The 110,230-nt window shown below is 39.9% G+C and overlaps 2 long non-coding RNA genes across 4 annotated transcripts; one reads left to right on the top strand and one right to left on the bottom strand.

Moving 5' to 3' along the window:
* The first annotated feature begins 1,725 nt into the window (after positions 1-1,725).
* LOC126987169 (uncharacterized) lies at positions 1,726-20,561 on the top strand. The gene is made up of 5 exons (XR_007740314.1): positions 1,726-1,840; positions 5,015-5,231; positions 5,754-5,870; positions 9,818-9,886; positions 20,381-20,561. It is a non-coding gene; the product is annotated as an uncharacterized LOC126987169 (long non-coding RNA).
* Positions 20,075-62,280, bottom strand: LOC126987168 (uncharacterized). 3 transcript variants are annotated; one of them, XR_007740312.1, is made up of 7 exons: positions 62,216-62,233; positions 58,984-59,063; positions 45,097-45,313; positions 44,441-44,557; positions 40,753-40,821; positions 28,881-28,946; positions 20,075-20,433 (listed from the first exon to the last, which is right to left on the bottom strand). It is a non-coding gene; the product is annotated as an uncharacterized LOC126987168 (long non-coding RNA). The 3 variants fall into 3 exon arrangements; XR_007740311.1 differs by lacking the exons at positions 58,984-59,063; positions 62,216-62,233 and adding an exon at positions 48,700-49,175 and having other exon boundaries at positions 20,081-20,433; XR_007740313.1 differs by lacking the exons at positions 20,075-20,433; positions 28,881-28,946; positions 40,753-40,821; positions 44,441-44,557; positions 45,097-45,313 and adding an exon at positions 50,736-57,363 and having other exon boundaries at positions 62,216-62,280.
* Between the last annotated feature and the right edge of the window lie 47,950 nt (positions 62,281-110,230).

A 110,230-nucleotide genomic window follows, 5' to 3' on the forward strand; every position in this document is an offset into this window, starting at 1 on the left:
GTTAGGTTACAGAATATATATAATAGCTTTGTATGATGAACTTGTGGACAACAAGCTAAGAAGGGAATATATCTCCAGGGTCAAGCAGTACAGTTTCCCATACAAGTTATAGGTTGGGGTTTACTAATGACAGGACACGCGATAAAAGGGCAAACGGGCAGTTAAGTAGAGTAATTAATGTTTCCGAGGTTAAACTAAAACTATTTATGTCAGCGATAATATACCTAAGCACTGCAAAAAAAGCCCTATTAATTAATCATTTCGACCCTATCTCTAAATAAATCTAATTATTGGAGCGGAGAAGACAGTTCCAGGGGCATTTAATTCAAGTACGAGAATCTATTGAGCTGGCAGGAATCAGCTCGCAGCTACAAGTGAACACTGCCGTCACTGAACTGATTGATTGATAGGTTATTGTTGCAGGTAAACAACAAGGGAGAAGGGAGGAACATGCCATCCCAACCCCCAGGCAGGACAGAGTGTGATTATACAACTATTAATACATGTGTAGGTAGCACTTACTGCATATTGTGACCTTTATTTCAAGTCAGCATTCATCATGAAGTCAGCATGTGACCGTAAGTTTAAATCAGCTTGATAGCATAAGATATAGCATTTCAGCATATGCCCGGAGGGAAAGGTTGGAACAATTAGTTTTGAGGTACAACAATGAGTTTTCCTGTTCCAACGTCCATCTTCCCTTATTAAATATTTCAAAGCCATTATTTACACGGTTTTAGGTTTAATTAAAGAGAAAAAGCGATATAATTACCAGTTTATACAGGAAGAAACGTTGTAAGTTGTAACCAATGGCTTTAAGATCTAATTAATACGTGATTCATTTCCCTTCCTCCCTCCCTCTATCTCCCTCTCCCTCCCTCCCTCCCTCCATGCTTCACGTAAGGGAGACTACTAAGTGTATTAAGAACTCCCTAAAGCCATTATTCCCACATATAATCAATCATTACATCATATTGTAAGCCCGTGCTGAAGAGTGATAGGATTTTATACTTTCTGCAGTTTCGTTCACAACATGTGCCGAGACCCAGACCCAGACCAACCCATTAATAACGAATAATAATGATTCCAAGGCCTTACCGCTGTTATTAAGGCCCCGGCAGGACTTAATTGGGGTTTACTAATGATAGGACACGCGATAAAAGGGCAAACGGGCAGTTAAATAGAGGAATTAATGTTTCCGTGGTTAAACTAAAACTATTTATGTCAGCGATAATATACCTAAGTACTGCAAAAAAAGCCCTATTAATTAATCATTTCGACCCTGTCTCTAAATAAATCTAATTATTGTAGCGGAGAAGACAGTTCCAGGGTCATTTAATTCAAGTACGAGAATCTATTGAGCTGGCAGGAAACAGCTCGCAGCCGGAAAATAGCTCGCAAAGGGGACTTGAAACAATGCTTAATTATCAATATATCACTCACTGCTATCGTTTAACTGTCCCTTTGCGACTTCAATACACTGCAAATACATCAGATAAACACTTAAAATCAGTAGAAGGCTTTAAAACAAACACATAGGAGATTACATAGGAGGAACTACTCTGAGCTGATACTCACTCCTGGTTTGGGCAATCTCAACGCTTCTATATAGATCACAGGTGGTTAAAGAGACATAAATCAAGGCAAATTAAGACGTTTTTTGCTGTCTTTACCCCATTGGACATGTGTAGTAGTTAGTATCGCGACTTATTTCCCCGATGAGGTATTTCTCGCACACCTGGGAGCCACACTGTCATCCGTGAAGGGAGTCTGCTCTTATATTTTTGTGTTTTTTGAAGCGAATTATCCTGTTGCCGAGGGAGCCATGCATCTAGAAACGGTAAATAGTCCCTTGTGATTGTTTTGGGTGGGTGAGGGCAGTGAATTAAGGCTTGTAATAGGTGGAAATGGGGAAAATGTATCGGTGGGGGGAGAGGTGGATTTAAATGGCCGCCGTGGTCGTTCAGAAGCTCATCGTTTTTTACTGATTTCCGGTAAACTAGAGTACGTAGAGGCACGGGGCTTGAGGGGCAGGGCGACACGTGCATTGTATTCCTGTGTGTGAAGTTGGAGAGCGGGATATAAGCCGGTAAGGTCAGAAAGGTCACGTATATAACTGGCTTGGGGTGTCCGGCTCCATATATGACCTTAATTATTAATGACCTCTAAGACCTTCGGGCACTATGATAGGGAGAACTGAGATGAATGACCTAATGTATGGGGTCAAATGAGGTGTGAGTGCCTTAAATATTGAATTATGGGCGTTTAGCGGTGAGGTCATAAGGGCGTAACCGGCGGGTGGAGCGAACCATATGTGACGTATTATCTCAGTTATCAATGACACCTAAGAACTTTGAACGCTATGAGAGGGAGAACTAAGCTGAATGACCTAATGTATGGGGTCAAATGAGGTGTGAGGGTCTTAGATATTGAATTATGGGCGTTTAGCGGTGAGGTCATAAGGGCGTAACCGGCGGCGGATGGGAGCGAACCGTACGTGACCTTATATCCGTGAGTTTTGACCAGTGTAAGATGCCTGGGTACTCCTATATTAAGGATTAGGGTGTATTTGTGTTGTATTATTGCAGATATGAGGTGTGGGTTGTGTTACTCAGGAAATATTGAAGGTTAACGTGAGCTAGGAGTGTTTTAAGGGTGACTCGTCTAGCGGGCGGGGTGAATTTTACGAATTTTTCAGATTTATTTATTTCAGTGTTATTTCTCTTGATTTTTTTGCGTTTTCATCGTCATGGTTGTGATTTCATGTGTGTTTGAGGTGGTATTGATGGTGATTGTGGTGATTTTAGGTGATGCATGTGGTGGTGATGACCCGGGGTGGTGAACCTATTAACTCTAAGGGGGAATATGTAGGTTAGCGTTGTTGCCTTGACCACATGTGCTTACCCTAGACCATCGGGTGTCATTCTAGAGTTATACATGCTCCTGGTACTGTGAAGGCTGGCATGAACCGATATTTTGGCTGTAAATATTTACTTTTCTCTCACAGGAGGTTAAGGCTAAAATCTAAGTTTAATCCAAGGTTAGGATAACTTAGTGATGACCAGTATCTTATCCTAGACCTGGGGGCTTCGTGGTGCAGTGGTTAGCAGTTAGCACACTCGGCTCACAACCGAGAGAGCTCGGGTTTGATTCCCGGGCAGAGTGGAAAAATTTGGGAGGCTTTTCAGATACCCTATGCCCCTGTCCACCCAGCAGTGTACCAGGTATTAATCGGGGGTTGTGTCCCGTCTCCTGGGATCTGTTCCCTTCTTTAATTCCTTCCCCTCCTGTCTCTCTCTGGCATATGGCCACAGATGTTGCGCCGACTAAATGAAATTTTCCAACTTTTTTATCCTAGACCATCGGGTGTTATTCTAGAGGTCTGCTCATGGTACCGTGAGGGCCGGAATTGACCTATTTTGTCTGTCAATTTTTATCTTGCTCTCAAAGGAGGTTATGTTAAAATCTAAGTTTAATTCAAGGTTAGGATAACTTAGTGCTGACCGAGCATTTTTTTTGTTAATGTTTCTGATATTTTTCAGCCCTTGAATATATAAATAAGTGTGAAGTGATGAGACTTGGGTGTTTTTCTGGAATAACACCCACTTGTTTAGGATATATAGGCAGGATAGGCCTCTCACCACACTGCCGTTGATGTCACTGGCGGGAGAGGTGGCTATGGTCGTCTCCATACTCCCCGCCTCTTAAAATATTGTCTTGGGGTGCAACACAGTATATATTTGTTTTATTTCATTGTGGTAGTAGAGTGCACGGCAGGTACGGTTAACCCGGTAGCTGTGGGGATCATGTTTCTGAACTCGGTAGCAGCGACACATCAAATTTGTGGCTTTACCGTGTAGCAGTGATGGGCCAAACCTGTGTCTTTACCGTGTAGCAGTGATGAGCCAAATTTGTGGCTTTACCATGTAGCAGCGATGGGCCAAACCTGTGTCTTTACCATATAGCAGCGACGGGCCAAATTTGTGGCTTAACCGTGTAGCAGCGACGGGCCAAATTTGTGGCTTTACCATGTAGCAGCGATGGGCCAAACCTGTGTCTTTACCATATAGCAGCGACGGGCCAAATTTGTGGCTTAACCGTGTAGCAGCGACGGGCCAAATTTGTGTCTTTACCGTGTAGCAGTGACGGGCCAAATTTGTGGCTTTACCATGTAGCAGCGATGGGCCAAACCTGTGTCTTTACCATATAGCAGCGACGGGCCAAATTTGTGGCTTAACCGTGTAGCAGCGACGGGCCAAATTTGTGGCTTTACCGTGTAGCAGCGACGGGCCAAATTTGTGGCTTTACCGTGTAGCAGTGACGGGCCAAATTTGTGCCATGATATAAACCCCCCAAAATAGATGATACATAATCTGATCATAAATGCTTTATATATAATATGAAATGGTTTGTGTGAGGGGTGATTTTTTCCATTTTTCTCGCTTGGAGGGACCATTAAGAAACATGATCCCTGCTGCTTCCACCACTAGGTTAAAGGCCCTTCCCTCTAAGCGAGAAAAATGAGAAAAAAATCATCACTCACACAAACCACTTCATAATATATATCAATGCATTATGCATCATCTATTTGTTTATTTATTTATTTTTATGTCTTGGCCTATTGCGCCGGTAGGCTTCTTCCCGGTGGATCCTGATGGTCGGTGGTGGGGTTTATATCCTTCTTAATATATCAAGTTACATATCATGGCAAGAATTTGGCCCGTCACTGGTACACTGTAAAGCCACAAATTTGGGCCCTTGTTGCTACCGGGTTAAGTTAGGTCTTGTTAGGATAGCTTAGATTTAATTCTCTAAATATATGGTCTTGGGGGGACACACCTGGAGATATGTTTATGTTTATATTGTTTTGACAGTGGCTTGCTAAGGCTAGATTAGTTTAATTAAAGTTTGGTTAGGTTAGGATGACTTAGATTTAATTCTCTTTATATATAGTCTGGGATGACACATTGAAGCATATGTTTTTACTTTTTGCATATTTGGCGTCGGAACACAGGCTGGGGAAGGAGACGGTGGCTGAGTGGTTAGCGTGCCGGTCCTGCGTTCGCTGCATGATTGATGAGGAGGGTTTGAATCCACCGCTGCCACAGTCTACCTGTCCTGACGACCACCACCATCATCCTGGACTGTATGGGACTGTCCAAGGGAAAGCAAGATGGGGCCGCTATAAACACTTGCCGGCTTGGGGCCACCACCAGGCCCAGCCAAGGGAGGTAAGGAAAAACAGTATGGCTAGGCTTGAATAAGTTTTAGGTTAGAATAGCTTACTATTAAATTATCTTGTAATTATTATTATTGTCATTATTATCATTCCTATTACGTGTAATATTATCCAGCTTGTAAGGGACTGTATACATATACAAATACACTGTATTGCCAAGAAACAAGAGGAATTAACTATTTTAATGATAAATATAAGTGAATCTCGTTGTTGAGGACCAGGAGACAGATTTTGTGTTGGAAATCAGTAAATACAAGAGGCTGAGTACAACAGTCTGGCAATGTTGGCACTGCCTCAAAGTATAGGCCTGGCTATATGTATAGAGTTATGAGGGGAGAGAGAGACAGAGAGGGAGGATAGAGGAAGAAAAGTATGTAAAAAAACAAATATGAGAGAGAGAGTATCAATTAATTATCTTATATTATACAGCCCTTGATAGAGAGAGATTTTATAATATATTATCCCATGCTGTCTTTCCCAGTACAAGACTTTGAGAGTGGACACATATTTGCAGGTTGGTGTAGCAGTGCCGGGAGGTTCCATAACACAGGGCACTCCTCACCTCAACAACAGTCTCTTCACCGACAAGTAATTCTTCACCAACAAGCTTTTCAGCAGCTTGGAGAAATAGGTGCTTTCTACTCATTTCCTGCCCTGCCTTCATTACTGCCAGAAGCCCCCAAAGGGTGAACCCGTTATATTGAGCTGTAAAATGTTCAGCAGCTCACTTAGTAACCCATTGTGTTGTAAAATGTTCAGTACATCCCCTTGCTTAGAGGGAAAGGCCTTTTAACCCAGTGGTGGTGGTTGTAGCAGCAGGGATCATGTTTCTTTATGGTCCCTCTAAGCGAGAAAAATTAGAAAAAATCACCCCTCACACAAACCATTTCATAATACATATCAAAGCATTTGTGATCAGTTTACACATCATCTATTTTGGGGGGTTTAAATCATGGCACAAATTTGGCCTGTTGCTGCTACACGGTAAAGCCACAAATTTGGCCCGTTGCTGCTACACGGTAAAGCCACAAATTTGGCCTGTTGCTGCTACACGGTTAAGCCACAAATTTGGCCCGTTGCTGCTACACGGTAAAGCCACAAATTTGGCCCGTTGCTGCTACACGGTTAAGCCACAAATTTGGCCCGTCACTGCTACACAGTAAAGCCACAAATTTGACCTGTCACTGCTACACAGTAAAGCCACAAATTTGACCTGTCACTGCTACACGGTAAAGCCACAAATTTGGCCCGTCACTGCTACACAGTAAAGCCACAAATTTGACCTATCACTGCTACACGGTAAAGCCACAAATTTGGCCTGTCACTGCTACACGGTAAAGCCACAAATTTGGCCCGTCGCTGCTATTGGGTTAATACATTAGTAGGTCATGGAAACAACAAAAACACACGTTCTCATTTTTATTTAAATTTGTTCTTCACCTGCGTCGGCCACCGTCTGTCCTCACCTCGCGCTCCCGTCACCGGCCGCTGCCTCCACCTCCGCCACTCCACCTCACTTGCCTCCTTCCTCTTCCTCAGACTACCCATGCTATTGGTGACAAAGATAACTCATTTAACCGTGTAGCAGCGACGGGCCAAATTTGTGGCTTTACCGTGTAGCAGCGACGGGCCAAATTTGTGGCTTTACTGTGTAGCAGCGACGGGCCAAATTTGTGGCTTTACTGTGTACCAGTGATGGGCCAAATTTGTGCCATGATATAAATCCCCCCAAAAGATGATACATAATATGATCACAAATGCTTTGATATATATTGTGAAATGGTTTGTGTGAGGGGTGATTTTTTCTCATGGTGGTTGGTGGTGAGTATTGTGGTTAGGTGGGTGAGCCTGCATAAGTCTAGGTGAGTAGGGTAGTAGTAGCCTAGCATAGTAAAATCACGGAGAGCTGATGCCTATATATATATATATATATATATATATATATATATATATATATATATATATATATATATATATATATATATATATATATATATATATATATATATATATATATATATATATATATATATATATATATATATATGTAGTAGGTATTGGGTATATCACACACACACACACACACACACACGTCAATATGGTCACTGGGCACAGCATGGTGAGCTCTCTTCCTCTCCTTGCCAGTCTCACTGGTTATTTGTTTTCCTGAGACAGATTTATTTACGATAATGACCATTTTTTAGTAAGTATTAAACTGTTTGCATGGAGAAAATAAGGAGAAAGAAAAGGTGTGAAATATGCACTTTAAATTTGGTATTGGCCAGCAGCCTCATCAGTGGCTGTCAGCCAGTGAGGAACAGGGAAAACTGACACGCTCTCCCTGTGGAAGGTGCTTCCCCTCAGCGAATCCATTTTAGTAGTACTGGGAATGAGGAGGCGCAACAGAGGTGAGCGGGGGAGGACAGGTCGACTGGTGTTCAGTAAAATTGTAAGATACGAATACCCTACGACGTGACGTGTTATATTAAGTGTTCGCAGTACTACATTGTAATTGCAGGAAGGTGGGTGGTGAGTTATGCGCATAGCTGGGCGTTATCGCGATACTTTATCGCTGATAACAAAATCGGGTTGTCGGCCATCCGCTGCTTATTTAAATATATATCGGTATCTTCGTTATTTTTGTAACCAAACTAGTGATAATCGCTACTTTTTTCCGCCTCAGAAAAAAAAAAAAACGTTGTCTCCTCCCTACTCGCATGCGTGGCCCGGGTGCCCGGTATTTTATGAAAAAACTTGGGGGTATGAATTATCTTTTTTGGCGAAGAGATTTCGTACTTAGATCATCAACATTAAAATACTAGGTAATTTTTTTATGTTAGACTCAAAAATCAATATATCAAAGAGAAAAATCATTTAACTTTGCCCCTAAAATGATTATTCACTACCTCAAATTTGATATTCCATATTCGTTTGTGAGCATGCCTTGGTATTGAAGGCACCTGGTGTTGTGTTATTTGGTGTCCCATCGTCAAAAGCTGGCGCTTGTGTTAACAAACACTGATCTCTCGTGAACTGCGCATGTTCAGACCAGTAAGCATAATTGTACAGTATCACAGAGCTTTTTAGCACAGTTGCTGGAAGGCTGAATCAGACATACAGTACCACCATCCACACTGTTTCTAGAACGACACTCTGTACATATAAATACAGCTCGTACAGAGTGTCAATCTAGAAACATCGGGGATGGTGGTACTGTATGTCTGATTCAGCCTTCCAGCAACTCTAAATTACGGTTAAAAAGCTTTGTGAGACTGTTCAGGTCTACGCTTGCTGGTCTGAGCATGCGCAGTTCACGAGAGACCAGTGTTTGTCGGTGGGGACGCCAAATAACACAACACCGGTTCAGGTGTTTCTAGTATTACCGTCCATATGTACATGTCAACGTGTGGTTTTCAGATTTTGTAAGTTTTTAAAAATACAAATAATGAAAATATGAATTCATCTATGTTTTTATTTGAAATATCAATATAGTATCGTTTTCGCCTATCGGACTTATCACTAGCTAGTATCGGAATTGTGGATTAATATCGGGTGTCGGTTATCGCCTATATTTGTGTTTCCAGTTAACGAATATCGGTTATCACCGATAAGGTTTTCCATTATCAGTTATCGGTTATCGGGAATAAGGTTTTCTGTTATCGTGCCCTGCTATGGTTATGCGAGCCAGGGTGGGCACCTGCTGGAGGCTAGGTGGGCGCGGGGTGGATAGGTTTAGTAGGGTTGAGTAAACGTGAGAATTACAATAACATTAATCCTCATGATTCCCTGGTAGCACGTATATAATTTGTTTAATATTATTAGGTAGTATTAATGGTTTATATGGATCATGTGTCCCTCGTTCAGTAAAAATAGTAGTAGTTGCTAATAGGCACACCTAACACAACCAAAATATGGGGTACACACTTGGCGCAGGGACTGTTTTGGGGTGTCATTGAAGGTAACGGGCTCAAGAGTGGCCTGTCCAGATATTTTGTTTTTTATTTATTGATGATCCACGAGACATCCTAGAGTTAAATCAAAGTATGTGGTTATCTTTGTATTCATTCCTACACACACTGGTAATATTTCTGTGGGGTCTGATTCACTTATTAGAGTGAAATTCTATTGTGGAAAACAGCCACAAATTCGTGTCACTGGTGAAAATGAAACTGATAATTTAAATTTTGCCACCATGAAATATATACAAATAGATAAATATGAGTGACTTCACCTGCTTTGCACAGTAAAAATATGCTATTTCAGGCATCTGACACCCTCAAAAAGGCGTGCGCACTCCTCTGGCCTCGGAGCTTCAGCCTGGACATTGTGGTTAGGTCATTACATACTCAAATCAGGACTAGGTTTTGGGAGACAGGTCAGGTCATTTTGTAGACTTGTGATACTGGGCTAGACTGCACTGGGTACACCACACGCTGGAGTTGCACCCAATTTATAATGATATCATTTTGGAGCAGTGAGTGATGGGCTTTTTTTTTTTTTTTTTTTTTTTTTTTAACTGTAAAAACAAAAAGTATGTTGATGTTTACACAGTTAATTGACACCAAACTTGATTTGCAGACACTACCAAACGAAGAAGAGGAGGAGGAGGACTGGGAAGAAGACGAGGAACACCGGAGGAACCCATTGGTGAGTGTTAATTTATTTTTTCTAAAATGGTTAACGAGCAGTCAAGGAATTTTGATAATAAGGAGGGAAAGTTTGCAGCCAGGAACACCTTGGTACTGCAAACACAAACACACACACACACACACACACACACACACACACACACACACACACACACACACACACACACATCAACTGGAATGTTTTCAAGATGCCTTAATACCACAATGTTGTTTTAAATTTGTAAGTTTGGGCAGGAAAATGTTTAAAACTATGACCCTGTGTCTTGGGAAGGTTCTGACCCCGACCCCTGAAGTGACCCTCTGGTGGTAGTGGCTGTGTGGAAGGAAGGAAGGAAGGAAGGGTTCAAAGTTGAAAGGAATTTATATTTATATGTAAAATGTATCTTAAGGTTTACACAGAGCAATGACTCCTTACTTGAATTACAGAGAGAACAAGAAGAAGAAGAAGAAGAGGAGGACACAGGAATTCCTTGGTAAGTGTTAATTTATTTTCCTCTTTATTTCTTTTCCATTTATCAATATTTTCCTTGTTTCTTTGTTTTCCTGTCTTCATTTTCTTTCTGTAATGGATTGTTCTGAGGAAGGAAGGAAGGAGGGAGGGAGAGGAAAGGAAGGAAGGAAGGAAGGAAGGAAGGAAGGAGGGAGGGAGGGATGAAGGAAGGAAGGGAAAGAATGGAAGGAAGGAGGGAGAGAAAGAAGGAATGAAGGAGGGAGGGAGGAAGGAAAAAGATAGGAAGGAAAGCGAAGGAGAGAAGGAAGGAACAGAGAGAGAAAAGAACAAGTGAATAACAGAAAGAACAGTAATGAAGGAAGAAAGGAAGGGAGGGAAGGAAGGAAGGAAGCTCAGTAAGAATGTATGAGTTTGTAAGAACACAAACACAAATCAATTTTTTTTACTAAACACAGAAATAGCAATTAAAAGGTCAAGGAGAGGTCAGGGGAGAGAGGTCACCTTCCTTCACTATGTATGTATGTAGGAGGGGAAGGGAAGGAAGGAAGGAAAGAGGGAAGGGAGGGAGAGGAAGGAATGGAGGAAAGCATGGAATAAAGGAAGGGAGGCAAGGAATAAAGGAGGGAGGGAGGGGAAGGAAGGAAGGAGGGAGGGAGGGAAAGAGGGAGAGAAAATGAATGTAGGACTATCTTGTGCGTCAGTCAGTTGTTGGCAATGTCAGCCATTTCTTTCCCACATTCAAGATTGGTTACTCCAAGAAAAAAAATCCAAGACGTGTCGGACACAGGCATAAGTAACCACAAGGTGTCGTATTTGCAGCTACGGTTAATGTTACGCGCCCATGACCCAGCCCAGCCTGAGACAGCCTTGGTGTGGGCAGACCACCGCCCATGTTCAATCATTGTGTGGCCGCTGAAATGAACCCAGTCAGAGTGGGGTACGCCGTCCACCAATTGAATCCCATGTCCGCCATACCCGAGAAATGTCCTCCGCAGTGCCCCCAAAAGTGAAGGTTTTTATATAGCAGTGCGGTGTAATACTACTATACTACTGTGTGGGGCCGGGAAGATGTGCCGTGGGCTCAACCCCCCCCCCAAGCGACTCCCCCTGACCAGGGAGGGAGGGGATACAATTACTTCAAATTACATTGAATACATATGAAGTTGTTTTAATATGAATACAAATACCTTCTTGTCATAATTGGGTTTAGCAGTGTTGTAAAGTTATCTAAGATCAGGGAGGGAATACAAGTGTTGTGGATTACAATACCAATACAGTACTTCAAACTACAGTGAATGGAAATACTGTTTTGATATGAATGAATACACCTTCTTGGCATAACAGCAGTGTTCTAAAGATGTACAAGGTAGTGTAGCTCATAACCCTGTACTCAACACAGTGCTAACAAGAAGGCTGTTTTGATATGAATGAATACACCGTCTTGGCATAACAGCAGCAGTGTTGTAAAGATGTACAAGAGCTCATAACCCTGTACTCAACACAGTGCTAACAAGTCCCCCGGGAGGCTGTGCGGACCTGTAACGCCTGCTATTACAGATGATAGATTTTGAAGTGTTCCTCAGATAATTATTTGCACAATACAAATACTTTTCCCTTGTATTCCAATCACAATGAGAATGCTTTTGATTTCTATCAATAGTTATACCAATACAAACACACCCAAATATGGTATTCCAGTGTATTTGAATAGGAATGGGGGTAGAGGCGGCCTTGGCCCTGAACTGTCAAGCCGCTCAAGTGTCATTTCCCTCATTGTTAAGGTGGTGGGCAGCTGTCAGGTGCTTGTCAGGCCAGGCTCGTCAGGTCACCTGCTGTGTGGAGCGATGACTCGTGTTCAGGTGAGGCCACTCACTGGCAGCACTGTTGATGAAGACCCGTCACAGCCGAGGCATTCATGTGCAGGGAAACAGTTCACAGGGAGAGAGAAACACTGCTGTACAAGATGTTAATTAAAAGTGGGAATACTACTATGAGCTATGTTAGTAGAGTAGAGCCCCATTTAGCGTGAGAATTAGGTGGATGAATGCGGTCGCGCTAACTAAATTTGCGCTAATTGAATAAAGTAACCAATATGAAAAAAAGTTATTTGGTGCACACGTGGGTGTGACTTTTGGGTTTGATAATTACTCAAAATACGCAGTCATCAGTTATGGATGGTGACTCTTGCGGCCCAAGGTGTCGGCAAGTGGGTGTGACAAGAGTTCGGCCCCAGCAAAGGTTCGGTGGGCGTGTGTGGGCGTCGTGCCCGGCCAGGGCCCGGATTCATCAATCTTACCAACCACGCCTCTGGTATCTCTCACATTTACCGGAGCGCTACCAGAGCTGCGGCATCTTTCAAACACGGGATTCATCAACGGTATGGTAACGCTCCGGTAACTCGCACCCTAGCAACGATTGGTTGGGCTGGACAGCCAATCACGTGCGACCTTTGATACTGTATTTCAGCTTTCACGTGTCGTTTGTTTACTAATACACAGACTTCAAAATCAAGACATGTGTATTGTACAGGCGTAAATACTGCCTTAAAACAAATAATTAGCGTGGTGATCCCTCAATTAGATGCGTTTTTTACGAATGAATGCACGTTACTTGTATATATATATTCTTGAAATAAAATACTCGCTTATGTAGCCTAGCAATATTCTGAACATTTTTGTATGTTACCTACATAGTTTTCCGTCGCCAACGCCAGCTGCGCGCCTCGCTATCACAAGATTGGGTATTATTCTAACCCCTCGCAACCAAAATTGTCTAGGGGGCCATTGTCATCGTGCCTCACTGGGGCAGCCAAGCAATGGGCGTGGGAAGTTGTGGCTGCTGAGGTGAATGGCGTGATGAGTGGCTTCGTGAGTAGTGTGGAGGAGGTCAGAGCAAAATTTTACGACATTAAACTCCACAGCAAGAATGCTTTGATTTCTATCAATAGTTATACTTTCACAAACACACCCAAATATTATTCCAGTGTATTTGAATAGGAATAGGGGTGGAGGCGGCCTTGGCCCTGAACTGTCAAGCCGCTCAAGTGTCATTTCCCTCATTGTTAAGGTGGTGGGCAGCTGTCAGGTGCTTGTCAGGCCAGGCTCGTCAGGTCACCTGCTGTGTGGAGCGATGACTCGTGTTCAGGTGAGGCCACTCACTGGCAGCACTGTTGATGAAGACCCGTCACAGCCGAGGCATTCATGTGCAGGGAAACAGTTCACAGGGAGAGAGAAACACTGCTGTACAAGATGTTAATTAAAAGTGGGAATACTACTATGAGCTATGTTAGTAGAGTAGAGCCCCATTTAGCGTGAGAATTAGGTGGATGAACGCGGTCGCGCTAACTAAATTTGCGCTAATTGAATAAAGTAACCAATATGAAAAAAAGTTATTTGGTGCACACGTGGGTGTGACTTTTGGGTTTGATAATTACTCAAAATACGCAGTCATCAGTTATGGATGGTGACTCTTGCGGCCCAAGGTGTCGGCAAGTGGGTGTGACAAGAGCTCGGCCCCAGCAAAGGTTCGGTGGGCGTGTGTGGGCGTCGTGCCCGGCCAGGCCGACATCACACCCGTTATTATTGAGCGTGTCATGGTGACGGTGGCCACACAATCAATAGTGACACCTTGCCTCATCTGCCCCGCCGCGGCAGGTAATAGTGGCGCCCCGCGGGGCCGACGCGGCGAAGCTCACGCCCCGAGGATGACGGTGGAGGCGGCGGCGGGGCCGGGACAGTGACAGTGGCTGCTGCGGCGCCACACACGAGCAGCGAGCTGTGCACCACCCCCAGCAGGTGAGGCGGCCCAGGGGGGGCAGGACGACGTTAGAGAGCATGAGAGACTGGGACTGTGTGGGAAGTGGTGGTGGGGGGCTGTGTTGTGGTGTGAGGCAGGCCACCCAGGCCACTGCACATCATGGCGGCTTGGCGCAATTTTCAAAATTCAGTCGTGGTGGCTGCTCGCGCTAACTGAGGCTTTCACACTAATTAATGTTTCTCTTGGTAGATGGTGGCTTGTACTAATTGCGGTTCACGCTAATTGATCTCGCGCTAAGTGGGGCTTTACTGTAGTTATGTTAGTGCAGTATTGGTATACAAGAATACCATAGTACTAGTGTTTGTTAGATAAACATGCAGGAAGCAAAGAAATATCGCTGAATTAGCGCCGGGATGAGCTTACAAAATATCCAAGTTGGTGTTTGTTTGCATTTAGTGTGTGGGAAAATATACCAGTAGAGTACTTGCAAAACCTCCATCCATGGCTATGATCTGCCCATGAAAACCTTCTCTGTGGCCTTGGGAAACACATGTAATGACACATTGAAGGAGATAGAGAGATGGTACCTTATTTCAGTGTGCTAAAATGGTACCATGAAGGCAGCCTGCACACACACACACAATGTCTGGGGCCCTCACATGCATGGACTTCATCTCATATAATCTTGTGGGCCTGTACTTCAGTTGCTTCCACTATAATCCATGTAATTTCCTCTAAAATCTATGTAATTTCCTTTAAAATCCATGTCTTTGCCATTCCCAAACTGGGGCCCATATAGCAGACTGAAGGATCCCATAGTTCAAGTTTAGTTTAAGTCTTGAACTAACCTTAACCTATGGCGCCTTCATTGTGCTATATGGTCCCCAGTTTGGGAACCAGGATAGATAGATAGATAATAGATAGATACAGGGTGATAGATAGTTATAAATAGATAGTTTTTTGTGTGTTTGCAGGGGTCACTGTTCCTTAATGGCACAGAGGAAGGGTCACACCGCCACCAGGCTCTTAAAACTACCCCTGGAAATGCACTAAATTCCTAGAAAAAGTGTGTCAGATATGTGTTTTTTGGCTTCACGGCACAGACCTATGGTCATACTACCACCTCCAGTGTCTTAAAACTATCCTTGGAAATGCCCCTAAACTCCCTTCAAAGCCTTGTCAAATGTTTTCTTTAGGTTCACGGTACATAGGAAGGGTCAGGCTATCACCAGGGTCATAAAACTAGCCTGGGAAATGACCCTCATAACCCCTATGAAAGCCTTGTCAATTGTGCATTTTTTTAGGTTCACGGCATATAGGAAAGGTTAAGCTATGACCAGGGTCATAAAACTACCCCAGGAAATGCAGAAAACTCCCTTGAAAGTCTTGTTAAAAATGTGTTTCTCAGGTTCATGGTACAGAGGGAGGGTCAGACTACAACCAGGGTCCTTAAACTACCCCTGGAAATGCCTTAAACTCCCACGAAAACCTTCTCCAATGTGTGTTTTTAGGTTCCTTGTACAGAAGAAGGGTCAAACACCCACCAGGGTCACAAAACTACCCCTGGAAATGCCCTAAACTCCCTTGAAAGCCTTGTCAATTGTGCATTTATTTCTTTAGGTTCCTGGTACAGAGGAAGGGTCGAACTCCCACCAGGGTCACAAAACTACCCCTGGAAATGCCCTAAACTCCCTTGAAAGCCTTGTCAATTGTGCATTTATTTCTTTAGGTTCCTGGTATAGAGGAAGGGTCGAACTCCCACCAGGGTCACAAAACTATCCCTGGAAATGCCCTAAACTCCCTTGAAAGCCTTGTCAATTGTGCATATATTTCTTTAGGTTCCTGGTATAGAGGAAGGGTCGAACTCCCACCAGGGTCACAAACTACTACCCTGGAAATGCCCTAAACTCCTTGAAAGCCTTGTCAATTGTGCATTTATTTCTTTAGGTTCCTGGTACAGAGGAAGGGTCTTTAGGTTCCTAGGAAGGAGGGTCATAAAACTAGTCTTGGAAATGCCTCCCACAACCCCTATGAAAGCCTTGTCAAATGTGTGTGTTTGGGCAGTGAAATGTTTAGGAATAATGTGTTGGGATCAGAGAAAGGGATAGGATGAGGGGACAGCTTGGGATAATGTTTGGTATTATGGAAGTAGGAGAGAGAGAGAGAGAGAGAGAGAGAAAAAAAAAACACATGGCAGGCTTTATGATAAGTTTTCCTTTCTATAAAAAGTTTTAAAGTAACGGAGAAGGCTTTTTGTGGGTCATTATTTTTCCTTTTTGTGTGAAGTTTGGGTCATGGGATTGTATGGAATTTTGCTGGTAATATTTTTCTACCTTTTTCTCTACCATTCAGTTACTGTGTGTGGCAGATGGTTGACATTCGGTAGGCTGGTAGATGGGTCCTTTGACTATGTTCAGATGAATTTTGGTTGATTTTGGTTGATTGTGGTGGTCAGAATAGAGTCATGCATTAAGTGTGGGTTTCAGGATGGTAAAGAATTTTTTGTAATATTTTCTGAACCTTTTTCTCTACCATTCTGTTACTGTGTGCGGCAGATGGTTGATGTTCGGTAGGCTGGTAGATCGATCCTTTGGCTAGGTTGGGATGAATTTTGGTTGATCTCGGTTGATTGTGGTGGTCAGAATAGAGAAAGAGAGAGTTCAATAATCCAAACAGTCATCCAAGAAGCACATCACTGCCCCATTTACATCGCTCCAGACAGGGAGGGAATGGAGGGATATTTGGAGGCTGGAGGAGAGGGAGGATTTAAGATAGACTGAAGGAGAGGGAGGAAAAATAGAGAGAACTTGGGACAAAATGAAGTAAAAATTCTAGTTAGTCAGCTCCCTCTCTCTCTCTGAAGCCTGAGTATATACAGTTAAAGAAGGGTCACTCTACGGGCAGTATAATAATCATGTGTTTACCTTTCAATACATGTCCTAATAACCACTAAAACACACCATGAAATACCTCCTGTTCCCTCTCACTGAAGCCTTAGTATATGCTGTCAACAAAGGCTCATATTGTCGCCAGTATAATGTTTACCTCTCAAAACGCTGTAATAACCAATAAATTACACTGTGAAATAATGTCAAATTTCCGCTGTACATTCACCATTCCTTTCTCTATAGTTTGACGAGAAGCCTTACCACTTAAATGCCCCATTCAACCTCTGAGGACTGCTTTGCTTACCTTTCAGAAACGTCATAATAACCACTAAATTGCCCTAAATTACCCCATGGAGTAACATTGAATTTTCACTGTACATTCACCATTCCTTTCTTCAGCAGTTTGATGATAAGCCTTACCTTTTAATCGCTTCATTTAACCTCCTGTCAGTAGGTCTTCGTTCTGAGTGCTGCATAGGTTGTGCTTAGCTTGGTGTGGCTAATGTCTCTCCCTCTCCATCCACTCAATTTGGTAATTTTTTGTCAAATTTGATCATTTTTTGCAAACTACAATATTACGTAGGAAACCACGAGGACTGAAAAATGTCACCTGCCCAAGCGCACACCTTTGACAGGGCCTTCACAGGAGTTGTGGGCATTTCCAGGGGTAGTTTGATGACCCTGGTGGTAGTTTAACCCTTCTACAGGGGACTTCGTGGTGCAGTGGTTAGCACACTCGGCTCACAACCGAGAGAGCCCTGGTTCGATTCCCGGGCGGAGTGGAAAAATTTGGGCGGCTTTTCCGATACCCTACGCCCCTGTCCGTCCAGCAGTGAATGGGTACCAGGTATTAATTGGGGGTTGTGTCCCGTCTCCTGGGATCTGTTCCCTTCTCCTATAATTCCTTCCCCGTCCGTCCCTCTCCGGCATATGACCACAGATGTTGCGCCGACTGAACAAAACTTTACAACTTAACCCTTCTACTGTACCAAGAACCTAAAAAACACTCATTATATTTGTTGTATTAGTGTTGTATTCTTAAACATTTCGTCCCCCGAGTGTGGTAAACTGACAGGGCTTTCATAGGAGTTGTGGGCATTTCCAGGGGTAGTTTTATGACCCTGGTTGTAGTTTAACCCTTCTACTGTATCAAGAACCTAAAAAAACACTCATTCAAACATTGTATTGGTTATATTAGTGTTGTATTCTTAAACATTTCGTCCCCCGAGTGTGGTAAATTGACAGGGCTTTCATAGGAGTTGCGGGCATTTCCAGGGGTAGTTTGATGACCCTGGTTGTAGCAAGACCTTTCCTCTTTACCATGAACCTATAAAACAAGTCAAAAGAACCCAATTCATCTCCTTTACGGCCTTTGGAAGTAGCTGATGTGAGGAGCGGAAATGTCCGAGGCTCGCATTCTTGAAAAAGCCATCCCGAGAGACTTGTCTTTAAGGCTTCCGTAGGAGGTTTGGGCATTTCCAGGGGTAGTTTTATGACCCTGGTGATAGATTAACCCTTCCTATGTACCATGAACCTTCAAAACCACTCAATTAGAACCCGATTGATCTCCTTTTTGGCATCTGACAGTCACATTCTTAAAAATATTGTTCCAAGCGCACACATTTGACAGGCTTTTGTAGGAGTTGTGAGAATTTCCAGGGGCAGTTTGATGACCCAGGTGGTAGTTTTAACTTTCTCCTTACCATGAATCTTAAAACAAGACTCGTGAGACCTTGATTGATCTCCTTATTGACCTTTGCAAGTAGCTGACGTGAGGGGCGGAAGGGTCTGCTTCATAGATCTTAGGGAGGAAAGTTTGAGACGTACCTTGAATCAGCTCCTTGACGACAGTAGACTCCATGGCTGGCGTTCCTTCCTCCTTGTCTTCCTCAAATTCCAGACTTTCCTCCTCTGTGATGTACCTTTCTCTCTCTCTCTCTCAGTTCTAATCATTCCTTCTTTATTTAGTTTTATTTATATATATATCCTCATCATGTTTTACTTCCCTTTACTTACCGTAATCTCTCTTCTCCGCCTCCTCACTTTCCTCCTCTCATACGTACATCCTTCTCGGTAAATCCTTTTCACTGTATCGTATATATAGAGTTCCATTATTTGCTTGTTTCCCTTCCTCCTCATCTCTTAACGTATAAACGAGGCTTACGGCAGAGAAATCCTAAGGCACGGTGACCTATTCTTACGTATATTAGAGTACGTTTACACACTGAGAACAGATTACGAGACTTCCAGCCCTCCGCTCATCTTATGCAAGGTTTATTTTCCCTTGCAAGTAACTATATCTCGTTCTTCCTTTCCCCCCTTGCTAACTAGAACATAATTATTGCCATATTGCTCGTCATGATGTACGTTACGAGGGAAAGTGACCCTCCGTCTGCCCCATAAAAGTTTCGTTTCCATTTTGATTCATCCTTGGAGGGGTAGTCTGTCTTTCCCAGTGCAAATTAGAGTTAAATTGCTATGTTATGATACTAATTGCAAGGCGAAAGAGACCCTTCGTACAATTTACACAAGGGTCGCCATTCCTAATGTCACCTCACTTCTCTGCCGTACGCCTCAAATATTTTAGTCTGTGATATGTTATCTGCTTTCTCTTTGTCTAAGGTATTTATGTCATAGTAATAATCTCATGTCTGTCTTATTTTCTTCTTGGTTGTATATCTAAGGTCTCGTCTTCCTCCGTCTTTGAGTTGTCCTTTTTTAGACTATAGTACTTGTTTCCACGTCTTTTATTCCATATGTAATTATTGTCTCTTAATTTCCATGAGTTTTGAGCTCTTTATGTATACAATCTCTCCCCTTGTAAGTTCCCTTCGTTGTCTTCTCTTATATCTCATGTTTATTGCACTGTTTCCAATTCATATATAATTCTTTTTATATTATAAGTTTTTTTTTTCTGTATGAAAATTAGAAAGGTGTCAGGACACCTCTCCCCCCGAAACTGACCTATCTTTCGGCCACCTCTTTGGATTCTTTTTAGGAGCATTAAGTAGCGGGCTTTTTTTTTATTAATGTTTACTTTTTTTGTGCCCTTGAACTGTCTCCTTTGCTGTAAAAAAAAAAAAAAAAAATTTTAAAGTTCCTCCCTTTGATATATATAGAATTAGCTTTTAAAAAAGATCAAAGCAACTAGATATATCAGCTTACAGCTCAAAAACATCTTGAAAAGTAGCCTGAAAAATGTCGTACCTAAGTCAATTATACCTAAATGGGTTTGGGACAAGATCAAGTCATAGGTGTGGCCCTTAATTTTATTGATAAGACTTCATAGTACAGATACAGTTCACATCTTCTGTGACTGGCTTACAGAAGAACAGTCCCTTGCAGAGAAAAGTGCAAGTCACCAGAGTTGACTAACACGACATCTTTCCCTCGGCAGAATTGAACGGCTGAACGGACAACTCTAGCGTCTTGGTCTGCACACCACACACTCTGGAAGAAGGAAGAACACCAAGATGTCAAGTTCCTGCAGAATCAGCCTCTTAGTGAAGGAAATGTGCTCTATTTATTTAATAAATGATTGACAAAAAAATCATTTAGTATTTATTTTAGAAAAATTCTATGGCTCACTTTTTGCATATATGTTGCAATACTATGCAATAAGTTTGCAATATATATATATATATATATATATATATATATATATATATATATATATATATATATATATATATATATATATATATATATATATATATATATCTATATCTATATCTATATATATATCTATATCTATATCTATATCTATATCTATATCTATATATATATATATATATATATATATATATATATATATATATATATTGCAATACTATGCAATAAGTATATCATGCAATAAGTTGGCAATATATATATATATATATATATATATATATATATATATATATATATATATATATATATATATATATGCAATAAGTATATCATGCAATAAGTTTGCATATATATATATATATATATATATATATATATATATATATATATATATATATATATATATATATATATATATATATATATATATATATATATATATATATATATATATATATATAAGTATATCATGCAATAAGTTTGCATATATATATATATATATATATATATATATATATATATATATATATATATATATATATATATATATATATATAATACTATGCAATAAGTATATCATGCAATAAGTTTGCAATATATATATATATATATATATATATATATATATATATATATATATATATATATATATATATATATATATGTTGCAATACTATGCAATAAGTATATCATGCAATAAGTTTATATATATATATATATATATATATATATATATATATATATATATATATATATATATATATATATATATATATATATATATATATATATATATATATATATATATATATATATATATATATATATATATATATATATATATATATATATATATATATATATATATATATATATATATATATATATATATATATATATATATATATATATATATATATATATATATATATCATGCAATAAGTTATATATATATATATATATATATATATATATATATATATATATATATATATATATATATATATATATATATATATATATATATATATAAATAGAAGAAGAGGAATGGAAAGAGGAGATGAGTAAAAGAAGGGAGAGTAAAAGATGAGTCAAAATGAGGGAGAAAATGAGTTAAAAGAAGAATGAAAACAAGGAAAAGTTGAGAGGAGGAGCTTGGAGAGAGAGCAGAAGAGAGGAGTGGTACTGAGAGCGTAGACATAAACAATTACCAAAACGCCAAATGAAATTAAACAAATATGTCTGCAAGAGAAGCCTGAACCACACACAGAAAGAGAACAGAGGTGAAATCTGTGACAGCCGAAGCAAATTTTACATAAACTACAAGACGTCCAGCTAAGATAGGCATAAGAGACCTTGTATATGGTAAAAGCAAGGGGTCGGCAGTCTTATAAGTGTTCTGGGGGAAGGAATCGAACCCTAATATACTCGAGAACAGGTCACTTTAACCCGATCTTGGCTGGACGTCTCGTATATTACGCACTGAGGGAGACAAAGACACTGAGGTACGACACCCCATAATTAAAAAAACTAAAAAAAAATCTAACAAATTGCGTCCCAGAATCTGAGAGAAACCCCACAAACACAAAAAAAACTGCTCCAGCCCAGCCGGGCATGGTAACGTGGGACCTTAATATATATTAGAAGCAAGGTCAGTCTTGAAATGTGTTCTGGGAGGGAAACAATACCCAACTTACTGAAGAACAGGTCACAAAACCCTTTCGCCGCAGTCACATTATAAACAAAACATAAATGTGTAGAGAGAGAAAGTGGGGAGGAGGAAATACACAATGGAAGGAGATAAAATAAGAAATATATAAAAGGAAGGAAGAAGAGAGAGATGAGAAAGGTAGGGAGGGGGAGGAGGAAAAGAAGGTCACCTCAGGTAACCCTTGACCCTTGACGAGAGGAACGAAACCCCAGCAAAAAAAACAATGACAAAAGTAAGTACAAGAACTGGAATAGCAGGAGAATGGAGAAATATAGGAAGATGTGGATACAAGGAGGTTGAGATTAAGCAACTGGAAAGTGGAAGACGAGGCACAGTCCTTGAAAAAAATGGGAACAGCAAGAGAATGGATGAAGATAGGAAGATGCAGATAGTGTGGATAGGGAGAGGAAAGACTGACCAATAAGTGGATAAAACGACTTGAAGGAGCCAGACAGGGAAAGTGGAAGAAAGTGGAGTGGCGTAAAAGGAAAAATTTCTTACTGCTCTGAAGAAAATGAGACGAGAGGCACAGTCCTTGATAAAAATGGGACTAGCAGGAGACTGGATGAAGATAGGAGGATGTGGACAGTGTGGATGGAGGGAGGAAAGACTTTCCAATAAGTGGATCAAAGGACATGGAGGAGCTAGGAGTGGAAAGTGGAGTTACGTGATGGGAAATATTCGGAAGAAACTGAAAGCCGAGGTGGATTCCTACCAGACCAAAGGATGGAAGGATATGGATTGTGTGGACAGGAGGAGGAAAAGCAAGGCTGTAAGTGGATGTAATGTCAATGTAGACAGATGGATGATAGACATTGAGAGCATAGGCCTACCAGCTGGGGGGCACTATTATAAAGGGGAGTCATGAATTATTTTTATTAATCTTATGAAAAGTAAACCAGAATTTACAACAAGTCTGATGAATTCACAGGTGGGGGGGGCGAGAGAGAGAGAGAGAGAGAGAGAGAGAGAGAGAGAGAGAGAGAGAGAGATGATTTATTGAGGAATGACGGAAATAACAGGGAATGATATATAGACGAAATAATTATTAAGAAAGACACTGAGGTACTAACAACACCTATACGTAGAGGAGGGAAGTGAGGAGGAGGAGGAGGAGAGAGATTAAGGTAAGTAAAACAGAGGAGACGATGAGGATAAATATAAATGAAAGAAGTAAATAAAGAGGGAAGGATTAGAAATGAGAGAGAGAGAGAGAGAGAGAGAGAGAGAGAGAGAGAGAGAGAGAGAGAGAGAGAGAGAGGAAAAATTAAGATATGAGTATGGAATCTGAGGAAGAGAAGGAGGAAGGAACCCCAGCCATGGAGTCTACTGTCGTCAAGGAGCCGATTCAAGGTACGTCCCAAACTTTCCTTCCTGAGATCTATGAGGCAGACCCTTCCGCCCCTAACGTCAGCCTCTCCCAAAGGTCAATAAGATCAATCAAGTTCTCACGTGTCTTTTTTTAAAGATTCATGGTAAAGAGAAAGTTAAAATTACCACCTGGGTCATCAAACTACCCCTGGAAATGCTCACAACTCCTACGAAAGCTTGTCACACTATCACAGGGTCACAAAACTACCCCTGGAAATGCCCCAAATTCCTAGGAAGGCCTTGGCAAATGTGTGTTTCTTAGGTTCAAGGTACAGAGGAAGGGTCACACGACCACCAGAGTAAAAAAAACTAACCCTGAAAAGGCCCAAAACTCCTCCAAAAGCCTGGTCAAATGTGTTGTATAGAGGTTCATGGTACAGCAGAAGGGTCACACTACCAACAGTCATAAAACTACCCCTGGAAATGCCTCCCACCACTCCTGGGAAAGCCTTGTGAAATGTGTTCTATAGAGGTTCCTGGTACAGAGGAAGGGTCACACTACCACCAGGGTCATAAAACTACCCCTGGAAATGCCTCCCACAGCTCCTGGGAAAGGCTTGTCAAATGTGTTCGACAGAGGTTCATGGTACAGCAGAAGGGTCACTACCAACAGGGTCGTAAAACTACCCTCTCCCACAGCTCCTGAAGAGGCTTGTCAAATGTGTTTGACAGAGGTTCATGGTACAACAGTCCCTGGAAATGCCTCCCACAGCTCCTGGAAAAGCCTTGTCCAATGTGTTCTGCTTGAGTGCTGAGATGGCCCAGGAGTCTGTCCACACACTGTCCTTCCCTCATTATTAATCTTTTTTAATTCTGGCTATAGCAAATTAATTGATTAACCTTTGAAGTAAGTTCAGTAATAGTGTTGAAAAAGTACCATGAGAGGGAAAATCAAGAAAATGTAATAATTAAACTAATTCCAAGATTCATGACGACCATTTTAAGGAAATTAATCCATTTAAAGTCTCAGTACAGAGAACTTTTAGGTAATTCATATCACAAACATAAAATATTATTTCTTCCTCTTTGTAAGTCTAAAACGACCTTTTGTAAAAACTTTACATTCTTTGATGCCAAAAGATCATTTAAAAATAAGTAAGTAATTAAATACAAGTATGTAATTTTGGTTTTGATTTGTAATGTAGCAGCGACGGGCCAAATTTATGTCTTTGCCGTGTAGCACAGAGCAAATTGTTGCTTTTTGTGTAGTAGCACAGAAAGAATTTGTGTCTTTACCGTGTAGCATAGCAGCGCCAAATTGTGATTTAAACCCCCCAAAACAGATGATACATAATCTGATCACAAATGCTTTGATATATATTATGAAATGGTTTGTGTGAGGGGTGATTTTTTCTCATTTTTCTCGCTTGGAGGGACCATTAAGAAACATGATCCCCGCTGCTACCACTGGGTTAAACCTCTCAAGGTGACACTACCAATGGCTCTGAAGGAATAAGGCACAGGACTTTTATTGCAGAACCTGTACAGGGACCAGAACTGACCACTACATCAATAAAACTACCACTGGTGTCATCAAACTACCCCTGGAAATACCGAGAACTCCAACAAAAGTCTTCTCAAATGAGTGTTTCTCAGGTTCATGGTACAGAACAAGGGTCTCTCTACCACCAGTGTCATAAAACTACCCCTGGAAATGGTGAGAACTCCCACAAAAGTCTTCTCAAAAGTGTGTTTTTTAGGTTCATGGTACAGAAGCAGGGTCACACTACCAGCAGGGTCATCAAACTACCTCTGGAAATGCTGCAAACCTTCATGAAAGCCTCGTCAAATGTGTGTTTCTTAGGTTTATGGTACAGAAGGAGGGTGTCTCTCTACCACCAGGGTCATACAAGTGCAGCATACAATAACTAATGAGGGAGTCACCTATATGCCTGATGGAGGTCACAAAATCTGCAGTCAGAACCAGCTTCCCAGAATTCAGAATACCCAGGCTAAGACATTAGTGGCAACAGCTCCATACCATAGTGCCCTGATACTGCCGCTTCATGCCGTATAGCATAGTAAGAGACACTCGTAGGACTTGACAGAGGGAAAACAATGAACGAGGGAGTTGTCTTTACGCCCACTGACTACAAGGAGGCCACAAAATCTCCTGTGGTAATTAGTTTCCCGGGGAATAGAGTGACTCAACAGGACTTCCTAGACTACAGTGCCCTTGGAATATTAATTCATCACCAAACGCAAGGCACCGGGATCACCCTTCGGAGACTGCCTGCTTCATCTGGGGTATGGGGAAGGGGCAGGTTCATATCATTAAACATTGCCACACACGCACACACACTTGACAAGGCTTTCAGTGGAGTCTTTGACATTTCCAGGGTAGTTTTGTGACCCTGGAACCCATGAACCTAAACACACAGATTTGATATGGCTTTTGTAAAAGTTTTAGGCCTCCCTCTGTACCATGAAGAGAAACACACATTGGACAAGGCTTTCATTCCTAGGGGTAGGTTAATGTCTCTGGTGGTGGTTAAACCCTCCCTCTGTACCATGAAGAGAAACACACATTGGACAAGGCTTTCATTCCTAGGGGTAGTTTTATGACCCTGGTGGAAGTTCAACCCTCCCTCTGTACCATGAAGAGAAACACACATTTAACAAAGCTTTCCCAGGGGTAGTTTCATGACCCTGCTGGTAATCTGAACTTTCTTCTGTACCATGAACCTAAAAAACACACCCATTAGAGCTCGATTGATCTCCTTTTTGGCACGGAAATAATGATGTGGGAAGCAAGAGCACCTGAGAATAGTGAGCTGAGAGTCTTGGGTTAATATGAAGTTTATGGAAGCCAGGGTCCCTGTCAGTCAGCTAGTTAGTTAGTCAGTTCATTCATGAGTTAACCCCTTGAGTGCAGAAATTCCTATAAGAAGACATCACCAAGCTACAGGAATGGAACAAAAAGTGGCTGCTACAATTCAATGAAGAAAAACGTAAAGTCCTGCACTTGGGAGGGAATATCCAGCACACCAATACCACATGGGAAACACTCCACTATCCACCACAGAGGCAGAGAAAGACCTGGAAGTATATGTTACCAGGCTAACAGTGAAAACCAAATCCGTGCCAATCGCAGTAGATGGATTAAGACGTCTTAGAGGAGCGGAGTACATAGTCGCATTGCCATGGTTAATATTACAGCACAGAGTTTTACAATACTATTCACAACAGATCTTGCTTGGAAAAGTACAGCTTATGTCAGGGGAGGGGAACCTTTTCAGAGCGAGGGCCAGATGACACTCTCGGGAGCAGTCTACCGAAGCTGCATGGGTTTACGAGTGCCTGACTTTACGAGTGTTTTGATTCACAAGCAAAAAGTAATCACAAGTTTGGCTTGTGATCGGTGCCCTGGTGTACCCTGTTTGTACAAGTGGAAGACAGTGGCGTGGGTTCCCTTTGTTCGCTGCCAGACCTCAGGGGCGGATGCACCAAGCGTTTACTTCACAGTTTTGTGCCTCACCAACAAAGTGGGACTGACAGAGCTCCTTGCTATCAACTATATGTTGTTAACTGCCTTGAATTTGGCATTCACATAACACTGATGACATCATGAGGAGTGCCAGCAAGGGTATGCTGTCCACTGTGCCAATGTCACCACTCACAAAGCTCTCGTGTCGCCGATAACTACTGCCGCAGAGGTTTAATAAATGTAAAGGTACTATCATTTTTACATATAACTGTCTATAGATTGCGTGTTTCAAGTTGAAATATAACTTTGTGAGAAAGAGAAGCAAATCCCTTCATTAAATGTTGAGATACACGCCTTGACAGGTTGGGATAGCATATCCACCGATGCTGGCTGCTGCACTAGGAAGGGAATGATCACTGGAAAAAGGAGACCTTTTTGTACCAGTGGCAAACGTATAGGGGGGGGGGTGGAGGTAACCAAGGCCCTGGGTTGGGGGCGACATAGCTGGATATCAGAATATTGAATTGTAAAAAATATAAAATAAAATAAAATTCTTCAGCTGAGTCAGTGTGTGATTTTAGCTGTGCTGTTCCCAGAAAGTACATGCAGTGTAGACACTCTGCTCTTCTCACTGCCTTAGAGGTCATTTAATTGTGTTCCCCAGCCTGACATTTGATAGCTGTCAGAAGGTAGGGGAAGGCCTCCCTCCTCTACCTCGCTACACAATGGTCAGGTTTTCCAAACTATTTAATCTTCCATATTTGGCAAGGCTTTCCAAGGAGTCTTTGACATTTCCAGGAGTATAGTTTTATGACCAGGTGGTAGTTTGACCCTTCCTCTGTACCCTGAACCTAAAGAAACACATATTTGGCAAGGCTTTCCAAGGAGTCTTTGACATTTCCAGGAGTATAGTTTTATGACCAGGTGGTAGGTTGACCCTTCCTCTGTACCCTGAACCTAAAGAAACACATATTTGGCAAGGCTTTCCAAGGAGTCTTTGACATTTCCAGGAGTATAGTTTTATGACCAGGTGGTAGTTTGACCCTTCCTCTGTACCCTGAACATGAAGAAACACTCATTAGAACCCGATTGCCCCCCTCTTTGACCTTCAGAAATACAGAACATAGTTGACATGAGAAGCGAGTGTCTTATAATACCAATCCGAGGATATAGTTAATATTGTGTCATCAAAACCCAGATTAAATTCAAACCTCTCCTGCGTCCATCCCACTCTGATTGGGCTCATGTTAACGCCGCCCCGCACTGTGACGCCTTGTTTAAGAGGCCCCCGAGCCAAGAAGGACGGAACAGAGAGGGAGAAAGCTGTTGCTGAGAGGGAGAAAATATAAGAAAGATTTTAATGGAAGCGACCAAGATATAGATAGATAGATATTGGGAGAGAGAGAGAGAGAGAGAGAGAGAGAGAGAGAGAGAGAGAGAGAGAGAATTACCTCCACTAAATCTGATACACAAAGTCTAAATGGATGTATATAACCCCCTCCCCTTGCAGCCATGGACCCCCCTAACCAAACTATCCCAACAATACTGTAAGCTACCTCATGGGGGCCTTCGCCCATTCAACCCCCTAATAGGGGGCTGTGCGCCCATGGACCCCCCTAATGAAACAGACCAGCTATAATGTAAGCTATCTAATGGGGGCCTTCTCCCCCTCGACAACTTAACAAAACTACAAAAAACATCACACTTTCCCTCCTTATTATAAAAATTCCTTGATTGCTCGTTAACCATTTTAGAAAAAAATAAATTAACACTCACCAATGGGTTCCTCCTGTGTTCCTCATCTTCTTCTTCCTCCTCCTCCTCTTCTTCGTTTGGTAGTGTCTGCAAATCAAGTTCGGTGTCAATTAACTGTGTAAACATTAACATACTTTTTTTTTACAGTAAACAGTTCAAGAAAAAAAAGAACCAATAATGAAAAAAAGCCCGTCACTCCAAAAAGATATCATTATAAATTGTGCGCAACAACTTCAGCATGCGGCGGTGTACCCAGTGCAGTCCAGCCCACTATCACAAGTCTACAACAGTAGTTATAATATTGCCATACCGGCTTGATTGTCCTACGCCATAGCGGCTTGATTTGGCGGGGCAAGGGAGCGTGGGGCGGGGGCGGAAAGACATCCGTAGTATCCTACGCCATAGCGGCTTGATTTGGCGGGGCACGGGAGCGTGGGGCGGGGGCGGAAAGACATCCGTAGTATCCTACGCCATAGCGGCTTGATTTGGCGGGGCAAGGGAGCGTGGGGCGGAAAGACATCCGTAGTATCCTACGCCATAGCGGCGTGATTTGGCGGGGCAACGGAGCGTGGGGCGGGGGCGGAAAGACATCCGTAGTATCCTACGCCATAGCGGCTTGATTTGGCGGGGCAAGGGAGCGTGGGGCGGGACAGAGAGGGATCGGCAGTGACAGGCTATGGGGAGGGAGCGAGGGATGTGCTATGGTGCGGTTGGTGGGAGGTGACGAGTCCGGGAGCGGCGAGACATGGGCTGCGCCATGCCTCGTTCTGTCTTAGAGGGAGCGTGTAGGGTGAAGTAGTGACGCCATGCTGAGATGCTATACTTAACAGTTACGCCTTTGTTACCTGTTAGCTTTGCACACACACACACACACACACACACACACACACACACACACACACACGCATGGTAAATAAGAGTCTGAGATTAATCAAGTACACAAAGTTGTGTTGTGTACATTAAAACTCTGTCTTTGAGAAAGAAAGTATAGTAACTGTATCTTTTTATTTTGGGGAAGATGATGTATAAGTAACCGCACACATGTTAAACATAGAGTTTGAGGTTAAGCATATACGTTAAGTACACAAAAAACACAAAGTTATGTTAAGAAAAGGAGAGAGAGAAAATGAGGAGAAAAGGAGAGGAAGAGAAAAGAGAAAAGGAGAAAGAGAGGAGAAAAGGAGAAAGAGAGGATAAAAGGAGAGAGAGAAAAGACGAAGATGAAAAAGGACAAAGAGAAAGGAAGAAAGAGAAATTATATGAACGACGGGGAGTTGGCTTATGGTAGCACGTGCAAACACTGTCACAGTTGAAAATATACTATGGAAGATGGCGATGATGGGAAAGTCGTTACGTAAAATTCGCTACACACCTGCTTCCGCCCTTCACCCCCCCCCACCGCATCCCACCCTCCTCTAGCAGATGTGTTAGGTATCTCCCACTCTCCCGCGTTAGGCGAACAAAGCTGAGCCCTGGTGGGGAACGGCTTAACGTCACGGTGTTGACTCGTCTCTGTTGCGGGATGATGGTATATTTCTCGTGAGAATGAGAAGCAATGCTTTGTGTAAACAGTGTGGGAGACGAAAGTCGTTTAGTGGATCGTGTCGGTCGTGTGTCAACAGTGACCGCCGTGGAGATGACTCATTGTTTAAACATTGTGGGAGACGTTTCACATCTCTCCTTCCGTCCATGAGTGTTCTTCACCACGAGCTAACAATGCAGAAAAACTCTGTGAAAGCTGTGGAATGGTATTCGGCGGGATACATCTGCACCCCCTCCCCCCTTTCCCGCGTTTTTCCGGGCGTCAAGATAAAGAATTAAACTACCACCGCGATAGTCTTTATATAAGGAATAGTTAAAATGAAAAGGATTTTATGATTTTTATTGATATCTAGTGAGAAACTAACATGCCAAAATCTTATATTAGCTTAATGCAGGTCGATTATTTTTCGTTTGTGTTAAATCCAAACTTAATCCAGTCTGAATAGTTAAACCATTACATGAACACAATAAATTTTGAATTACACTCTAAAAATACATCTTAATTCTGGATGAGAGGGATTCAGACAAGTTATAGTACACACATATGGCATACATGATAATAATAATAATAATAATAATAATAATAATAATAATAACATTGTTAAAATGCATCTTAATTCTGGATGAGAGGGATAATTCAGACAAGTTATAGTACACACACAGGGCATACATGATAATAATAATAATAATAATAATAATATTGCAACGTTCTGTGGATCATATGTACGTTTCTACTACCTAGTTACCACGTCCCCATCACCTTTTAAGAACCCTTTTACTACATCCCATTACGCCAATGCTATGTATTGGTACCTTTAATGTGCATATTCCCACAACCTTTCTGATAATCGGGGGGGGGGGGCTTCGTGGTGCAGTGGTTAGCACACTCGGCTCATAACCGAGAGAGACCAGGTTCGATTCCCGGGCGGAGTGGAAAAATTTTGCTGGGATTAAACCTTCCCATACTCATATCCTTGAGCATGCGAAGACAATGAAGTGTAAAAAAAAACTTGCTTTTTTATCTCGTAGAGGAAGAAATACAATCACAAAGGAGTAGGTCTAGTAGGTCATTGCGTTTTTTTTGTGTGTGTGTTTTTGCTACGTTACTGTTACCTTTAGTGTGAATATTGCCACATTCTTCCTACTAAGCACACCATTACCTTTCTGCTACGTTTCTTGCAACGGTTCCTTCTATTACCTGTGTCATACATCATATCTTCGTTAACTGCTCACAGTCACATAACCATAAATTTTACTTTTCGTTAATGCATATAAACGACGCTGAAAATCAATGTAGTTACACTTGAAGATGAGATGATCGTAAAAATCTAACTTGTTCTTAGTCAGCAAATGAGCAAAGATAAGACAAGACAAGACATTCTTAACTTATTATATTTTATTCATACTTTTCTCCTTTCTCTTTTTTTTTTTTTTGTGTGTGTGGGGCGGAAATCAGTATATGCAATCCAATATAACACATTTATTTAGAACATGTCAAAGTGCTAATTATTGAGAGGGTGATTTTTTTTTTTCTATTTGAAAAAACAAAACAAAAAACAGACAGAATAATATAGTTCGCTAGTTAAGGCACTTGTTCTTTCCAGACATTATGGAAATGATTTTGATGACGGTAAAATCTTGAACTCCATATAAGCATTGTAACGCTGTTACCTTCACTAATTCCACACATTCATTTGCTTACGGAAGGATATAATAAGAAAGAAAAGATAGTTATACTTTGAGCTTTCAGAAAAATAGGTAATTTAATCTACAACTTTAACTATATTTTTTTCCTAGACACTTAAAAAAAAACTCCCATAACATGACACACAATTGTCAAAATGAATCTTAAGTACATTAGGAAGCAGAGTATGCACTTTTTAGGGGGTATAGAAAAATGATTTTGCTGGGAGTAAACCTTCCCATACTCATATCCTTGAGCATGCCAAGACAATGGTGTGAAAAAAAAAAAAAAAAAAAAAAAAAACTAGGTATTGCTCGTAAAGGAAGAAATACAATCACAAAGGAGTAAGTCAAGCTGTCAATTACACCAACAACAACACCAACAACAACAAAAAAAAAAAAAAAAAAAAAAAAAAAAAAAAGATATATACTTTCCCCTGAAATAAAATGATCTTATCGAGCAAATATATTATAATATTTTACCTAATTCATTAAGGACAAGGTCAACAATACCAAGGGATTATAGTGGGTCCTATTAGAGTAGTGTGGAATGGAACCAAACCACAGTAAACCACAGGATTAGGTCAACAATATAAGTGTATCTCCAAGATCCTATTAGAAAGCAGTATGTAATGGAACCCAAACACCAGGAAACCATGGAGTTAATGTGATCAACGCATGATACTCAGATATGGAGGAAAATTAGAGAACCATATTTTTTTTATCAATTAATGTGACCAGTAATGTTAATTTTTATAACCAGAGACCAATGAGGACTAAAATATTTATGTATTTCTGTATTGCCAGAACACTTTAAACCTAGAGAAAGGACGCGGATAACCATGTGCCTGAACCGGGCCTTCAGAGAAAACTTATCAAAACGTACTGGAGGAAACCAATTAGTTAATGTATGGAAGGGTATTAGTGACATGTCATCATGTATAACTAAGGTGGGCAGAACTCACTCTCTTATGTGCTTAGCGTATTATTAATCTTTTCACCTGTTGATGATCATTACCAAAAGGGAATACACACTAAATAAATAGAAGATAAGTGAATGTAAAACAAGTACCAAATTAAGCATGTTAGAAACCAGACAGGCTCTACAGTATTCCGGACATACAGGCTGACAATCAATGATCTAGCATTGTTGAAACCGACAGCTTAATAGGGAATATATTACTGGATTACCTTATCCTAATCTTAGCGTATCCTATGCATCATCAAATATTGTATGCAGAGAAAATAAAGGAGTTACCAAATGACTAGCAAATTAAACTGAAAATAAAAGAGTACGACAAGTACATATCAATTTTGGTTACACATAGTATCAAAAGATAAAAAAAAGTTCATTGATTAGGATCAGGTATGTAAAAGGGAATTGCAGGTCAAAAACTAAATACATGGAATTCACAGTATATACAGTAAACTGAGTAAAATTACAGAAAAAATAAATAAATAAACCAATAAACATTACGTTTCAATGAATATTGTTGATATAAATTCTTCCTGGAAGACTTTGATTATTGAAAAATAAATCCTCCCACTTGTGAACACTGTGATCAGTAGTTCTTAATACCAGTATTTCATGATCTTTAATTCAATTAGGGTGAATATTTCCTCTATTACCACTTTTCCTTTTGGAATTTTATTCTTCCACTTGATAGTTTTAAACACTTTTGAGTGTTTTGATGTCTCAGTTGTTGTAAAAATGAATAATAAGCATACTATGACAATTGGGGAGATTGTATTACTCACGCGCCGACATCTCGTTTTCTACTCAGCCAACTGCTCTTTTGTTGCTATACGTTACATGTTACGTTACGTTACGTCACGTTACATAATGCGTTATATATTTTCTACTACCCTTTAAACCTTCCGTAAAAAAGAACATTGGGAGTGTATAGATGAAAACAACGGTAAATCTTTCCTCTATTCGCGGGTTCTCTTTTTTTTCTTTCTATTTTTTCCACTGACAGAATTTAAGCTCTTTAGTGTTTTGAAGCATCATTTGTTGTGGAAATGAATACTTGCCGTTATATGACCACGTCAACGGAGTTAAGATTGGTGATACCTCAATATACTCAAAAAGGCTTAACAATTATCAAATGGAAGAAAAATACAAAAAAAACCCAGGAAATAATAATAAAGGAAAGAAATACCAAAGTGTGAAAATAGACATGAAATGTTGAAATGGACGTGACCATGATGTCTCAATAGGACTTAAAGCGTACCTAGCATAGCCTATCCATCTATTTGACATGGTTATATTATAGTTAATATTCATTTGCACAACAAATGACGCCTCAAAACACTCAAAAGGGTTTAAAACTATCAGATGGAAGAAAAAAAGGTGCATCACCAATAGAAGCGCTGAAGTCATCCTCAAGCTTTACTTAGCACTAGTTAGAGTTCATCTCGATTATGTGGTTCAGTTTTGGTCAGTCCATTAAGAATGGATATCAAGATGTTAGAATCTGTACAGAGTAAGATGAAAAAAAAGTGATTCAAAGGACGGAAAACTTTCCATATGAGGATAGACTTTAGCATTTAAATCTGCATTCTCTAGAGAAGCGAAGGTTACGAGAAGACGTGACTGACATTTATAAAGGGATGAAGGGCTTTAATAGGGTTTTTTGTTGTTAAATAGTCGGGTAATGCATGTAGCAGTGGGTTTAAGATAGATAAATTCAGATTCAACAAAGACATGGACAAGCATTGGTTTACCAAAAGAGGTGTGGATTAGTGGAATAGGCTTGGTAGTCATGTTGTGCGTGACAGTATCATAAATACATTCAAGAAGAACTTGAATAAATTCATGGCTAGTGAGGTAAGCTGGAGTTAGGCACACAGGACTTATCGAGGAAAGAAACAATACAGGGTACATTGGAGGGGTTATCCTAGTAAATTCGACAGTTGGATAGATGCTTCTGCTTTGCTAAGGTATGACGCAAGAACCCCTTATTCTGCAGCATAAAGACCTGATTTTTCTACTCAGTCACTTATCCCCCAAACTGAGAAAGGATCTGATAAAAGGACTGAAAAAGAAGGAAATTGAATGCATATCTGAAATTTTCTCGAATTTTTTAAAAAAGCGACTGACGGATAAGACTAACGTAATAAACAAATTGAAGAAATTTAGGAAAGACATTCGTGCAGTGGCCTTAAAAAAGACTCCCGTCTTTAAAAAAAAAAGCAATCTTACTCTCGCAAAGAGGGGGTAGTATTTTGATGACTCTTCTACCACTTGTCACGTCGGTGATTTCAGGTTTACTGCCAAAATGAAAGAATATTGCCTTGTTCCAGTGTCCATCGCTGAAAAATACATGTACAATATGAACGATACCACCCCCGCCGCCGTTTCTACCGCTCCCGCTGTCGTCACTACTCCACCCGTACCCCCGCGTCTAAGTCACAGATCTTCTTTACCTGCACGTACAAATCCACCGCTAGACGACTTGATTCGTGTTGCGGTGAATCCCGCTTATCGGGAATATGGAGTATCACTCATGAAGTTACTGGATGGAAAACCTAATATAGCCTGGGATGAAAAGGGTAATTTTTTACCACCCTTTTCAGGTCTGAATATTATACATTTGATTAATAACCTGGGCAATCCCAAAGGTAAATTCTCGAGTGAGGAGCAGTCTTTGCTTTCCATGCTCTTTCGCCTCACTCAATTATCTCCTGATGCCATAAGAAATGTCAGACAAAGAAAAAAGAGAATTTATTAAGGAGAGAGAGGATTTATTGAGTAGAGAGGGGATTTATTGAGGAGAGAGAGAGGATTTATTGAGAAGGGAGAGGATTTATTGAGGAGAGAGAGAGAGAGAGAGAGAGAGAGAGAGAGAGAGAGAGAGAGAGAGAGAGAGAGAGAGAGAGAGAGAGAGAGAGATTTATTGAGGAGAGAGAAAAGATTTATTGAGGAGAGAGGATTTATTGAGGAGAGAGAGGGAATTTATTGAGGAGAGAGAGAGAGAGAGAGAGAGAGAGAGAGAGAGAGAGAGAGAGAGAGAGAGAGAGAGAGAGAGAGAGAGAGAGAGAGAGAGAGAGAGAGAGAGGATTTATTGAGAGAGAGAGAGAGAGATTGAGAGAGAGAGAGAGAGAGAGAGAGAGAATTTATTGAGAGAGATTTATTGAGAGAGAGAGAGATTTATTGAGGAGAGAGAGAGAGAGAGAGAGAGAGAGATTTAGAGAGAGAGAGAGAGAGAGAGAGAGAGAGAGAGAGAGAGAGAGAGAATTTATTGAGAAGAGAGACGATTTATTGAGAAGAGAGAGGTTTTAGTGAGGAGAGAGGGGATTTATTGAGAGAGAGAGAGAGAGATTTATTGAGAGAGAGAGAGAGAGAGAGGGGATTTATTGAGGAGAGAGGGGATTTATTGAGGAGAGGAGATTTATTGAGAGGATTTATTGAGGAGAGAGAGAGAGAGAGAGAGAGAGAGAGAGAGAGAGAGAGAGAGAGAGAGAGAGATTGATTGAGAGGGAGAGAGAGAGAGAGAGATTGATTGAGAGGGAGAGAGAGAGAGAGATTGATTGAGAGGGAGAGAGAGAGAGAGATTGATTGAGAGGGAGAGAGAGAGAGAGAGAGAGAGAGAGAGAGATTTATTGAGGAGAGAGGATTTATTGAGAGAGGAGAGAGAGAGAGGATTTATTGAGAGAGAGAGAGAGAGAGAGAGAGAGAGAGAGAGAGAGAGAGAGAGAGAGAGAGAGAGAGTCTTTATTGGGGAGAGAGTATTTATTGAGAGAGAGAGAGAGGATATATATAGGAGAGAGAGAGAGAGAGAGAGAGAGAGAGAGAGAGAGAGAGAGAGATTTATTGAGAGAGAGGATTTATTGAGAGAGAGAGAGAGAGAGAGAGAGAGGGGGGATTTATTGAGGAGAGAGAGAGGGGATTTATTGAGGAGAGAGAGAGAGAGAGAGAGAGAGAGAGATTTATTGAGAGAGAGAGAGAGAGTGAGAGATTTATTGAGAGAGAGAGAGATTTTTTGAGAGAGAGATTTATTGAGGTGAGGATTTATTGAGGAGAGAGAGAGAGAGAGAGATTTATTGAGAGAGAGAGAGAGATTTATTGAGAGAGAGAGAGAGAGAGAGAGAGAGAGAGAGAGAGAGAGAGAGAGAGAGAGAGAGAGAGAGAGAGAGAGAGAGAGAGAGAGAGAGGATGAACAAAATACTATATGATAGACAAGAACATTTAGATAATCTTAATTACCAGGCACACCATGAGGCACTCAACGGGAGAGAGGAAGTCCTCCACCTCTTCAAGCTAACCTCCACAATGGGTTAAGTAGCTCACTCCTTCAGACACTTCCCTAAGGTATAAAATCTCCTTCAACGAATGTATTTTCCTCCCTTACTGACGTACAGAATCTTCATCCTAAGAGCTGCTATAGAAAGGTTACTAAGGTAGGTATACTTAGATGCCTCACTCCTTAACATCAGATATTTCCAAAGGCCAAAAATGAGGTCAGTTAGGTCTTATTGAATGTTTTGGTAAGGTCTTGGTTCAGAAGAATGGTCACACTACCACCAGGGTCATTAAACTACCCCTGGAAATGCCCCAAACTCCTCCGAAAGCCTTTTCAAATATGTGTTTTTCAGGTTCATGGTAGTGTTGCACCGATTAATCGGTAAGAAATCGGTAATCGGCCTAATCGGCCACTTTGCCGATTAATCGGTAATCGGTCTTTTGACCGATTAATCGGGGCCGATTATTATTTTTTCTCTCTTTTATAGTACAGTGTACATAACACAATATTGATAATGTTAATGTAAGGATGGTGATGTTACCAAAACTCTGATGCCTTTCCACAGCATTTATTTCCAACAAGTCCATATGCAAATGTATATTATGTAATTCAAATTGATATATAAAATTATGATATGAACTGAAGCACTGGTATTTGCTTCAACTTTGAAACTAGAAAAAAAAATCAACATATTACTTTATATTACAACCAAGAAATATTATATGCCTATTTCAACTTGCTTAGTACAGTAACTGAGTAATGTCCTTCACCAAGCCTGCCGTGCATATGGAAGTAAGTTATTGTAATATATCATGAAAAGTATGGAACTAGACAAGTGATTTTACTCAGCACTTGACGTTAAACACTCTTAAATTGTAATGTAAAAACATTAATTGGGTAACATCCTTCACCATGCCTGCCGTGCATAAGACAGTAAATTAGTAGAAAACTTGAGAGATTGATAAACTTTCTGTACACTACCATTTCTAGTAGCATCTAGGATCACCACAAGAACGAGAAAACTGGCAAATTCTAACATATTAAAATCAGGATGTTTCCACAAAGCAAGGCTAAATTATATGTAACAAATTACTAGACGTATTTGTTCTCCATGTGCATTTCTTCTGTTCATGGTACAGAAGTCACATTACCAGAAGGGTCATTAAACTACCCCTGGAAATGCCCCAGACTCCTCCAAAAGCCTTGCCATGTATGTGCTGCTGGGTGCAATACAGGCTTAGTCCTCACGCAGGAGCCCAGCCAATGCGAGACTAGACTAGCCGTGCCGTGTGAGGTCAGAGCGTCAAAATACAATTAACCCGGTATCAGCGACGGGCCAATTTTATGGCTTTACCGTGTAGCAGCGACGGGCCAAATTTTTGCCATGACATAAACCCCCTAAAATAGATGATACATAGGGTCGCCTTTGGAGGGACCCAAAACTTCTCGGGTTTAACTCGTAATACTTTGCACAGTCCCAACACTTATTTTTCCTTCTCATGTATTACCTATAGATAACATAGGAGAGGGAGGGAGTCCAACACCCAAACAGACTATTTGAAATGATTATACTGAAGTCGTTTGATCCTAATTCTGTCCTTTCATGTTTTTTTTCATTATTTCCAGGGGTAGATTTGTGACCTCGATGGTAGTTTGATCCTTCCTCTGTATCATGAACCTAAAAACACAGATTTGCCAAGGTTTTCGTAGGAGTTTTGAACATTTCCAGGAGCATTTTGTGGCCCTGGTGGTAGTGTGACCCTTCCTCTGTACCATGAACCTATAGAAACACACATTTGTAAAGGATTTCCTAGGAGTTGTGGGCATTTCCAGGGGTAGTTTTGTGGCCCTGGTGGTAGTGTGACCCTTCCTCTGTACCATGACCCTGAAGAAACACACATCTGGCAAGGCCTTCCTAGGAATTGTGGGCATTTCCAGGGGTAGTTTTATAACCCTGGTGCTGGCCTAACCCTTCTTCAGTTGCATGAACCCCACAAAACACTCATTGCAACCCAACTGATCCCCTCTTTAGCCCTTAGAAATAGCTGATGTAAGAAGCAAAACTGTCTTACTATACTGGCCAAAGACATGCCCAAGTTGGTGGCAATGCAGACCCCACAAGACCGCCACAAAGTCATCATTATCCTTGACGGTGAAGGCCTCAGTCATCATCAAATAGCACAGCCGATTAGTGTGTCCATCTCTAACGTATGAATGGGTCTGCAGACATGTGGCCACAGGCTCCACTAGTGACAGGCCTCAAAGCCTTGCAGCAGATTTTTAACAGTGTAATCACAGCAGGGGTGCATAGACTCATTATTAAATAGATACCTATCATCCTCATATATCGTATAGCTATGGTGCAGTATGTGCTTTACGTATTAATTTTGGCAGATATTATAATTCTGTATAATTTTACCGGTAATTATGCTTCTATACCACCACCTAGAGTTATCATTGACTCAATTAACCCCCATGGCGTCGGAACATTTCCCACCCGTGACCCCCCCCAGCGTCGGCACTTTTCAAAAATTTTTTTTCTCCCATTATGTCAGAAATGCTGAAAAAACATAGGTTTAAGTCATGAAAAGTGTCAAAAATGACATCTGAGTCACGGTGTGTGTCGTAAATTGTCGCGTCGTATATGTACGACGCCGACGCTGGGAAGGTGACTCAGCCTGTGCAGTACATGTACGACGCCGACGCTGTGAGGGTTAAATAAGGATGAGGTCAGCCCCAGCATTTAAACTGCCTGAGAATGGTCCATGTTATTAAGGATGTACTGATACAAAACATGAAGAAACACTCATTAGAACCCGATTGCCTCCTCTTTGACCTTCAGAAATACAGAACATAGTTGACGTGAGAAGCAAAAGTGTCTTATAATACCAATCCCAGGATATAGTTAATATTGTGTCATCAAAACCCAGATTGAATTCAAACCTCTCCTGCGTCCATCCCACTCTGATTGGGCTCATGTTAACGCCGCCCTGCACTGTGACGCCTTGTTTAAGAGGCCCCCGAGCCAAGAAGGACGGAATAGAGAGGGAGAAAGCTGTTGCTGAGAGGGAGAAAATATAAGAAAGATTTTAATGGAAGCGACCAAGATAGATAATGGAGAGAGAGAGAGAGAGAGAGAGAGAGAGAGAGAGAGAGAGAGAGAGAGAGAGAGAGAGAGAGAGAGAGAATTACCTCCACTAAAATGATCCACAAAGTCTAAATGGATGTATATAATCCCCCCTTTGCGCCCATGGACCCCCCTAATGAAACAGACCAGCTATAGTGTAAGCTATCTAATGGGGGCCTTCTCCCCCTCGACAACTTAACAAAAACTACAAAAAAACATCACACTTTCCCTCCTTATTATCAAAATTCCTTGATTGCTCGTTAACCATTTTAGAAAAAAATAAATTAACACTCACCAATGGGTTCCTCCTGTGTTCCTCGTCTTCTTCTTCCTCCTCCTCCTCCTCTTCTTCGTTTGGTAGTGTCTGCAAATCAAGTTTGGTGTCAATTAACTGTGTAAACATCAAGCAGGTGAAGTCACTCATATTTATCTATTTGTATATATTTCATGGTGGCAAAATTTAAATTATCAGTTTCATTTTCACCAGTGACACGAATTTGTGGCTGTTTTCCACAATAGAATTTCACTCTAATAAGTGAATCAGACCCCACAGAGATATTACCAGAGTGTGTAGGAATGAATACAAAGATAACCACATACTTTGATTTAACTCTAGGATGTCTCGTGGATCATCAATAAATAAAAAACAAAATATCTGGACAGGCCACTCTTGAGCCCGTTACCTTCAATGACACCCCAAAACAGTCCCTGCGCCAAGTGTGTACCCCATATTTTGGTTGTGTTAGGTGCGCCTATTAGCAACTACTATTTTTACTGAACGAGGGACACATGATCCATATAAACCATTAATACTACCTAATAATATTAAACAAATTATATACGTGCTACCAGGGAATCATGAGGATTAATGTTATTGTAATTCTCACGTTTACTCAACCCTACTAAACCTATCCACCCCGCGCCCACCTAGCCTCCAGCAGGTGCCCACCCTGGCTCGCATAACCATAGCAGGGTGCGATAACATAAAACCTTATTCCCGATAACCGATAACTGATAATGGAAAACCTTATCGGTGATAACCGATATTCGTTAACTGGAAACACAAATATAGGCGATAACCGATACCCGATATTAATCCACAATTCCGATACTAGCTAGCGATAAGTCCGATAGGCGAAAACGATACTATATTGACATTTCAAATAAAAAACATAGATGAATTCATATTTTCATTATCTGTATTTTTAAAAACTTACAAAATCTGAAAACCACACGTTGACATGTACATATGGACGGTAATACTAGAAACACCTGAACCGGTGTTGTGTTATTTGGCGTCCCCACCGACAAACAGTGGTCTCTCGTGAACTGTGCATGCTCAGACCAGCAAGTGTAGACCTGAACAGTCTCACAAAGCTTTTTAACCGTAATTTAGAGTTGCTGGAAGGCTGAATCAGACATACAGTACCACCATCCCCTATGTTTCTAGATTGACACTCTGTACGAGCTGTATTTATATGTACAGAGTGTCGTTCTAGAAACAGTGAGGATGGTGGTACTGTATGTCTGATTCAGCCTTCCAGCAACTGGTCTTAATGTGTTAAAAAGCTTTGTGATACTGTACAGGTCTATGCTTACTGGTCTGAACATGCGCAGTTCACGAGAGACCAGTGTTTGTTAACACAAGTGCCAGCTTTTGACGATGGGACACCAAATAACACAACACCGGGTGCCTTCAATACCATGGCATGCTCACAAACGAATATGGAATATCAAATTTGAGGTAGTGAATAATCATTTTGGGGCAAAGCTAAATGATTTTTCTCTTTGATGTATTGATTTTTGAGTCTAACAAAAAAACAACCTAGTATTTTAATGTTGATGATCTAAGTACGAAATCTCTTCGCCAAAGATAATTCATACCCCCAAGTTTTTTCATAAAATACCGGGCACCCGGGCCACGCATGCGAGTAGGGAGGAGACGTTTTTTTTTTTTCTGAGGCGGAAAAAAAGTAGCGATTATCACTAGTTTGGTTACAAAAATAACGAAGATACCGATATATATTTAAATAAGCAGCGGATGGCCGACAACCCGATTTTGTTATCAGCGATAAAGTATCGCGATAACGCCCAGCTATGCGCATAACTCACCACCCACCTTCCTGCAATTACAGCTGATAATGTAGTACTGCGAACACTTAATATAACACGTCACGTCGTAGGGTATTCGTATCTTACAATTTTACTGAACACCAGTTGACCTGTCCTCCCCCGCTCACCTCTGTTGCGCCTCCTCATTCCCAATCCTACTAAAATGGATTGGCTGAGGGGAAGCACCTTCCACAGGGAGAGCGTGTCAGTTTTCCCTGTTCCTCACTGGCTGACAGCCACTGATGAGGCTGCTGGCCAATACCAAATTTAAAGTGCATATTTCACACCTTTTCTTTCTCCTTATTTTCTCCATGCAAACAGTTTAATACTTACTAAAAAATGGTCATTATCGTAAATAAATCTGTCTCAGGAAAACAAATAACCAGTGAGACTGGCAAGGAGAGGAAGAGAGCTCACCATGCTGTGCCCAGTGACCATATTGACGTGTGTGTGTGTGTGATATACCCAATACCCACTACATATATATATATATATATATATATATATATATATATATATATATATATATATATATATATATATATATATAGGCATCAGCTCTCAGTGATTTTACTATACTAGGCTACTACTACCCTACTCACCTAGACCTACGCAGGCCCACCCACGCACCCACATTACTCACCACCAACCACCATGAGAAAAAATCACCCCTCACACAAACCATTTCACAATATACATCAAAGCATTTGTGATCATATTATGTATCATCTATTTGGGGGGATTTATATCATGGCACAAATTTGGCCCATCACTGGTACACAGTAAAGCCACAAATTTGGCCCGTCGCTGCTACACAGTAAAGCCACAAATTTGGCCCGTCGCTGCTACACGGTAAAGCCACAAATTTGGCCCGTCGCTGCTACACGGTAAAGCCACAAATTTGGCCCGTCGCTGCTACACAGTAAAGCCACAAATTTGGCCCGTCGCTGCTACACGGTAAAGCCACAAATTTGGCCCGTCGCTGCTACACAGTAAAGCCACAAATTTGGCCCGTCGCTGCTACACGGTAAAGCCACAAATTTGGCCCGTCGCTGCTACACGGTTAAAGGAGTTATCTTTGTCACCAATAGCATGGGTAGTCTGAGGAAGAGGAAGGAGGCAAGTGAGGTGGAGTGGCGGAGGTGGAGGCAGCGGCCGGTGACGGGAGCGCGGGGTGAGGACAGATGGTGGCCGACGCAGGTGAAGAACAAATTTAAATAAAAATGAGAACGTGTGTTTTTGTTGTTTCCATGACCTACTAATGTATTAACCCAATAGCAGCGACGGGCCAAATTTGTGGCTTTACCGTGTAGAAGTGACAGGTCAAATTTGTGGCTTTACTGTGTAGCAGTGACGGGCCAAATTTGTGGCTTTACCGTGAAGCAGTGATGGGCCAAATTTGTGGCTTTACCGTGAAGCAGTGACAGGCCAAATTTGTGGCTTTACCGTGTAGCAGCGGCGGGCCAAATTTGTGGCTTTACCGTGTAGCAGCGACGGGCCAAATTTGTGCCATGATTTAAACCCCCCAAAATAGATGATGTGTAAACTGATCACAAATGCTTTGATATGTATTATGAAATGGTTTGTGTGAGGGGTGATTTTTTCTCATTTTTCTCGCTTGGGGGGACCATTAAGAAACATGATTCCTGCTGCTACCGGGTTAAGAAACATGATCCCCGCTGCTACCACCACCACCACTGGGTTAAAAGGCCTTTCCCTCTAAGCAAGGGGATGTACTGAACATTTTACAACACAATGGGTTACTAAGTGAGCTGCTGAACATTTTACAGCTCAATATAACGGGTTCACCCTTTGGGGGCTTCTGGCGGGGGTAATGAAGGCAGGGCAGGAAATGAGTAGAGAAAGCTTACCTATTTCTCCAAGCTGCTGAAAAGCTTGTTGGTGAAGAATTACTTGTCGGTGAAGAGACTGTTGTTGAGGTGAGGAGTGCCCTGTGTTATGGAACCTCCCGGCACTGCTACACCAACCTGCAAATATGTGTCCACTCTCAAAGTCTTGTACTGGGAAAGACAGCATGGGATAATATATTATAAAATCTCTCTCTCTATCAAGGGCTGTATAATTAAGATAATTAATTGATACTCTCTCTCTCATATTTGTTTTTTTACATACTTTTCTTCCTCTACCCTCCCTCTCTCTCTCTCTCTCTCTCTCTCTCTCTCTCTCTCTCTCTCTCCCCTCATAACTATACATACAGCCAGGCCTATACTTTGAGGCAGTGCCAACATTGCCAGACTGTTGTACTCAGCCTCTTATATTTACGGACTTCCAACACAAAATCTGTCTCCTGGTCCTCAATAACGAGATTCACTTATATTTATCATCAAAATAGTTAATTCCTCTTGTTTCTTGGCAATACAGTGTATTTGTATATGCATACAGTCCCTTACAAGCTGGATAATAGTACACGTAATAGGAATGATAATATTGACAATAATAATAATTTAATACTTAAGCTATTCTAACCTAAAACTTATTCAAACCTAGCCATACTTTTTTTCCTTACCTTCCTTGGCTGGGCCTGGTGGTGGGCCCAAGCCGGCAAGTGTTTATAGCGGCCCCATCTAGCTTTCCCTTGGACAGTCCCATACAGTCCAGGATGATGGTGGTGGTCTTCAGGACAGGTAGACTGTGGCAGCGGTGGATTCAAACCCTCCTCATCCATGATGCGGCGAACGCAGGACCGGCACGCTAACCACTCAGCCACCATCTCCTTCCCTGGCCTGTGTTCCGACGCCAAATATGCAAAAAGTAAAAACATATGCCTCAATGTGTCATCCCAGACTATATATAAAGAGAATTAAATCTAAGCCATCCTAAACTGCCCAAACTTGCTGAGCTATCCTAACAAGACCTAACTTAACCCGGTAGCAACAAGGGCCCAAATTTGTGGCTTTACAGTGTACCAGCGACAGGCCAAATTCTTGCCATGATATGTAACTTGATATATTAAGAAGGATATAAACCCCACCACCGACCATCAGGATCCACCGGGAAGAAGCCTACCGGCGCAATAGGCCAAGACGTAAAAATAAATAAATAAATAAATAAATATATAGATGATGCATAAACTGATCACAAATGCATTGATATATATTATGAAGTGGTTTGTGTGAGTGATGATTTTTTTCTCATTTTTCTCGCTTAGAGGGAAGGGCCTTTAACCTGGTGGTGGTAGCAGCAGGGATCATGTTTCTTAATGGTCCCTCCAAGCAAGAAAAATGGAAAAAATCACCCCTCACACAAATCATTTCATATTATATATAAAGCATTTGTGATCAGATTATGTATCATCTATTTTGGGGGGTTTATATCATGGCACAAATCTGGCCCGTCACTGCTACACGGTAAAGCCACAAATTTGGCCCGTCACTGCTACACGGTAAAGCCACAAATTTGGCCCGTCACTGCTACACGGTAAAGCCACAAATTTGGCCCGTCACTGCTACACGGTAAAGCCACAAATTTGGCCCGTCACTGCTACACGGTAAAGCCACAAATTTGGCCCATCACTGCTACACGGTAAAGCCACAAATTTGGCCCGTCGCTGCTACACGGCAAAGACATAAATTTGGCCCGTCACTGCTACACGGTAAAGCCACAAATTTGGCCCGTCACTGCTACACGGTAAAGCCACAAATTTGGCCCGTCACTGCTACACGGTAAAGCCACAAATTTGGCCCGTCGCTGCTACACGGCAAAGACATAAATTTGGCCCGTCGCTGCTACACGGTAAAGACACAAATTTGACCCATCGCTGCTACCAAGTTCAGAAACATGATCCCCACAGCTACCGGGTTAACCGTACCTGCCGTGCACTCTACTACCACAATGAAATAAAACAAATATATACTGTGTTGCACCCCAAGACAATATTTTAAGAGGCGGTGAGTATGGAGATGACCGTAGCCACCTCTCCCGCCAGTGACATCAACGGCAGTGTGGTGAGAGGCCTATCCTGCCTATTTATCCTAAACAAGTGGGTGTTATTCCAGAAAAAACACCCAAGTCTCATCACTTCACACTTAGTTATATATTCAAGGGCTGAAAAATATCGGAAACATTAACAAAAAAAATCCCCGGTCAGCACTAAGTTATCCTAACCTTGGATTAAACTTAGATTTTAATGTAACCTCCTGTGAGAGCAAGATAAAAATTGACAGACAAAATAGGTCAATTCCGGCCCTTACGGTACCATGAGCAGACCTCCAGAATAACACCCGATGGTCTAGGATAAAAAAGTTGGAAAATTTCATTTAGTTGGCGCAACATCTGTGGTCATATGCCGGAGAGAGACAGAAGGGGAAGGAATTATAGAAGGGAACAGATCCCAGGAGACGGGACACAACCCCCAATTAATACCTGGTACACTGCTGGGTGGACAGGGGCATAGGGTATCGGAAAAGCCTCCCAAATTTTCCCACTCTGCCCGGGAATCGAACCCAGGCTCTCTCGGTAGTGAGCCGAGTGTGCTAACTGCTAACCACTGCACCACGAAGCCCCCAGGTCTAGGATAAGATACTGGTCATCGCTAAGTTATCCTAACCTTGGATTAAACTTAGATTTTAACCTTAACCTCCTGTGAGAGCAAAGTAAATATTTACAGCCAAAATATCGGTTCATGCCAGCCTTCACAGTACCAGGAGCATGTATAACTCTAGAATGACACCCGATGGTCTAGGGTAAGCACATGTGGTCAAGGCAACAACGCTAACCTACATATTCCCCCTTAGAGTTAATAGGTTCACCACCCCGGGTCATCACCACCACATGCATCACCTAAAATCACCACAATCACCATCAATACCACCTCAAACACACATGAAATCACAACCATGACGATGAAAACGCAAAAAAATCAAGAGAAATAACACTGAAATAAATAAATCTGAAAAATTCGTAAAATTCACCCCGCCCGCTAGACGAGTCACCCTTAAAACACTCCTAGCTCACGTTAACCTTCAATATTTCCTGAGTAACACAACCCACACCTCATATCTGCAATAATACAACACAAATACACCCTAATCCTTAATATAGGAGTACCCAGGCATCTTACACTGGTCAAAACTCACGGATATAAGGTCACGTACGGTTCGCTCCCATCCGCCGCCGGTTACGCCCTTATGACCTCCCTCACAGCTAAACGCCCATAATTCAATATCTAAGACACTCACACCTCATTTGACCTCATACATTAGGTCATTCAGCTTAGTTCTCCCTCTCATAGTGTTCAAAGTTCTTAGGTGTCATTGATAACTAAGATAATACGTCACATATGGTTCGCTCCACCCGCCGGTTACGCCCTTATGACCTCACCGCTAAACGCCCATAATTCAATATTTAAGACACTCACACCTCATTTGACCCCATAAATTAGGTCATTCATCTCAGTTCTCCCTACCATAGTGCCCGAAGGTCTTAGAGGTCATTAATAATTAAGGTCATATATGGAGCCGGACACCCCAAGCCAGTTATATACTTGACCTTTCTGACCTTACCGGGTTATATCCCGCTCTCCAACTTCACACACAGGAATACAATGCACGTGTCGCCCTGCCCCTCAAGCCCCGTGCCGCCACGTACTCTACTTTACCGGAAATCAGTAAAAAACGATGAGCTTCTGAACTACCACGGCGGCCATTTAAATAAGGTCACACGGTCGCCTTTGTGAGCTCACCCCTAAACCTAATTCATTGTTTACGACATTCACGCCTCATCTGACCTCATATATCAGGTCAATCCCTCTTAATTCTTCACTCTGTAGAGGTCAAAGGGCTTACTGGGTATCGATAATAAAAGTTCACGTTAAGCTGATGGCCGCCTCTTATCTTGCATAGATCACACATTTTCCGCCTTTTCCCCACATCACCGCTTGACCTCAAGAAGTATAGTGACCTTATATGTCATGACCTCAAGCCCCGTCTCGGTATACCCAGTAGTTTACGAGAAAAAAATATATATATACAAATATTTCCCTCACCAACCCGCGCCGCCATCTTATCCCGAGGCCCCGCGGTCAGCCCACATTTAAATCCCCTTTTGATCACGTTCATCACACTTCTCGCCGTTATCACCCATATCAGAACAAGCACAAGGCATTCCTCACCTCTTTGATCTGCATGGCGTCTTTACAGCGGCGGTTAAATCCCACGGAATCACATAAAACAGACATGACTCGTAATGGCGACAGACGGAGCAAATCCACAGGGAGGAAGGCCAGTCACGTGATCATAAGGGAATAACTTCGCCGCCAACTTCCACGAAATAGCTCTCACATGTTTACCTTCCCATTTTTTCCCTATTTCAGTGTCATTTCTATCGTTCTGTGACCCTATTTCGTCTCCAATACACGGCACAAACATCAGAGGAACATTTGTTATCACTGGAAGGCTAAATAACAAAGGAATAGGCTTGATTATTGACAGAATTATAGCAGGCGTTATTTTCCCTCATTCCTTGCATCTATGGTCCGTGTGTCTGGTGTATTATTATCTTACAGGCAATATTAACCCTTATAAAGATCACGGGTGGACAAATAACATCAAAATAAGGCAAATCAATCAGTCTTTCTGGTGTGTGATGAGGTATCTTTCAACGAGTTATTTCGCACGGGAAAACGACACCACTGCTGCTCTTGCTCTTGCTGTACTTTTCGTCTGGGTCTTGACACATTGCGAACGAAACTGCAGAAAGTGTACCATTCTATCACCCTTCAGGACGGGCTTACAATAGGATATCATGAGTTTATATGTGGGAATAATGGCTTCAGGGAGTTCTTATTAATACACTTAGTAGTCTCCCTTAAGTGAAGCATGGAGAGAGGGAGAGAGAGATAGAGGGAGGGAGGAAGGGGAATGAATCACGTATTAATTACATCTTAAAGCCATTAATTGGTTACAACGTACGTTTCTTCCTGTATAAAATGGTAATTATATCGCTTTTTCTCTTTAATTAAACCTAAAACCGTGTAAGTAATGGCTTTGAAATGTTTAATAAGGGAAGGTGGACGTTGGAACAGGAAAACTCATTCATTGTTGTACCTCAAAATTAACTGTTCCAACCTTTCCTGAGCCTTTCCTGGGGCCGACCATCAGGCCCCACCGGGAAGATGCCTACCGGCGTAATAGGCAACAACGTAAAAAATAAAAAAAAATAAAAAAAATAAATAAATAAAATAAACGGAATATTTATTTGTGATCTTTTGTTAACCTTAAACATGACTTGTAGAAGCAAATCACAGCCTAATATAACGCGTCCTCTCTCTCTCTCTCTCTCTCTCTCTCTCTCTCTCTCTCTCTCTCTCTCTCGTAGCTTGGCTCCATATGTTTCACGAATGTAGACAGATCAACATTAATTGTTTATGATCGATGACACTTTGCGTACGAGGAATTTGGCGTAAAACACAAATGTAGACAAGTAAATTCAGACTGAACCAAATTTTTCTCCACCAATTAACGTTGTAGTGCGAGAATGGAATAAGCTCCCTGCCTTCCTTCAGTGGTCACACGACTGATTTCCTTTAAAAACAAGCTCGGCCGTCACTTCCTTCAACTCATTATATTAACTAGAGTTGAAATGCAACGTTATGGAGCCATCGGATTAATGTTGAATCACTTAGTTTAAGGACAGGCCACTTAGTCTGGACCCTGGGGTCTGATTTTCTATGTAAATCTGTAAATTAAAACCCATCCGAAAGCTATGACGTAATGTTTAAACCTCCGCGTACCCAATCAGCTGTTTTAATCAGCTGATCGGTCACCTCAGCACGCTACTGATATATTGTTTCCGGAGTCATCACACTCGTACAGAACATGTTTATTGCATGACTTGACCTGTGACCTACCATACCGAGACACAGGGATGGATGAGATTCTCTAATATATAGACTTACAAGAAAATAACAAGTTTTTTCCTCTCAGAATGGCAACACCCCCGCCAATGGACTCGATCGCTCGCCATATATAATTCTTCCGCCTCGTCATTTTACTTTTTTTTCAGCTTTCTCGTCCCCTGCATGCATTATAGTTAATGTTGTACTTAACGGCAACATCAATAAGGGCTGATATCGAATTAAGCCGTGCTGGGAAGAGAGAGAGAGAGAGAGAGAGAGAGAGAGAGAGATGCTGACTTTAAATGCCGACTTCATAAATGCTGACTGATTCTGGGCCATGAGTTTATTGACCTTATAACACAAATGCATGCTGACTTGAGGTACGTGTTGGCCGATCGACATCAAGGCTACTCAGCACTCAGCATAAAACTGATTTTCACTGCTGAACTAATTAACTATAAGAGATGAAGAACCCTTAGAATATATATCATTCTAGATCTCTTCCTTTCCTCTATGAAATACATAGGAATGTATAACTATCTCCTATAAGTCACCCTAAGGCCCTTGCTCATGGTACAAGATACAGTAATGTCTTTGATAAACTAACTCAAAAGATGGACAATTGTAACCTATATGAGTGATAATATATATTGAACAAGCCCTCTTTCCATTATTTTTGCAGTATTAAGGAATATATATCAAGCTGCTAACTCATCCCTTGCTCATGGTGGAAGGTTCAGTAATATGTCTTTGATAAACTAAAAGATGGACAATTGTAACCTATATGAGTGATAATATATATTGAACAAGCCCTCTTTCCATTATTTTTGCAGTATTAAGGAATATATATCAAGCTGCTAACTCATCCCTTGCTCATGGTGGAAGGTTCAGTAATATGTCTTTGTGCCTGATATATATATACTGAACAAGCCCTCGATCCATTGTCTATGCAGTATTGAGGGATAGGTATATCAGTTTCCTAACTCACCCCTTGCTCATGGTATCTTCCTAAGGCATTGCTAGACTTGTTTTTATATGCCAAAGATTGAGTACATTAAGACCTTCTCAAAGTCTTACCCAAGAGTTAGTGCTTGATATAAAACTATGCTCATGATAATTAAGGCTTCACAAATGCTGACACTGCCCATGGGAAGACTTAATGTCAGGTAATTATCAAAACTAACACATAATTAATGGTTTTGATCCCCCAGAAAATAAGGTAGCTACTGGGGGGGTCTGGAAGAGGCTGATCGAGGGTCTGGGGGCTTGAGCTAGGGGGCTTCAGGTAAGAGAAAATACATATAATTAATAGCTTGGACATCAATAATCTTGACCAACCCTTGCTTATGGTAGCTTTCCAAGGCATCGCTTATAGACTTTTTATAATATAGCAAAAATAGAGTACCATCAAGGCTTTCTCAGTCCAATTACTCAAGAATTAGTTCAGTGCTTGTTATAATATTGTTTTCTCGGCCAACCCTTGGCAAGGCTATTAAAACTGTTCTTGACAATGCTAGTAATTATCTAACATATACTGGAACCCTTACTAATGTTACATAACAAAGTGGAGACTTAATTGCTGGGGATATTTGATTCAGTTCCATATTAATTGTTTTTGCTCATTGGAAAGGTTAATTAAAATGTTACCGCCAGTATTATGCTAAGACACCTGCTTGGATAGGTTAGGTGACCAATTACTGGGGGCCTGAGGGTCTTAGGGCTGACACAGGAAGGGAAAACACTTATATATAATGTCTTTGACCCCCAGAATAAAGGTAATTTGGAGCCGAGACTGGGGGTGGGAATGCACTGGGTACTTGAGGGGGCTGGGTACATACTGTTTGGGCAGGTAAATCATTCTTCTACATCAATCCTCTGTTATTTTTAATTGACTTTGACTAAAAGCAGCGATGGACCTTCAACTGTAAGGACGTGGCAAATTCTATGAGTCTGAGGCCTTTTCAAGCACTCAAAATCTCTCTTTAAATAGTTTTGGGGAGATAATTCATTCCTTTACATCAAGCGTGTTATTTTTTAAGCTTGAGAACTTTGACTAAAAGCAGTGCTGGACCTTCAACTGTAGAGACATGGCAAATTCTATGTTTGAGGCCTTTTTAAATAGTCAAATCCCTTCTTATATATGTTGTTTGAGGAGGTCATTAATTCTCCTATGAACTTCTTTGCCCCTCGAGATATTTCCCTCGCTCAATGTGATGCCTAAGAGCTTGTAAATATACTAGTGCTAAGCTTTCAAGTATTAAAAATGGCAAATTCTGAGTGTACGAGGCCTTTTCAAAAGGTCAAATTCCCTCTTTAAATACTGTATGGAGAGGTAATTGATTCTCCTACATCAACCCTTGCTCAATGTGATGCTTTAGAATTTGATATCTAGCCAGAACTAAGCTTTCAAGGGTTAAACATGGCAAATTCTGAGAGTACAAGGTCTTTTCAAATAGTCAGTCTCTTTAAATACTGAGTGGGGATGTAATTGATTCTCCTACATCAACCCTTGCTCAATGTGATGCTTTAGAGCTTGATATCTAGCCAGAACTAAGCTTTCAAGGGTTAAACATGGCAAATTCTGAGTGTACGAAGCCTTTCCAAATAGTCAGTCTCTTTAAATACTGTATGGGGAAGTAATTAATTCTCCTACACAAACCCTTGCTCAATGTGATGCTTTAAAGCTTTGGTATCTAGCCAGAACTAAGCTTTCAAGGGTTAAACATGGCAAATTCTGAGTGTACGAAGCCTTTCCAAATAGTCAGTCTCTTTAAATACTGTATGGGGAAATAATTGATTCTCCTACAACAACCCTTGCTCAATGTGATGCCTTAGAGCTTGATATCTAGCCAGAACTAAGCTTTCAAGGGTTAAACATGGCAAATTCTGAGTATACAAAGCCTTTTCATATAGTAAAGCTCTCTGTCCGACCCACCCACACACATGCACTTTCCCTCACCTGAGCATTGGCACCTTGTTATCAAATCAGTGTTGAAGGCAAAAACTATAAGCATTATGAGACAGGAGGAATACTAGCTGACCTGTAGACACAACCTTACATGTATTTCCCTATAAGTGGTTTCCAAGGGCCTGAGCTAAGCTGGGATAATCCTCTCACATTTTTATCCAAGACAGTGCTAGACCTCAATCCCCCCCCCTATGGATGGGCTTGAGCTATAGGAAGAGGGAAAAAGATTAGGTTTTTAGCTTTGAACAGAAGAGGAGAAAGGTTATAATGAGAGATTTAGTTTATCACACCAGTAGCCTATTATCCTAACACAGGTAAGGATAATACACTATTAAGGTTTTGGGGCAGGGAGGAGGAGGAGAGACTTACGATGGGAGGGAAGGAACCAAATTTGTGGCTTTACCGTGTAGCAGCGATGGGCTAAATTTGTGCCATGATTTGAACCCCCCAAAATAGATGATACATAAAATTATCACAAATGCTGATATATATTATTATGAAATGGTTTGCGTGAGTGATGATTTTTTTCCATTTTTCTCGCTTAGAGGGACCATTAAGAAACATGATCCCCGCTGCTATCAGGTTAAAACTACCCACATGCTGTCCAGAAGACCACCTATCAACCCGGACTCTAGATTCTAGGATTAAAGATGAGCTCCGGGAGGGCAGCATGAGTCAATGCAAGATGGCACCACTATAAACACTTGCCTGCACCAGAATGGGCTGGGCCGACCATCAGGCCCCACCGGGAAGAAGCCTTGGGCCGACCATCAGGATCCACTGGGAAGAAGCTTACCGGAGCAATAGGCCATGACGTAAAAAAACAAAAAAACCCAAAAAACAAAAACAAAAACAGACAAGGGTGCTTTTATGACCCTTCCTCTGTACCATCAACCTAAAAAAACATCATTGAGAACCCAATTACTGACCTTTTTGGCCTTGGAAATATACAACAGAAAATACAAGACCCAAACAGTCCCCTCAATAAACAGACATACAACTGAAATTTGTGCCTTGATATAACCCCCCCAAAATAGATGATGCATAATGTGATCGCAAATGCTTTGATATATATTATGAAATGGTTTGTGTGTGATGATTTTTTCTCATTTTTCTCGCTTAGAGGGACCATTAAGAAACATGATCCCTACCACCACCACCACCGGGCGAAATATGTTAGGTTGCAAATATTTCCACGAGTCACTACATCACTTGAAGGCTTTCCATATACGCTGTGTTGCTAGTATTTCCAAGGGTGGTTTTACGAGCCTTGACACCGTGACGAGGCTTACGTAACAGCCAGTCATGACAGCCTGACCCATACCCTTAACAGCCACCCATGACAGCCTGACCCATACCCTTAACAGCCGTGGGAAATTGCCGTCTCGAGATTCCAAAACAACGCCCGCCAGACTCAACGTCACATGGTGGTGAAGATTTTAACGCAGGTACACAAAGACGCAGAGACGGACACTCAACCCTAAGGTGGAGACGTCGGCCGAAGATGTTGACGTAGCGATCCCAGACGCAGGGACGAACGGTCAACTGTGGGGTCAAACATCAGATATCAACCCGTTTTTTCAACCTGTACATATCTGCTGCCGAATATGGATGAGGGAAATATATTTTAAACCAATTTATTTTTTTCCTGTTACGTATATTTATTTCATAGAGGTCAGAGTTCACCACCCGTACTGCACGCATGGGTGGGTAAAAGACATGTATATATAAAACCGTACGTGTTTGAGGATAATCTCCCTCCATAGTCAGGATTCACACATGACTAGGTAACGTATGGTCATTGTTTAACACTTTCCAACTTTTTTCTAGTTATTTATTGAGGTACAAGCCTAACAGAGGTGTCCCCATATAGGCCTGAACCCCTCTCTGATACCTGGCCTGTACTGCTGCTCTCAAATTATGTCAAACTAATTTTTTTAAGGTGAAGGGAGACAGCTCTAGCGGGGATCGGAACCTGACGGAACCTCCCTCGCTAGACGCCGATCCGACAGGCTTGTTAGGGGTCACCTGAAGCACTGGGCGGCAGCTTACAGAATGGGTTAGGTCGTTAGGATACTCAAACCAGCAGTGTGGGTTAGTGAGCAGCAGAAATGAAATGCGTTCACATGCAAAAGCCATACGTGCTGTTACGAAACCCAGAGAGAATTGTCATACTTAAGCAGGAGTAATTGTTATGCGAAATTTTGCCGAAAGCAGCTGGAGTTGTCATGCAGAGAAGCCGTGGGATTAGTTACGAAGGAAGGCGCAGAATGTGTTGATACGAAAGCTAGAAGCGAGCAGGAGTTAGTATACAGAAGCCATGCCATTTGTTACGACAGCAGACGCAGAACGGGGTGTTATGAATAGCAGAAGCAGAGTGAGTTGTTACAAGGGCATGCAGATGTTATGCCAGTCCCAGGAGTGCAGGAGTTGATACCCAGAGCAGCAGAGGTTGTCCTTGGTAGCTAAAATTAAAAGGTTTTGTTAATACTCCTAGTACGGAAGTGTTGTAAGTTATGGACAGCACCAGTAGTAGTAGTAGTTATTGCAGAAGGGGTTGTTAAGTTAAGACAAATCCCTACAGACATTATCATATTACCCCAACATAAATACCCTTCCATCCAGTATCTTAACCTTCAAATACATATCTCCAATACATAATTAAATCTATACACAAGCACCAGTAGGAGTTGTTGCAGGAGAGGCTGTTAGTTATGACACCCCCACTACAGACCTTTCCCCTACATAAATTCCCCTCCATTCAGTAACCTTGAAATAAATACCCCCAATACACAATATATGCCCCAATACATTGAATACACATACACATGCAACTCAGTAACACGCACATTTAAATCCATACCAAGTTTCTTGTACGTACTGGGATAGGAAATACCTTATGAAGAAATAACCACAGACTTTGTATATAAATAACCCCAGTGCATAACATTCTTTCCCAACAAAACACCATTCTTAGGATATATATATATATAAAACACAGAAGACGAAAATCCCAAATACACATTTTAGTATACATGCAACTCAGTAACTCACACATAAAACCATACCCAAGTTTCTTATACGTACTGGGATAGGAAATACCTTATGAAGAAATAACCACAGACTTTGTATATAAATAACCCCAGTGCATAAATTTTTTTCCCAACAAAACACCATTCTTAGGATATATATATATAAAACACAGAAGACGAAAATCCCAAATACACATTTTAGTATACATGCAACTCAGTAACTCACACATAAATCCATACCCAAGTTGCTTATACATGCTGGGATAGGAAATACCTTAACCTAAAGAAACACTAAAGGCTGTATATGTAAAATCATGCGTAGTACCTTATAAGAAATAACCCCGGCCCTTTACGTAAATACTCTCAGTGCATGACATTTCAATATATGCCAAGTAACTTTCTAACCCCGTACACATGCTGAAAGAGAGATTGTTGTTAATAGCCATAACACACTTCCATACTTATTGATATAGCCTTCATAGATAACATGCACCCTTTCACTACTTTCTGAGCCAGTACACAAGCTGAAAGAAAGAGGATTTTGTTAATTAATAGCCATAGTAGAAAGGGTTTGTAGGAGTTACCCACAGCCACAGAACTTATAAGTAAAATCCTGAGTACAACCTTATAAGTAAAAAAAACACCACAGACCTTGTAAGTAAATCCCATAGCCATATACATACAAACATCCAAGTTCATACCATTTCAATACATGCATAATACAAATCATTTAAATATTTTCCTTGGCACATAAACTTCTGCCTATATTTACAAGTTAACCTTCTCCTCCCTCTTATCCTCTTTAATACATAGAATGACATATTTCCTCTACTCCATAAGCTTCTATATATTGATCTGCCTTTATGTATAGAACTCACATCCTCCTCTTCTTCTTCCTCCTTCTTCTCCTCCTCCTCCTTCTCCTCTGCACTGTTTGGCCTGTAAGAAGATGGGATTGTCAGATATTTCCGGCTCTAACATTAACTACCACCAGGGTCATTAAACTACCCCTGAAAATGCCCACAACTCCTATGAAAGCCTTGTCAAATATATGTTTTCTTAGGGTCATGGTACAGAGGAAGGGTCAGACTACCACCAGGGTCATTCAACTATCCCAGGAAATGCCCACAGCTCCTATGAAAGCCTTGTCAAATATGTGTTTTTAGGTTCACGGTACAGAGGAAGGGTCACACTACCATCAGGGTCATTAAACTACCCCTGGAAATGCCCACAACTCCTATGAAAGCCTTGTCAAATATGTGTTTTTAGGTTCACGGTACAGAGGAAGGGTCACACTACCATCAGGGTCATTAAACTACCCCTGGAAATGCCCACAACTTCTATGAAAGCCTTATCAAATATATGTTTTCTTAGGGTCATGGTACAGAGGAAGGGTCACACTACCAACAGGGTCATAAACTACCCCTGAAATGCCCACAACTCCTATGAAAGCCATGTCAAATATGTTTTCTTAGGGTCATGGTACAGAGGAAGGGGTACACTAACACCAGGGTCATTAAACTACCCCAAGAAATTACTAAAACTCCTATGAAAGAACTGTCAAATATATGTTTTCGTTGGGTCATGGTACAGAGGAAGGGGCACACTACCACCAGGGTCATAAAGCTGCCCCTGGAAATGCCTAAAACTCCTAGGAAAGCCTTGTCAAATATGTGTTTTCGTTGGGTCATGGTACAGAGGAAGGGGCACACTACCACCAGGGTCATAAAACTACCCCTGGAAATGCCTAAAACTTCTAGGAAAGCCTTGTCAAATATGTGTTTTTAGGTTCACGGTACAGAGGAAGGCTCACATTTTCATATATTATTTTTTCCTTCTTTTTGTAACTTTATTTTCCTTTCCTTTCCTTTCCCTTCCATTCCTTTCCTTTCCCTTCCCTTCCCTTCCTTTCCTTTCCCCTTCCTTTCCTTTCCCTTCCCTTCCAATTCCTTCCTTTCCTTTCCCTTCCCTTCCAATACCTTCCTTTCCTTTCCTTCCTTCAATTCCTTCCTTTCCTTCCTTCCAATTCCTTCCTTTCCCGTCCCTTCCAATTCCTTCCTTTCCTTTCCCTTCCCTTCCAATTCCTTTCCTTTCCCTTCCCTTCCAATTCATTCCTTTCCTTTCCCTTCTCTTCCCTTCCCTCTCATTTCCTTCCTTTCCTTTCCCTTCCCTTCCCTTCCTTTCCTATTCCTTTCCCTTCCCTTCCCCCTCAATTCCTCCCCTTCCTTCTCATTTCCTTCCAATTCCTTTCCTATCCTATCCTTTTCCTTCCCTCTCAATTCCTTCCCTTCCTTCTCATTTCCTTCCTTTCCTTTTCTTTCCCTTCCCTTCCTTTCCTTTCCCTTCTCTTCTTTTTCCTTCCAATTCCTTCCCTTCCTTTTCTTTCCCTTCCCTTCCCTTCCAATTCCTTCCTTTCCCTCTCAATTCCTTTCCTTCCCTTCCCTCTCATTTCCATCCTATCCTTTCCCTTCCCTTCCCTTCCTTTCCTATCCTTTCCCTTCCTTTTCCTTCCCTTCCCTTCCCTTCCCTTTGAGCCTAACAAGATCAAGCAGACATTACCTTAGCCTGGCCTGATGGCGATGGTAGTGTTGTCAAGTCTCCTCCTCACCACAGCCTCCCTCCTCCTCCTCCTCACAGCCCTGAAAGAAAGTCTCATTAGTCAGATAAAGGTTCATATCCCTGCACAGAGGATGAAAAATTGAGGGAGGGAAGATGCCTGAGAGACATAAAGAAATATAGCTTCCTGCAAAGAGATATAGAGCTTTGGAACGGTGAGGATGTAGTATTGGCAGTGTGCAAAGCTTCAAGGAAAAGTTGGATAAATGCAGATATGGAGACGGGACCACACCAGCGTAAGCCCGGGCCTGTAAAACTACAACTAGGTAAATACACACACACACACACACACACACACACACACACACACACACCACCACCACAATCAATCAATCAATGGGGGCATACGCAGGGGGGCGCGTCGCCTCGCCCACCCTACGACGCCAAGCCCAGGGGTCCCTACGGGTGATTCTCCCTGCAGGCCATCCCGAGTACCTCCCTGCAGGATCTACTATAACTTGCTCCAGCCACTAACTCCGTGGATGTCCCCTTGGCCTCCTCCATTCAGGATTGTCTCTCACAGAGACACCCGATAAGCAGTTATTTGCTGATGACACCCAGTTCTACTTTTCCATCACTGATATTGAAAATACAAGTGCTAAGATCAATAGTGTTATTAATTCAGTCAAGGAAGGATTGGATGCATTATAAGCAATTGAAATTAAACGATGATAAGACTGAATTCATGTTTGTGGGGAAGAAGGGCACTCTACGTTATTTTGGTGATGGGAACATGATTATAGGTGGTAATGAAATTCATATTGTTGAAAGTGTTCGTGACTTGGGAGTGCTGTTGGATTCCAATTTGACACTGAAATGTCAGATAAATAATGTCGTAAGGATAGCTGGATATCACCTTAGAAATATTGCTTTTATCAAGAAATACCTGGATGAAAATTCTATCAAGAAATTGGTGATTATCAATATTATATCAAGAGTGGATTATTGCAACTCAATCTACTATAACCTGCCAAAGCTCCAATTAAGGAAATTACAGATGGTCTTAAACAGAGCAGCGAGATTAATCAAAGGAATTCCACCATGAGAGAGAATAACTCCTGTTTTGATAGAGCTCCACTGGTTGCCAATAAAAGCAAGGATAGTATTTAAGTTATGTGTTTTGACACACCAAGCTTTGATCACTGGCCGTCCACCGTATTTGAGAGAATTAGTACACGAAATACAGCCAGGTGAAGGCATTAACACTCGCCGAGCCACTTCTGGAATCACCCTTCATGGTACTTTTCAAATGTTGGATTGCGCGCTTTCAGTTCTGCCGCCCCAAGACTGTACAATAAGCTCCCTCTTGACATTAGAAGAACAAAGGATATCTCCAAATTTAAGAAAGAACTAAAAACATTTCTGTGCTCTGACTGCTATGACATGGAAACATTGACAATTAACATGGCATATAAGTTGTGATCAATATTGAAAATTTAATGAATTAAATATGTGGGTCCTGCAGAGCGCTTCGGCGGAAGTGGGGCCAGATAAATAAGAAACACAAGTAACAAGTAACAAGTAAGTACGCCAGGATACGGTGCTCAGGTGTTGACTTGCCAGGCCAGACTGTTCAGGTCTCTGCACCTTCAGCAGCTGGCTGCGAATTTACATCAGCAATAGGTGGGCATTGCCTGGCACACTGAGCAGTGTACTACCACGGTACTTGTTGCAGTCCTGGCGGTCCCCTTTCCCTTTCCAGATAGGGACGACCAACCCAGTCAGGAGGAATGGTACCGGACAGTCAAGACCGCATGCAACCCGCGGATCACAGCCTCACGTCCAGCTTTGAGCAGCTCCACACTGATGTTACAGGTGCCAGGTGCCTTCCCACCCCTCACCTAAGTCAATGTGCGATGAGACATGTAGTAGTAGTAAGCTATTAACAAAAAAAAGGCATTGATATTTGGGGGGAGAGAGAGAGAGAGAGAGAGAGACTGCGAGCTCCGGGGTGAAGAAAGGGAAGAGCCCGCGCGGAAAAGCACACCCCTTGTGACATAAACACGTCTGCTGGCTTGTCAAAACCAGGCTGGATGTGCTAGAAATGTTGTAATTACCACCACACCCCGCCCTAAACACACACCCACTAAAGAGCTTGTGGTGATGATAAGCGAGGGTTGTTTTGGTAGGTGACAGCCCTGTGTGACCTGCTGTAGCCTTGGTCAGGTCAGCCTTGACATGAGATTAACTTTAATTAACAAGAGTACTACATCACAGCAGTGCGAATATTCCTCTGTACAGGGTCCTAGGGTCACATGGGTGTTATTCTATACATTTGCCGTCCCCGGCACGAACGGCTGGCATCACACTGATTCTGGCACCACACGAATCTATGCCACTGTGAACACTGCCTGGTAACATAACACTGTCTGTGGCACTGCATATTAAACACCCTGGCTGAGCCCACATCACAGGAGGGGGGTCACACCAGGTAGGTGGTTAACAAGACACTGTAACACTGGGTAACTAATCTGTCTTGCATCACGTAACACCTGCTGAACATGGAACTGTCGGTGGCACTGTTAACACTGCATAACACCTGAGAGCCCACGTCACAGCCCGTCACCTTAACACAGTGACGTAACACAGCCAGTAACAGCCCTATCATGTGTCCAGGTAACAGAATACTACTAATGTCACAACGTGTAACACTCTCTGGGATCACGTAACACATTTAAACACTGCTGCTGCCACGTCACACACTCGTCCGTCACATGACGTAACTCTGTACTATGAAGGGGAGAAAACACTCACGGGAAAGCGATTAATCTCTTTTTTTTTCACCTTTTAGAAGCAGAGCAGCAGCAGGGCCTGAAACCTCATCAACGGTAACATGATTTTGGGGGCGGTTGATGCTTGAGGTCAGAGTCACATATTTGACAAGGCTTTCGTAGGCGTTGTGGGGGGCATTTCCAGAGGTAGTTAATGACCCTGGTGGTAGCTTGACCCTTCCTCTGTACCATGAACGTTAAAAGACACTCACGGGAACACGATTCATCTCCTTTGTGACCTCTTAAGAACAGCTGATACGGCGCGGGGTCATAACTCGTCACCTATAAACACGTATTTGACAAGGCTTCCGTAGGCGTTGTAAGCATTTTCAGGGGTATTCAATGACCCTGGTGATAGTTTGACCCTTCCTCTGTACCATGAACGTAAAAATACACTGTCTTACCCCCAAACACACTGCAAACACCTCACGAAACACGTCGTGAAGGAGGAACTGCGTGGACGATCAGCTGTGTTGTGTTATGATTTTTTACCGCGCACCGATGCTAGATTATCGTACTCAGAGCCGCGCATTTACCGGTTTCTGACCCATACCTGATGCCAAGAAGCCCCAATAACTAACCATTTAAACAATAATCATATGTGAAGGCGGTTATTTGGGTGATGAAAGCAGTGTGGGGCTCAGAAATCTCCAGGTGTCCCGCACTGGACTCTCGTACTTGAGGTGAAAGTGTTATACTTTGGGTCCCAAGAAAAAATAAAAATAAATAAATAAAAAGCGGCCATGTCCTGCAAAAGGCGACTTAACGAGAAGGAAACGAGACGAGGAATCCATTTCTGGCCTCGTCATAACGCTACACTCAATATTAAGGGAGATATCGGCACGGAAATCTCGTGTGAAATTCCCCCCACCCAAAAATATGAAAATCAGCTATATTTATGTTATTTGAGGTTATTTTCATGCAAACGGTGACTTTTCTTGGGTAAAACGAGACGGGGAGTTCATTTTTTGCCTCCACGGAACGCAAGGATCAATATTAACAGATATTTGATAGTAGTAGTATCAGTAGTAGTAGTAGTAGTAATAGTAGTAGTAATAGTAGAAGTAGTAGTAGTAGTAGTAGTAGTAGAAGTAGTAGTAGGAGAAGTAGTAGTAGTAGTAGTAGTAGTAGTAGTAGTAGTAGTAGTAGTAGGAGGAGGAGGAGGGGGAGGAAATTTAAGGAAAAAATGTGGAAATAAACAATAGTAATATATTTCCTCACTTTGCGATAAAAATAGTAAATAATAAATGGTGCAGCGTCGGACCCTTAAACTTCCAGGCAGGAGACACAAGATAAAAGATTCTGAAGAAGCAAGACCAAGCATATATTACTGGATAGTTTGCAGAAATGTGTAGATTTCCTTGAATAGTTTCAACCAGAATGACTGCAATAGCTGGAGCTTTTCAGGACTGTTGAATATTGCAGGGCATGAAATTCTGTATTTCTTATGCATCATTAAAGGTCTCTTTTGCTTTCTTCAAACATGTTTTGTATTTGCAATTTATCTAATTGTTTTCTATAGGAAGTAACATATAAAAAGATGTTTAATAGCAGACTGTGAAGAATTGCTCCAAATAGTACACACCATGGTGCTATATGCTTTATTAAGTGTATAATAAGCTCAGCCATATTGTCCTGCAGTTAATTTTTAGAGTCACAATTTCTCTCCTTTTTTTACAATTTAAGTTGTGATTGTGTTCATGTATACCAGCAGTTCTTTCTTTAATGATATTAGTAAAGAAGTTTTTATTATATATATGAAGTCAGATTAAGTGACTTTCAAAAGCATTATAATTAAGCTCATTTAGCTTGTGTCACTCTCAAAGTTATACACCTCCGTGGTCTAGTGGTTAGCGTGCCTGGCTTCTACTCCGCAGGCCCGGGTTAGAATCCCGGCCCGGGCAGTCGGCGTGCAGCTCACCCAGCTGTTCATCCTCTCTCTCAGGCTGGTCGGTAAATGGGTACCTGGGGAAGGTGATATGTGGTAACCCAGATATCACACTGGCCCTGTGTCCCGGGGTAATGGGGGCTCCCTTCCACCACAGTCTCAAGGGCCAATGTTACAGAGATGAGCACCGAGGCCATGCGCTGCTACTGCGTATCCCCCCAACTTTACTATTTTTACACTCAAAGTATATAATTGTGTGTTTGTGTGTATGTGTGTGTCACATCCTGGAAAGCCCAAGACTTCTCTCAAGTCAAAACTCTGATGACTCATGAAAGAGTCTGGCTTCCAGCTATATCTTGAGAGCCAACAGTCGCCGTGGAAATTTTCTAGGTATAGTGGAATGTGTTTTGACAGTGGGCAGTGCCTTTGTCTTTGAAGAACTCTACCGAGTTCTTAACGAAACACACCCATACACCAATTTGCTCGATGATTTCCTGTATTTTATTGCCAGTACACTATTTAACACATTTAAATATTTAATAATGTATATGTCAATGCCCACTTTTTCATTATGTTCTCAACTTGTGCCAGGAACATATGAGTCAGTACTTTAGTAAGGTTAGGTTACATAAAAAAGTGCATATTTGAGTTACAAACAGAAACATTATTTTCTTGTCAATACCCAAAAAATAACTTGAATTTCAAGGAGAGAGAATTTTTTATAGTCTATGGACAAAGAACCTTTATTTTCTAGTTTTAATGTTGTGCTATAAGTAAAAAAATGAAGTAATTATATATTTTTCACTTAACCTTTTTGCATGAAATAAATATCAATATATATATAAATATTTTGCCTCAACCTAAAATCATAAAATTCTTTTTCAATTCTAGTAGCTATGAAACTATGAGTGGGAATACAACTGGGTGATGAATCAAACCTTGACGGGTGTTGCTAGGTTGCTAATTTACCAGCAATAGGTTACCATGATGAGCACCGAGGCCACACACAGCTATGCGTATGCCCCCAACTTCACCCTACCCTTACTAGACACATCATCTATAACACCCAGTAAAACTAGCATACTAAATAGTAAATGTAATACCTTAATACATCATTGAGACAAGAATGAGCCATGGGATGACTAAATTACCAAAATATCCAACAAACATATAATGCATGTTGCAAAGAATGGGTAATTGCTTAGCAGGAGCAGTCTCTTTGAGATGCATATTACTTATTTCCTGTGGTATGTTATGATGCTTTTTAATGGGGATCTGTTTATTACCACAATAATTCAGCTATGAAAGTGCTACAGCAAATTTACCCCAGAATTCACTATAACAAGCTCTGTGGCATATATCGTCAAGCCGTCTTCACTCCCAAATCTATTTACAAGCTAACAGACTCGTTTTAGCCTAGTGGATGGTAACCTAGCTCTGCTAGAATTGTAACCTATGATTGCCGCTGGGGATAGTAGCCTATCGTTACAGAGGAGAGTAAACTGTCAACCCAAGTATGAGACTCACCAAATCAACTCTAGTACTTTCATAATTGCTTCCTGGTGATGACTAACTCCACAAAAAAGACATGATAATTTACCCAGTAATGAATAGTTTGTGTCCAAAATAGGTCGCTAAAATCTGCTAAACAATGGCAAGGGCACACCCAGAAATATGTTCAGGGAGATTGGAGGGCAGAGAAAAAGACAAGACAAGAGAAACTTTGGGGGTGCAGGGCCTGAAACCTCATCAACGGTAAACGGGTGGGGCCCGGCCCATCCTTGGTTGTGCTAGTGGTCTAAGGTATTACAAACTACAAATTAAGACTAAATTATTCACCGAGCATGTATGAGTACCCACATTACCCCCTGGTGAATCTCCTGCGGGCATTTCAAGCCCTCCATATATATTATCACAAGTGTTTACGGCAGGATATTTGATTCAATAGTGTAGGAGTTCACAATCACCACATATTCAGAGAATGGTATTACATACGGTTGACACGTCCTTATAGAGCAATGTTTTGATAGCACTGTGATGTTTTGTTCATTATTTTGGCAGTGGGTCTTCCTCTTCTTCTTCATTCCTCCTTGTGTTGTGGAGAAAATCTGCCCTGCGTACGGGTCACGATATCTTACGCCATGCCTGGAGCTGCCGTAAAGTTAAGGTGCCGGAAGAATGTCGTAACTGTTTAGCGAATAGCCCAAAGCAGCTGAAGGTTGCCTTAAGACATTTTTTGTGACTTACGAATGTCGTAACTCGTTAGTGAATCTAGGCCCTGGTTCACAGAGTCATCACATTCTTCTTCCAAACAACATAACTGTTTCCTCAAAAACTTTTCTTACAAATTTCTGGTTCTTATAATTCCAATCTAACACTGACAGGTGTGGCCAGAACACTCTTCTAAAGGACAAGGAAAAAAAGCGGCATGTCCCGGCCCCTGACCTGACCTGACCTGACCAAAGAAAAAGCCAGTCACTCACCAACAGCTGTCCACTCACTTCCTTTCTCTCTTCTTTCCTTCCTCTGGACACTCTGTTGACAGGGAAAACAGTTAGGAAGAAAAAATAAAAGAAAATGAGAGTCAACACAACACACACACACACACACACACACACACGAAGAGGAAGGCTGTGAAAGGCAGGTAGGCACTTGTGGTGCCCCGCAGGGCACTACATCTACCAACACAGATGCGGTAACACCTCCTGACCCAGTACGAGCACCACAAATAAACAAAGAAGAAGAAAGCGATGATGAACGGTAGAATTCATCTAATAACAAGAACAATTTGAAGAACACAGCACAGCGAGGCGACAGTGTGAAGAACAAACCATTATGGAAACACACAGGAAGTAAAAAGGGGCGTCTCAGGCCACCACATAGCTCTGCCGGAAACCACCCACTTCACCCAACGACAGCACCACGCTAAAGGACGAGAATCATGTAAACCCAAGCCATGTAGAATACTCAGGAATATTCACTCTTATGTACTTATGAGGATGTAACCATATCATAGAGTGCACCCTCAGTGCCTTATGTGTAAAGTCAACGGTTATGACGCAGTAACGACGTACAGTGACGTAGGCAACCGCCCATATAAGGGGGTTCCTGTTGGATGTACGAGATGTTTTCTGCCTGCGCCCGCACCCGCGAGGAGAACCTTTGTCAGTTACTGACTCACTCAGTAAACGGGAGCACACACGCCCTGCATTTCCTTAGCCAGACATCTTACATGGCACAGTGAACGGAAGTCTGGACCTACCAACTGACCACTTCGAGATGCCTCTCCCACGCAGGACACTCGCCCAGTCCCCTAGGCCACCTGCACCCATGATCCCCAGGGCCCTCGTGCCGGTGCTGACCGAGGCGAGGCGGACCATCGTGGCGCAGCAGGAGGCAATCTTGGAGCTGAGGGCCAGCATCACAGGCTCGGCTGCACGTGGCCCCAACATGCCTCCTCCCCGGCCGTCACCAGCCTCCGCTCCAGAGAAGTGCGAGCTGGAGATGTCGCCAGCCGCCTTTAAGTCACGGAGGAGGTCCATGGAGTGCTGGCTGCTTCTGTGCAGGTGGCCGCCACAGGAGGCAGTGCAACACGTCAGGCTCCAATGCGTCCCTGCCCTGCAGCGGGCCCTGGACGCACGCTTCACTATGGACCGGTGGAGCACCCTGACTCTACCCACGGCCTTGGACGCCATCGGCAAGCTCGTCTTTCGGCCATCTACTCAGGCAGTGCAGTGGGCAGAGTTCTTTGGAGCGAGGCAGGAGCAGGAGTGTGTCAGTGAGTACATAACCAAGTGCACACAGAAAGCGACAGACTGTGCCTTTAAGTGCCAACAGCGTAGCACAGATTTGTTGGAGTACTTGTCGCTTAGAAAGTTAATGGGAGTCCTCCGTGACGTGACACTGAGGCAACAAGTGTACCAGGCGTGTGACTCAATCGGCAGTGTCGACGCCCTGAGGGCCATGTGTTGTGCTCACGAGGCCGCCCGTCGCGACACCACAGGTGGTGGAGGCCCGGGGCGGGAGGCTGCTGCTCGTGCGGCTGGCACCGCGCAAAGCGAGGAGACCGAGTGCGAGGAAGAGTAGCTGTAATTTGAACTGACCTATAAGATTAACAGTATTTATAACTGTTGGTGGAATTGAGGTTTTAAATCTAATAATTTTAATTCAGCTTAAGAGTTGTAAAAAGTAAACTAACTCATGTAAACAATATTCTCATGAGTAAATACACTCATCATATATATAAGGAAAAAAGTGCCCACCACCTCAGACAATTTGGTGGAAGACACTTAAAAATCCCTCCCTGACACTTACCCTGACGGTGGTAAGGGTATACAATATACATATTAGCGACGTTTCACAGGAGGTTTAATACATTATGTTAGTATCTTAATGTAGTGACACGACTTGCCTGATGGGCGAGCCTCGCATAACCCACTTAGCCAGGGGGGTACCTCTTTGGCCGACTGGTAAAGGAGTAGCTCTCCCGTTACGCTGGTCGCGGGTTCGATCCCCGGCGCCGGCAAACCTTTCCTTGTCTGGATTAATTTCTCGTGTGTTTCGTTACACGCGGTTTGTCGTGTGGGAGTGTTGTGAAGAGAAAATTCTGGCATTTCATTAATACTAACTAACAGCTTACAGAATATTGAAAACTTCTGAAAAAAACCCCGAAAAGTTTTATAACAGCCATTGTATTCTGGCAGAGACACAGGTCAGTCAGGTGTCATGTTAGGTCTTGTTCATTAGGTTAGGTTAGAATTAAATAACACTAAACTTCCTAGCGATCCGATCACACCTCGGACAATGTATTGCATCAGCGGCACGTTAGGTTTTATGAGGTAATAATTCTTGCTTTAAACAGAACCAGCTCATGGGTAATATATATGACAACAATAATGCCCACCTAGCTGTGTGCTGGATAACCATTAACAGTACTATGCATTACTTACCAACTGACGCAGGGGCAGGTCGTGACATGCGAGGCGGGGCAGGGCGGGGGGTCAGGGAGTGGACCTCCAGCATTGAAAAGTCACCCATTCAGCGCACGGTTTCTGTAAAATAGCAGCATCCCCATAATAAAGAGCATCATATACTGACCAAAGCAGAAATAAGTAGTACCAAGGAATCAAGGTACAAATGGAATACGAGAAATTTTCAGAGTAAATTCTCAGACGTGGTTAGATTAGGTTAGTTTTCTTTTTTTATTGACCCGGCGGTAGCAGCGAGGGATCATGTTTCGTAATGGTCCCTCTAAGCAAGAAAAATGAGAAAAAATCACCCCTCACACAGCTATGGGCTTGTGTAACCATCAACAGTGGTATGCATTTCTTACCAATGTATGCCGGGAGGTCATGACGCAGGGCAGGGCGGGTCATCTCAGGCATGGAAGAGTCGGTCATTTAGGGGTTTCTGGAAACTATAACCTTATAAATAATAGCAGGCATCATATATTTATCAGAAATGAACAGTCAGTGTCTCAAAATTGGTATGCAAAGCTAATATGCTACCTAACTCCTACTCCCAAGGTTAGGTTAGAATTGTTTTGAATCTTACAGTACAGGGATGCAAGTCAAGGGTATTTATAACAACACACCCCACATAGCTATGGACTGGAATATCCATTAACAGCAGGCATTTCTTACCAATTTATGCCAGGGGGCGGGCAGGCCAGGAAGGTGGGGCGGGGCGGGGCGGGTCGGGTCATCTCCGGCATGTAGTGGTTTCTGTAAAATACAAGGAATTACCAGACCTAAACCACTATTACACAAGCCCACTACACACCACAAAAAATGTCCATATATGCAAACTAACCGCCCCCCCCCCCCCCTCCCAACCCAGCAGGGGGCTTCGTGGTGCAGTGGTTATCACACTCGGCTCACAAACGAGAGCCAGTTCAATTCCCGACAGCCTTCCACGCCCGTGCATACGTGGATACATGAGATTAGTGCAGGAAAGATGTATTTTAGCCGTGAAAAAGAAAAAATATGTTACGGGGTAGGTTACTGTCCCAGCCCGCCACGAAAAATATATATCCTTATTTTCTCAAAAAGGAAGACACTTAAGATCACGCCCGTACACCCACGTCAGCCTTCCACGCCCGTGCACACGTGGATATATGAGACCAGTGCAGGAAAGATGTATTTTAGCCGTGAAGACGAAAATTTTGTTACGAGGTGAATGTCAAACTGCCCCGCCCCGCCCCGCTCCGCCCGCCGAGAACATTTGAGCTTGTTTTCTGCAATATTACATCATCTACGCTAACGCCAGTGTAGGAAAGCCTTTCCCCATCGACAGTGAATGCGTGGGGCGTTGTGGCGACTCTTGCAAACGACAATTAGTGACACAACGTAAGAAAAACTGTCTGTACGGGGCTGGGCTCAGGTCCGGCGGCCCCCGATGACGCGGGTGTTAGAATCGCTCCTAACGGGGTAACTAACGCTGGCACACCTGACCTGGCACCTCACACACCTGCCGGCACACCTCTAAATTATGTTGTAATAGTCCACGCCCCCCAGTGGTCAGTATTTAGGCCACATTACCTGATATTGCACGAGGCAACTCGAAGCCGTTCGTCCATAATTAAGCAAACGTTTGTGTTTTTTCCAAGTCAATGAAAAAAATGCATAAACGTCCCTTATTTCTAAACGTACACCAATTCTGATACACCACTGGAATACAACAGAATAGACAACAGAATACATTAAAATACAACAGAATACAACAAAAAACAACGGAATAGAACATAATACATTAAAATACAACAGAATACAACGGAATAGAACATAATACATTAAAATACAACAGAATACAACAGAATACAACAAAAAACAACGGAATAGAACATAATACATTAAAATACAACAGAATACAACAGAATAGAACAGAAAACAGCAGGAAACAACAGAAAACAACAGAAAAAACAGGAAACAACAGAAAAACAACAAGAAACAACAGGAAACAACAGAAAAACAACGGAATAGAACAGAATACATTAAAATACAACAGAATAGAACAGAAAACAACAGGAAACAACAGGAAACAACAGAGAACAACAGAAAACAACGGGAAACAACAGAAAAACAACAAGAAACAACAGGAAACAACAGAAAAACAACAGGAAACAAAAGAAAAACAACAGGAAACAACAGAAAACAACAGAAAAGAACAGAAAAACAACAGAAAACATTAGAAAACAACAGAAAAACAACAGAAAAATAACAAAAAACAACAGAAAAACAACAGAAAAATAACGGAAAACAACAGAAAAACAACAGAAAAGATTAGAAAACAACAGAAAAACAACAGAAAAATAACGGAAAACAACAGAAAAACAACAGAAAGCAAAAGAAAAACAACACAAAACAAAAGAAAACCGAAAACAACAGAAAAACAACAGAAAATAACAAAAAAACAACATAAAACAAAAGAAAACAACAGAAAGCAAAAGAAAAACAACAGAAAACATAAGAAAACAACAGAAAAACAAAGAGAATACAACAGAATACAACAGAATAAAAGAGAATACAACAGAATAAAAGATAATACAACAGAATACAACAGAATAAAAGAGAATACAACAGAAAAAAAGATAATACAACAGAATATAACAGAATAAAAGAGAATACAACAAAATACAACAGAATACAACAGAATAAAAGAGAATACAACAGAATACAACAGAATACAACAGAATACAACAGAAAAAAAGAGAATACAACAGAATACAACAGAATAAAAGATAATACAACAGAATACAACAGAATAAAAGATAATACAACAGAATACAACAGAATACAACAGAATAAAAGAGAATACAACAGAATACAACAGAATAAAAGATAATACAACAGAATACAACAGAATACAACAGAATAAAAGATAATACAACAGAATACAACAGAATAAAAGAGAATACAACAGAATACAACAGAATAAAAGATAATACAACAGAATACAACAGAATAAAAGAGAATACAACAGAATACAACAGAATAAAAGAGAATACAACAGAATACAACAGAATAAAAGAGAATACAACAGAATAAAAGAGAATACAACAGAATACAACAGAATAAAAGAGAATACAACAGAATACAACAGAATAAAAGAGAATACAACAGAATAAAAGAGAATACAACAGAATACAACAGAATAAAAGAGAATACAACAGAATAAAGGAGAATACAACAGAATACAACAGAATAAAAGAGAATACAACAGAATACAACAGAATAAAAGAGAATACAACAGAATAAAAGAGAATACAACAGAATACAACAGAATAAAAGAGAATACAACAGAATAAAAGAGAATACAACAGAATACAACAGAATAAAAGATAATACAACAGAATACAACAGAATATAAGAGAATACAACAGAGTAAAAGAGAATACAACAGAATACAACAGAATAAAAGAGAATACAACAGAATACAACAGAATAAAAGATAATACAACAGAATAAAAGAGAATACAACAGAATACAACAGAATAAAAGATAATACAACAGAATAAAAGAGAATACAACAGAATACAACAGAATAAAAGAGAATACAACAGAATACAACAGAAAAAAAGAGAATACAACAGAATACAACAGAATAAAAGAGAATATAACAGAATACAACAGAATAAAAGAGAATACAACAGAATAAAAGATAATACAACAGAATAAAAGAGAATACAACAGAATACAACAGAATAAAAGAGAATACAACAGAATAAAAGATAATACAACAGAATAAAAGATAATACAACAGAATACAACAGAATAAAAGATAATACAACAGAATACAACAGAATAAAAGAGAATACAACAGAATACAACAGAATAAAAGAGAATACAACAGAATAAAAGAGAATACAACAGAATACAACAGAATAAAAGAGAATACTACAGAATACAACAGAATAAAAGATAATACAACAGAATACAACAGAATAAAAGATAATACAACAGAATAAAACAGAATAAAAGATAATACAACAGAATACAACAGAATAAAAGATAATACAACAGAATACAACAGAATAAAAGATAATACAACAGAATACAACAGAATACAACAGAATAAAAGATAATACAACAGAATACAACAGAATAAAAGAGAATACAACAGAATACAACAGAATAAAAGAGAATAGAACAGAATACAACAGAATAAAAGAGAATACAACAGAATACAACAGAATAAAAGAGAATACAACAGAATACAATAGAATAAAAGAGAATACAACAGAATACAACAGAATAAAAGAGAATACAACAGAATACAACAGAACAAAACAGAATACAACAGAATAAAAGAGAATACAACAGAATACAACAGAATACAACAGAATAAAAGAGAATACAACAGAATACAACAGAATAAAAGAGAATACAACAGAATACAACAGAATAAAACAGAATAAAAGAGAATACAACAGAATACAACAGAATAAAAGAGAATACAACAGAATAAAAGAGAATACAACAGAATAAAAGAGAATACAACAGAATACAACAGAATAAAAGATAATACAACAGAATACAACAGAATAAAAGAGAATACAACAGAATACAACAGAATAAAAGAGAATACAACAGAATACAACAGAATAAAAGAAAATGCAACAGAATACAACATAATAAAAGAGAATACAACAGAATAAAAGAGAATACAACAGAATACAACAGAATAAAAGAGAATACAACAGAATACAACAGAATAAAAGATAATACAACAGAATACAACAGAATAAAAGAGAATACAACAGAATACAACAGAATAAAAGATAATACAACAGAATACAACAGAATAAAAGATAATACAACAGAATACAACAGAATAAAAGAGAATACAACAGAATAAAAGATAATACAACAGAATACAACAGAATAAAAGAGAATACAACAGAATACAACAGACTACAACAGAATAAAAGAGAATACAACAGAATACAACAGAATAAAAGAGAATACAACAGAATACAACAGAATAAAAGAGAATACAACAGAATAAAAGAGAATACAACAGAATAAAAGAGAATACAACAGAATACAACAGAATAAAAGAGAATACAAAAGAATACAACAGAATAAAAGATAATACAACAGAATACAACAGAATACAACAGAATAAAAGATAATACAACAGAATACAACAGAATAAAAGATAATACAACAGAATACAACAGAATAAATGAGAATACAACAGAATACAACAGATTAAAGAGAATACAACAGAATACAACAGAATAAAAGAGAATACAACAGAATAAAAGATAATACAACAGAATACAACAGAATACAACAGAATAAAAGATAATACAACAGAATACAACAGAATAAAAGATAATACAACAGAATAAAAGATAATACAACAGAATAAAAGATAATACAACAGAATACAACAGAATACAACAGAATAAAAGATAATACAACAGAATACAACAGAATAAAAGAGAATACAACAGAATACAACAGAATAAAAGAGAATACAACAGAATACAACAGAATAAAAGAGAATACAACAGAATAAAAGAGAATACAACAGAATACAACAGAATAAAAGAGAATACAACAGAATACAACAGAATAAAAGAGAATACAACAGAATACAACAGAATACAACAGAATAAAAGAGAATACAACAGAATACAACAGAATACAACAGAATAAAAGAGAATACAACAGAATACAACAGAATAAAAGAGAATACAACAGAATAAAAGAGAATACAACAGAATACAACAGAATACAACAGAATAAAAGAGAATACAACAGAATAAAAGAGAATACAACAGAATACAACAGAATAAAAGAGAATACAACAGAATAAAAGAGAATACAACAGAATACAACAGAATAAAAGAGAATACAACAGAATACAACAGAATACAACAGAATAAAAGAGAATACAACAGAATACAACAGAATAAAAGAGAATACAACAGAATACAACAGAATAAAAGAGAATACAACAGAATACAACAGAAGAAAAGAGAATACAACAGAATACAACAGAATAAAAGAGAATACAACAGAATAAAAGAGAATACAACAGAATAAAAGAGAATACAACAGAATACAACAGAATAAAAGAGAATACAACAGAATAAAAGAGAATACAACAGAGTACAACAGAATACAACAGAATAAAACAGAATACAACAGAATAAAAGAGAATACAACAGAATAGAACAGAATACAACAGAATAAAAGAGAATACAACAGAATACAACAGAATAAAAGAGAATACAACAGAATAAAAGAGAATACAACAGAATACAACAGAATAAAACAGAATAAAAGAGAATACAACAGAATACAACAGAATAAAAGAGAATACAACAGAATACAACAGAATAAAAGAGAATACAACAGAATACAACAGAATAAAAGATAATACAACAGAATACAACAGAATAAAAGAGAATACAACAGAATAAAAGAGAATACAACAGAATACAACAGAATACAACAGAATAAAAGAGAATACAACAGAATACAACAGAATAAAACAGAATAAAAGAGAATACAACAGAATACAACAGAATAAAAGAGAATACAACAGAATACAACAGAATAAAAGAGAATACAACAGAATACAACAGAATAAAAGAGAATACAACAGAATACAACAGAATAAAAGAGAATACAACAGAATAAAAGAGAATACAACAGAATACAACAGAATACAACAGAAGAAAAGATAATACAACAGAATACAACAGAATAAAAGAGAATACAACAGAATACAACAGAATAAAAGAGAATACAACAGAATACAACAGAATAAAAGAGAATACAACAGAATACAACAGAATAAAAGATAATACAACAGAATACAACAGAATAAAAGAGAATACAACAGAATAAAAGATAATACAACAATACAACAGAATAAAAGAGAATACAACAGAATACAACAGAATAAAAGATAATACAACAGAATACAACAGAATAAAAGAGAATACAACAGAATAAAAGAGAATACAACAGAATACAACAGAATAAAAGAGAATACAACAAAATACAACAGAATAAAAGAGAATACAACAGAATACAACAGAATAAAAGAGAATACAACAGAATACAACAGAATAAAAGAGAATACAACAGAATACAACAGAATAAAAGAGTCCAGCACATGATCTGGCCGTGGTGAACTTATACCACGAGTCTAGCACATGATCGGGTCATGGTGAATCCATATCACGAGTCTAGCACATGATCAGGCCGTGGTGAACACATCACGAGTCCAGCACATGATCAGGCCATGGTGAACTCATACCACGAGTCTAGCACATGATCGGGCCATGGTGAATCCATATCACGAGTCTAGTACATGATCAGGCCTTGGTGAATACATATCATGAGTCTAGCACATGATCAGGCCGTGGTAATTACGAATTACACCTACTCCCATTAGCCCCCCCCCATTACCGTTAACCCCCGCCCCTTTTAATTATCAGCACGCAATTTACTGACCCTATTTACCCCTTATTCGCCACCGAACATGACCAAATTACGAATTCCACCTACTCCCATTAGCTCCCCCCATTACTATCAACCCCCGCCCCCACTGATTATCACCACGCAATTTACTGACCCCATCAACCCAGTATTTGACACCTCACAAGACCCATTTTCGAGTTTCACGTACTCCCATTAGCCCCCCTCCATTACCATTAGCCCCCGCCGCCTTTAATTATCACCACGCAATTTACTGACCCCATTTACCCATTATTCGACACCGAACATGACCAAATTACGAATTCCACCTACTCCCAATGGCCCCCCCCCCCATTACCATTAACCCCCGCCCTTTTTAATTATCACCACGCAATTTACTGAACCCATTTACCCATCATTCGACACCGAACATGACCTAATTTCGAGTTTCACTTGCACCCATTAGGCCCCCCTCCATTACCACAAACCCCCGCCCCCTTTAATTATCACCACGCAATTTACTGACCCCATTTACCCATTACTCGACAACGAACATGACCTAATTATGAATTCCGCATACTCCCATTAGCCCCCCATTACCATTAACCCCCGCCCCCTTTAATTATCACCACGCAATTTACTGTTCCCATTTACCCATTATTCGACACCGAACATGACCAAATTACGAATTCCACCTACTCCCATTACCATTCACCCCCGCCCCCTCTGATTATCACTACTCAATTTACTGACCCCATTAACCCAGTATTTGACACCTCACATGACCTATTTTCGAGTTTTACCTACTCCCATTAGCCCCCCCATTACCATTAACCCCCGCCCTTTTTAATTATCACCACGCAATTTACTGTCCCCATCTACCCATTATTCGACACCGAACATGACCAAATTACAAATTCCATCTACTCCCATTAGCCCCACCCCATTACCATTAACCCCTGCCCCCTTTATTTATCACCACGCAATTTACTGTCCCCATCTACCCATTATTCGACACCGAACATGACCAAATTACGAATTCCACCTACTCCCATTAGCCCCACCCCATTACCATTAACCCCAGCCCCAGTTCATTATCACCACGCAATTTACTCTCCCCGTTTACCCATAATTCGACACCGAACATGACCAAATTACGAATTCCACCTACTCCCATTAGCCCCCCCCCATTACTATCAACCCCTGCCCCCTCTGATTATCACCATGCAATTTACTGACCCCATTAACCCAGTATTTGACACCTCACATGACCCATTTTCGAGTTTCACGTACTCCATTAGCCCCCCTCCATTAACATTAGCCCCCACCCCCTTTAATTATCACCACGCAATTTACTGACCCCATTTACCCATTATTCGACACCGAACATGACCAAATTACGAATTCCACCTACTCCCAATGAGCCCCCCCCCCATTACCATTAACCCCCGCCCCCTTTAATTATCACCACGCAATTTACTGACCCCATTTACCCATTATTCGACACCGAACATGAACAAATTACGAATTCCATCTACACCCAATGGCACCCCCCCCCCCCCCATTACTATTCATCCCCGCCCCCTTTAATTATCACCACGCAATATAGTGACCCCATTTACTCAGTATTCGACACCTCACATGACCTATTTTCGAGTTTCACCTACTACAATTAGCCCCCCCCCAATTACCGTTAACCCCCGCCCCCTTTAATTATCCCCACGCAATTTATTGACCCCATTTACCCATTACTCGACACCGAACATCACCTAATTACTAAATCAACCTACTCCCATTAGCCCCCCCCCCATTACCATCAACCCCCGCCCCCTCTCATTATCACCACGCAATTTACTGACCCCATTATTCCAGTATTTGACACCTCACATGATCCATTTTCGAGTTTCACCTACACCCATTAGCCCCCCTCCATTACCGTTAGCCCCGCCCCTTTAATTATCACCACGCAATTTACTGACCCATTTACCCATTTTCGACATCGAACATGACCTAATTACGAATTCCACCTACTCCATTAGCCTTCCACGCCCGTGCACACGTGGGTACATGAGACTAGTGCAGGAAAGATCTATTTTAGCCGTGAAAACGAAAACTATGTTACGGGCTAAGTATCTGCCCCAAGCCCGCCATGAAAAATATATATCCTTATTTTCTCACAGAGGAAGACACTTAAGATCACGCCCGTACGCCCATGTCAGCCTTCCACGTCAGGGGCTTCCACATGCCGGGCAAGCCATCCATCGCGGACATCAGATCGTGGTATGGCTTCGTAAACCAGCTCGCCCCCTTCCTCGCCACCACGCCGATCATGAACGCCTTCCGGGAGTTACTGAAGAAACCAACCGGAAGACACGTGTACTGGGACGACCAGCTTCAGTAGAAATTCCGCCAAGCCCAGGACACTATATGCCAGCTGGCCAAGGACGGTCTGACGTATTACCATAAAACCCGCCCCACCGCTGCCATCACCGACTGGAGCCGAGAGGGCATCGGATTCGTCATCCTCCAGCAGTACTGCAGTTGTGCATCGGCCTCCGCCCCATACTGCTGTAAGGGCGGGTGGCACCTGGCCCTGTGCGGCAGCCGGCACCTCACCACCGCCGAGGCTGGATACGCAGCTGTGGAAGGGGAGGCTCTGGCGGTGGCGTGGTGCCTCCAAAAGGCGAGGTTGTTCCTGCTGAGATGCCCAAACCTCACCATCGTGACCGACCCCCTTGTGAAGCTCCTAGGAGACAGCTCTGACGAGCGTTGTCAACCCCAGGCTCTTCAGGCTCAAGGAACGAACACTACAGTTCCGATTCCAAATCAAATACCTCCCTGGGAAGAGCAACACCGCCGCCGACTTTCTGTCCCGCTACCCAGCTCTCAGGGCACCCCCGACAACAGCGGACCTCGACTCGGACGAGGATATCATCGGGGCAGTCGCCGCCGCAGTCGTAGCCTGCACCGATCGGGAGGGACGCGTGGTGGACGAAGAGGAGGTCAAGCGGAAGGCCGCCGCCGACCCGACGTACCAGATGTTAGTCGCCAAGGTCATGGCGGGTGACTGGCACCAGCATAAAGCACAAGAAGTGGCATCCCTTCTATGGGGTGAGGGACAGGCTGGCAGTGATGCACGACGTAGTGACATACATGTTTGACCAGGGGTACGTGCGCCTCGTCATCCCCGAAGCTCTCCGACAGCAGGTAGCAGCAAACCTACACGCCAGCCACCAGGGCCTCGGTTCCATGCTGCGGAGGGCGAGGCAGTGTGTATACTGGCCGGGGATTGAGGGGGACCTGCGGCACCACCGCTCCGCATGCACAGAATGCGAAACACGCGCCCCATCGCAGCCCGCAGAAACGCTGGCGATGACGCCGCCCCCTGAGTACCCGTTCCAGCAGACGGTGGCCGACATGTTCCAGCACGAAGGACACACGTACATGGCCTACGCCGACAGGCTTGCCAGCTGGCTGGAAATAGCTCACTTCCCACACGGGAGCACACACGCCCTGCGTTTCCTTAGCCGGACATCTTACACTCACCAAGAAGCAGCAGACTGTCACACCAGCCAGTCAGGGGCAGGAGAGCCTTCTTGAGGAAGTGCCGGGCAGTGCCACCGCTCTGAAAAACCAACATTACAATGAGTGGATGAGCCCAGAACACTGCTGCTGCCCAGACTGACAACACAGTGCAGCCCGGCACACTACACGTGCTGCTATAAGCCACCTCAGGAGGAGGAGGAGGAGGAGGACTGGTTCACAGAGTCATCACATTCTTCCTCCAAACAACAAAACTGTTTCCTCAAAAACTTTTCTTACAAATTTCTGGTTCTTATAATTCCAATCTAACACTGACAGGTGTGGCCAGAACACTCTTCTGACGACAAGGAAAAAAAGCTGCATGTCCCGGCCCCTGACCTGACCTGACCTGACCAAAGAAAAAGCCACCAAAAGCTGTCCACTCACTTCCTTCCTTTCTCTCTTCTTTCCTTCCTCTGGACACTCTGTTGACAGGAAAACAGTTAGGAAGAAAAAATAAAAGAAAATAAGAGTCAACACAACACACACACACACACACACACACACGAAGAGGAAGGCTGTGAAAGGCAGGCAGGCACTTGTGGTGCCCTGCAGGGCACTACATCTACCAACACAGATGCAGTAACACCTCCTGACCCAGTACGAGCACCACAAATAAACAAAGAAGAAGAAAACGATGATGAACGGGAGAATTCATCTAATAACAAGAACAATTTGAAGAACACAGCACAGCGAGGCGACAGTGTGAAGAACAAACCATTATGGAAACACACAGGAAGTAAAAAGGGGCGTCTCAGGCCACCACATAGCTCTACCGGAAACCACCCACTTCACCCAACGACAGCACTACGCTAAAGGACGAGAATCATGTAAACCCAAGCCATGTAGAATACTCATGAATATTCACTCTTATGTACTTATGAGGATGTGACCATATCATAGAGTGCACCCTCAGTGCCTTATGTGTAAAGTCAATGGTTATGACGTAGTAACGACGTATAGTGACGTAGGCAACCGCCCATATAAGGGGGTTCCTGTTGGATGTACGAGATGTTTTCTGCCTGCGCCCGCACCCGCGAGGAGAACCTCCATCAGTTGTTGACTCACTCAGTAAACGGGAGCACACACGCCCTGCATTTCCTTAGCCAGACATCTTACATGGCACAGTGAACGGAAGTCTGGACCTACTAACTGACCACTCCTCCCCGGCCGTCACCAGCCTCCGCTCCAGAGAAGTGCGAGCTGGAGATGTCGCCAGCTTGTCTTTGAAGAACTCTACCGAGTTCTTAACGAAACACACCCATACACCAATTTGCTCGATGATTTCCTGTATTTTATTGCCAGTACACTATTTAACACATTTAAATATTTAATAATGTATATGTCAATGCCCACTTTTTCATTATGTTCTCAACTTGTGCCAGGAACATATGAGTCAGTACTTTAGTAAGGTTAGGTTACATAAATGAAAAAAGTGCATATTTGAGTTACAAACAGAAACATTATTTTTTTGTCAATACCCAAAAAATAACTTGAATTTCAAGGTGAGAGAATTTTTTATAGTCTATGGACAAAGAACCTTTATTTTCTAGTTTTAATGATGTACTATAAGTAGAAAATGAAGTAATTATATATTTTTCACTTAACCTTTTTGCATGAAATAAATATCAATATATATATAAATATTTTGCCTCAACCTAAAATCATAAAATTCTTTTTCAATTCTAGTAGCTATGAAACTATGAGTGGGAATACAACTGGGTGATGAATCAAACCTTGACGGGTGTTGCTAGGTTGCTAATTTACCAGCAATAGGTTACCATGATGAGCACCGAGGCCACACACAGCTATGCGTATGCCCCCAACTTCACCCTACCTTTACTAGACACATCATCTATAACACCCAGTAAAACTAGCATACTAAACAGTAAATGTAATACCTTAATACATCATTGAGACAAGAATGAGCCATGGGATGACTAAATTACCAAAATATCCAACAAACATATAATGCATGTTGCAAAGAATGGGTAATTGCTTAGCTCTCTGAGATGCATATTACTTATTTCCTGTGGTATGTTATGATGCCTTTTAATGGGGATCTGTTTATTACCACAATAATTCAGCTACAGCAAATTTACCCCAGAATTCACTATAACAAGCTCTGCTGCATATATCGTCCAGCCGTCTTCACTCCCAAATCTATTTACAAGCTAACAGACTCGTTTTAACCTAGTGGATGGTAACCTAACTCTGCTAAAATTGTAACCTATGATTGCCGCTGGGGATAGTAGCCTATCGTTACAGAGGAGAGTAAACTGTCAACCCAAGTATGAGACTCACCAAATCAACTCTAGTACTTTTATAATTGCTTCCTGGTGATGACTAACTCCACAAAAAAGACATGATAATTTACCCAGTAATGAATAGTTTGTGTCCAAAATAGGTCGCTAAAATCTGCTAAACAATGGCAAGGGCACACCCAGAAATATGTTCAGGGAGATTGGAGGGCAGAGAAAAAGACAAGACAAGAGAAACTTTGGGGGTGCAGGGCCTGAAACCTCATCAACAGTAAAGGGGTGGGGCCCGGCCCACCCTTGGTTGTGCTAGTGGTCTAAGGTATTACAAACTACAAATTAAGACTAAATTATTCACCGAGCATGTATGAGTACCCACATTACCCCCTGGTGAATCTCCTGCGGGCATTTCAAGCCCTCCATATATATTATCACAAGTGTTTACAGCAGGATATTTGATTCAATAGTGTAGGAGTTCACAATCACCACATATTCAGAGAATGGTATTACATACGGTTGACACGTCCTTATAGAGCAATGTTTTGATAGCACTGTGACGTTTTGTTCATTATTTTGGCAGTGGGTCTTCCTCTTCTTCTTCATTCCTCCTTGTGTTGTGGAGAAAATCTGCCCTGCGTACGGGTCACAATATCTTACGCCATGCCTGGAGCTGCCGTAAAGTTAAGGTGCCGGAAGAATGTCGTAACTGTTTAGCGAATAGCCCAAAGCAGCTGAAGGTTGCCTTAAGACATTTTTTGTGACTTACGAACGTCGTAACTCGTTAGTGAATCTAGGCCCTGGTTCACAGAGTCATCACATTCTTCTTCCAAACAACAAAACTGTTTCCTCAAAAACTTTTCTTACAAATTTCTGGTTCTTATAATTCCAATCTAACACTGACAGGTGTGGCCAGAACACTCTTCTAAAGGACAAGGAAAAAAAGCGGCATGTCCCGGCCCCTGACCTGACCTGACCTGACCAAAGAAAAAGCCAGTCACTCACCAACAGCTGTCCACTCACTTCCTTTCTCTCTTCTTTCCTTCCTCTGGACACTCTGTTGACAGGGAAAACAGTTAGGAAGAAAAAATAAAAGAAAATGAGAGTCAACACAACACACACACACACACACACACACACACACACACGAAGAGGAAGGCTGTGAAAGGCAGGCAGGCACTTGTGGTGCCCCGCAGGGCACTACATCTACCAACACAGATGCAGTAACACCTCCTGACCCAGTACGAGCACCACAAATAAACAAAGAAGAAGAAAGCGATGATGAACGGTAGAATTCATCTAATAACAAGAACAATTTGAAGAACACAGCACAGCGAGGCGACAGTGTGAAGAACAAACCATTATGGAAACACACAGGAAGTAAAAAGGGGCGTCTCAGGCCACCACATAGCTCTGCCGGAAACCACCCACTTCACCCAACGACAGCACTACGCTAAAGGACGAGAATCATGTAAATCCAAGCCATGTAGAATACTCAGGAATATTCACTCTTATGTACTTATGAGGATGTGACCATATCATAGAGTGCACCCTCAGTGCCTTATGTGTAAAGTCAACGGTTATGACGCAGTAACGACGTACAGTGACGTAGGCAACCGCCCATATAAGGGGGTTCCTGTTGGATGTACGAGATGTTTTCTGCCTGCGCCCGCACCGGCGAGGAGAACCTTTGTCAGTTACTGAGTCACTCAGTAAACGGGAGCAAACACGCCCTGCATTTCCTTAGCCAGACATCTTACATGGCACAGTGAACGGAAGTCTGGACCTACCAACTGACCACTTCGAGATGCCTCTCCCACGCAGGACACTCGCCCAGTCCCCTAGGCCACCTGCACCCATGATCCCCAGGGCCCTCGTGCCGGTGCTGACCGAGGCGAGGCGGACCATCGTGGCGCAGCAGGAGGCAATCTTGGAGCTGAGGGCCAGCATCACAGGCTCGGCTGCACGTGGCCCCAACATGCCTCCTCCCCGGCCGTCACCAGCCTCCGCTCCAGAGAAGTGCGAGCTGGAGATGTCGCCAGCCGCCTTTAAGTCACGGAGGAGGTCCATGGAGTGCTGGCTGCTTCTGTGCAGGTGGCCGCCACAGGAGGCAGTGCAACACGTCAGGCTCCAATGCGTCCCTGCCCTGCAGCGGGCCCTGGACGCACGCTTCACTATGGACCGGTGGAGCACCCTGACTCTACCCACGGCCTTGGACGCCATCGGCAAGCTCGTCTTTCGGCCATCTACTCAGGCAGTGCAGTGGGCAGAGTTCTTTGGAGCGAGGCAGGAGCAGGAGTGTGTCAGTGAGTACATAACCAAGTGCACACAGAAAGCGACAGACTGTGCCTTTAAGTGCCAACAGCGTAGCACAGATTTGTTGGAGTACTTGTCGCTTAGAAAGTTAATGGGAGTCCTCCGTGACGTGACACTGAGGCAACAAGTGTACCAGGCGTGTGACTCAATCGGCAGTGTCGACGCCCTGAGGGCCATGTGTTGTGCTCACGAGGCCGCCCGTCGCGACACCACAGGTGGTGGAGGCCCGGGGCGGGAGGCTGCTCGTGCGGCTGGCACCGCGCAAAGCGAGGAGACCGAGTGCGAGGAAGAGTAGCTGTAATTTGAACTGACCTATAAGATTAACAGTATTTATAACTGTTGGTGGAATTGAGGTTTTAAATCTAATAATTTTAATTCAGCTTAAGAGTTGTAAAAAGTAAACTAACTCATGTAAACAATATTCTCATGAGTAAATACACTCATCATATATATAAGTAAAAAAGTGCCCACCACCTCAGACAATTTGGTGGAAGACACTTAAAAATCCCTCCCTGACACTTACCCTGACGGTGGTAAGGGTATACAATATACATATTAGCGACGTTTCACAGGAGGTTTAATACATTATGTTAGTATCTTAATGTAGTGACACGACTTGCCTGATGGGCGAGCCTCGCATAACCCACTTAGCCAGGGGTACCTCTTTGGCCGACTGGTAAAGGAGTAGCTCCCGTTACGCTGGTCGCGGGTTCGATCCCCGGCGCCGGCAAACCTTTCCTTGTCTGGATTAATTTCGTGTGTTTCGTTACACGCGGTTTGTCGTGGGAGTGTTGTGAAGAGAAAATTCTGGCATTTCATTAATACTAACTAACAGCTTACAGAATATTGAAAACTTCTGAAAAAAACCCAAAAAGTTTTATAACAGCCATTGTATTCTGGCAGAGACACAGGTCAGTCAGGTGTCATGTTAGGTCTTGTTCATTAGGTTAGGTTAGAATTAAATAACACTAAACTTCCTAGCGATCCGATCACACCTCGGACAATGTATTGCATCAGCGGCACACGTTAGGTTTTATGAGGTAATAATTCTTGCTTTAAACAGAACCAGCTCATGGGTAATATATATGACAACAATAATGCCCACCTAGCTGTGTGCTGGATAACCATTAACAGTACTATGCATTACTTACCAACTGACGCAGGGGCAGGTCGTGACATGCGAGGCAGGGCAGGGCAGGGGTCAGGAGTGGACCTCCAGCATTGAAAAGTCACCCATTCAGCGCACGGTTTCTGTAAAATAGCAGCATCCCCATAATAAAGAGCATCATATACTGACCAAAGCAGAAATAAGTAGTACCAAGGAATCAAGGTACAAATGGAATACGAGAAATTTTCAGAGTAAATTCTCAGACGGGGTTAGATTAGGTTAGTTTTTTTTTTTTATTGACCCGGCGGTAGCAGCGAGGATCATGTTTCGTAATGGTCCTCTAAGCAAGAAAAATGAGAAAAATCACCCCTCACACAGCTATGGGCTTGTGTAACCATCAACAGTGGTATGCATTTCTTACCAATGTATGCCGGGAGGTCATGACGCAGGGCAGGGCAGGTCATCTCAGGCATGGAAGAGTCGGTCATTTAGGGGTTTCTGGAAACTATAACCTTATAAATAATAGCAGGCATCATATATTTATCAGAAATGAACAGTCAGTGTCTCAAAATTGGTATGCAAAGCTAATATGCTACCTAACTCCTACTCCCAAGGTTAGGTTAGAATTGTTTTGAATCTTACAGTACAGGGATGCAAGTCAAGGGTATTTATAACAACACACCCCACATAGCTATGGACTGGAATATCCATTAACAGCAGGCATTTCTTACCAATTTATGCCAGGGGGCGGGCAGGCCAGGAAGGTGGGGCGGGGCGGGTCATCTCCGGCATGTAGTGGTTTCTGTAAAATACAAGGAATTAAAAGACCTAAACCACTATTACACCAGCCCACTACACACCACAAAAATGTTCCACTTTTGCAAAATAACCGCCCCCCCCCCCCTCCAAACCCAGCAGGGGGCTTCGTGGTGCAGTGGTTAGCACACTCGGCTCACAAACGAGAGCCCGAGTTCAATTCCCACGACAGCCTTCCACGCCCGTGCATACGTGGATACATGAGATTAGTGCAGGAAAGATGTATTTTAGCCGTGAAAAAGAAAAAAATATGTTACGGGGTAGGTTACTGTCCCAGCCCGCCACGAAAAATATATATCCTTATTTTCTCAAAAAGGAAGACACTTAAGATCACGCCCGTACACCCACGTCAGCCTTCCACGCCCGTGCACACGTGGATATATGAGACCAGTGCAGGAAAGATGTATTTTAGCCGTGAAGACGAAAATTTTGTTACGAGGTGAATGTCAAACTGCCCCGCCCCGCCCCGCTCCGCCCGCCGAGAACATTTGAGCTTGTTTTCTGCAATATTACATCATCTACGCTAACGCCAGTGTAGGAAAGCCTTTCCCCATCGACAGTGAATGCGTGGGGCGTTGTGGCGACTCTTGCAAACGATAATTAGTGACACAACGTAAGAAAAACTGTCTGTACAGGGCTGCGCTCAGGTCCGGCGGCCCCCGATGACGCGGGTGTTAGAATCGCTCCTAACGGGGTAACTAACGCTGGCACACCTGACCTGGCACCTCACACACCTGCCGGCACACCTCTAAATTATGTTGTAATAGTCCACGCCCCCCAGTGGTCAGTATTTAGGCCACATTACCTGATATTGCACGAGGCAACTCTAAGCCGTTCGTCAATAATCAAGCAAACGTTCGTGTTTTTTCCAAGTCAATGAAAAAAATGCATAAACGTCCCTTATTTCTAAACGTACACCAATTCTGATACACCACTGGAATACAACAGAATAGACAACAGAATACATTAAAATACAACAGAATACAACAAAAAACAACGGAATAGAACATAATACATTAAAATACAACAGAATACAACAGAATACAACAAAAAACAACGGAATAGAACATAATACATTAAAATACAACAGAATACAACAGAATACAACAAAAAACAACGGAATAGAACATAATACATTAAAATACAACAGAATACAACAGAATAGAACAGAAAACAGCAGGAAACAACAGAAAACAACAGAAAAAACGGGAAACAACAGAAAAACAACAAGAAACAACAGGAAACAACAGAAAAACAACGGAATAGAACAGAATACATTAAAATACAACAGAATAGAACAGAAAACAACAGGAAACAACAGGAAACAACAGAGAACAACAGAAAACAACGGGAAACAACAGAAAAACAACAAGAAACAACAGGAAACAACAGAAAAACAACAGGAAACAAAAGAAAAACAACAGGAAACAACAGAAAAACAAAAGAAAAGAACAGAAAACAACAGAAAACATTAGAAAACAACAGAAAAACAACAGAAAAATAACGGAAAACAACAGAAAAACAACAGAAAAATAACGGAAAACAACAGAAAAACAACAGAAAAGATTAGAAAACAACAGAAAAACAACAGAAAAATAACGGAAAACAACAGAAAAACAACAGAAAGCAAAAGAAAAACAACACAAAACAAAAGAAAACCGAAAACAACAGAAAAACAACAGAAAATAACAGAAAAACAACATAAAACAAAAGAAAACAACAGAAAGCAAAAGAAAAACAACAGAAAACATAAGAAAACAACAGAAAAACAAAGAGAATACAACAGAATACAACAGAATAAAAGAGAATACAACAGAATAAAAGATAATACAACAGAATACAACAGAATAAAAGAGAATACAACAGAAAAAAAGATAATACAACAGAATACAACAGAATAAAAGAGAATACAACAGAATACAACAGAATACAACAGAATAAAAGAGAATACAACAGAATAAAAGAGAATACAACAGAATACAACAGAATAAAAGAGAATACAACAGAATACAACAGAATAAAAGATAATACAACAGAATACAACAGAATAAAAGATAATACAACAGAATACAACAGAATACAACAGAATAAAAGAGAATACAACAGAATACAACAGAATAAAAGATAATACAACAGAATACAACAGAATACAACAGAATAAAAGATAATACAACAGAATACAACAGAATAAAAGAGAATACAACAGAATACAACAGAATAAAAGATAATACAACAGAATACAACAGAATAAAAGAGAATACAACAGAATACAACAGAATAAAAGAGAATACAACAGAATACAACAGAATAAAAGAGAATACAACAGAATAAAAGAGAATACAACAGAATACAACAGAATAAAAGAGAATACAACAGAATACAACAGAATAAAAGAGAATACAACAGAATAAAAGAGAATACAACAGAATACAACAGAATAAAAGAGAATACAACAGAATAAAAGAGAATACAACAGAATACAACAGAATAAAAGAGAATACAACAGAATACAACAGAATAAAAGAGAATACAACAGAATAAAAGAGAATACAACAGAATACAACAGAATAAAAGAGAATACAACAGAATAAAAGAGAATACAACAGAATACAACAGAATAAAAGATAATACAACAGAATACAACAGAATACAAGAGAATACAACAGAATAAAAGAGAATACAACAGAATACAACAGAATAAAAGAGAATACAACAGAATACAACAGAATAAAAGATAATACAACAGAATACAACAGAATAAAAGAGAATACAACAGAATACAACAGAATAAAAGAGAATACAACAGAATACAACAGAATAAAAGAGAATACAACAGAATACAACAGAATAAAAGAGAATACAACAGAATACAACAGAATAAAAGAGAATACAACAGAATACAACAGAATAAAAGAGAATACAACAGAATAAAAGAGAATACAACAGAATAAAAGAGAATACAACAGAATACAACAGAATAAAAGAGAATACAACAGAATAAAAGATAATACAACAGAATAAAAGAGAATACAACAGAATACAACAGAATAAAAGATAATACAACAGAATACAACAGAATAAAAGAGAATACAACAGAATACAACAGAATAAAAGAGAATACAACAGAATAAAAGAGAATACAACAGAATACAACAGAATAAAAGAGAATACAGAATACAACAGAATAAAAGATAATACAACAGAATACAACAGAATAAAAGATAATACAACAGAATACAACAGAATAAAAGATAATACAACAGAATACAACAGAATAAAAGATAATACAACAGAATACAACAGAATACAACAGAATAAAAGATAATACAACAGAATACAACAGAATACAACAGAATAAAAGATAATACAACAGAATACAACAGAATAAAAGAGAATACAACAGAATACAACAGAATAAAAGAGAATACAACAGAATACAACAGAATAAAAGAGAATACAACAGAATACAACAGAATAAAAGAGAATACAACAGAATACAACAGAATAAAAGAGAATACAACAGAATACAACAGAATAAAAGAGAATACAACAGAATACAACAGAATAAAACAGAATACAACAGAATAAAAGAGAATACAACAGAATACAACAGAATACAACAGAATAAAAGAGAATACAACAGAATACAACAGAATAAAAGAGAATACAACAGAATACAACAGAATACAACAGAATAAAAGAGAATACAACAGAATACAACAGAATAAAAGAGAATACAACAGAATAAAAGAGAATACAACAGAATAAAAGAGAATACAACAGAATACAAGAGAATACAACAGAATAAAAGAGAATACAACAGAATACAACAGAATAAAAGAGAATACAACAGAATACAACAGAATAAAAGAAAATACAACAGAATACAACAGAATAAAAGAGAATACAACAGAATAAAAGAGAATACAACAGAATACAACAGAATAAAAGAGAATACAACAGAATACAACAGAATAAAAGATAATACAACAGAATACAACAGAATAAAAGAGAATACAACAGAATACAACAGAATAAAAGATAATACAACAGAATACAACAGAATAAAAGATAATACAACAGAATACAACAGAATAAAAGAGAATACAACAGAAAAAAAGATAATACAACAGAATACAACAGAATAAAAGAGAATACAACAGAATACAACAGAATACAACAGAATAAAAGAGAATACAACAGAATACAACAGAATAAAAGAGAATACAACAGAATACAACAGAATAAAAGAGAATACAACAGAATAAAAGAGAATACAACAGAATAAAAGAGAATACAACAGAATACAACAGAATAAAAGAGAATACAACAGAATACAACAGAATAAAAGATAATACAACAGAATACAACAGAATACAACAGAATAAAAGATAATACAACAGAATAAAAGATAATACAACAGAATACAACAGAATAAAAGAGAATACAACAGAATACAACAGAATAAAAGAGAATACAACAGAATACAACAGAATAAAAGAGAATACAACAGAATAAAAGATAATACAACAGAATACAACAGAATACAAGAGAATACAACAGAATACAACAGAATAAAAGATAATACAACAGAATAAAAGATAATACAACAGAATACAACAGAATACAACAGAATACAACAGAATAAAAGATAATACAACAGAATACAACAGAATAAAAGAGAATACAACAGAATACAACAGAATAAAAGAGAATACAACAGAATACAACAGAATAAAAGAGAATACAACAGAATAAAAGAGAATACAACAGAATACAACAGAATAAAAGAGAATACAACAGAATACAACAGAATAAAAGAGAATACAACAGAATACAACAGAATACAACAGAATAAAAGAGAATACAACAGAATACAACAGAATACAACAGAATAAAAGAGAATACAACAGAATACAACAGAATAAAAGAGAATACAACAGAATAAAAGAGAATACAACAGAATACAACAGAATACAACAGAATAAAAGAGAATACAACAGAATAAAAGAGAATACAACAGAATAAAAGAGAATACAACAGAATAAAAGAGAATACAACAGAATACAACAGAATAAAAGAGAATACAACAGAATACAACAGAATACAACAGAATAAAAGAGAATACAACAGAATACAACAGAATAAAAGAGAATACAACAGAATACAACAGAATAAAAGAGAATACAACAGAATACAACAGAATAAAAGAGAATACAACAGAATACAACAGAATAAAAGAGAATACAACAGAATAAAAGAGAATACAACAGAATAAAAGAGAATACAACAGAATACAACAGAATAAAAGAGAATACAACAGAATAAAAGAGAATACAACAGAATACAACAGAATAAAAGAGAATACAACAGAATACAACAGAATAAAAGAGAATACAACAGAATACAACAGAATACAACAGAATAAAAGAGAATACAACAGAATACAACAGAATAAAAGAGAATACAACAGAATAAAAGAGAATACAACAGAATACAACAGAATACAACAGAATAAAAGAGAATACAACAGAATACAACAGAATAAGAGAATACAACAGAATACAACAGAATAAAAGAGAATACAACAGAATACAACAGAATAAAAGATAATACAACAGAATACAACAGAATAAAAGAGAATACAACAGAATAAAAGAGAATACAACAGAATACAACAGAATACAACAGAATAAAAGAGAATACAACAGAATACAACAGAATAAAACAGAATAAAAGAGAATACAACAGAATACAACAGAATAAAAGAGAATACAACAGAATACAACAGAATAAAAGAGAATACAACAGAATACAACAGAATAAAAGAGAATACAACAGAATACAACAGAATAAAAGAGAATACAACAGAATAAAAGAGAATACAACAGAATACAACAGAATACAACAGAATAAAAGATAATACAACAGAATACAACAGAATAAAAGAGAATACAACAGAATACAACAGAATAAAAGAGAATACAACAGAATACAACAGAATAAAAGAGAATACAACAGAATACAACAGAATAAAAGATAATACAACAGAATACAACAGAATAAAAGAGAATACAACAGAATAAAAGATAATACAACAGAATACAACAGAATAAAAGAGAATACAACAGAATACAACAGAATACAACAGAATAAAAGATAATACAACAGAATACAACAGAATAAAAGAGAATACAACAGAATAAAAGAGAATACAACAGAATACAACAGAATAAAAGAGAATACAACAGAATACAACAGAATAAAAGAGAATACAACAGAATACAACAGAATAAAAGAGAATACAACAGAATACAACAGAATAAAAGAGAATACAACAGAATACAACAGAATAAAAGAGAATACAACAGAATAAAAGAGAATACAACAGAATACAACAGAATACAACAGAATAAAAGAGAATACAACAGAATACAACAGAATAAAAGAGAATACAACAGAATACAACAGAATAAAAGAGAATACAACAGAATACAACAGAATACAACAGAATAAAAGAGAATACAACAGAATACAACAGAATAAAAGAGAATACAACAGAATAAAAGAGAATACAACAGAATAAAAGAGAATACAACAGAATACAACAGAATAAAAGATAATACAACAGAATACAACAGAATAAAAGAGAATACAACAGAATACAACAGAATAAAAGAGAATACAACAGAATACAACAGAATACAACAGAATACAACAGAATAAAAGAGAATACAACAGAATACAACAGAATACAACAGAATAAAAGAGAATACAACAGAATACAACAGAATAAAAGAGAATACAACAGAATACAACAGAATAAAAGAGAATACAACAGAATACAACAGAATAAAAGAGAATACAACAGAATACAACAGAATAAAAGAGAATACAACAGAATACAACAGAATAAAAGAGAATACAACAGAATACAACAGAATAAAAGAGAATACAACAGAATACAACAGAATAAAAGAGAATACAACAGAATACAACAGAATAAAAGAGAATACAACAGAATAAAAGAGAATACAACAGAATACAACAGAATAAAAGAGAATACAACAGAATACAACAAATACAACAGAATACAACAGAATAAAAGAGAATACAACAGAATAAAGAGAATACAACAGAATAAAAGAGAATACAACAGAATACAACAGAATAAAAGAATACAACAGAATACAACAGAATAAAGAGAATACAACAGAATACAACAGAATAAAGAGAATACAACAGAATACAACAGAATAAAAGAGAATACAACAGAATACAACAGAATAAAGAGAATACAACAGAATACAACAGAATAAAAGAGAATACAACAGAATACAACAGAATACAACAGAATAAAAGAGAATACAACAGAATACAACAGAATAAAGAGATACAACAGAATACAACAGAATAAAAGAGAATACAACAGAATACAACAGAATAAAAGAGAATACAACAGAATACAACAGAATAAAAGAGAATACAACAGAATACAACAGAATAAAAGAGAATACAACAGAATACAACAGAAAAAAAGAGAATACAACAGAATACAACAGAATAAAAGAGAATACAACAGAATACAACAGAATACAACAGAATAAAAGAGAATAATACAGAATACAACATAATAAAAGAGAATACAACAGAATACAACAGAATAAAAGAGAATACAACAGAATAAAAGAAAATACAACAGAATACAACAGAATAAATGATAATACAACAGAATACAACAGAATAAAAGAGAATACAACAGAATAAAAGATAATACAAAAGAATACAACAGAATAAAAGAGAATACAACAGAATAAAAGAGAATACAACAGAATACAACAGAATAAAAGAGAATACAACAGAATACAACAGAATAAAAGAGAATACAACAGAATACAACAGAATAAAAGAGAATACAACAGAATACAACAGAATAAAATAGAATACAACAGAATAAAAGATAATACAACAGAATACTACAGAATAAAAGAGAATACAACAGAATACAACAGAATAAAAGAATACAACAGAATACAACAGAGAATACAACAGAATAAAAGAGAATACAACAGAATAAAGAATACAACAGAATACAACAGAATACAACAGAATAAAAGAATACAACAGAATAAAGAGAATACAACAGAATACAACAGAATAAAAGAGAATACATCAGAATTAAACCGAATAATAGATAATACAACAGAATACATCAGAATAAAAGAGAATCCAACAGAATAAAAGAGAATACAACAGAAGAATAAAGATAATACAACAGAATACAACAGAATAAAAGAATACAACAGAATACAACAGAATAAAGAGAATACAACAGAATACAACAGAATAAAGAATACAACAGAATACAACAGAATAAAGAATACAACAGAATACAACAGAATAAAGAGAATACAACAGAATAAAAGAATACAACAGAATACAACAGAATAAAAGAATACAACAGAATACAACAGAATAAAGAGAATACAACAGAATACAACAGAATACAACAGAATACAACAGAATACAACAGAATACAACAGAATAAAAGAATACAACAGAATACAACAGAATAAAAAGAGAATACAACAGAATACAACAGAATACAACAGAATAAAAGAGAATACAACAGAATAAAAGAATACAACAGAATACAACAGAATAAAAGAATACAACAGAATACAACAGAATAAAAGATAATACAACAGAATACAACAGAATAAAAGAGAATACAACAGAATAAAAGAGAATACAACAGAATACAACAGAATAAAAGAATACAACAGAATAAAAGAATACAACAGAATACAACAGAATAAAAGATAATACAACAGAATACAACAGAATAAAAGAGAATACAACAGAATACAACAGAATAAAGAGAATACAACAGAATACAACAGAATAAAAGAGAATACAACAGAATACAACAGAATAAAGAGAATACAACAGAATACAACAGAATACAACAGAATACAACAGAATACAACAGAATAGAAGAGAATACAACAGAATACAACAGAATAAAAGAGAATACAACAGAATACAACAGAATAAAAGAGAATACAACAGAATACAACAGAATACAACAGAATAAAAGAGAATACAACAGAATACAACAGAATAAAAGAGAATACAACAGAATAAAGAATACAACAGAATAAAAGAATACAACAGAATACAACAGAATAAAAGATAATACAACAGAATAAAAGAATACAACAGAATACAACAGAATAAAGAGAATACAACAGAATAAAAGATAATACAACAGAATACAACAGAATAAAAGAGAATACAACAGAATACAACAGAATAAAAGAGAATACAACAGAATACAACAGAATAAAAGAGAATACAACAGAATACAACAGAATAAAGAGAATACAACAGAATACAACAGAATAAAAGAATACAACAGAATACAATAGAATAAAAGAGAATACAACAGAATACAACAGAATAAAAGAGAATACAACAGAATACAACAGAATACAACAGAATAAAAGATAATACAACAGAATACAACAGAATAAAAGATAATACAACAGAATACAACAGAATACAACAGAATAAAAGATAATACAACAGAATACTACAGATTACTTCATAATACAACAGAATAAAAGAGAATACAACAGAATACAACAGAATAAAAGAGAATACAACAGAATACAACAGAATAAAGAATACAACAGAATACAAGAGAATAAAAGATAATACAACAGAATACAACAGAATAAAAGAGAATACAACAGAATACAACAGAATAAAAGAGAATACAACAGAATACAACAGAATAAAGAGAATACAACAGAATACAACAGAATAAAGAGAATACAACAGAATACAACAGAATAAAGAGAATACAACAGAATACAACAGAATAAAAGATAATACAACAGAATACAACAGAATAAAAGAATACAACAGAATACAACAGAATAAAAGAGAATACAACAGAATACAACAGAATAAAAGAATACAACAGAATACAACAGAATAAAAGAGAATACAACAGAATAAAGAATACAACAGAATACAACAGAATAAAAAAGAGAATACAACAGAATAAAAAGAGAATACAACAGAATACAACAGAATAAAAGAGAATACAACAGAATACAACAGAATACAACAGAATAAAGAGAATACAACAGAATACAACAGAATAAAGAGAATACAACAGAATACAACAGAATAAAGAGAATACAACAGAATACAACAGAATAAAAGAATACAACAGAATACAACAGAATAAAAGATAATACAACAGAATACAACAGAATAAAAGAGAATACAACAGAATACAACAGAATAAAAGAATACAACAGAATAAAGAATACAACAGAATAAAAGAGAATACAACAGAATACAACAGAATAAAAGAGAATACAACAGAATAAAAGAGAATACAACAGAATACAACAGAATACAACAGAATACAACAGAATAAAAGATAATACAACAGAATACAACAGAATAAAAGAGAATACAACAGAATACAACAGAATACAACAGAATAAAGATAATACAACAGAATACAACAGAATAAAAGAGAATACAACAGAATACAACAGAATAAAGAGAATACAACAGAATACAACAGAATAAAGAATACAACAGAATACAACAGAATAAAGAGAATACAACAGAATACAACAGAATAAAAGAGAATACAACAGAATACAACAGAATACAACAGAATAAAAAGAGAATACAACAGAATAAAAAGATAATACAACAGAATACAACAGAATACAACAGAATAAAAGAATACAACAGAATACAACAGAATAAAAGAATACAACAGAATACAACAGAATAAAGAATACAACAGAATAAAAGAGAATACAACAGAATACAACAGAAAACAAGAGAATACAACAGCATACAACAGAATAAAGATACAACAGAATACAACAGAATAAACATAATACAACAGAATACAACAGAATAAAAGAGAATACAACAGAATAAAAGAGAATACAACAGAATACAACAGAATAAAAGAGAATACAACAGAATACAACAAAATAAAAAATACAACAGAATACAACAGAATAAAAGAGAATACAACAGAATACAACAGAATAAAAGAGAATACAACAGAATAAAAGAGAATACAACAGAATACAACAGAATAAAAGAGAATACAACAGAATAAAAGAGAATACAACAGAATACAACAGAATAAAAGAGAATACAACAGAATACAACAGAATACAACAGAATAAAAGAGAATACAACAGAATACAACAGAATAAAAGAGAATACAACAGCATAAAAGAGAATACAACAGAATAAAAGAGAATAAGAGAATACAACAGAATAAAGAATACAACAGAATAAAGAGAATACAACAGAATACAACAGAATAAAAGAATACAACAGAATACAACAGAATAAAGAGAATACAACAGAATACAACAGAATAAAGAATACAACAGAATACAACAGAATAAAAGAGAATACAACAGAATAAAAGAGAATACAACAGAATACAACAGAATAAAGAGAATACAACAGAATACAACAGAATAAAAGACAACAGAATACAACAGAATACAACAGAATAAAAGAGAATACAACAGAATACAACAGAATAAAAGAATACAACAGAATACAACAGAATAAAGAGAATACAACAGAATACAACAGAATAAAAGAATACAACAGAATACAACAGAATAAAAGAATACAACAGAATACAACAGAATAAAAAGAGAATACAACAGAATAAAAGAGAATACAACAGAATACAACAGAATAAAGATAATACAACAGAATACAACAGAATAAAAGAGAATACAACAGAATACAACAGAATAAAAGAGAATACAACAGAATACAACAGAATAAAGAGAATACAACAGAATACAACAGAATAAAGAAGAATACAACAGAATACAACAGAATAAAGAGAATACAACAGAATAAAAGAGAATACAACAGAATAAAGAATACAACAGAATACAACAGAATAAAGAGAATACAACAGAATACAACAGAATAAAAGAATACAACAGAATAAAAGATAATACAACAGAATACAACAGAATAAAGAGAATACAACAGAATACAACAGAATAAAGAGAATACAACAGAATACAACAGAATACAACAGAATAAAAGAGAATACAACAGAATACAACAGAATAAAGAGAATACAACAGAATAAAGAGAATACAACAGAATACAACAGAATAAAAGATACAACAGAATACAACAGAATAAAAGAGAATACAACAGAATACAACAGAATAAAAGAATACAACGAATACAACAGAATAAAAGAGAATACAACAGAATACAACAGAATAAAAGAGAATACAACAGAATACAACAGAATAAAGAGAATACAACAGAATACAACAGAATACAACAGAATAAAAGAGAATACAACAGAATACAACAGAATAAAAAGAGAATACAACAGAATACAACAGAATAAAAGAGAATACAGAATACAACAGAATACAACAGAATAAAAGAGAATACAACAGAATACAACAGAATAAAGAGAATACAACAGAATACAACAGAATAAAGAGAATACAACAGAATAAAGAAGAATACAACAGAATAAAAGATAATACAACAGAATACAACAGAATAAAAGAGAATACAACAGAATACAACAGAATAAAGAGAATACAACAGAATACAACAGAATAAAAGAGAATACAACAGAATACAACAGAATAAAGAATAGAATACAACAGAATACAACAGAATAAAGAGAATACAACAGAATAAAGAGAATACAACAGAATACAACAGAATAAAAGAGAATACAACAGAATACAACAGAATAAAAGAGAATACAACAGAATAAAAGAATACAACAGAATACAACAGAATAAAAGAGAATACAACAGAATAAAACAAAGAATACAACAGAATACAACAGAATAAAAGAGAATACAACAGAATACAACAGAATAAAGAGAATACAACAGAATAAAAGAGAATACAACAGAATACAACAGAATAAAGAGAATACAACAGAATACAACAGAATAAAAGAGAATACAACAGAATACAACAGAATAAAAGAGAATACAACAGAATACAACAGAATAAAAGAGAATACAACAGAATACAACAGAATAAAGAGAATACAACAGAATACAACAGAATAAAGAGAATACAACAGAATACAACAGAATACAACAGAATAAAAGAGAATACAACAGAATACAACAGAATAAAAGAGAATACAACAGAATACAACAGAATAAAAGAATACAACAGAATACAACAGAATACAACAGAATAAAAGAGAATACAACAGAATACAACAGAATAAAGAAGATACAACAGAATACAACAGAATAAAGAGAATACAACAGAATACAACAGAATAAAGAGAATACAACAGAATACAACAGAATAAAAGAATACAACAGAATACAACAGAATAAAGAGAATACAACAGAATACAACAGAATAAAAGAATACAACAGAATACAACAGAATAAAAGAATACAACAGAATACAACAGAATAAAAGAGAATACAACAGAATACAACAGAATAAAGAAGAATACAACAGAATACAACAGAATAAAGAGAATACAACAGAATACAACAGAATAAAGAGATACAACAGAATACAACAGAATAAAGAATACAACAGAATACAACAGAATAAAAGAGAATACAACAGAATACAACAGAATAAAAGAATACAACAGAATAAAAGATAATACAACAGAATACAACAGAATAAAAGAATACAACAGAATACAACAGAATAAAAAGAAATACAACAGAATACAACAGAATAAAAGAGAATACAACAGAATACAACAGAATAAAAGAGAATACAACAGAATACAACAGAATATAAGAGAATACAACAGAATACAACAGAATACAACAGAATACAACAGAATAAAAGATAATACAACAGAATACAACAGAATAAAGAGAATACAACAGAATAAAAGAGAATACAACAGAATACAACAGAATAAAGATAATACAACAGAATACAACAGAATAAAAGAGAATACAACAGAATAAAAGAATACAACAGAATACAACAGAATACAACAGAATACAACAGAATACAACAGAATAAAGAGAATACAACAGAATACAACAGAATAAAAGAGAATACAACAGAATACAACAGAATACAACAGAATAAAGAGAATACAACAGAATACAACAGAATAAAGATAATACAACAGAATACAACAGAATAAAGAGAATACAACAGAATACAACAGAATAAAAGATAATACAACAGAATACAACAGAATAAAGAGAATACAACAGAATAAAAGAATACAACAGAATAAAAAGATAATACAACAGAATACAACAGAATAAAAGAGAATACAACAGAATACAACAGAATAAAAGAGAATACAACAGAATACAACAGAATAAGAGAATACAACAGAATACAACAGAATAAAAGAGAATACAACAGAATAAAAGAGAATACAACAGAATACAACAGAATAAAAGATAATACAACAGAATACAACAGAATAAAATAAAAAAACACAATACAACAGAATAAAAGAATACAACAGAATACAACAGAATAAAAGAGAATACAACAGAATACAACAGAATAAAAGAGAATACAACAGAATAAAAGAGAATACAACAGAATACAACAGAATAAAGATAATACAACAGAATACAACAGAATAAAGAGAATACAACAGAATACAACAGAATACAACAGAATAAAAGAATACAACAGAATACAACAGAATAAAAGAGAATACAACAAGAATACAACAGAATAAAGAGAATACAACAGAATACAACAGAATAAAAGAATACAACAGAATACAACAGAATAAAAGAATACAACAGAATAAAAGAGAATACAACAAGAATAAACAGAATACAACAGAATACAACAGAATACAACAGAATAAAAGAGAATACAACAGAATACAACAGAATAAAAGAGAATACAACAGAATAAAAGAGAATACAACAGAATAAAGAGAATACAACAGAATACAACAGAATAAAAGAATAAAACAGAATACAACAGAATAAAAGATAATACAACAGAATACAACAGAATAAAAGAAAATACAACAGAATACAACAGAATAAAAGAGAATACAACAGAATACAACAGAATAAAGAGAATACAACAGAATACAACAGAATAAAGAGAATACAACAGAATACAACAGAATAAAAGAATACAACAGAATACAACAGAATAAAGAGAATACAACAGAATAAAAGAGAATACAACAGAATACAACAGAATAAAAGATCATACAACAGAATACAACAGAATAAAAGAGAATACAACAGAATACAACAGAATAAAGAGAATACAACAGAATACAACAGAATAAAAGAGAATACAACAGAATAAAAGAATACAACAGAATAAAAGAGAATACAACAGAATACAACAGAATAAAAGAGAATACAACAGAATACAACAGAATAAAAGAAAATACAACAGAATACAACAGAATAAAAGAGAATACAACAGAATACAACAGAATAAAAGAGAATACAACAGAATACAACAGAATAAAAGAGAATACAACAGAATACAACAGAATAAAGAATACAACAGAATACAACAGAATAAAGAGAATACAACAGAATACAACAGAATAAAAGAGAATACAACAGAATACAACAGAATAAAAGAGAATACAACAGAATAAAAGATAATACAACAGAATACAACAGAATAAGAGAATACAACAGAATACAACAGAATAAAAGAGAATACAACAGAATACAACAGAATAAAAGAGAATACAACAGAATACAACAGAATAAAAGATAATACAACAGAATACAACAGAATAAAAGAGAATACAACAGAATACAACAGAATAAAAGAGAATACAACAGAATAAAAGATAATACAACAGAATACAACAGAATACAACAGAATAAAAGATAATACAACAGAATACAACAGAATAAAAGAGAATACAACAGAATACAACAGAATAAAAGATAATACAACAGAATACAACAGAATAAAAGATAATACAACAGAATACAACAGAATAAAAGAGAATACAACAGAATAAAAGAGAATACAACAGAATACAACAGAATAAAAGAGAATACAACAGAATACAACAGAATTAAAGAGAATACAACAGAATACAACAGAATAAAAGATAATACAACAGAATACAACAGAATAAAAGAGAATCCAACAGAATACAACAGAATAAAAGATAATACAACAGAATACAACAGAATAAAAAGAGAATACAACATAATAAAAGAGAATACAGCAGAATACAACAGAATAAAAGAGAATACAACAGAATAACAGAGAATACAACAGAATACAACAGAATACAACAGAATACAACAGAATACAACAGAATAAAAGATAATACAACAGAATACAACAGAATAAAAGAGAATACAACAGAATACAACAGAATAAAAGAGAATACAACAGAATACAACAGAATAAAAGAATACAACAGAATACAACAGAATAAAAGATAATACAACAGAATACAACAGAATAAAAGAATACAACAGAATACAACAGAATAAAAGAGAATACAACAGAATACAACAGAATACAACAGAATAAAGATAATACAACAGAATACAACAGAATAAAAGAGAATACAACAGAATACAACAGAAAAAAAGAGTCCAGCACATGAACTGCCCGTGGTGAACTTATACCACAGGTCTAGCACATGATCAGGTCATGGTGAATCCATATCACAGGTCTAGCACATGATCAGGCCGTGGTGATTACATATCATGAGTCAACATGATCAGGCCGTGGTGAACACATATCACAGTCCAGCACATGATCAGGCCGTGGTGAACACATATCACAGGTCAGCACATGATCAGGCCGTGGTGAACACATATCACAGAGTCTAGCACATGATCAGGCCGTGGTGAACACATCACAGGTCCAGCACATGATCAGGCCATGGTGAACTCATACCACAGAGTCTAGCACATGATCAGGCCATGGTGAATCCATATCACGAGTCTAGTACATGATCAGGCCTTGGTGAATACATATCATGAGTCTAGCACATGATCAGGCCGTGGTAATTACAGATTACACCTACTCCCATTAGCCCCATTACCGTTAACCCCGCCCTTTTAATTATCAGCACGCAATTTACTGACCCTATTTACCCCTTATTCGCCACGAACATGACCTAATTTCAATTCCACCTACTCCCAATGGCCCCCATTACCATTAACCCCCGCCCTTTTAATTGTCACCACGCAATTTACTGACCCCATTACCCATCATTCGACACCGAACATGACCTATTTTCGAGTTTCACTTGCCATTGGCCCCTCCATTACCATAAATCCCACCCTTTAATTATCACCACGCAATTTACTGACCCCATTTACCCATTACTCGACACCGAACATGACTAATTATGAATTCCACATACTCATTAGCCCCCATTACCATTAACCCCGCCCTTTAATTATCACCACGCAATTTACTGTCCCCATCTACCCATTATTCGACACCGAACATGACCAAATTGCAATTCACCTACTCCCATTAGCCCCCTCCATTACTATCAACCCCAGCCCCCTCTGATTATCACCAAGCAATTTACTGACCCCATTATTCCAGTTTTTGACACCTCGACCCATTTCGAGGTTTCACGTACTCCATTAGCCCCTCCATTAACATTAGCCCCACCTTTAATTATCACCACGCAATTTACTGACCCATTTACCCATTATTCGACACCGAACATGACCAAATTACAATTCCACCTACTCCCAATGAGCCCCCCATTACCATTAACCCCGCCCTTTAATTATCACCACGCAATTTACTGACCCCATTTACCCATTATTCGACAACGAACATGACCAAATTACAATTCCATCTACCCAATGGCACCCCATTACCATTCACCCACCCTCTGATTATCACCACAATTTACTGACCCCATTTACCAGTATTTGACACCTCACATGACCTATTTTCAATTTCACCTACTCACATTACCCCCCAATTACCATAAACCCCGCCCCTTTAATTATCACCACGCAATTTACTGACCCATTATTCAGTATTTGACACCTCACATGATCCATTTCGAGTTTCACCTACACCCATTAGCCCCCTCCATTACCGTTAGCCCCCTTTAATTATCACCACGCAATTTACTGACCCCATTTACCCATTCTTCGACATCGAACATGACCTAATTACAATTCCACCTACTCCATTAGCCTTCCACGCCCGTGCACGTGGGTACATGAGACTAGTGCAGGAAAGATCTATTTTAGCCGTGAAAACGAAAACTATGTTCTGGGACGGGCTAGTATCTGCCCCAAGCCCGCCATGAAAAATATATATCCATATTTTCTCTAGGAAGACGCAAGATCCATAAATGCATACGTCAGCCTTCCGTCAGGAAGCTTCCACCACATGCCAAGCCATCCATCACGGACATCAGATGGTGGTATGGCTTGTAACTCGCCCTTCACCATACACGGCGCCGATCATGAACGCCTTCCAGGAGTTACTGAAAAACCAACGGAAAACAGTACTGGGACGACCAACGGTAAATTCCGCCAAACCTTCAGCACTTATATGCCAGCTGGCCAGGGGCGGTCACCGGCGTGTTACCGATAAAACCCGCCCCACGGCGCCATCACCGACTGGAGCCGAGAGGGCATCGGATTCGTCATCCTCCAGCAATACTGCAGTTGTCAGCCTCCGCCCATACTGCTGTAAGGGCGGGTGGCACCTGGCCCTGTCGCGACGGCGGCACCTCCACCGCCCGGGCTGGATCGCAGCTGTGGAAGGGAGAGCTCTGGCGGTGGCGTGGGAGGCTCTGGGCGAGAGTTGTTCCTGCTGGGATGCCCAAACCTCACCTCGTGACCGACCACCGCCCTTGTGAAGCTCCCTAGGAGACAGCTCGACGAGCGTTGTCAGCCCAGGCTCTTCAGGCTCGAGAGCGAACACTACAGTTCGATTCAAGTAAATACCTCCCTGGGAAGAGCAACACCGCCGCCGACTTTCTGTCCCGCTACCCAGCTCTCAGGGCACCCCCGACAACAGCGGACCTCGACTCGGACGAGGATATCATCGGGGCAGTCGCCGCCGCAGTCATAGCCTGCACCGATCGGGAGTCAATCGGAAGGCCGCCGACGACCAGACGGACCAGATGTTCGTCGCCCAGGTCATGGCGGGTGACTGGCACCCGCATAAAGCACAAGAAGTGGCATCCTGCGTCCCTTCTATGGGGCGAGGACAGGCTGGCAGTGATGCATGACGTAGTGACATACATGTTTGACCAGGGGTACGTGCGCCTCGTCATCCCCGAAGCTCTCCGACAGCAGGTAGCAGCAAACCTACACGCCAGCCACCAGGGCCTCGATTCCATGCTGCGGAGGGCGAGGCAGTGTGTATACTGGCCGGGGATTGAGGGGGACCTGCGGCACCACCGCTCCACGTGCACAGAATGCGAAACACGCGCCCCATCGCAGCCCGCTGAAACGCTGGCGATGCCGCCGCCCCCTGAGTACCCGTTCCAGCAGACGGTGGCCGACATGTTCCAGCACGAAGGACACACGTACATGGCCTACGCCGACAGGCTTGCCGGCTGGCTGGAAATAGCTCACTTCCCACACGGCGCCACGTCCCAGAGAATCAAGACGCAACTGCGGCGATACTTCGCCCGCTGGGGGGCCCCGGAGCAAGTATCCACGGATGGCGGCACGAACCTGGCCAGCGACGAGATGATGGAGTTCCTGAAAAAGTGGGGCGTGTTGGTGCGCATGTCCTCTGCCCAATACCCACAATCCAACGGAAGGGCCGAGGTCGCCGTCAAGACAGCCAAGAGGCTCATCGTGCCCAACACCGGCGCTAAAGGACGAGAATCATGTAAACCCAAGCCATGTAGAATACTCATGAATATTCACTCTTATGTACTTATGAGGATGTAACCATATCATAGAGTGCACCCTCAGTGCCTTATGTGTAAAGTCAATGGTTATGACGTAGTAATGACGTATAGTGACGTAGGCAACCGCCCATATAAGGGGGTTCCTGTTGGACGTACGAGATGTTTTCTGCCTGCGCCCGCACCGGCGAGGAGAACCTTTGTCAGTTACTGACTCACTCAGTAAACGGGAGCACACGCCCTGCATTTCCTTAGCCAGACATCTTACATGGCACAGTGAACGGAAGTCTGGACCTACTAACTGACCACTCCTCCCTGGCCGTCACCAGCCTCCGCTCCAGAGAAGTTCGAGCTGGAGATGTCGCCAGCCGCCTTTAAGTCACGGAGGAGGTCCATGGAGTGCTGGCTGCTTCTGTGCAGGTGGCCGCCACAGGAGGCAGTGCAACACGTCAGGCTCCAATGCGTCCCTGCCCTGCAGTGGGCCCTGGACGCACGCTTCACTATGGACCAGTGGAGCACCCTGACTCCACCCACGGCCTTGGACGCCATCGGCAAGCTCGTCCTTCGGCCATCTACTCAGGCAGTGCAGTGGGCAGAGTTCTTCGGAGTGAGGCAGGAGCAGGAGTGTGTCAGTGAGTACATAACCAAGTGCACACAGAAAGCGACAGACTGTGCCTTTAAGTGCCCACAGCGTAGCACAGATTTGTTGGAGTACTTGTCGCTTAAGAAGATAATGGGAGTCCTCCGTGATGTGACACTGAGGCAACAAGTGTACCAGGCGTGTGACTCAATCGGCAGTGTCGACGCCCTGAGGGCCATGTGCTGTGCTCACGAGGCCGCCCGTCGCGAAGCCACAGGTGGTGGAGGCCCGGGGCGGGAGGCTGCTCGTGCGGCTGGCACTGCGCAAAGCGAGGAGACCGAGTGCGAGGAAGAGTAGCTGTAATTTGAACTGAGCTATAAGATTAACAGTATTTATAACTGTTGGTGGAATTGAGGTTTTAAATCTAATAATTGTAATTCAGCTTAAGAGTTGTAAAAAGTAAACTAACTCATGTAAACAATATTCTCATGAGTAAATACACTCATCATATATATAAGGAAAAAAGTGCCCACCACCTCAGACAATTTGGTGGAAGACACTTAAAAATCCCTCCCTGACACTTACCCTGACGGTGGTATACAATATACATATTAGCGACGTTTCACAGGAGGTTTAATACATTATGTTAGTATCTTAATACTAACTAACAGCTTACGGAATATTGAAAACTTCTGAAAAATGTGAAAAGTTTTATAACAGCCATTGTATTCTGGCAGAGACACAGGTCAGTCAGGTGTCATGTTAGGTCTTGTTCATTAGGTTAGGTTAGAATTAAATAACACTAAACTTCCTAGCGATCCGATCACACCTCGGACAATGTATTGCATCAGCGGCACACGTTAGGTTTTATGAGGTAATAATTCTTGCTTTAAACAGAACCAGCTCATGGGTAATATATATGACAACAATATTGCCCACCTAGCTGTGTGCTGGATAACCATTAACAGTACTACGCATTATTTACCAACTGATGCTGGGGCAGGTCGTGACGTGCAGGGCGGGCGTCAGGAGTGGACCTCCAGCATTTTATATTCTTCCATTCAGCGCACGGTTTCTGTAAAATAGCAGCATCCCCATAATAAAGAGCATCATATACTGACCAAAGCAGGAATAAGTATTTCTATGTTCTTATGTAATGAAGTCATTTTCCCCCACAGCTTAGGTTACCAGTAGTGTAAGTTAGGTAGTAATTTCCTCTTATTTCTCTCTTTTACTGTAAAATTTCAATGGCCCTTTGTTCATTAATGTTACAGGAGAGATAGTGAGACTGCGAGCTCCGGGGTGAAGAAAGGGAAAAGCCCGCGTGGAAAAGTACCCCCCTTGTGACATAAACACGTCTGCTGGCTTGTCAAAACCAGGCTGGATGTGCTAGAAATGTTGTAATTACCACCACACCCCGCCCTAAACGCACACCCACTAAAGAGCTTGTGGTGATGATAAGCGAGGGTTGTTTTGGTAGGTGACAGCCCTGTGTGACCTGCTGTAGCCCTGGTCAGGTCAGCCTTGACGTGAGATTAACTTTAATTAACAAGAGTACTACATCACAGCGGTGCGAATATTCCCGAAGCCTCTGTACAGGGTCCTAGGGTCACATGGGTGTTATTCTATACATTTGCCGTCCCCGGCACGAATGGCTGGCATCACACTGATTCTGGCACCACACGAATCTATGCCACTGTGAACACTGCCTGGTAACATAACACTGTCTGTGGCACTGCATATTAAACACCCTGGCTGAGCCCACATCACAGGAGGGGGGTCACACCAGGTAGGTGGTTAACAAGACACTGTAACACTGGGTAACTAATCTGTCTTGCATCACGTAACACCTGCTGAACATGGAACTGTCGGTGGCACTGTTAACACTGCATAACACCTGAGAGCCCACGTCACAGCCCGTCACCTTAACACAGTGACGTAACACAGCCAGTAACAGCCCTATCATGTGTCCAGGTAACAGAATACTACTAATGTCACAACGTGTAACACTCTCTGGGATCACGTAACACATTTAAACACTGCTGCTGCCACGTCACACACTCGTCCGTCACATGACGTAACTCTGTACTATGAAGGGGAGAAAACACTCACGGGAAAGCGATTAATCTCTTTTTTTTTCACCTTTTAGAAGCAGAGCAGCAGCAGGGCCTGAAACCTCATCAACGGTAACATGATTTTGGGGGCGGTTGATGCTTGAGGTCAATGAGTCACATATTTGACAAGGCTTTCGTAGGCGTTGTGGGGGACATTTCCAGAGGTAGATAATGACCCTGGTGGTAGCTTGACCCTTCCTCTGTACCATGAACGTTAAAAGTCACTCACGGGAACACGATTCATCTCCTTTATGACCTCTTAAGAACAGCTGATACGGCGCGGGGTCAAAACTCGTCACCTATAAACACGTATTTGACAAGGCTTCCGTAGGCGTTGTAAGCATTTTCAGGGGTATTCAATGACCCTGGTGGTAGTTTGACCCTTCCTCTGTACCATGAACGTAAAAATACACTGTCTTACCGCCAAAAACACTGCAAACACCTCTCAAAACACGTCGTGAAGGAGGAACTGCGTGGACGATCAGCTGTGTTATGATTTTTTACCGCGCACCGATGCTAGATTATCGTACTCAGAGCCGCACATTTACCGGCTTCTGACCCATACCTGATGCCAAGAAGCCCCAATAATTAACCCTTTAAACAATAATCATATGTGAAGGCGGTTATTTGGGTGATAAAAGCAGTGTGGGGCTCAGAGATCGGCAGGTGTCCCGCACTGGACTCTCGTACTTGAGGTGAAAGTGTTATACTTTGGGTCCCTAGAAAAATAAAAAAAATAAAATAAAAAGCGGCCATGTCCTGCAAAAGGCAACTTAACGGGAAAGAAACGAGACGAGGAATCCATTTCTGGCCTCGGCATAACGCTACACTAAATATTAAGGGAGATATCGGCACGGAAAGCTAGCGTGAAATTCTCAAAAAAAACATGAAAATCAACTATATTTATGTTATTTGAAGCTATTTTCATGCAAACGGCGACTCATCTTGGGTAAAATAAGACGAGGAATCCATTTGTGGCCTCGGCATAACGCTGCACTCAATATTAAGGGAGATATCGCCCCGGAAATCTCGTGTGAAATTCCCCCCACCCAAAAATATGAAAATCAGGTATATTTATATTATTTTCATGTAAACGGTGACTTTTTTTTAATTTTGTTGTATTTCATAGTATTTTGTTGTATTTCATTGTATTTTTGTTGTATTTCATTGTCTTTCATTGTATTTTGTTGTATTTTGTTGTATTTCATTGTATTTCATTGTATTTTGTTGTATTTCATTGTATTTCATTGTATTTAATTGTATTTTCTTGTAATTTATTGTATTTTGTTGTATTTCATTTTATTTTGTTGTATTTTGTTGTATTTCTTTGTATTTTGTAGTATTTCATTGTATTTCATTGTATTTTGTTGTATTATGTTGTATTTGATTTTCTTTTGTTGTATTTCATTTGATTTCG

Source organism: Eriocheir sinensis, chromosome 64, assembly GCF_024679095.1.
Source record: "Eriocheir sinensis breed Jianghai 21 chromosome 64, ASM2467909v1, whole genome shotgun sequence".
Lineage (NCBI taxonomy): Eukaryota > Metazoa > Arthropoda > Malacostraca > Decapoda > Varunidae > Eriocheir > Eriocheir sinensis.